Genomic DNA, 144,179 nt, shown 5'->3' with positions numbered 1-144,179 from the left:
TCTTTGGTTAAATATATTTCAAGGTACCTTATTTTTTGTTGTAATAAAAAATGGAATTGTTAACTTCTTTGTCTGATAGTCCACTTACTGGTGTAGAGAAGTGCCACCAATTTCTGAGTATTAATATTGCATCCTACTTTTTGCCAAATTTATTTATTAGCTCTAGTAGCTTTTTTGATGAAGAATTTAGGATTTTCTATGTACAATATTATGTCATCTGTGAATAACAATAGTTTTACTATATTTCAATTTGGATGCCTTTTATTTCTTTTTGTTGTCTATTTGCTGTGGATAAGACTTCCAGTATTATGTTGAATAAGAGTGATAAGAGCAGACATCTCTATCTTGTTCCTGATAATTTTAAAAAGACACTTTCAATTTTTGCCTGTTAAGTATGATGCTGGCTGTGGACTTGTCATATATGGCATTTATTACATTGAGATATATTCCCTCTATTACCACTTTTCTGAGAGTTTTTTATCATAAATGGGTGATGGATTTTATCAAGTGCTTTTTCTGCATTTATTGCTATGATCATGTGATTTTTATCCTTAATTTTATTTATGGGTTGTCTCATGTTTATTGATTTGTGGGTATTGTGCCAAGTTGGCATCCATGGAATAAGTCCCATAGGTATGTGGGTAATAAGGTAATAAGTCCCACCTAATCATAGGTATGATCCTTTTTATGTATTGCTGTATTCAGTTTGCTAATATTTTATTAAGGATTTTAGCACTTACATTAACCAGGGATACTAGCCTATACTTTTCTTTCTTCATAGTGTCTTTATATGGTTTTGGAATTGGGATAATGCTGTCCTCATAAAATGAGATACTACCCTTTGCAACAACATGGATGGAACTGGAAAGCATTATGCTGAGTAAAATAGGCCAGGAGTTGAAAGACAAATACCATATGATCTCACCTTTAACAGGAAGCTAAACAACAAAACAAACAAGCAAGCAGAATAAAGACACTGCAATAGAGAACAAGGGGACAGTGACCAGAGGGGAGAGGGGAGGGAATTTAAGGGGAAAAAAAGGGGAGGGATTTGAAGGAACAAGTATGAAGGACACAAGGACAAGAACTAAGGGGGGTGGAAATGGGAGGGAGGTGGGGAGCATGGGGTGGGGTGGGCTGGGATGGGAGAAATAGAAAAATGTATTTGAAAAATAGCTAAATAATTTTTTTTAAATGAGCTTGGGAATTTCCCCTCCTTTTGAATTTTTTGGAATAGCTTAAGAAGGATAAGTGTTAGTTTTTCAATGTTTGATAAAATTCACCTGTGAAGCTATCTGGTCCAGGACTTTTATTTATTTTTTATTATTGCTTTAATTTCACTAGCTGTAATCTATCTATTCAGATTCTCTGATTCTTCCTGATTTAGTTTTGGGAGCTTGTATGTTTTTAAATATTTATCTGTTTCTTACAGATTGTTGATTTTTGGCACATTATATTTGTTTGTTCATAATATTTTCTAACAATCACTTCTATTTTTTTGGTGTCAGTTTTTACTTCTCTTTCATTCTTAATTTTATTTGAGTTCTCTTGCTCTCTCTTTCTCTCAATGAGTTTGGTTAAAGGTTTGTCAATCTTGTTTATCTTTCAAAGAACCAGCTCCTGATTTCACTGATCTTTTGTATTGCTTTTTTAGACTCTATTTTGTTTATTTCTGCTCTGATCTTTATTTTTTCCTACCTCCTACTCACTTGGGGCTTTGTTTTAACTTTTTTCATTTTTTTTCAAGTGAAAAGTTAGATTGTTTATTTGAGTTTTTTCTTGTTTCTTGAGGTAGGCCTGTAATGTTACGAATTTCTTTCTTAGTACTGCTTTTGCTGTGTCCCACAGATTTTGGATTATGCAAATTCTCATATTCATTTGTTTTAAGGTAACATTTCATTTCTTTTTCCTTGATCTCACTGTAACCCATTCATAGTTTAGTAACATGTTATTTAGCTTCCATGACTGTGTGTTTTTCAGGGTTTTTTCCCTGTGGTTGATTTCTAATTTCATACAATTTTAGAGAAGATGCTTGATATTATTTCAATCTTAAATTTATTAAGACTTGTCTCATGTTCTAATATGTGGTCTGTCCTAGAAAATGTTTTATGTGTGCTTAAAAAGAATGTATATTCTGTTGCTTTGGGATAAATGCTCTGAGAACGTTAATTAAATCCATCAGATCTAGTGTATCATTTAAGGCCACTATTTCCTTGTGGATTTTCTGTCTTGAAGATCTATCCACTGATGTCAATAAGGTGTTGAAATCCCCTACTATGACTATTACTGTCAATCTCTCCCTTTATCTGTATCAAGATTTGCCATACATATTTAGGTGTCTCCGTGCTGGGTGCATAACTGTTTACCAGAGTTATTTCCTCTTGTTGGCTTGATCCTTTCACTATTATGTAGTCTCCTTATTTGTTTTTTATTATAGCCTTTCTTTTAAAGTCTATTTTGTTAGATATAAGTATTGCAACCCTAGTTTTTCTTTTTCATTTCTGTTTTCATGAAATATCTTTCTTTACCCCTTTACTTTTAGTTTGTGTGTATCTTTCATTCTGAGATGGGTCTCTGGTAGAAGACACGCACATACATAGTGCCTTGCTTTCTTATCCATTTAGTTACCCTCTGTTTTTTTTCGTTGGAGAATTTAAGCCATTTCCAGTTTTAGTGATTTTTGATAGGTATTTATTGCTGCTTTATTTTTAACTCTTTTTTTGGTTTGTTTATTTTTCTTATTATTCTAGTTATAACCAGTTATTTAACATTTCTTGTAACACTTGTTCGGTGGTAACAAACTTTAGCTTTTCCTAGCCTGGGAAGCTCTTTGTTTCTCCTTTATTTTAAATGATAGTGCTGGGTAGAGTAGTTTTGGTTAGGTCCTTGCTTTTCATCACTTTGAATATTTCATGTAAATCCCTACTTGCCTGAAATGTTTCTGTTGAGAAATCAGCTTACAGTCTTATTGAAACTTCTCTGTTGGTAATTATATGCTTTTCTCTTGCTGCTTTTGTTTTCTTTTGTTTATTCTGTTACAGTTGTCCCGATTTTTTCCCCTTCTGTCCTCATCTGCCCAGCCCACCCCTCACTCCCACAGTCCATCCCCACCCTGTTGTCCATGTCCATGGGTCATTCATAAGATTGGTCTTCTTGCCTCTAAGTTTTGCCATTTTAATTATGATGTCTTGAAGTGGGTCTCTTTGGGCTCATCTTGTTTGGGTCTCTGTGTGCTTCCTGGCCTTGTGTGTCTTTTTCTTTTCACCAAGGTGGGGAAGTTTTCAGTCATTATTTTTTCAAATTGGTTTTTGATCCCTTGCCTTTTCTCTTTTTTGGTGAAGGAGAAGAGAAATCATATTTTTCAAACCATGATAAATATGTTGATTCATGTGGTCCCAAAGTTTCTTTAAATTATTCTCAAAGTTATTTTATTATTTTTCCTTATTCCTGCTTTGATTAGGTGTTTTTAACTATCTTGTTTTCCAAAAGTTGACTTGATCCTCTGCTTCATCCAACCTACTTTTTTCCTTCCAGTATATTCTCGACATCATATATGATATTATTCAATTTTGATCAGTTATTTTTCATGGTTTTATGTTCTTTTTCATGCTTCTGTAGTTCTCAGTAAGTTCCTTGAGCATCCTTATAAGCATTATTTTGAACTCTATATATAATGGATTGCTTACCTCCGTTTTATTTAACTTATCTTCTGGAGAAACTTTTGTTCTTTTACTTGGGGCTTGTTCCTTTGTCTCTCCATTTTTTCTGTGGCTTTGTATTGGTTTCTATGTATTAGATAGTTCTGCTATGACTCAGTTGCAGTGGGGTGGCCTTATATAGTAGGTTTCCAGGGGTTTCCAGGGGTACCCAGTGGTACCCAGTGGTACTGTCTCTTTGGTCTCCTAAGCTGGGTATTCTAGGAATGTCCCTTGTGTGGTTTATGTGGGCCCTCTTGTTTTAATTGAGTCTTGATTACTGTTGACTCATTTGTATGTGAGTCATACAAATGAGTCAACCCTCAGGCTGGTCGATGGTGAGGCTCACCTCTGACAATGGCATACACACTGCTATTTAGGTGTTCGTGCAGTCTCCCGTTGGATATGCTGCTTGTGAAGTTTGTTGCATCCTGCTCCAATGTTGGTTCTGGGCCTCTTGGGAGGATTTCAGAGCACACCAATGTCAGACATTATCTGTGCCTGGCCTTCTGCAACCAGCTTGAAGCTACAAGTGACCCACAGTTTGTGGCTGCCTCTGTTGGACATGGCTGTGCACAATGCCAAGCTGTGCTCCACGGCCAGCATTTATCAGCACTGGGCCCAGGGGTAGGTCAGCAAACATTCCAAGGCACCCCAATATCCACCTGTACCTGCCTTCACCCACCAGCTGCTGGCCAAGCACAATCACTGAGAGAGCCCCTGGCAGAATGTGAAGGATGGGACTAAAGAATCTCCTGTGAGGGGGACCTGCTGTTCAGACTTCAGGGAAGGTGGTGGATGTGACCCTCTGCCTCAGAACCACATGACTGAGCCTGTCCTGGATTTTGCAGTGACCTCAGCATAGTAGAGCCCCTAGTAGTCAGGTGGGTGGGGCACCAACAGCCCAGAGGTTGGTGTGCTGTGAGTTGGGAGGTTGTTTCTATCAGATCTTCTATGAGGGGGAAGTGCCAGTCATGTTTGTGAAAGTGGGGACAATGACCCTACCCCAGAGTCAGTCACTGATACCCTCTGAGTCTGCCCAGACCTTTACACACTGGTCTGTGCTGCTGACTCCTAGCCAGGCTTAAGATCTGACAGATGAGGCAAGGGGTATTCCAGAGGGTAAGGTAATTGCTTTCCTCCAGGCTGATGTTGCTCAGAAGGGATTCCTCAGGAAAAATGGCCAGCGTGGTATCCAAGAATGTCTCAGTACTGAGATCCTGGTGGCTGTCCTTCCAGTTATCTCCCCTGAGCCACAAACCCTAGACTCTCCTCAGGTGATTTCAATCCACACTGCCATTCCTCTGTTGGAGCCCAGGATAAGTGGCTGTGAACAAAATGTTGCATGGTGTCTCTTTAAGAGGTGACCTCTGTCTCCACTGGACTCTACCTGTCCATGGTGGACAGAAAAATGGCTGCTTTTCAAAGCCAGATGCTCTGTGGGCACCTCATCCCATGTCTGGTACTTTGGGCTGGTGAGCCCCGCCTAAGGTTAGGCCCCATGCCTCTCAGAGAGAACTTCCCGTTCCTGAGATATCTCTCTGGAACCCCAGACACTGTCTGTGGGGGTAAGGCTAGCCCCTTTCGCATCTTTGCCTTTCTAACCAGTTTTGATGTGGCTTCTTCTGCAAATCCTTGGCTATAAAACATCTTCAGCTAATCTTTCATTGGTTATTCACAATGATTGTTCCCCAATTTACTTGTGTTTCCAGTTTGGTCCTGGGAGGAGGAGAGTGCAAGTTGCTTTTCTTTTTTCATTCTTTTACTTACTTATTTTTTCAGAGAAGTAAAGTAACTGGACTAGGTACTGATGACATTAAAGTGGAGTAATAAGTAAATAAATAATTGTAGAACAAGGCCAAATCCCTAGCCTAGTACTATGGTGTGTAATTAACACAAAAAAAGCAAATAATTTCAATATGTTTAATTTTGAAAATTTTAAAAAGATTTTATTTTTATTTTTAGAGTGGGGAAGGGAGGGAGAAAGAGAGGGAGAGGAGCATCAATGTGTGGTTACCTCTCGAATACACACTTTTGGGGACCTTGCCTGCAACCCAGGCATATGCCCTGACCGGGAACTGAACCTGTGACCTTTTGCTTTGCGGGCCTGCACTCAATCCACTGAGCTACACCAGCCAGGGTAATTCTGACAATTTTGATAGTCCAGATATTTAGGGCTCTGGAATACCTATGAACAGCTGAGACTGGGGAACATACTAGAAAATGCTTCTTAGGTAGATATGATTTTTTAAGGGGAGAAATCAACATTTTAAAGTGTCTACTTTGTATCATAAGACAAACCACATTTTAAAGAATTTGTATCTACTGTGGTAATTCTCATTAACTCAAAATCTAAATTTTTCTGTCCATAATCCCCTCTAGATAAAGATCTATCTTCACTTTGTGTGAATTAGTTATGGAAGATAGTTAATTATGTATTTTTAATACATAATTTTTATCATTGTAAAATATAACTGTCCACCATAATTTGAAAAAAACATGGTTCTATGTGTTCCTTATAGATTTGCACAATGCCAAGTTCTGAAAAATTTATCCTGTTTATTTGCTCTAACTTGGTATTTTTCATTAGCTTTTATCAGTTAAAGCTGGTCAGTTCTAACCATTGAAACAAAAATCAAATTAGAAACACATATTTAGAACATTTATAGTCAGATGTGTCTTTACCCAATGAGTATTGAAAAAATAGGGTTATTACCTGATATTAATTTTCTGAGGTAAAAGAGTCATATATAGAATAAACATATAACTGATGATCCAACAATAAACATTTATTATAATCAAAGGGTCTGCTATTCATAATTATAAAATAATAATGAAATTAAATCAGAATTATTTTTTAGGTACATCAAGGTATGGCCTCTCTAGTGATATCACAGTTTTAAAATCCAACAGAGTTCCTAAACAAATGAAAGTGAAAATAGGTGAGATAAAAGACAACTAAGAAAAGTTTCTTGTTTTGCAGCACTTCTGTATTTAGAAAAAATTGGATTTTTACTTGTTAGGTAATTAATTAGCACAAAAATGAAAGAAAATATCATTAACAATAGATTTTGAAAAATTACTGAGTTAAGAAATAAACTGTTCAAGGTTATATTCATTAGTGAGTTGCATTTCACTAATCACAACCAAGGTTGGCAATTTTCCAAGTGCATATAAACTATATCTACTTTATTGAATGATTTGATATTCTTTTTTTTCTTGAAAAATGATTTGATATTTTTGTAGCTTTCACTTAATTGAAAATATATTTATCTTTTGTACTTTATTAACTTTGTGGACATATTTTCACAAATGCCATTTGCCTTCTGATATTGAGGAAGTTTCAATGTGTGGATACTCAAACATCACAAATTTTTTTTGTATGGTGTTTCTTTCTTTCAGTATTTCTTGTCTCGAAATTTTAAAAAGTTCTTTATTGTAATTGTTTTTATTCACTGAGTTCACATAATAAACTAATATAGTAGACTATTATAATGGGTTTTAAAAATTCATATTTTTACAGTAAATTTATTTCTTTACAAAATCCAAAGGAAAAAAATCATATGCACCCAAACTTCAAAGAAAGTAATTTTTGGCTTCATACCCAGTTTTCACACCTAGCTTTTCTATTTTTAAAATTTCAGCTTGTAATATCTATATATTTTCCCTTGTTTCATTCTTTATGTTTAATTCTGAGTTCCTAAATTTTAAGACATGATAGGAAGTCAAAACAGCATTATCTCTGTTTAGGTCAGTGTTGAAGACAGGGATCAAGAGCATTTAATTTGTTCTAAAGCTGTTGTAACCTCTTGAATAGTGTTAAGTTATGTCACTGGAGAGGAGAGAAGCAATCATCATCTGGAAAACAATAGCCTTTTTGTGATATATTCACTATGGGTCTAAAAAAATGCCCTTGTCTCAATCTGAAACATTGCTTATATAGTTTACCAAAGTTCTTTGAAATAATGAATATTTAAAGACTGAACAGTTTCTACTTCATAATATAAGTTAGAATGTTGTCTCCATTTCCATTAGGTCAGAATATTTTTAAAAATTCTATGTTTCAGTATTTAATTTGATAAAAACCAAGTAATTTTAGGTAATCTTTATCTAAATTGTCAATCACATACAACTTATGATACATATGAAAGTTTGTATTGAAATGATGACTGTGCATATTATTTAAACTTACTAAACAGTAATTTCTTTTAAACACAATAGTTGCTTACACAAGCTTGTTTTAATGTTATGTTCACAGTTTAGGGAGAAGGTTATGTAAAATATAATCTTTATCTATAATACAAATACAAGAACAATGATTTTTCCATGTTTCCATTTCTCTTCTCTTAAAAAATAAGAATAAAATAAAAAATGTCACTTTCCTTTATATTGCCTTTTTTTAAAATCCTTATAGAAGGGTTGAGAACTGGTGCTATATGTCTATAAAACAACTATCTCTAAATATCATTATTAGCCACTATTAAAATCCAGATTTCATTTTGACAGAGGAATATAAAGTTAAAAATTAGGACTGATTAAAATTGAGGAATAATGAGAAATGTTCGCTTTAGAAATGTTTTCAGAAGCACTTGAACACCCACTCTGGGTCTTAACCAGTTGTTGAGAGACAGTCACCCCTTGGGTCTCTTGCTTTTCTGGAAATCTTGCAAGTAGAGGAACTGGTTGCCCTGGTTCTGAACTACCTTTTCAAAGATGTTCTTTATAGTGAATGTTCTGAGAAGAAAGGTAGTCTCCTTTCTGAATAAAGGCAAACATGTTTACCATACAGTTGTAATAAAGATTTTGGCTCTCTCCAGGGTAAAGATTAAATAAGCTTACTGATCAGTATAAAAAAATTGAATTCCCTATCTTTGGAGCTCCTCCATTGTAAAGCTACCTCCTGCATGTGCAGGTGTCCCCTGGCCCTCTTTACATAGCCCTGTAAAGACTGGGACTGGGCAACCAATGCAAATACCAATACTTTGCTACGACTGATGCGGGAAATGAAAGTCCTTTGTCTTGTGATCAGGAGTCTCCTGTCTTCTCTCTTATCCCTGAAGCTATCTATGGAAGGCTATCTCATTATCTTACAAGTAGGATAAAATCACAGACTCTTTACAGTTTCTGAAAGTAAGGTCCTGAAGCATTTTAGAGGGCTTTTGAGAATCTTTTTAGGTGAACTAAGACTGTAGATCTTGTTTAGGGCTCTTGATTTTGGGAAACAAGGAAATAAGGAAGGAGATGACTACCAGGGAACCCATCAGAAATGGTGACAAGCTTTTCTCTGATGAATGACTCTGGAAAAAAGTTAAAATAAACATAAGTAAAGTTGTAAGAGAAATAGTAAAACAAGTAAAGACACTATCTGAATAGAATACTAAAGCTCTTTTCCATTGACTAAAGTAAATTTCTCTTGGAGAATAGTAATTATCACAGAAATAAATCCCTTAAGTGTTCTTGAAAGTTATTGACATTTCAACACCGATCATAAATTTGCATAAAGGCATTTTCAAAATAAATATGACAAGAAATTGCCAATCTCTTGACACCTAAGAACTAATATGGTAAATATAATAATTTAAAGAGACTTTAAAATATGAAGCACTTTATACTACTCAAAAAAGTAATCAAAACTTTCAAAAAGTAGTGATTTCAGACTTCCAGTTTATTCATAATTATACCATATTTTAATCAGAAGTTAAGCTTTTAGGGGCCATATGCCCTTTGGGTTTGATCACTTTGTATACCAATATTAACAGAAATTAGAAAGAATAAATCCTAAAATGAAGGCCAGAAAAAGCAATGAGAGAAAAAAGGGAAAGAAATATACAGAGGAGAATAAGAGAATGAATTAAATGGGCTATGAACTTACATTTGTGAAAAAGTTTTCCTTTGTGTTTTTATCTTCCTTAATTGTGCATTTGTCTCTCATTTCACCATCATATTTGGTTAATTTCTGGTCCTTGTTTTTTTCATCACTTTCAATTACTTTGCTTAATTTTGTGAGTTTACTCTCTTTTGTCAACAATTCTGAATGAAAGGGCCTATAAATATACAAAAATTTGAACTACTACTAAAATATATATAAAACACCCAAATTTATTATACAAGAAAAGAGATGTATAAGTAACCAAACCTTAGGTAGCTATCCTCCTGAGGTATGATAATGGGCTTCACCAAAAAGCCCGTTATCTTGCAATTTACCTGTTTTATATCCTGAATTTTGCTAGAGAATTTTAATCCCTTACCAAATTTTAAACTGATATTATATACTCAACAAACTTTGTTTTGTTCTTGTTTTTCAGATTAGGTTACCTAGAAGAGATTAGGATGTTGCTAGAGAGAGTTTGGTGAAAAGGAGATTTTGAAAGGTTAGTAGTAGAGAAAAATGGCTGGATTGTGTAGATTTGTGAATTGTGTGGATTTATGGGAGATCCTGGGTAACATAAGATTATTTAGTACTTGGTGATACTGGTGAATTAATACCACCAGTGTAGTCAGAGAAAAACTAGATAAATACCTACCTTGCAAATTCATAATTTTATTTCATTACAGATCCAAGGTCATCATTTCTCTTTTTGCATATAAACTTCCCTATATGTGTTACAGATGTTGGGAGTCAGGGATTTTTCAAATACCAAAGTACTTTCAAATTAAGTACTTTGGTTCTTGGTTCTATTTTCCTGAAATTAGCTCTGGCTACCCTGAGCAAAACTTAGTAGAGATGACAATTCAGAATTAAAGAAATATTTAATATTATGTAATCAAGGTAGCTTTGAAGGGTCAAAGATAGAACATCAAGGGCATGTAGCTGAAATACTCTGAACCCCCTGCTGCAGCTAGGCCAAAATATCTAAATTTGTCTTCACTTTGGTGTTAGTCAAGATTTACAATTCCATGAGTGATCATCTGTTTGTCAGACTTGGGTCATGTGGACTACAACAAAGCTCAGGGGATTCAGGTCTGGTTCTTTGAGCTTCCAAAGCGGAAAATCAGGTATGTGCGTAGGCCATCACACTAAGACTACACACAATGTAGGAAAGGAATATTTTCAACAGGAATTCAGAGAGCTTTTTAAAAGTGGATGTTTGAGGATTCATACAGTATAAACCCTACTCAAGCACAGATGTAAATTGTCTCATTGAACTGTGCTGATAAATCAATCAGTAGCTGGATCATCTGGAAGTTCATTTATATGTGATGCACTGTAGCAACCAAGGGTGCATACATTACGACTAAAATTGCATTTTTAGTAATGGGGGTAATTAGCCCCAAGATAATTTTAACATAGATAACACATATTACATGTTATTTATTACCTGGTAGTTGTAGTGTATATTAATTTACGTGTTCATTTTCTGATTTCTTCATTAGACTGAGCTGGAATAATTTTTGTCTTAATCTTAATGCCCAGCACCATGCTTGGAAGTGCATGTGCCAGATACAGAGGTCTATGTACCTCCTTACACATGTAGGAATCGAATAATAAGTGCTCTGAATTTTATTTTTTGAGTTCTCATATTATACAATAATAATATTACTATATTAGCTTATTTAACATGAAAGTTGGAGTGTGCTGGTGTCACACTTGTTTTTCTGATTAGCTTTTCATCTCATAAAAAAACATTGCTCAGGACATGCTTTGATTAGAAAAATGTGGCTTTATAAATACATAAAAAGAAATCACTAAAACAATATTTATATACCGCATTCAGCATGAAAGGTATTCTTATTCTTATAACTGAGAATAATTAATTTAAGATGGGGTTTTCTTCAAATTCTAAGAAAGTTGAATGAAATCCTTACAAGGCTTCACACAAGAAGGGTCGTCTTTCTTGGCAGTCAGTGTTGTTCCACTTTAAGAATCCTGCATAAAATAGGTTAAAAATATGTGATAATCAATGATTTTCCAGCCATTTTGAGGAAGTTATTTTTATACTCATTTGGTAAAACTGACTCTGCATTTTGCAAACCAAATATCATTTTGCAAAATGTTACTAGATGAGGGGAAAAATATCTATTATCAAATATATTTGGTGTTGTTCCAATGTTTTTTTTTTAATTTTATTTTAATGCAATAGTTTTCAGAGCCTAGCCCTGGCTGTTGTGGCTTAGTTGGTTAAGCGTCTTGCAGAAGGGTCACAGTTTGATTCCCAGCCTAGTTTGCAGGTTCCATCCCTAGTCCAGGATGTGTACAAAAGGCAGCCAATTGACTTTTTACTCTCACACTGATGTTTCTCTCCCCATCTTTCTCCCTACCTTCCCATTCTCCAAACCCTCTCTCCCTCTCAAAAAAAAAAAAAAAGTTTCAGACCCTTTAATCCACTAATCTCTTTTAAAAATTTCCAAGAAGTTCACAGAATATAGTATTTCCAATACAGATTTGATAAAGGAACCCTTGTTTTTTGACCTACTCATTGTATCTTCTTGAAAAGTTTGAGAAAAAAACCAGTGAAAATAATTAGGAAGAGATTTTATTGGTGCATCTCAGAATTTTTAAAAATATATTTACATTGATTATCACATATTCTCACCTTCTGCTGCTATAAGTTCCACACATACTTTTTGTTTTATAATGACTTCCTGGCCATCTTGTCCATTTTTCAGTTGATCAGTAATTTTCCATTGGCTATTCTGAAATAAAACGATGAATCCCCAGTAGAAAAATAGTTTTAATTAACAAGTTAAGAGTTAGGAAAACATAGAGTATTCCTTGGCTATGTTATAATACAAATGCAGTATAGACCACAGAGCAAGAGCTTTTAGAGTTTGTTTAAGTCATGATATAGACCTTTACCTTCCCAGGGTACAGTGTGGTCCATAGATTATGTTAACTCACAGTTTAGAGAAAATTTAATTCTGATAATAAAAAAAATTAGTAACTGGCCCTAACTGGTGTAGCTCAATGGATTGAGTGTGAGTTGTGAACCAAAGGTTGCCAGTTCAATTCCTAGTTGGGGCACATGCCTGGGCTGAGGGCCAGGTCCCCAGTATGGGGCACATGAGAGGCAACCACACATTGATACTTCTCTCCCTCTTTTTCTTCTTCTCTTCCCCTCTCTCTAAAAATGAATAAATAAAATCTTTTTTTAAAGTCTATTTAAAAAAATTAGTAACTGGCCAATAGATGTGGGTTACTACTATATGGATATATTCAATTAAAATGTTATTTTTGAATGAACATGTGACTAGAAGACCAGGTAAAATACTGAAATCATACTCCCTTAGAAGAGAAAGTAAAAACATGTGTTTATGGTAACACTGGCTGCTTATAGAGATTTAATGTCCCAATACTCATATTGGATCCCTTAAATTCAATATTCAGAAGAATATTCTGGCCACAATATTATAACAAGAATTTTATATGATATAATAGCAATAGAATGGTTCTATATGATATTTATATAATATAGCAATAAAATTATGTTTCAGAGGCAAAAGGAGTAGATTAGAAGTTATTAATGCACTTCATAGAATATTCTTTTTTATTGTTCAATTACAGTTGAACTTTTAACTACATTCTTTAACTTTTCAAAAGAAGTTTTCTGGCAAATATTGGAGAAAAGGTACTGATTCTCCTTACAGAGGTAGTATTCACAAACTCACACAATACCAAACATTGTACATTGATCATACCTTTCTTAGAAAAAACTCTGTGACCTACCAGATGCACCTGAGATGGCAAGTTTCACACCATCAGGAAACTCAGACTCTACAGACTGTAAGTTTATTAATTTTTTTAATTTAACTTTTACTGTATTTTTCCATTACCATCTAGTCCCCTTATACCCCCCACCAGCAATTAACATACCGCTGTCCCTGCCCATGAGAGCTTTTCCCATTTTGCTCCACTCCCTAACCTCCCCCCACCAGTTGTCAGCCTTCTCTTCATCTATAAGCTTGTCCCCATTTTCCTTGTTAGTTCGGTTTGTTCATTAGATTCCATGTATGAGTGAAATTGTATAGTATCTGTCCTTCACTGACTGGCTTATTTCACTTAGCATAATGTTCTCCAGATCCATCCATACCATCAAAAAGGGTAAAATTTTTTACTGCAATAATATTTCTTAAGCTCTCCTCATTTTTTTAAAATTCTTTTTTTCTTTTTCCTGCTCTGCCTGGGTGTTTTTTTCTATGTTGTCTTCCCAATCACTGATTTGAACCTGTATTTCATGTAACCTGCTGTTCATTCCTTCCACAGCCCAGCCAGACCTCTTAGACCACCTCCACACTCCCTACCAGTCTCACTGTGATGAAGTGATGACTTCTGTCAGTCGGTGGTTCTCTCTAGTTATTCAGAATATTTTCTTTACAATTTAGTTGTAATTCCAGATTGGTCCTGGGAGGAGATTAGTGTAGCTTCCACTTAGTCTCCCATCTTGGATCTCCTCTCACCGGTTTTTTCAAATGTGAAATTTAGTTAATAATTTTTCAATCTCTTGCAATTGAGAAATCTTGTGAAAACCAAGAGACCAAGAGAATATGTATCTACATTGACTAGCAGGCCCCTAATACCAGCCTACTAATATATATCCTCTATTTTAGAAAAAATAATTTTAGTTATACCTGAACAGGATTTCCTAATTTAATCCAGATGTTTTCACTTTGTTGGTAGTTTTTTACCAAAGTGGCAATGGCGGAGGCCTTGTTCAACTCTTGGATGGTGATAAGATGGAGTCCATGTTGTTGGCATGTATCCTGGGAAAGGAAATGAAAGAAAAGTAATCCTGACTTTTATATTATTGTGCACATTATGCAGAATTTTTTTTAAAATTTGTTTCCAAAATTTAGTGTTACAAGTTAAGTGGTTTGAAAGAACCTGAGCAATGAAAGGGGAGACTTAAAATTCTAAGTGAAAACATGGGTATATACCTGTGCCTGAGACCAGGTCATTCTGTGGTTAAAGTAGCTTAAACAACTGGATAGCTTATATAATGAGTCAGTAGGGCACACGGAACCATTCCGAGAGAAACTAGAAGCCGTGCTGAGAAACAATAACAGAAAAACCAAAAACACTCTCATCTTTGATGCCTTCCTGAAAATCTGTGAGGGGGGAGAAAAGAGCACGTGGTGAGAGATAACAAATTAAGTATACCTACAAGCACACTAATTTCAAATAATTTTTCTGAAGTTAAAGCATACTGTTTCATTCATTATTCCATTTTCTATCCAAGGCAATTAGGGTAGCTGGCAATCTTGGAAAGCAAGTGACAGTCTGAATCCTCCAAACTACTAGGACTAAGATAAAAAGATACTAAATACAAAGAGAGAATAATGCACTAGTTTTTTGACAGTATACAGAATATTTAATTAAAAATTGGAACTGAGGGAATAGAATGAGTGCACTTTTTATATGGAATGTTGTAGATGAACAGATCATTATTCTAGATTAATGGTTTGGACAGGTTTGCTACAACTTCAACTGTTCCACTAGGCACTGGAACTTTTACATTTTGCTTCTTTTATCTTCCTAAATTTCTACTTTGTTGGCTATATGGCACCTGGTTAATTGTGTCAAAACATCTTAGTATTAATTAGTCATATATAAAGTAAAATTAAAATGATCTTTCCAACTTATTTTCACAATATCATCCTTTTTACAAAACTTTTACTTCATTCAATTTGCCTATTGCTATTTCTCAAACTTACCTTTGTTTTCTCTCTCTTCTGCCTTTGAAATTCTCTTTTCTAAACTATTGAATATACTTACCTTTATGTGAGAGAAATAACATAATTAAAAAATAATAAGATCTGGGACAAAATAGACCTCAGTTTACATTATGTTCAATATTTAGGCAAGACAGGAAAGTTGTCCTTAATATGAAATAAAATGGGAACATTTCTTCTTTCTTTTATCACTGCTAAAAATGTGTTTAGTTTTATAAAATCTTGACTGGTAAAGTTTAGGTTAAAGAGGTGTTGAACCATCTTGCAAAATGATGTAAAAGAGTATCTGATGAGGATGAAGAAAATACTAATGTTACAGGAAAATGAAGCAACCAGATACTGAGGGATTCTGGAGCATGAGGTTTATTCACCTGGGCACGGGCCCAGAGGAGTCAGTCTCCAAATTCTGAGCCCCGAACAAAGGATTCTTGGGGTTTATATAGCCTACGGGGTCTTCTTGTCTACGTAGCAAAGCAGGATACAGAAGCGGAATGTGGAACTTAGTTCTAGCTGCCGGCAGAAGCAGAGTACAAAGGCTAAATGTGAAAATTAGTTCTAACCACCGGGGTGCTAGTCCTAGCCCTTGTGAATATCCTGCTGTTTGCTTTCCCAAATGGCCCTATCGCTCTTCCTAGGGTGCTTAGGGTTTGGGTAAACAAAGGTTCTTCAAAGCTTCCCATATCACTAACACACTGGTTGATTTTTGGCTTCCATTAGGAACGCTGAGATGAGGATACCAGGGTCTTGCATTGAGCTAGATATGACTAGACATGAGTATTCTGATTTTAAAAGAGGAACACTGCAGCATATGACAAAAAGTTGTGACTCCTAAAAGATTCTTTGTTGGATTTTAGCTGATAAACATTAGAGACTCATAATAATTTGGATTCAGTGTTTTTTATTTTTATTCTTTGGTCCCCCTTCTGACATTATTCGGGACAAGGAAAGATGAAAAATATAACAGGCTGGTGTAAATGATATTGTGGAGAGCAGAGAAAGCATCTTGGAAGAAAATAGTACAGTAAAAAGGAATTTAACACGAAGTTTTGATGCCGTCTAAAGATTTATGCCAGGAGCAACCATTCAGGGGCAGGATTAACAATCTTTAGAAAAACTGTGAGCAATATTTTGGAGGGGTCTCAATTTTCTGTGGTCACATGGGCTGTAATTTTGTGGTTTCTCATTAAGGTAGTCTCAGAAAATAATAGGCTTTCTAGAAAAAAACTCCTGTATGACTTAGGGGAGTTAGATTTTATGAATTTTATTTTACCTGAAATATGCAAATAAGAATAATGATGACACCTACAGTTATTATAAATATAAAAGAAAAAACTCTGAGAAAGACTTAGAAATATATCTGGAATGTAAAGGTGTATAATAATTTCAAATTCATTATTCCTCACTCTTCCTCTCCCCTTGGAGAAGGCTGTGTCCTCTTCCACAAAACCCTCCATGCTTGCTTCAGCTGGACTTCTGTGAGGGTGTTTTAGGTGATATTTATTGAATTGCAATGTCTAAATGATGGATTTTGAGTAGGCTAGCTCTCTTTATCCTTTCTTCCTCCCTCCCTTTTTTCTTCATTCCTACCTTCCTTTTCCCCCTATTTTTCTCTTGATAGGCTAAACATTATTATTTATTATTATAATCCTCAAGTCGTGTTGCACCTAGTAAGGATACAATATTTTTCAACAGATACAGAAAAATATATTTAAAACATGGAAGTATTACATTTCTTAGGTTCAGATATACCATGCTTTTGTGCATCAGAGATGAAATCTCCTACACTTAAAAATGGAACTTATAAATTGGAAGAAATGTGATAGTTCTCTACAAATAGTAGCTATTCATATATTTTTGTTCTTCTAGTGCATGTCATTTCTATAACCAGAATCATTCAATGATTCAATCATTCAAAGATGAGCAAACTGAAACTGTGTGTGTGTGCTGGCCAATGAAGAAAAAGCAGAAAAACAAGGTGAGAAGAGTTACAAGGAATACCAGAAAAAAAGGAGAAATAATATATAGTAAACTTTTAAAGTTCCAGACAGCTATATATGAAAACCATTTGACTTGTTTGTTATAAAAAGTTGAACTGTAGATGGACCCAGCTGATGCTGTAATAATGACAATTGGAATTGAACTCTTCACCCAAAAATTTACCACTCATGATCAAATTTTAAACTCTTTTAGTGTGGCATGTAAACGGAAATAGCCCTTTCCCATTTATCTAAAACCAAACAAGTAGTAGTTCATGTGCATGTACTTTGTTCCAGAACCTGGAAATAAATAAATGTGATAATCCTTTTAGTGACCAAATATTTTCTTTTAGAGAACATGGTTTACATTAGGGTGAGTAGACTTAATTTTATAGAACTAATTTGTTAACTAAAATCATAAATAAATTGATGACAAATAGAATTAATTACATGTGCCATTTAATTAATGGCTACTCTGTGGCATGCACTTGACCTTCACAGTGAGGCTTTCCATAACTCTCTTCTTCCCTGGCCATCTTAGCCTGCCGTGGAGTGCAAGGACCACAGCACCGGTGTCTTCACCAGTGTTGTTCAGTGATGTAACCTGAGCACTTTTAAAAAGTGCCTGACTGATGGTATTTAACCAACAAATAGATTCTGAATATTCAAATAAAACATAGTTACCAAATAGTAATTTGGAAATTCTTAAATAATATAAAAATTTTGCATTACACTGACATGCTGTACTTTATGGAGCTATCTTATTTTAATAAGTCTTCCTGACTTTTGCTACCTCCATTAATGTAAAGTTAGTTTTTGGATGTGCACAATTCAGGAGTACATTAATTACTTAAAGATCTCTAAACATGTTAAGTTTATGAATATTTCTTTATAAAATTATGTAGGTTTCAAAATATTAAAACATAAATAATGTTTCAATAGTTTGTGTTCTTGGCATGGCCATTCATAAATTTGAAATAATAAGTTTCAATTGAAATTTCAAAGAAAACAATTTAAATGATACATTGGGAAATAAAGATGAACAGATAAAGTACTCAGAAAATAAATACAACACACTTCCTAGAAATGTTCTGAATTCATTGGCAGTTATTTAAAGGTAGACTTGGAACCAGGAAATTCTTTGCTAGGCATTTTTCAGTGACACAGGTTTCCAGTGCCAGTATCTTTCCTTAGCCAAAATGAACTGTTTATGTGAAAAAGAACACAGTATTCTTTTAACCTATATTTTATATTTGAACCCTATTTTAATCTAAAGGCAAATTGTAATTATTAGTTCACATGTGCTTTTTAAATTTGGAATCTCAAAATATTGGAAAAAAACTCGAAAATTATCTAATCCAATTATATATCTTAATAGAATTCAATTCTACCACTAATCTAATATTGGCAAACCAATTCTTACAATTAAAAGACTATAATTGGCAAATGCTATCAATGCTTATTTTTTCAGGACTTGAGGCCAAACTAAGATAAGAAAGAAATTATATTTAATTCCTTAATATATGGCAAAGATACAGAGGCACAGAAAGATAATTATTATAAAGAAAAATAATATGTCTCATTGTATGGGCATGAATTAATTGTTTAAGAAGAGAAAAACAAACACTTTCATTTTATAAATGTAATTCTAAAAGCGATATATAAATGTGATATTGATAAAACAAATATAGTTAAAACAAATATAAATATGGTAGAAATGTTTAATTGGCAACCATAGATCATATCTAACTAATAACCACTAAATGGCTGGCACAGATACTCAGCCGCTATTAAGGATTCTGGCAATCTCAATCAGAAGTTAGTTTCACTGCTCTGGCTGGTGTGGCTCATTGGACCGAGTGCTGGCCTGTGAACCAAAAGGTCAGTGGTTCAATTCCCAGTCAGAACACTTGACTGGGCTGTGAACCACAACACCAGTTGGGTCACGTGAGAGGACATTTCAACATTTCCCTTGCATATTGATGCTTTTTTCCCTAACTTTCTCCTTCGCTTCTCCTCTATCTAAAAATAAACAAATGTTAAATTATAAAAAAATAATTAGTTTCACCAACTTTTTGTTTTTAGACTTATCACCTTAAAATGTATTTTTGTTGCAATCTCATCATGTGGTCCATGGACTTGAAACCTACTCTATCCCTTTACTAACCAGATGAAATTTGTACTATACTTTGTCTCCCACTTCCACCAGTGACCCAGAATCTCCCTTGATCCCTTGAGCCTTCATCCTCAAGTTCTCCTCTGTGACCACCAGTTAGCAGACCAGGTATTAGGAATAGTCATGACATTCCTAAGTAGGTTTTCTATGCTTTGGGATCAAACCCCAAAATATGATAGATGGGAGGAGGAAGGAATTAAATAAGTGAGAGAATGTAGGAACTTTGAAAAAAATCATTAGGAGTAGGAGTCTTATTAAAGAAGAGAAGGAGGGGAAATAAGGATGATAAACTTCAGAGTATCTCTCTTACTTGGCACACTTTAGAGTATCTGAGATGGCCAAATGGTGTCCCAAAAGCTGATTATTTTACTTGGTTTGAAATATTCCAATGTTTTCAACATTAACATTTCTTAACCTATGTCAGGTATTCTCGCTTCTCTTGATAAATCTGATAACAAAACTGGGCCTGTATTCCTCTAGGGCTGTATTGGCAGGACCGAGATACATGTGCTTTAGAGAAGGCCTGCACCTTCCATTAACACTTAACCACTAGATTCTTTTAGTCTACACCTAGTCTACTTCATTCATCTTCTTTGCTGTTAAATGCCTAGCCCCATAGGAATTTGAGGCTGCACTAAACCCAGTGCATTTACTCATATATTTAAGAATATTTGTTAATAATCTAGAGTGTGTAAAATATTATACTGAACAATACAGATGATAAAAAGACACTTAAAAATACAGGCATTGATTTGAGGGAGAACATAGTATAGAAAGAGAGATGAATGAGCACAACATCAGCTGTAATAACAATAGAAAAAGACTAGCATTCCAAGAGATGCTATCACTACATAGAAAATAGGGAACATATCTCCAGTTAGAATATTAAGAAAGCTTGAAAGATAGAGTATAATTAAGAACAGAAACTTGGTAGACAGTTACCTGGGTAGGTAGAGAAATATTTATGGAGTTATGTTCAGGAGGTAAATCTTATCTCACTATAAGACTATCAGTATTAGGCATTGGATTCATGTAATTCAGGGTTTTTATATCTAAATGTATATAATATCAATGTATATGCAGATGTATATATTGTACAATGTATGTATTACATTTATATGATATCTTTATGGTTTATACAAACATAGAGATTATATTGATATTCATCACTGTCCTTGTACATATATATATATAAATTCCATCAGAAATTTTATTTAAAAAATCTCCAATTTTTTATATTATTTTGTACCCTCTTCCATGCACTCCCACAAACAGCATTAATTTTTATAATAATAATAATAATGACTTTAAAAAATAATTGTCAAGTTCTAAATACTTTATATAAATTATGCCTTTAATCTTTACAAACACCTTGTAAAATCATTTCTAGTTTACAGATTTGGAGTTTGAGCCTAAAATAGGTTAAACAATTTGTCCATGGTAAGATAGAAACTTGTAGAACCAGGATTTGAATCCATATATACAGTTCAGAGTTAGCATTAGTATGATAAACAATGACCACATTTGCTATAGCAACTTTTTGTTCTTTTAAATCAGAGTCACCATAACTACACTAGGCAAAGGCAAACTTTAGTCATTTGGTTTGTCTATTTCTCTAGAGCCTTCTTTTGAGAAATGAATAGCAGCTCTTCCCTCTCTGAATTCTCAGTAACTGTGCAGAAAAACATACAACAAAGCTTGAGGTGTTCTGGAAACTATTCTATCAAATATTAAACTACTTAATTTTTTAAAGATTTTATTTATTTATTTTTCCAGAGAGCAAAAGGGAAGGAGAAAGAGAGGGAGAGAAACATCAATGTGTGGTTCTCTCTCATGCACCCTCTACTGGGGACCTGGCTCACAAGTAAGCATGTGCCCTGGCTTGGAATCAAATTGGCAACACTTTGGTTCACATGCCCCTGCTAAATCCATTGAGCTACACCAACCAGGGCTAAACTACTTACTTATTTTTAAATAAGAGGAATTGCATCTTAATACAACACAATATGGCCTGTTAAATAAAAGGAAATTTAAGAAAGAAAATAAGTTATTTTTAATCAGTTGGGTTAACGAGACTGTATCCTTTATAACTATTCTTAAGAATTAATGTCACCAGCAACCAGGGGTCTAAGCCAGTGTGTCATCTTTGATTTGTCACTTTTCAGTAATCACTTCCTACCTTAAATTAAATACAAGTTCTTTCAAATCTACCCTTTTAGCCATTTGGAAATCAACCACCCTCCATTCCCTTTTCCATCTCTCCCCATTTGCTGGAGTAACCTCCTCATTGGATTTTACTTTTACATACTGAAGTTTCAGTAATATTTCTAAAGCTTAAATATGAAAATGTCACCTCCCTCCTAAACAGATAAACCTTACATCATCCCTAGGGCTTGTTAGGTGCCTTACCTCTAGATTCTCAACCCATCGTCTCAGATCTTATCTCAACACTTATCTTACTATGTTGGTCATTTATTTTTTCATGAACCTAAAGTTCCTGATAGGGAGGAACTGTACCTGACTACCATAACTAGCAGTAAATATTGTTGAATAAATATATAATATAAGATAAAAGTTAAAAACTGACATTTAAAACATTATATTAAATATTTTTTAAGAGATGAGAAAATACATATATTCTCTCACTCAATCAGTTTTTAAAATTCCATTTATCACATACTCTAAATATTACTCCAAGGAATAAAATTTGTTTCCTTTGTAATATATTATAAGTCTCATTGTATCACAGTTGGAAAAAAGTAAACAAGTTCTAAAGAAAAGTATGAAGTAATACATAAAAGAGCATCTTTAATATAATTAGATCTAGTTCTAACTTGAGATTCATTTTTTTATTTGACTTCAAAATCCTCAAACTGTTTTTTATCCTTTGATTTCTTTACCCAGAGCAGGTGCTCAATTTAAACAAAATAGAACATATATAAGTCAATACCCTATAATTATGCAATGTATTTTAAGTATATAAAAGTATACATATTATTTTATTTCATTTTGATTCAATTAAATAAAATTTTAATGTTTATAAATTATTTTTGACACTTGTGTTTTGAAATACTTTATGTTTAGGTAAGATCCCTCCCAATGATGTGTTCCAACCTGGATTAGTCATCTCTCGGAGTAGATGTTGAAGAAGCATCGAGGCATACACAAGATTGGTCTAGAAGCCCTCTACATGTTTTCCAAAGCACGACACTTTGTGACGCATCTTGTGTATTTTCATCTTCAATAACATTATATGGCAATTTCTTTCCAAATCATCTGTATTGCAGGAATTTCCTACATACTGTACAGGAAGTCAGAATAATTTCCTTTCAAATAAACACTCAAATGTAGATGCATAAAATTTCCACATTACAAAATTGCTTCCTTCCTGGTATCTACTTGATTATATGCCTATAAAAAGAAAAATTTAAGAACTTTGGAGTTATGACCCAACAATATTATCACTATCGTACTTTTTCCTATTTTGCCATTAACCTTACAGTTAAGGTTACTTACCTCAGTGTGGGATATAATCTTATGGCTCCTGGTCTCAATTTGCCTTATATCAGGCTATTGTATTATGAAATGGAAGAAAAAATATAGGTTTAAATGATATGTAAAGTGTTATAATCAAATTATTCACTATTTTGTATACTTCTGTAAAAGATTCACTTATTCAAAACCTGTACTGTTTAATATGTGATATGTCCTGTATACTAAGAAAGAACAAATAATTACTCTAAGAAAATTACCTGTTGACAAGGATGTCTATAAACAGAAGGAAAATAAACCTTGGGAAGCCACAGATCTGATGGAGGAGGAATCCTGCATTTCTGAGCAGAACACATTCTGTTGAAATCTCAGAGGATTCAAATTCTGAGACAGACAGAATAATTTATTGCTTTAAGTATGTATTTAGGAAAGATTGATTCCAGAAGACCAAATTAGTCATAAAGAAAAGTGACAAAGGCAGAAAAATATATACATTTAATTAATAAGGATTGAATTATCTATAAGGAAGAATTTCCAAAGAATAATATTGAAATTCTAAATATTAAAATTATAAAATTACATTTTAATCAGTCCATGGAATCTCATTTTGGGAGAGTTTCTAAATTATTTGATTCGACTCTAAGGGCTTAATATCCAAAATTTATAAGGAACTTATAAAACTCAACACAGAAGGAATAAACAATCCAATTCAGAAATGGGCAAAGGACTTGAATACAAACTTCTCCTAAGAGGACATGCAGACGGCCAATAGACATATGAAAAGATGCTCAATGTTGCTAATCATCAGAGAAATGCAAAATAAAACCACAATGAGATATCACCTCACACTTGTCAGAATGGCTAGTATCAATAAACCAACAAACAAGTGCTGGTGAGGACATGGAGGAAAACGAACACTTGTGCAGTGTTGGTAGAAATGCAGATTGGTACAGCCACAGTGGAAAACAGTATGGAGTTTCCTTAAAAAAATTAAAAATGGAACTGCCTTATACCTCAACAACTTCACTTCTGGGACTATATCCAAAGAAACCTGAAACACTAATTTGAAAGAATATGTTCATACCTCTTTTTACTGCAGCATTACTTATAAGAGCCAAGATTTGGAAACAATCCAAGGTCCCATCGATAGATGAATGGATAAAAATGCCACGGTACATTAACATAATGCAATACTACTCTGCTGTTAAAAAGAAAATCTTACTTTTTGGGCAAGGATGCATGGACCTCGAGAGTATTATGCTAAGTGAAGAAAGCCATTCAGAGAAAAACAAGTACTATATGATTTCAATTACATGTGGAATGTAATGAACAAAATAAACTAATAAACGAAGTGGAGATAGACTAATGGATACAGAAAACAAACTATACTTATTAGAGGGGAGAGGATTGGGGCCAGGTGAGAAGTGTGAGGGGATTAAACAATAATAAAAAAACAACAACAAAGACTCATAAACACAGACAACAGTATGGTGATTGCCAGAGTGAAGAGGGTGAGGAGGGTAGGAGAAGGTAAGGGGGGGAATGATGATGGAAGAAGGAGTATTAGCTTGGGCTGGTAAACATATGACATAACATACAGTTGATATATTATAATATCGTATGCCTGAAACCTATATAATTTTATTAACCAAAATTACCCCAAAAGCCAATAAAAATAAAATAAATAAATAATGCATTATTTAATTAATTTCTTTTTGTATAAATATCAGAATTTACCTAAAAACAGGGTATTATCTTTCATGACTTTTAAGTTTCTTTTTCTCTGTCTAGTGTCTATGGAATTCTCTGAGTAAAGGTTAATTAATTCAGAAAAATTCTCTTCTGTTTTGGGCTGGATTTTCAGGTCTATCTTTTTCTTGATGACATACAATTATCTGTGTAAGAGGACAGCTGTTTATTCCATACCTTTTCTAGAGTACAACAGGAGCATATTTATACCTTGAATTTAGTGTTTTTAAAGAATTTTCCATGACCATAAATGCTTTTCAAAGCATTAAAATACAATTATAATTGGAGTTATTTTTATATAATTGATAAAATAATTATAAGGATGGTAAGTTTTATGGTGCCTTGGTTAAAGAAGGTTTTGCTAATACCTATAGCTTGAGTTAATCCTTTGTTTGGCACTCCAAAGTTTTGGGGCTTTTTTTTTCCATTTTAGGGACATATACCATGGTTAGATTTGGATTGAGTGGGGTATGCCTTTATTTTCCTTTAAGCAATGAAATGGTTAATGTGGAAGAGTTGGTTGATGAGAAAAGAACCCACCTAAGGGAGTATAGCTATTTTTTTGTATGTAGTCCAGAAATGCATTGTCCCTAACATTCTACATTTTTTACAAGCTTTGAATTCTCCATTCAGTGTAAAATGTCTGACCCTCTGAAACATAACCCATTTTAAATGGCAAAGTATACCCCTTACTGTCGTCATCAGTAAACTTCTAGTATCTTGAACTTGGTTACTTACGACTGTTACCTCTTCCTCAGAATCTTCCTCTTGCCTCCAGGTTCTATTGTCATAAGAGTTCATTCAGCACTTTTACGTGATTCATTCAAAACCCTAGGCATTGCTTCTCTATAGGGCTTTGTTGTCATTTTGGAAGACATATTCTTTTTTGCTTGTATTGTTTAATTTATTCAGGATATTAGAAATGCTTGACTTACCCTTAAATGATACTAACAACCTCTCCTCAGTCTTGTAAATAATCAAAACCAATTCTACAGGTTTCTATGCATTCCCCATTAAGGAGCATTAAGAGATTTAGCTAATCTAGTCCAGAACCACTACTTCAATCATTTCCACCTCTACTTTACTTCTGTAATTAAAGCAAACCTCAACTGAGACTCAGTAAAAGTTAATTAATTACTTAGGATTTCTCCACTTCTGAAGGCTAAATTTGATTGTCTTCACTTCCTAAGCTTCTAGTTCTCTTATTTGGTTATTTCTACAACTACAGTATACCTTAAGGGGCATTTGTTTTTGCAACACCAATAGTTCTCCTTCTCTCTATTAATTACTTTCTAAGTCACCTAGAATCTATGGTCCATCCAGTCATCCTATTGCCACCAACATTTTAAACTTGCTAGCTCCAGTGGCCCTTCAAGCTGAATTGCAAAATCCAAATTTCCAGTCTTCACCATGTATGAAGTAGCTCCTAGCCACATGTAGTTAAAGTTAAATTTAAGTAGTTAAAATGAATCAATAGGGAAATTTTGGTTCCTCTGTTACACTAGCTACATTTCAAGTGCTAAAGGTCATTGTGTAGCTGATGGCTACTGAATTGAATGGCACAGAATAGACAATTTTCATCATTGCTAAACATTTCGTTAGACATTCCTTGCCTGAGTTAATCTATTCTGATACTGTGCTAATGAACCCTACAGAAGAAAACCACAAAATCATGCACAGTGATGCCATGGTATATCTCTGTGCTGCAAATAAAACTGGAAAAGTTGGTGTTCATGCTCCTTGTCACCGCCGGATCCAATAAGCAGATAGAGGTTGAATATGTGTGCTTTTTTCAGATGACCTGTAATCTGAGAAGACAATGGGTTATGTACCCTAAGACTCTTTTACATCTCCTTTCATGCCAGCCTTTTTATAAGGAGGGCAAAAGTGTAGACAAGGGATTTGGAACTCAAGAAAAAGGTTAATCAGATAAAAGCTGCACATTGTGCTGCTTTGAATAGCCAAGTGCTAGAAGCAACCTAAATGCCCATCAGTAAATGAATGGATCAGAAAACTGTGGTGCATTTACACAATGGAATTTATGCAGCAGAAAGAAAGAGGGAGCTCTTATCTTTTGCAACAGGAGTGGAACTCGAAAGCATTATGCTGAGTGAAATAAGCCAGGTGGTGATAGACAAATGCCATATGATCTCACCTTTAAAAGGAACCTAATAGACAAAATAAACAAGCAAGCAAAATATAACCAAAGACACTGAAATTGAGAACAGGCTGACAGTAACAAGAGGGGAGAGGGGAGGGGATTATAGGGGCAAAAGGTGAAGGGTTTACAGAAACAATTATAAAAGACACATGGACAATAACAAGAGGAGGGGGTGGAAACAGAGGAGGGAGGTGGGGAGTGTTGGGGTGGTGGAGAGGGCTGGTGCGAAAAGGCAGAAAACTGTTCTTGAAAAACAATAAAAAATGTTTTAAAAAAATGCTCTACAGCCTGCCAGTTTCGCTAGCATCCTTTTATCCACTGACCAGTGGTTTTTTACCTCTCTCCTGTGTCCTGTATCTTGGTCAGTAAGATGTCTCTCCCTGGAACAAATGGTTCACATACCCTCTCAATTGCTAGCCTTTCTCCTGGGCACAAAGGGGGAATTGCTTGTGGTTCATTGCGGTCAGGGTGTATATATCCTCAGTTTCTGAAACATTAGCTTTCTACATTCATTAACTACTAAGCTATTAGCTATTATTTAAAATGAAAACATTCTGCCATGGCCGGTGTAGCTCAGTGTAGCAAGCCTGCAAACCAAAGGGTCGCTGGTTTGATTCTGAGTCAGGGGATGGACGTGCCTGGGTTGTGGGCCAAGTCCCCGGTGGGGGGTGCATGGGAGGCAACCACACATTGATGTTTCTCTCCCTCTCTTTTTCTCTCCCTTACCCTCTCTCTAAAAATAAGTAAATAAAATCTTTTAAAAAATAAAAATAATAAAACTATAACTTTCCTATCCTTGAGTTCCCTCATCATAAACTTATCTAGACTGTGAATGTTTCTCACAGAAATGAATATATTTTTTATTTTCTACTCTGCTATTTCAAATGCACTCTAATCAACATAAACCTAACTACATCAAATCTGCTCTCATTGTTCCTGCCAAAAATCCTGCTGAGGAGAGCAAGATTAATAAAATGGCATTCCTCCAGTCAAGATAGCACAAGTATATAAAACAAAATGGAGTCACTCATGTCAATCAAGATTGTTGTCAGTCAGCCATGACACTTTGATTCAAGAGGAAAACTACCTAAATCAGAGCAGGCACATCTGGTGAGGAAACACACCAAAGATCAGAACAGCTGTGTCTGCAGAGTGGGACCATCCACAGATAGGCTCCTGGGGAGATTCTACACTTGCCATCAGGGCTATCAAGCAGACCAGATATGTACCACCCATAGGCTCCCAGGAAAATGCCACACTTGGCATCAGGGATGCCAAGACATTTATAGAAAAAACCTAGAAGAGTGGTGTACACCAGTTTCAAGGTATGACTGTGGTAGGCCCCAGACCACTGCGGAGACAGCCAAGCTCCACACCCCAGAGTGCTGCTGCATGCCACACTGACCTCCCTTGGCATCAGCCACCAAAGGCTCTGCCCTGCTGGACGGAGGACTTTGTCTTCCCCGCTGCCCACCTGGCTCTGGAGATCCTTCCTAGCAAGGCTCTAACAAGTCCCTTGCCCACAGTGCTGTCTCCCAGACCAGCAGACTGGGACTCTGGGACTTGGTTTGTTATCGTCCATTGATTGTTCTGTGTGCGTATGTGTTTATAATTCTCTTAGACTGTTAGAGTGTGAGTAAAATATTAATGTATGTTGACATTCTATGTTGAGTGAACCTGCATTTAATAAAAGCTGAGTGAATAGCATAGTTACTGTGTGTGACTCTTGTCAATTCTTTGGTGCCAGGCTGTTGAGCAGACAGTTAGGTGAGCAGTTGCCAGGCTGACTTACAGGAAAGATTATATCACTCACATATACTTGTGACACCTGCAAATTCATTCCTCTACAATTTCTATTGCTCTATTTCTTCTTTTTCAGTAGAACGAATGTCCCTCTTCCTATACGTACACAAGCATGACAAAGTTTAGTTTAAAAAATTAGGCATACTATGAGAGGAAGAGGATACCAACAACAACTAAAAATAAAATAGAACAGTTATAACGACATACTGTAATAAAAGTTAAGTGAGGGTGGTCTCCCTCTTTCTCTCTCTCCCACTCTTTTCTCAAAATATCTTATTGTACTATATACCCTTTTTCATTTAATGGAAGCATTGTATGGCTTCTTTTTGGCACATCCGAAATACCAGCACCACCACTCTTGCACTTGGGTGCCATTACGTAAAATGAAAGTTACCGGGACACAAGCACTATAATAATGAACATTGTATTTTATTAGCACTGTATTTCAATTGTCTGTGTACTTTTATGTCATCCCTCTCTCAATTGTGAATTCTTTGAGGACAAGATAGACATCACTCTATCATCAACTACCTGCAGTACTTGAAATAAACTTGGCCATAATTTGATAGTTTTTATTGAATTTTCTATTTATCCGTAACCCCATAGGCTTGTCACAGAACAAATAAGGACATGAGCTAGACAACAAATTTATTTGTGCATTTGGATGCCTAGCACCTAAATGTATTAATGAATTTAATGTCCAAGACCTGACAAATTGGTGATAAAAATCTAGACAAATGAAATTGGTAATGCTTGTTTTTTAGCAAAGATAAAATAATTCATATCATAAATCTATACATTTAATCGTAGAACTCATAACAAGTATTTTTTAAGATTTTAAATAATTAACAGGTCATCTTTCAAAAAATGTAAAACTCTGTTAAATGTTATTTTGATACACACACATAGTGTCCACCTGCCTAATTAAACAAAGATGATTTATTGCAGAACTTATTTAGTTTTCTCTACTTTTGCATTTTTTTTTCATCTGAGCATATTATATTGCTCTTTGATGCCACCTAATGACCAACAGTGATACTTGATTTCTGGGGGAAAAAAAGGAGCAAAATTAAAATAGATCCAGTATTCCTTTTCAAATCAGGATAATTCTCCCTGGGTTGTGACGGTGTATATATATATATGTGTGAGAGAGACAGAGGAGTGGGGGCAAGAAGTCGTACTTTGTATTTTCTCTTAGTCCATTTGTTTAATACTGCATGGCCTCCACAACTCTTTCCTGGACAGAAAATTTAAACATTTTCATTTGAACATGTCAGAAAACACCTAACCCAGAAAATAAAACTTTTAACTTCTTCAAAACTTTGAGTATGTCTCTCAAGGGTGTTTAGAGTTAAAATCCATCTTAAACTTTGGGTTTCTGCCTAGCTTTCCTTGTTTCTTCTCTGTTGCTTTTAAAAAAATTCCTTAGGTTTTACCTCCTCCTACTAGAGTAAAAAAAAATATATCACTTTTAACACCAACAAATAAGCCAGACGATGAAAGGCAAATACCATATGATCTTGCCTTTAACAGAAACCTAAACAATAAAACAAACAAGCAAGCAAAATATAACCAATGACACTGAAATAGAGAACAGGCTGACAGTGACCAGAGGGGAGACGGGAGAGAATTTCAGGGGAAAAGGGGAAGGATTCACAGGAACAGGTATAAAGGACACATGGACAAAAACTAAGGGGGGTGGAAATGGGAGGGAGGTGGGGAGCATGGGGGGTGGGCTGGGATGGGAGTAAAAGACAGAAAACTGTACTTGAACAATAATTAAATAAAAAATGCTTTAAAAATGAAAAAAATAAAAACATCATTTAAAAATATTTAATGGACTTTTCCTGTAAAATATCTACTTTCATATTTGTTTTCTGTATAATATTCCATTGCTTATTACATTTCTTTAAAGGCTATACTACTATTTAAATGTTTATTAAATTATTAAATTTATTAATGATCGTAGTAGTATAGTTGTCAATAACCATTAAAGAAATTCAATCATAATTATGTTTTAATTTTCTCTTTGTATTTATTATTGATTAAAGTCATATGTTATCAAGACTGTCCCCATTTTTGTCTTTAATTTATTGGCAAATAAGGGTAAATGTGTTCATAGATGTCTTATCACTTCATTTTATAGATCATTTGTTCTTATTTCCACTATTTTTATATGTGTGGTATTTTAACTTACTTTATTTTGTCTGCATTGTTTCTATCTTATTATTTTGTAAAATTATAAAAATTGCTTGACTTTTTCTCCTCTAAGCATTCTTTCATTTTTCTAATCTTTTTTGTGTTACTGACAGCCTCTCTAGACCCCTGGGAGAGGCTGGAAGGCAGGAATAAGAGGGGCTGCCAGGGGAGATAGAGGTGGGCTATGGGGATAGGAGCAGGAGCTGCTTGTGCCCCCACCGAGCCATACTCTCAGAGATGGAGGTCAGAAGTTTGAAAAACATGGAATGCAGCCAGAGAATACCTTTGCAACTGCCTCTTCTCAGGGCCATGGCACGATCATTGAATTTTATAGTGCGGTACCAGGCTGTACTACCAAGGGACTGACTATTAGGCCACGTTGCTGGGTAGTTGAGTACATACATGCCTTCTAGTCTTCTTCTCCTGGCATGGAGCTGACTGAACACCATAGTAGTCTCCCCCATTGGCCACAATGGTAGCAGGGTTAGGTTCATTCATTTAGTGTGCAAAAGGCTAGCAAGATAACTGGACAAGGAGAAATATCCTTTCCCCCTGCTCTTCTTGTACCAGATTGGAGGGTGGGGCCAGGGGAAGGCAAGCACATGTGCCATAGATATCAAGATGGTAGCAGGGGGAGGTGCTGGACCAGAGAGGGCTGTCAGTCTGGCCTGGGGAAAAGAGGGATTGGGTCCAACCTGAAGCACATGAAAGTTTGAGAAGTTAACTGGCCATCTTGGGAAAACACCTGTCTTGTTTCACACCCCAAACCAATAGAGTCCTAGGGGAAAAAGAAGCTCTTGCTCATCACTCACAGCTTGGGACCTGCACTCAGATGCTGCACTGGCCTGTCCTCTTCAGAGCCATTGTGGCTTTAGTAGCAGCATAGCCCATGGCTCTAGGAGGGTCTCTCTCTGTCTCTCCTCCCCCTCCCCCGACCTGGTGAAGCATTTGTCAGTGCATTCACATGTTCTCTCATCTGGGAGCATGTAAACTTGTGGCCTTATCAGCCCCATGGCCATGGCCATGCCAGGTCCACATGCAGCCTCCAGGGGGAGCATGAACATGAAGCCAGACAGCAGCTGGAAACAAGCTAGGCTAACCAAATGACCACTCAGCAGTCACCGGCAGGCCCCAAAGATGGTACTTTAAAACAGAGCAGGAACACTGGGCCTTGCCTCTTGTTCTGGTCTTGCTGAGGACAGCTGGACTTTGTCTGGGTTTTGCAGAGGAAATGAGGGAGTGGGGGACTCCCTCATTCTCCCAGATTATGCAGTATGCAAATAAAACCTATTTTCCTTTTCTCAGCACCTGCTTCACAAGTGTGGCTTTTGTGGTGGCAGGCAGACCAACTTCCCTTTTTTGTTTGGTAACATTTGTAATACTGAATTCTGTGTACTTTGAGTTTAATCTGATATGTATTTTAGTGTAAATTGAATTATTATCTCATTACTTATTTTAATTTTAATTCTTTTTAAAAATATTTATTTATTTTTGGGAGAGAGAAAGAGAAAAAGAGAAACATCAATGTGTGATTGCCTCTCACATGGCCCCCACGGGGGACCTGGCCCACAACCCAGGCTTGTGCCCTGACTGGGAATTGAACCAGTGACCCTTTGGTTTGCAAGCTGGCACTCAATCCACTGAGCTACACCAGCCAGGGCTAATTTTAATTCTTATAATTTTGTTGTATTTCTGTTTTTACAGAAAAATTGGAAATAAGCCAGATGGTGAAAGACAAATACCATATAATCTTCCTTTAACAGGAAGCTAAACAATAAAACAAACAAGCAAGCAAACTATAACCAAAGAACTAGAATAGAAAACAGGCAGACAGTGACCAGAGGGGAGAGGGAAGGGAATTTCAGGGGAAAAGGGGAAGGATTCACAGGAACAAGTATAAACGACTAAGGAAAAAGGGAAGGATTCACAGGACAACGACTAAGGGGGGTGGAAATGGGAGGGAGGTGGGGAGCACTGAGGGGTGAGCTGGGATGGGAGTAAAAGACAGAAAACTGTACTTGAACAACAATTAAATTTTTTTAAAAAGATAGTAGAGTTTCCATATATCCCACACCCAGTTTTCTCTAGTATTAACATCGTACATTAGCTCCATGCATTTGTCACAGTGAATGAATATTGATTAATTACTAACTAAAGTCCATACTTGATTAATGTAAATATAAGAAATGTTCGAATCTATAGAGAATTTTTATGAGGCAAAGTTATGACAATTTCCAGGCAACAAAATTTTAATGAGTTGAAGAAAACACTTTGGAGAATGGTAGTTTTATATCTTATTTTATACATTACAATAAAAAAAGGGTGTAAGTGGGTTACATAAAATTCACTGGTAGCAGATTGGGGAGTGGGAGAAAAGAAAGGAGGGAAACCTCTGGGATTGAATAAAAAGTAAAATGATAGACACATACTTGTTTTGCAAGGTGGGTGCAGGACAGTTAACTATTAACAAACGACATGTTAACAATACCAATGAGGGATTTGTGGTTCCTTCTGGGGTGTGGTTGTTGTGCCCAGAGGGGTCTGTAAAAAGGGAAGTTACCTTGAACTTGGAAAGGAATGCTATTGTAGATACAAAAAGACAATATACAGGCCCAATTAAGATAAGATTGACTTCCAGGGAAGATTCTAGCCTAAGACGTGAGTGCTCACCATGAAGTGCTTTTAGTTAAAAAGTTCTAATTTCAGACCATCCTATATAGGCCTCCCCTGAGCTTGTTGGGTTTGGTATGCAGCCCCTTTTTGTCCACATTAGATTTCCTTAATTTTATTTAATGTCCTCTTTCTGTTCCAGAATTCTGTCTAGGCTACTCCATTTTGTCCTTGTTGTGTCCTAGGCTACTCTTAGCGAGGACCGTGTGTGTATGTGTGTGTGTGTGTGTGTGTGTATAGTTTTGTTTTTCATGATCTTGATCATTTTGAGCAGTAATTCTTAAGTATTCTGTGGAAAGTCTCTTAGCTGGGATCTATCTGATATTCTTATCATTATACTGAAATCATGGTTTTGGAGAGGAAGACCACAGATGTAAAGTGACACTTCATTTCAGCATAGGAAGTGTATTCTCTGTCAACATGATTTATCATTGTTGATGTTAACCTTGATCTTGACCACTGGCTGAAGTAATGCTTTTCAGTTTTTTCTGCTCTACTGGTCTCCTTACCCCCCTTTTCTACTGTACTCTTTGGCAGTGAAGGGAACCAAAATTCTGTCACCCTAAAGCTGCTTTTTGGGATTGATTTTAAATTGTTTATTAAGAAACAACAACTGATAAGGATATTTTGACCCTCCCCCCTTTCTTGCCCAAGAGATTCAGACAGATAAAATTTCTTCAGGAAGGAGAGTTTATGGTGTCCTCAGTCTAATTTGAATTAAGTATGATAAACATAAAGGCACTGGGTCAGGAGGACTCCAAGCCTCTTAGCCAGAGAGACCCTGGGTTTCAGTGTTGCTGAGTTGCCTAGCAAGAATTTGTCTGTTCCCTTCATCCTCAACTACCTTTAAATTGTGCATTGTCACTTCTGAAACCTGATTCCCCATTTTCACCTGTTTGGGATGAGAAAATCAGTCTCCTTACCTTTTTGGTTCTTCTAGATGGCTGAATAACTCAAACAATAAACAGCAGATTAACAGGAGAAAATCAAAGGCTTAATAGATATGCACAGGGAATTCACATAAGTATAAAAATTTTAAAGACAGTGAGATGACACTGGGCATATAAGACAATTTGGACAAAGGAGATAAAAGGGGCAGATGGTATCAAATTTTAGAAGTGAAAATGAATGACTCACAGGTATTTGAGAAAGAGAGGAATATACACGGCAGGAAAACTCTTCCAGGCAACTGGGGAACTCACTATTGGAGCAGGTGAGTGGGATCAGGGAGCTGGATTATTCTAGTCCAACAGACTTGGAGTCTTCCTAGTGGTGGAATATAAAATGCTTAAGGTGACTAAATTATAACTCTTGCCCTAAAGCAGGATTTTCTATATGAGTATTTTTTAAGCAAAGGGGAAGTACAAAACTATTACTGAGTTTGTTGGACTTTAATTCATTTTAGTTGGAAATAATCTGCATGCCAGATTTTTAAGGACAATAATTGTTCCCGATAACTATAGCCTCTTTTCCCTTTGTCCAAAATGTTTTATATACCCAATGTTGCCTCATGGCCTTTAGAAATTTTATGCCTATGTGAATTCCCCATGTGCATGTATTAAAACTTACATTTTCTGCCCTGGCTGGTGTGGCTCAGTGGATTGAGTGCTGTCCTGTGAACCTAAGGGTTGCTGGTTCCATTCCCTGTCAGGGCTCATGCCTGAGTTGAGGGCCAGGTCCCCAGTAGGGGGTAAGTGAGAGGCAACCTCACATTGATGTTGTTCTCTTTCTCTTTCTCCTTCCCTTCCCCTCTGTCTAAAAAAAATCAAATCTTTATTTAAAAACCTTAGATCTTCTTTTAATTTGTGTTTGTTAATTTATTAGCTCAGCCAGAAAAAAACTTAGAAAGGAAAGGAAAGGGAAGGAAAATATTAAGTTTTTTTTAGCTCCCACAAAAGTATTGCCAGTGGAAGTGGAATCTTTCATGAGATTGAAAGAAAAGCACCCCAGGGACCTGTGTGAGAGGTGTGGTCTTATGGTAAGATTTGTTCAGGTGGAAAGTGGCCTCTGTGTCCCATCTCTGTCTGTCCTGCTATGCAGAAAATTCAATCATGTTTTCGGCAAGGCAAAAACCAAAGGCAGTGTCCAGAGTTTCTGTGCCATATTAAAGCTCAGTCCTTGGCAGCAGTGTCAGTCCCCATTCCCATAGCCTAGCTTGTGTTCTAGGGTATACCATTATATCCAGGCTCCTAAATGGGGGCTATGCTTGGAGTCTGCTAGGGCCACATGGTTATGGAGAATGAACACACAGATGCATGGGGCAAGTGTGAGTTCCAGGGAGGTGGCGGGGGGGCGGGAGGCGCCTTTGTTCCCCTGTGATTACATCATCTGTCTTGGGCAAGATTGGGAGCTTTTTCAAAGTAACCATTCAACTTCCCAAGCTTTCCCAGTCTTGCACTGGGTCTGTCTCCCTAAGAATTATATTATTTCCCCAAGCTAGACTGATAGTCTCTATGGTCAAGTACCTCTACTCTGTGCCATTTTCACTTGTATTGCACATATGTGTACCGTGTCCTGCTCCCTGCAACAATCCAGTACTGCAGAGGAGAAGGGGGGCGCTGTAGGGAGATGTCCTGGTCCTCTGCAGTGTGTGAAGTTGTAGCTTCCTACTGAAGCAAGCAAGTTGATCCTCTCCAGCCCATTAGGCTCAACAATATCTGATTCCCTTTGTTCCCTTTCTTATTAATAACTAGTTACTACCTCTGGTTACAGAAGGAAGTTATTATGTAGTTATTATGTAAGGAAGTCATTATTGTGCATCCACACTTAAGGTGAGGGGAGTTATGCTCTGTCTTCTTAAAGACAAAACACTACACAATTATTTGAAATTCATTTGCATGGGAGATTTATCTCTTCTCTGTTCATTCATTCATCATTTATTTAATAATTTATATTAGTGAGGACTTTAATGAAAAGCTTGGAATAACATCATCAAGCTAAAGGCAACACCTTGAAATTAGTTTTATTTCCAAATAGCACTTTGAAATTCTTTTTAAAAAATTCACAAATTATCCAGAATCAGCTTAAAATTTTTTCAGTATTCTAAACTGTAACTTCTGTAATCAAAAAAAAAAAAAAAAGGAAAAATGGAAAGGTGAAAAAGGGAGAAAGAAAAAGAAAGAAAGAACTAGAATGTTAGTGGTTTTTGTGACTTGGTAAATATCCAACAAAATGCTCCATTAAATATTATAGTAACATCTTACTTCTTTCTCTGACAGCTTATTAAAGGGAGTGGATGGCAGGGTAGGATTTTGTTTCTAGTCATGGTGACAAACTGCTTTGTAAGTTTATATGTTGTAAAAGATAGGCTTATGAAGGAATGCTGTGTATGTAACTAAGAGATAAACCAGGATTAATTTTTTTGGAATTCTAAGGTGTCCTAGACATAATGCATTTGTTACCATCATAGTAAGCCATTTCACATTGTGCGAAAACAGGTTCTAACTGTATTTTCCCATGGTTTTAGCAACACCCCAGTGAACGATTTCTGTATGGAGGCCTTCCCCTCTTCCTTGGACTACTAGGTAACTTAATTGTTGCGAGAAGTTAAATGAAGAAAACTGCTGTAATATCTACAGTGGAACCAGTTATTAATCTGTACACATGACCATTTTATAATGCTCAAACTCCATAAGATAGATTGAAAATATAGGGAAAGATTTTGAATTATAATTGCATCATTTTCTTTACACAGTCCTATGACCTAACTTTTCAGGAACGATGCAAAACATGCCATCGAGGAGTATAGCCTACAGATGCCTGTGGCGTCACAGAAGGGGGTTCAGCAGCTGTTTGGGCTGCTGCCAACAGGGAGTTGCAATTGCCAAGGTACAGTCCAAAGCCAAAGTTACAGAGCACCTACCACCTAGCACCTTCAGACCTGCTGCAGCCCTTGCTGATGGTGCTTCTTACTATTCCGTGTCTTTAACTTGCTGAAGAAACCAGGTCTGTCGGAATCTAGAAGAACTCCTGCATCGTAATTTTTTTCAGGTGGCTGTCTTATGATGTTAACTCGTTCTTTTTCTTCTCACATATTTCTTACAACTGGAATTCAGATTTAAACATTAAGTTAAATTAAAGTTTTTTATTTTTCAAGAATATTTCATAAATAGTTATAAAGGTGCATCACATCAGAATACCAATATTGCCTGGTTCTATCACACTTAGGAATACTGCTGATCATCAGTGCATTCAGGGTATGATAGACTTCCATTTACATAATGGTGTTGCTATCCTATGAAAAAACCTTAGCCTTGTAGGCTGATTCAATGAATAATAGTGGTTTTTCGTGTACTGGGTCTTTAGAGACTCTGAAATCCTGTTTATATTCGAAAGACAATATACATGCAAGGGACCAAAGCATTTCTTTCTGAAGGGCTCAGAATAATTTGGTAGAAATTAAGATCAAAAGCTGGGGGGAAATAGAGAAAATTATTTGACTTAAAAGTTAAAAAGCACCAATTGTAAATCAAAACAAAATTAATCCTATTATACTGTTTATGATCAATGTTATTGTTGGGGTTAAAGAAAATGTTAATACTTTTCCCCCCACCTTCAAGCTCTTCTAGGCTGAGTTAATAAGCAATTAAGAGATACAGATTAACAGGAGAACAATAAAGTTTAATACAAGCACATAGGTTATTTACATAGGCATGATATCTCATAAAATTCCAAATATAGTGCGGGGGCATTGGGTATATAAGACATTTTTGAACAAAGGAGATAAGGTTAGAGGATGAGGTATTAGATTTTGGAGGTGAGATTGAACAGTTTACAAGTAGTTGAGAAAGATCTGAACTTTCTCAAGTTGGCAGGAAAACTCTTGCTGAGTAACTCAAGAACAATGAAGGTATAAGCCCCTGGTGGGCCTCACATCTCCTGGCCCCATGAGCATTCCTGTACATGTGGAAAGCAAGGCCAGAGGCCCAGAGTGTCCAAATGCCAAAAGCCCATAGAGAGAGCTTCCACACTCTAAGTGACCCTGTCCAAAGGAGAGATTTCTCCATACTAGGTACGTGTGACAGAGAGGGCGTGAGACTTTCTGCTATTAAGTCTTGCTCTCTTTAAAAACACCCCAAAATGAATAGCCTTACATTCCTCTGCTAAGCTAGACCATTTTCAGGATATGCCACTCAAAAGTACTGTCCTTCAGAAACATAGAAGTCTGTAGCTCATTCCTGGTCCCAGTTTAGCTCCAAGAATCTCTCACAAGTCTGGGTGCAACAGCCTGAGTCCTTCTCCCAACATCTATTTCCCTCCTCTGGAGCTGCCTTTACCCCAGCCATCAGCTCATTATTGTGTCTGGGTGCTTAGCCAGGCAAGTCCCCTGCAACTCTGCCAGTTCTGTCGCAGTCTTCTCCAGGCAGACCTCTAGGCTGACCTCCTGACCTCATGGTACACCTCCTGACAGACCCCCAGGCAGAGCCAAACCTCCTCTCTTTTCTCTTGGCCTGCTCCAATGTTAAATGCTTTAGCTCTGAACATCCAGCTCTTCCTATGGTGTGTTAGTGTCCACCATTTTTTATCAGCTTCCCAGTCTTTGACATTCTTTTGGCTGCCATCTTTAATCAGGGCAAGAGTTCCATGACATGGACAGATATACAGGGTAGAAATCATCCTCTGCGGCTCACACAGGTGCTGTATGAGCTTCCCTAACTCTGGCTATGTCATGAGTCACTCTGCCAGTGCAACAGTCATGTGCCTCAAGCAGTCATGTGCCTCATGCAGCGGCAGCCTCCTTCTGCAGCTCCTCCCTTCAGGAAGGAACAGGGTGTTAATCTGATTTTGCTATGCAATGTACCTCAGAAGCTGTACTCTTCACTCTGTGGGCACTGCCCACTATGTGTTTTTGCAGGATTTAGGGGGGATGGTGGAGTTTCCTTACTTTCAAGGGACCCATGCTCTATACACAGTTACACCAGGATGGCAACTTTTGTTCATTGCCTGAAAAGGCTGTTGTGAACCATATAATCAAGGTACCAGGCTGTCTTCCCAGGGGGCTTGTATCTGCCTTTAAATTAATGTTAATTCCTTAAATCTTTCTGGTGACATCGAAAGTCTATGCATGCCTCCCTAAACCTGCCATTCCAGTCAAAGTCTTGGTCAATAAAACCAATAGTATGCTATTATAAAGAGAACTAATTCTTATTAAATTTATGTGAGCAATTACAATGCCATAAAATGATAGTGTTCATTTATTAAGTTTCTAAAATCTGAATGAATAAAGTAGAAAGAAAAATATCATCAGTGTTTCATTATTGATAACGAAGATATAATTTATCAAACTGCTCTAAGAAAAAAAAATGAACAACAAGCAAAAAGATTTCTTATATCTGGAAAGCAAAAAAATTGAAAATCAGCAATATTTTGAATAAAAATATGTTAGAAATGATAAATACCCTCAGTTCACTTAGTCTTATCTAATGAATGTGTGTTTATACTGATCACTTGCCAATATTTTAATGAACCCAGTTATTTCTTAGAGTGCTATAAATTACTGTGGAGTTCAAATGTATAATATGAACATCTATTCTCAGGAAATTCTTTCTGAGAATGAGTCAGAGCCCTTTTCACAAATCTTGTGAAGAGGAAGACATGTCTGTAAAGGCATCAGTCAGACAGCAGCTGCCAAAACTTAAAGTGACAGGCCTATATAGCTGTAACTGACAGAGAACTTAGCTTTTCTGAAACATAACATGCTAAGATAAAAAGTAAAATTATACATGAAATTATATCAGAACTACGTAGACTATTGGAGATTTTTATATCTCCAATTTATATTTAGAGTGCTACTATATTTTTATTTGATAAAACTACTCATTTAATTCAAGTATATTTAATAGGCCTAATTAGCTAATTTTTCTTTTGTGAGGAGAAAAAAGAGCAAAATTTTGAAGTATTCCAAGTGCACTGTGGAATAACCCAATGCCATCTCCAGGTTAAGAAAAAAAGTTTCCTTTAAAATGTGAAGCTTAAGAAGTCCATCAAATTATTTGACCAAAGAGCATATCCCATTGTAAAACAATATTAAATTATTTATTTACATAAAGTGACAATAAAAGGTATCAAACAAATACAGGCTAGCAAGACTTTTGTTCTTAAGATTGAGAAGATTTTTAAAAAATTGTCAAGGATCTGATTAAGATAATATGACATAGAATTATTTTAACAAAATATAGATTCTTTGCTTTATGGGTAGAAGATTTTTCATAATACCTTATTTGAAGAAAATACAGAAAAAACCTTCTCCTTTTAACAAACTGAAAAAGAACTAAATTTTGGTTTTCCTAGAGCTTACTTTTGATATTTAAATTAATTTACTTAATTATATTTAATAGTTAGTTTAACCATATATAAAATTTTCTTTCTTAATATTTCTTAAGGTGAAAAATACACAGAAGTGGCCAAAATGGGAAGACAAATTTACACAATGGAATACTACGCAGCAGAAAAAAGAAGGCATGGCTAACCTTTGCAACAGCATGGATGGATCTGAAGAGAATTATGCTAAGTGAAATAAGCCAGATGGTGACAGATAAATACCATGTGATATCAACCTATAAGTGGAACCTAATCAACAAAACAAATCATCAAGGAAAATATAACCACAGACAGACACTGAAATTAAGAACAAGCTAACAGTACCACAGGGGAGGAGGGAGGGGATAAAGGGAGGGAAGAGGAAAGGGTTTTCAGGACCATGTATGAAGGAATGGACAAAACCAAAGGGGGTTAGAATCAAGGGTGGTAAGTGGAGATGGCTGGGGTGGGAAGAGTAGTGGGGGGGGAGAATAGAGACAACTGTACTTGAACAACAATAAAAGAATGTAAAAAAAAGAAACAGACCCCAAATGAAAGAACAAAAGAATTTTCTAGAAAACTAAATGAAATGGAGGCAACCAATTTGTTACATAGAGAGTTTAAGTAAGGATTACAAGGATACTCAACAGCATGAAAAAAGACATAGAAATGATAAAATGGGGTCAGTCAGGAATAAAGAACATAATATGCAAAATAAATAATATACTGGAAGGAATAAACAATAGGTTAGATGAAGCAGAGGATAAAATGAGTATTTTGGAAGACAAGGTAGAAAAAACACACAGGCAGAAGAGCAAAAAGAAAAAAAGAATTTAAAAAGTGGGGAAATCTTCAGAAATGTTTTGGGCAACAAGAAGCATAACAAGATCCACATCATGGGAATACCAAAAAAAGAAAGAGACCAAGCAAGGGATCAAAAACCTATTTGAAGAAATAATGACTAAAAACTTCCCTAATCTGGTGAAGGAATAAAGTCATACAAGTCCAGGAAGTTCAGAGAATCCCAAACAAGTTGGATCCAAAGAGGGTAGGTACCAAGGCACATCATAATTAAAATGACAAGACTTAAAGGAAAGAAGAGAATTCTAAAAGCCACAGTTAGCCAAAGAAGAGATTGATAGAAATACAGTCACACTAGGGGATTTTAACTCCCCATTGACTTCAATGGGTAGATCTTCCAGGCAGAAAATCAATCAGGAGACAGTGAGTGGACTTAAATGACACATTAGATCAAATGGATTTCATTGATATCTTCAGAGTATTTCACCTCTAAGCAGCAGACTATACATACTTTTCAACTGCACATGGAACATTTTCTAGGATAGATCACATGTTAGAATACAAAACTAGCCTCAATAAATTTAAGTAGGGGGTCTGAGTCACCTGGCTGATTTGATGTTTTAACCCAAACCTCTGCATGAGATGTGATGCATGAAGGGGTGCGTTGCTGTGGTGAAGCTGCCAGTCACCACTTGTCCATACCTGTGCCCTTCTGAATCATTCAAACGATTTCTGCAGAGGAATGTTCAAGCTTAACACAAATTTGATGCAGATTCATTGCTCCACTTGCTCAGTCATTTTGAATGCGACAGCCACACAGTACATGTGCTCACTCAAGGGCAGCGTCTACCACCCCCACTGACTTGTGCAGTGAAGACATCATTGTTCACACATGCACATTCCAGTCCACTCTCTTTGGCTGCTGAGTTATATGCATGCCACACAAGCCATTTTTGTTATGTTAACAATGACTGGACTTTTTCCAGACAGTACCTTTATTTCTTAATTTATACAAGTGCTTCATTCCTTCAAGCCAATAAAATATTACAACCTAATAATACCATGTGGAAGCAGAAAAAAATATATATATACACACACACACAAATATATCACAAACAGATCATATTCATAAACAAAATTACTAAAAATTATAGAAAAGACACAAGATTTTTTCTTTGCCCTTTACAATTTTTAAAGAGGCTGGAGAGTGGGGGTATCAAGCATGGATGACTTGTGTTTTCAAAAGTGTCAGGTTTTTTCCTTTCTTCAGTTACTGCAGCCTCAGACTTCAGTGGGCTGTGTTTACATTTCTGATTACCCAGCAGCAAGACTTGTTGAGACTTTCGAAATATTCCTATTAGTCTTTGAAAAATCAGCTTCCAATTTTTGACAAATTCCTGGTCAGTTAATTAAATTCCTGAAAACTGTTCAAATATACCAATTCTCATAAATCTTATATCCCAATAAACTTTTAAATAGTTTTTACCTTGTAAGGAAATCTGTAACTTTCCTTCCTGTTTTTAAAAATATTTTGTTAATGGACCTAATTAGTGTCTGTAAGAAATAAAAAGCAAAATAGCAAATTTAAAAAGTTTTAAGACAAATTATATTTCTGTGTATTTATTTTTTCTCCTTAAGTAACAAACAATTCTACTTCCAGTATCTTAATTTTTTAACAATATCTGCAAATATCTGAAGGTATAGAAGAAGGGTTCTGTGTGGACTTTGATTTTTGTTCCAATCTCTGTCCTTCAATTTTGTTAAGTGTGTCTTAATGACTAGTTACTAGACAAATATGAGAGCTCTCTAAAATTTTCAACTGAGAAATTTTTCCAATTCAAACCTCCACCATCTGTCCAGTGAAAGTAGGATTTTGTAGTGACTCAACCAATAAGCCTTTTATAGCTTAATTAATAAGCAAAAAGGCTTCCACAAAGAGAGTGCAAATTATACAGCCCTCATAGATGAAAGTCCATCCAAAGAAAGTCAGAGAAACACAGACCTTCATTGTGCAAGTGTGGTGGGATGTATGTGGTACCTCTGGCCTCCCACAAAATGTGAAATATTTTTAGCCAGAAATTCACAAATTGTGACATCAGGCAGGCAGTACTAGAATAGGATTTTTTGGCATTGCCAAGTAACAAAGGATTAGATGACAAAAGCCTCTTATGGGTTGGGGTTCCTTATGACAAAGTCCCCTGAGAACTGGCCCAGCTGGAAGAAAAGACTCTTGGAAACTTAATCTATTGGGCTTTCCACCAGGTTCGTCCCAGTAAGTGCACCTTCCAGATGGTGAAGATCAGAGAAAATATTTTCATTGGCCATGAGCCAAGCTCTTAAGATACAGAACAAGATGAAAGGAAAAACCTCATCTGATTTTTGTGTAAAGACTCGTAGCAACATTTGTCTGGACAGATACTGGTCTGGAGAGAATTGCCTAACTCCCCAGCTTGTGAGGCTTCAAACATCAGGCTTCCAGAAGGTTAATGCCGGTGTTCTATCTGTTCCTTCTTATCAAAAAATGGCATAAAATATATAGACAGGGAATAACGCAATAATCACCCCTCTGGGAGAAAAGGATTAATAAAAATACAATATAATGAAAAGAAATTCAAGAGTCACTAGGTCCAAAAAGCTAGCTTCACAAATATTTCCTAAATTTAGAAGAGGGAAAAGCACTCATCACTTTGAATTTCCACTAAACACCACAGATAGGCTGACAGGGTAAAACATTTCCCACCTCTGTTGACTGTGCTCAAACGTTCATGATCTCTCAGCTGCAGCAGGCCAGGGAATTAGCAGTGTACCAGGTACCACACAGTAATGCTTCTGTTTGGTTTGGCAAGATGTATGAGCTAAAAATATATTAATACTTTTCCTCCCAACTTCTAAGATATTCCAGGCTGGGGTAATAACCAAATTACCAGATAAACAGGACAAAACAAAAGTTCAATATGTGTGCATGGGGAATTCACTTAGACATGATAATTTCATGAAAATTCCAAAGTGAGACAGCTTTGGGTATATAAACCACTTTTGAACAAAGGAAAAAGGGAGGGGCAGAGTATTAGGTTTTAGAAATGAGAATGGGCAATTCACAGGTGGTTGAGAAAGAGCTGTACACACGTGGCAGAAAAATCCTTGCTAGGTGTAGTGAACAAGGAAGCATCCTTGAATTAAGTCACTCACACAGATTTGTGTCTTTCCACGTCAGATGTGTTAGGGGAGCCTTTGCCAAAAAGCTAATAGAGTCATAAGCAGTTTGTACACAGAAAAGGGGAGTTTACGTGATGGAAGCAAGCAGAGAGCGTGTCCAGTGCACAGTCCTGGTCACTGGCAGTGTCTGTAAATGGAGAGTTGGGAGTTTGTACTGAACCAGCAGCTATCATGATGGCTCACATCTGGTGGAGTAGAAACTCAGCAGAGCTCTGAGCGTGACTCATGGGACAGCCAAGCTGGAGCAGAGAGTGCTCAAATCTTTGAATTCCTATAGCCCACCATGGGCAGAGGTCCCACTCATATCAGTGTCCAGATGGAGTCCTTATGTTAAGTGTCTATACATGTGATTTTGAGCTTTCCAGGCTCCTCCCAAGGGTGATTTCATCACACCCCGATACCTCAAGCTTGACACAGCACTTGAAATAACTGTCGTGGCTGACAATGATTCCATATTGAATTGTCAAAAGTGTCCAAAAGTGTTGCTCTGCTTTTGCTCTCCACAGTAGGAAACTCAGAAACGATTGGATACAGGGGATATCAAGCTAACAGGCCTCTGCATGAAGCCCTTGTGTTTACCATACTTAATTTAAATTAGGCTAAGTCAAATGTTCTAAGATTTCCTTTCTGAAGCAGGCTTTTCTGTCTGAATCTCTTGGGCACAAAAGGGGAAAGGGTCAAAGGTTCTGGCTGAATCTTTTGTTTCTTACTAAAGAGCTTACAGTCGGTAATTCCAGAAATCAACTTCAGGGTGGCAGAATTTTGGTCCCCTCATTATGGTATTTAAGATAATGTGATCTTGGATTGAGTACTAATTGAGCAAAAAAAAAAAAATGGAGTATATATGTATATGAGGTATTGAAATAGATTTGAGCAATTAGAATCTTGGTATTTTCTTGGGAGGGAGGTGGGGAGATGGGGCGAGGGGGCTGGGATGGGAAAAATACACAAAAAACTGTATTTGAAAAATAACTAAATAAAATTTTAAAAAAAAGAATCTTGGTATTTTCTGAATTAGCTTGAGGTAAAACTGAGACATCTTCTCATCTCATTGTTGGTAACATTTTTCTGTTTGTTTGAAGCATTGTCATCCCCTACTTCTTCATATCTATTTAAATATATTTCATGCCCTGAGGTTGTCCTAATCTCTAGGACATACCCAAATGACCTAATCTTTCTGTTTGTTTTCCCTTCTTTTGATGGGCCCTAAGCACAGAGCATGCGGTTTCCCTACTTTTCCAGCCTCACTCTTATCCAGTAAATACTCATAGATATGTGTCAGTGAAATTAAGTAAAATCTCCTTATTCAGGCAAACAAGGCCATTCTCAGTAAGTCTCCACTTACTTTCAAACTATACCTCCTGTTTAGTATTTTGTATTCAATCATATTATATTAATTTCTGTTCTACAAAAATGCACCTGATTCTTTTTTTTAATTTCTGCACTTGTGCACACTGTTATCTTCGGCTGTACTTGCCTTTCTAGTATTGTTGACTGGTCTAAGTTCTACTCATCTTTCAAGGCCATTTCAAAGGTTATTTTGTTTTTCTACAAAAGCTTTTCCAATGACTTAGTTCCATAATTCTCTGAGTTATTTTTTATTTTCTTTTTTATTTTATATTATTTCACATAGCAAAATATTTATATAGTAAGTCATTAATTCACCTTTTGATTATAGAGTAAATTATAGTGCTGGGGAAAGGAAATTAAATGAATGTATTATAGATTATTTGTTAAGTATAAAATAGTTCATAAAATATTTCTTAAGTATTCTTATCAAAGCTCTGACTAAAATAGATACCAAAGCAATAAGACTAGAAACCATTATTTAAGTTATTTATAATCCTTTCAGTGTTAATAGTGTGCCTAACTTGACCATGTAAAAGATTTCTGGGAGAATAATTATAGTGTACTTTTTCTGCACTATAAGCTAGTATTTAAGAGGTGAGGACAATCCTTAAAATGAGAAAGAAGCAAACAGTAACATGTAGACTATTTTCCAAAAGTAACATTAGGAACTGAATTTAATTTATACTACTTTGTGAAACAGTAGAATCTAAAGCTAGAAGCTAATAGAAAAATTATCCAAGGAAGCAGTAGCTCTTCCATGTATACAACCAATTGTTTGAAGATAATTAAACACACAGGAAGAGGCTTAAGGAAGTAAACATACAATATACATTGAAGTTTATCAGATGTTTGAGGAATGCCAAGTTCTACAAACACAAGCCAACGAGCCAAGTCCTCTTAAGGAAATTGAAACCAGCTGCGTTGTGCTCCTTTATTGTATATTCAGAAGATTCTGTAACCAGCGGGCCTCCTTCCAAGGCACTGACTCCAGGGTTGATGTTGTTTTTCCTTTGATTCCTTTGACAAAAGAAAATATACTTTCATATTTCTGTGTGGGGGTGGGTGGGTGGATTTTTTACATGTAGAATTTATACTGGGGACATTTCGTTGGTGGATGATGAGAAGTGAAGCACTAGGGGTGAAAATATCCAGTGATCTAGTATTCTGAAAGCTGAGCCATTTAATAATTATTCTTGTAAAGTGATTTACTACAGAGTACAATGTAGTTCTTAGTTTACTGACTACCTGACAAATCAGGATTTTATCTCTTTTCTTATAAGATCCAAAGCTTGAATTCTAAAAATTTATGCAATTTCTAGAAAATTACTTTTCAAGTGCAATTGTAAATAAAATTGTCCACGACACTATTTTGATTGGTGAAGGATAATCCACAAACATTATATAGCACTAAACTCCTTTGCACTGGTCCATAAAATTTTTCCATTTTTGAGAAAAAGTGATTTTCTGTTAACTGTCAACTATTCTACATCCATCTCTAAAAGAAGCAAGTGTCTATTTGTTTTACTTTTTATTTAATCCCAGCAATTTCCCTGCTTTACTCTCTCACTTCCCTAATCTATCACCAGTGGACATTACGCAACTCCCCTAAATCCTCCCCTTTGATTCTGATAAAATAAGTGGTATAACTGCCATTATCTAGAATATTTTCTCAATCTGTTGAGATTCTGCTTCCCAGCAGTTGTCATTGGTTTGGTTCAAATAAACTCATGAAAATTCTCTACAGGTTTGGATGTTTTTTTTATGTTGACATTTACTTGGTGTAGTGCAACAGGTTTCCAAAAAAAAAAAACCCACCCAGGACTACCTTGCAGATCGGGCTAGTAGTGGGTACCAGCAGGGCCCATCATGCCCCACTGGTTCCTTGTTTTGCATCAGGTGAATTTGGATGAGTATCTCTTAAAATTTTGGACTTCCCTGTTTTAAGGTAAGAGATCCTGGCATTATTTGAGCTATTAAAAAAATCCTTGAGTTGGTGCAAAAATTTAAGGGCTAAAATAATCCAGCTTAAGGCAGGGCAGGAAGAAAAAAAAAACGGATGGCTGGTTTTTAATTTTGGTTTTCAATTGGAATTGCTTTCTGAGGGTGTGAGCAAAACCTTTTGCTAGATAAATGAGAGCTTGAGTGTATTTAGCTCCAAAGATAAGGGGCATTTCCTTACTCTAGCTTGAACCTCAAGTTTTCTTAACTGACTAAGAATCTTTGGGGAAGTGTCAGAGAGTGTTCCTTATGATGTGCAGGAGCCCAGTGGGAGATGGGAGAGGCTAATAAGCCAGGACTAGTAAAGCAAGGAAGCTGAGACAGATCGTTAAACAAGCAGTTTGCAGCCATCCAGAAAATCTAATCTTTCCTAAACCAAGGACACTTAATAAATGATTTGCACTTCTCTTCCCCAGCTAGAAGGTAATAGCTTAAATCATCCTTCTCAGGGAGATAGCAAAAGTTCCAATCAATGTCATTTGTGCCAACCATACCCAAGGACAGATGAAGTTAAGATATAAGTCTTATTTTGACTCATCAGCATAAAGCTGATAAGTATTCTACTGAGATCCTCCCAAAGATCTTCCCTAAACTTCCAGGCTTTAATTTTTTTTCGAATGGAGGACCCAGCACCCTCTCCCTCCTGGGAGCACGCCACTGCCTTTCCTCTTCCACCCCCCTTTTCCTTCACAGGCATGCATCTCCTAAACTCCAAGGGCCCCACAAGTCTTGAAACCAGGATGGATTAGCAGTGGCAATCACTCCTACGCTAACACCCTGAACCTGTCCCCAAAGGCCCCGTTTATCTGACACCTAAGTGAGCCAAAGCAGCCCAGCCTAGGCCCATTTCCCCACCTAGTCCCTTTCCTGTTTCTTCTTTATTCTAGGTCAGTCCTTGTTTCACTGTCTCCAACTTTAATAATCACCCCCTAAAAATCACCTAGACTCATGTTGTAAAAACTTTCCTGCATAAAGTCAGGAGCCCACATACTACCAGCCTAGGTAGAACTGCTTAGGGCCATGTTTTGTTTACAGTAATAGGAAAGAAATATTCAGAAAATAATTCTATGTATAAATGCTAGAACCCAATTATGAGCATATACTTACCCCTAACCCAACAAGGACTGCTAACTATATTAATTCAGATGGAAGCTGAAGTGACTGAAAAATTATCACCTTCTGTAACTGCTGCTGAGGCACAGAAAATTTATTTATAAAATTCTTTATGTCCTTTTGGCCTTTGGAATTTTTAAATAGCAATTGTAATTTATACCACTGTGTTCTTAAAGCTTGTCTCTGGCTAAACTTTATAGTTATAGCTTTCTGCACAACTAGGGAGTATCAGATTAATAATGAATGGCACTTGAGCGCTTCCAAGGAGAAGAAGATGGGCCATAATAAATAGAAATTCATCTCATAGTCAGATTAGAAAAAATAAAGCGGTGTATGGTTTGACCTAAAACTATAAGTAAATATTATACTAGATGCAAAAGACGGGGAAGTAAGACAGGTGACAAAACATAGATTATGATAGCTGATAGGTTAGGGATGATCCAGATTGTTTTTCTTAATAAATGGCCACAAAATCTGACTTCTTCCTATTTACATGTTTTGCACTTTTGAGAAAAATTTGACCTTGACTTCCATCCAAGTTTATGGTCTTGCCCCATCTCCCCATCCCCAATGGTCTATCTTCAGCAAGACAAATGCTGACACTAAGACTTCTTAGAAATATTTCTATCATCATGGGACCATGTTATATGCAACCCAAGGTTGGTCATCAATGCATCCTTTGGGTTAATTTGTGACCAGATAAAGAAAGTGTAGACAACACAGGAGCCACACACTAAACCTAACAAGCTCAGGGGAGGCTAGCATGACAACCTTACAAAACAGAGACCAAAAACAATCACATAAGATGATCTGAAATTAAAACTTTCTAGCTAAAAGCAAATCATGGCAGGTAGTCAAGTTGGTATTTTTCTTGACAAAGGTCAGTCTTTACAATAATTGAGTCTGTCTATTGTCTTTTTAATCTATAAAAGTATACCTTTGAAATATCAGGGTAATTTGCTTTTTTTGGATCCCTCCAGGCACGAACTTCCATAAGATCAGGAGACCACAGAGACCCTCTTTGTTATTGTTATTGTGTTAATTATTAACTGTTAACTATTTTATGCTTATCTTTGTAAAAGAAGTATGGATCTATTGCCATTTAATGTTCATAGCTTTAATTTTCATTTTCTTATATAATTCCCTTTAACATTTTGTCAATAATGGCTTGATGATGATGAATTCTAACTATCAACAACTGAATCTAAAAAGCAAACTAAGCAAACAAGCAGTAAAGACTCACAGCTATCAAGCATCATTAGGGTTATCAGTTGGGTGGGGGAAGGGAGAGAACAGGGGAAAGTGTGCAGGGATTAAGAGGTACAAATTGGTAGATACAAAATAGACAAGGGCATGTTAAGAACAGTATAGGGAATAGAGAAGCCAAGGAACTTATATGCATGACCCATGGTCATGATTGCTGGAGGGAATGAGATATTGGGTAAAGGGGATGAAAGAGGGGAAAAATGGGACAACTATAATAGAATATAAATAAAATATATTTAAAAAAGAAGTATGGGTTCTTCTGGCGAAGATGGAGGTGTAGTTATATATGCTTTGTTTCCTTACACAACCGAAAGAAGGGCAACAATCAATTTAAAAATAAAAAACAACCAGAACTGCCAGAAAATTGAACTGTATGGAAGGCCAACAACCAAGGAGTTAAAAAAGAAACATTCATCCAGACTGGTAGCAGGAATGGAGATGTGGCAAAGCAGTGGCTGTGGACTGGTAGGTTCCACATTCATGTATGGATAAATTAGGAGGAACAACTGGAGAAGAGGAAGACCAAGAAATTAAAAACTTATTTGAAAAAAAATAGTGAATAAAAACTTCCCTGATCTAGTGAAAGAAATAGATGGCAAGTCCAGGAAGCTAAGAATGTACTAAAGAATTTGGACCCAAGGAGGAACATAATAAGACACATCATAATTAAGTTACCCAAGATTAAAGATAAGAAGAAAATCTTAAAAGCAGAAGGAAAAAAGGAGACAGTTACCTACAAAGAAGTGCCCATAAGACTATCAGCTAATTTCTCAAAAGAACCTTACAGGCAAGAAGAGGCTAGAATGAATTATTCAAAGTCGTGAAAGGCAAGGGCCTACATGCAACTTTACTCTCTCCAGCAAAGTTATCATTTGGAATGGAAGAGCTGATCAAGGTAAAGCTAAAGGAGTTCATCATCACCAATGATGATGAAAGCACTTATTATATGAAATGTTAAAGGGACTTGTTGAAGAAAAAGGAGATCAATACTATGAAAAGTAAAATGACAGCAAACTAACATCAATTGAATCTAAAAAGGAAAACAAACTAAGCAAACAACTAGAACAGGAACAGAATCACAAACAAGGAGATCACACGGAAGGTTTTCAGAGAGGGTAGTCGGGGTAAAGGTACAGGCAAGTGCAATTGGTAGATACAAAATAGACAGCGGGGGTTTATGAAGAATATAGAAAATGAAGAAGCCAAAGAACTTTTATGTATGACCCATGGACATAAACTAAGGGGAAGGAGGAATTCTATAGGGAAGGGGGTGCAGGGCAGAGGAGAATAGAGGGGAGAAAAATGGGACAACTGTAATAGCATAATCAATAAGATATACTTTAAAAAGAAGTATGTATCTATTTGTTTTACTTTTTATTCAATCCCAGAGATTTTCCTACTTTTCTTTCTTCCACCTCCAAAATCTGTCACCAATAAATTAAATGTAACCCCTTTACCTCTTTTCCTTTGATTCAGATGTCTAAAATAGGTGGTAAAACTGTCACTTTCCAAAGCATTTTCTCAATCTGTTGAGATTTTTTTCTCAGCAACTGTGATCAGTTTGTAATGCGGACACTGTGGGCCAGTGTCTGTGGCGTTATGGATGAGATGAGACTTCCGCATGGACTACCAAGTCCTGTGGAGGAAAAGAGATGGCACGGCTACTGTCTTAAGGGCTGAGCACCTCGGAGTGGCCCAGCCACTCTCTCAAGAGGACAGTGCGCCAACCCTTTCCTTGGCAAGATTTAATTGGGTTCAGTCTGCACAGGAATATAGGTAAAGCTCATTAATCATTATCAGGCAGTAAGGATAAAACAAAAGATAACATACAAAGAACTATGAGGGCCTATTCTGAGTTAGCTAAAGAGCTAAAAAACTTTGGAAAACAAACTCATTTCCTGCTTAGACCCTTATCATTTAATTGAGAACATTTTTAGCGAAGCAGGTTTCACAGGATTTTATGTATTCTTTCTTAGTCTCGATCACTTAGGGAACCTGCCCTTTCCAGCACAGAACTGCACTGCACTCTATTATTGTTTCAGGCTTAAGTCAGGCAGGGGAAGTAAGGCAGCCAAGAGATTAGGAGACTTCTTGCAGACAGAATGAGGACTCAGGCTATGTCAAAGCTGAGAGATGAGGGCCCATCATCTCTTTTGCTATAGCACCCAAGTTCTTCCTTGGGCCCCCCCCCTGTGACCATCCTGTCTTAGGTCATTCCTCCTTTGAGGAATCTTACCCATTTTTGGCTAACTGATCAAGCACTAGGAGCCAGGCGGGGTGAAGTAAAAGGAGCACCCCTGCCTGAGAGATAAGCTTTGTTTCCTTAACGGCTTATGATCTGAAGGTTGCTCACTCAGCCTTAGCCATGGGGGGATCACAGCTTCTGAAACCAGACAGGGAAGTTCCCAACAAGTTTGGCTCAAATAAACTCCCAAAAATTATTACAGGTTTTTACATTCCTTACACAGATGCCACTAAAGTTTCAGTTTCAATGAAATTGAATGCTGGTGCTGTCGTAAGGTTTATTACTAGTATTAATACTAGTACTAGTATTACAATACTTACTTATTGTAGTAAGTATTATTACCTAATGTGATAACCTTCCCAATTCCCCTTTGTTCTTTGTGGGGTCATGCTGGACAGGGTTCCTCCAACCCACATAGAGGAAGGCTGGCGGAAGGGTCCCTGGCTAGAAGGAATGTGTGTTGCTTTGGAAATGGATTGTAATTCCCTCGTTATCTCCTTTTGGGGGCAGTCTCTTATCTTGTGTGACCACTCCTTGACCTGTTGTCCCTGAACATACACAATGAAGTAATGTAGTTTATATTCATGTGCAACACACACGCATGCCTCCTTTGTCTGGGACTCCTTAAAACAAGTCTCAGACTCAGGGAGGTGTGGTCCTGCTTGCTGATCCCCGTAATGTGCTCCCTGTAGTGTAATAAAAGTTATGTTTGCTCCCTCTAGTCCTTGTGGATTTTTCTGCTTATCCAAATGAGCTGTTGAGAACCTCTGGCTCAACTTCCTGCTCTACATCCTTTAACCTTGTCTTGCTACTTCTGAAGCAATGTGGTAAGGCCCAAATAGGGAAACCTGCAAGTGGAAAGACTGGTTTTGCACTATGGGAAAGGAATCACAAAATATAAATTTGGAAGTTTATTTACCTGTTTCTTTCCTCTGGTCCTGAGAGAAAGAGAAATTTAATCTGTCTAAACAAATTATTATACAATGAGAGGATTTTAAGATAATTTTTCTTTGGAATGTAAAGAGTTTCAAGAGGAGGGGGTGAGGGGAGAGGCCAAATGCTTCCAATTTTGCAGACCCAGGAAAATTTCTCACATTCCGCATTTTATTCCTCTTAAAATATAAACATATACTTCCTGGGAAAAATAAATCTCAATCCAGTCATCTTTTAACTTCCAATCCTGTTTTGTTAACCTAAATTCCATATTTATTTTTTCAGAAAGTCTTAACCATACAAAAATACTTTCTCGCCTTGGCTGCCGTAGCTCAGTGGATTGAGCACAGGCCTGTGCAGCAAACATCCGTGGTTCAATTCCCAGTCAGGGCCCGTGCCTGGGTTGCAGGCCAGTTCCCAGCAGGGGATGCACAAGAGGCAATCATACTTTGATATTTCTCTCACTCTCTCCTTCCCTTCCTCTCTAAAGATAAATAAATAAATAATCTTTTTAAAAAAGATTTAAAAAATACTTTCTCTACAGTCATACCATTCATTCATTTTTTTAAATTTATGCATTTTTCCTACTATTTATATTTTTCATTTTCACAAGTTGCTTTTAATTTCCCAGATAATAAACACACACCACACACAATTCTACACTAACACATTGTATATATTCAAACCATTAGATAAAGCAAAGTACTATCTGGTGCCACCCAGTTTCATATCCTTTTTATGGGCTCTTTTCAAATCAATTTGCAAGCGTTTGTTTTGTATATACTAATATACACATACATGTATTAAGAAATATACAATTTTTGGTCATTTTTTGCCTTTAGTTGGCCACACTATTTTCAGTTTTTGTCACTTAAGAATGTCTTACAGAACTTTATTTAAATATGTACACATCATCTTTTTAGTACTAAGTATTTAGGTGTCATGTATTTGCTCTGTTCTCTAATTAGAATATTATTTCTCACCTCTATCATTTGAGAAATCCTAGTTGTTTTTTAAAACATAACTCAAATATCATCCTGCAAAAAGCTTTTAGCATTGAGGCCATGGTCATTTCTGTTCCAATGGCCTGTGAGACTTTGGAGGAAAAGAGGAAAAAAAAAAAAAACCCTGCAGGATTTAAGGAACTGAACTGTGTGGGGTTTGTCCACTGGAGGAGAATTCATAAATTAAATCACAAAGTCCAGTGGGCAATGCACGCAACTGTGGTCACTAGTCATCTCTATGGGAACGAAGTTTTCTAGGTGGGAATCTCTGATAGTGGTGACATCTGTAAATCATTGGGTAGGAGGGGAGAAGTGGCTTGTTGAGTTTCTGGTGCTTTTCCTTGTTTTGAATAGCATTTTCCTACTAACTATAGGGAGCAGGGAAAACCTCTGATCATAAACAAGACAGAATAATGGCACATATAGGATATTATCCAATTAATCTAAACTTCAGCACAGAATTCAAGACCCTGTATAGGGACTATAGAATTTTCTTTTTTTTTACTTAACACACTTTTCAAGTTAATGAAAAATCTGAAGTAACAAAGGAATAAGGGAAATTATTTCTGAGGGATGATCTTACAATGTGTAAAATAATTAAAAACACTCTTCTCCTCTACCAAGCTTTATTACATTTGGTTCAAGAACTAGTAGGAATGACACAGAAAACATTTTTTTTTTCCTCTGGAATTGATCTGGGATGGGAAGAGTGAAGATATTTAGTCTTTTCTCTGTAGTTTCTTTGTGTTCTACCATCATGTTGAATGACACTTTCTGGTAGTGTTACTATAGTGTGAGCTTTTTGTAGGTAAGATTTATCTATCATTGAACTCTGTGTATGCAGTAACTAACTTAACGTCTGCTACTTAGTTGATGCTAAGAAATTGTCAATGTAAGAGACATTCAGACTTGTAAGAATTTTTGTGAGTTTGTTGCATATGGGCACAGGCTTTTGGTGATCACAAACAGTGAATTGAAGCAAACACAGAGTTTATAGCAGAGAAAGGAAGAGTATATTTATTAAGTGATAATACACTCCACAGAATATGGGAACAGGTGAACTCTGAACAGAGATTATTCAGTACCCAGAAGGATTTTATTCCTTTTTTAAAAGATTTTATTTATTTATTTTTTAGGGAGAGGAAAGAAAGGGAAAGAGACAGAGAGAAACATCAATGTGTAGGTGCCTTGCACGCACCCCTACCGGAGACCTGGCCTGCAACCCAGGCATGTGCCCTGACTGGAAATTGAACCAGCAACCCTTCAGTTTGCAAGCCAGTGCTCAGTCCACTGAGCTGCACCAGCTGGGGCAGATTTTATTCTTATAGGGTGGATATTTTCTGGCTGGTTTTGGTGGGCTTTTACCATGCCTGTGCAATTAGTTATATTACATTTAAGCTACTGCACATGAAATCTCCCATGATTTTCCTTGATTGCCCACCGTAGGGAGGGGAAATGCTCACTTATTTTAATGCTATAATAATGAAGCAGGGGTCATGTAGCATCTTCTGTACAGATGCTGTCATGATTTGCCACAATTCATCACTTTTCCAGAATAGAAGGACAACCAGTCTTAGAACAGGATCTCTGTCTTTCACTGATGTCCTTTTTCCTAGTCCTGGGGTGCCTCCAGAATTTCCTAATTTCTGACTATCTCCTGCCTCAAGTTTATTTCAGCCAAACTGATGACAATTGCCAGGAAGCAAAATTTCAATAAATTGATAAAGTGCTTGGCAAATGGCAGTTTGCCACTTATTTTAGACATCTAAATCAAAGGAAAAGACTTAAGGGGATTACATGAAATTCATTGGTAATAGATTAAGGATGCAAAAGAAAGTACGAAGGGGTGGAGGGACATTTGGGATTAGATAACAAATACAATGACTAGACACACATTTCTTCAACAAAAGTGGGCACAAGATCATTAACAGTCAACAGTTAACACAATGACGGGATTAGTGGTTACGGCTCTGGTGGTTGTACTTTGAAAGGTCCCTGGGACAAAAGAAATTACTTTGTTATTTCAAAGGTGTGTTATCAGGTATGTCTCCTAAGTACACAAAGACAACAGGCAGGTCGAGTTAAAGTAAAGACTGGCTTGTGTTAGGAAAAAATAGCAGCCCAGGACATGACTACCAGTCATGAACCACTTTCAGTTAGAAAGCTTTAATTTCAGACCATCCTATGTGGTTACTTTCTCTCTGAGTTTGTAAGGCTGACTGGTAAACAGGCCTCCCTGAATGTGTCAGGTTTAGTGTGTAGCCCTTTTTTTTGTCCACAAAATTATTTCTTGAATTAATTTTTAAATAACAATTTGAATAGAATTAAAAAGTAAGACTCAGATTTATTCCATCTCACAGAATTTATGAAAACAACATGAAAGGAATAGAATTGACTACCTTTAAACTTTCAGATGACCTTTGGTATTTATTACACTGCAAGCCAGAAACCCCCAAAAGAAATAATCTAGCAGAAGATATTGATCTGTGGCACTAGAGCACGGCATGGTCCTCTACTGCTGGCAACAACAAAGATGTTCTTCCTGACCAAACTTCTGTCAGGCTTGTTTGAGCCATGGACTTGCTTAGACGGCCTTTTTTTCTCAGTGCCTATAGAGTCTAGTTTTGGCAAGAATCCTGTTAAATGATTTTAGCCAGAATCCTTCTGCTCAATATCTGATCGCTTTCAATATATGACCAAGTTTTTCATGCCTTATCATTTCCCAGGTGGTATCTAATTAACCTAGTCTACCTTCAGCAAGAATCTTGTCAGATCAGTTTAGCAAAGAATTGCACTCTATTTTCTCAGTAATGATCTATCCATGGACTTCTCCCCCTATGTTTAATCTGTTCCTTAGCTGTAAATCCCCAACTTTCCTTGCCGTTTTAGAAGCTAAATTCAATCCGTCTCCCCTACAGCCAAACCTCATTGTGATAATTTCTATTTTTTTATAATAATCCTGAGCAAAGGCAGCCTTACCATCTTTAACAAGTCTCAGGAATAATTTTATTCTTTAACCTAGCATAGTTTCGCACCTCAGAAAACTCTGGGATTGATCAGATGGCGCGAAAATCTTCAATGGTAAATTATACTAGTTACTTATAAGGAAATGTACTATATGCATTAAAATCAAATAATAAAATATGTAGCTTTATTCTCAAAGATCTGATATTTACATAATTAAGTGATCCTTTCTTTTACTATTGCCATTGCATCAATTTTGTTCAAACCTTTCCAAAATTCCTACATAGTGAGACTCAGATAAGAGCCTAAATACCAGAGTTTGAAATTGTATTTATTTACTTATTGATATACCTTTTTTTCTATAATTTGTTTGAAGATATACAAGAGGAGACACAAAACCCCAGAAATTATTTATTAAAAATTTTGTATTTATTCTTACACGTTTAAATTTTAGTTGTATTCAAAGTACTCTCTATTTGATGAAATACAGCTACTGAGATGTTTTTTCCACTGTTCAAAACAGTTTTTGAACTCGCTGATTTTGAAGCCTTTTAGTGGTTCTGCTGTTTTTGTTTGTTTGTTGTACTTTTTCCACATGGTCAAATGTTTCCCTTTGAGAACTTTTTTCATCCAAGGAAACAAAAAAAGTCTCTGAAGGTGAGATCAGGTGAATAGGAAGGGTGGGGCATGGGGATAATACTGTTTTTGGTTAAAAATCTGCTCAAGACTCAGTGTGATGTCAGCAGGTGTGCTCCTAAATCACCCACCATGAGATGGGAAAACACACTGAATCTTCAAAAACCAAATTCACTGAAGCTGAATGCAGCCTCTCACAACAAGGCCAGCTGGTACCCTGATACACATGGGTTCCTAGAACACTCACCTAGCAGGGGAAACCTGTACTACAAGAGGCCCACCCTTCAGAAGATATTTCCAGTGTTTTTGCATCCCTCTCACCCACATGTATCACAGCAGAATAAAAGTCAATTAATGAGTGATGATTTCTAGGAAGTGTAAGAGACTTCTACTTTTTGTTTAATCTGCAATATTTTGGCTTGTATTTTTTTTCATACAATGACCCTGTATGCCTTTTTAAACTAAAATGTAAATGTGGGGGAAATATTTGAGATGTTTTGTTTCAACTTGTTTGAGTCGATAATGGCCAAATCTGATAATAAAGAAGTGAAGGCAAGAAGGGCAAGGAGAGAACTCACTGGTGACCACTTGGTAACCACCACCACTTCTGAGTATGAAAGTCCCACTCTGACATGCAACTACAGGGTAAAAAGTTGCAATTAATCAGGGAACCACTGGTAAAAGAGATAATAAGGAAAGCCAGCTCTTCACAAAGCAACAGTAATAGCAAGAGCAATAATGACAGCAACAAAAATGAGCTACCCTTGACCATATGGCTGAAATTATTTAAGACATATTAAAAACAATAAACAAAAAAACATGAAACCTGTAGAATGGTACAGACTAAGACATGAGTAATTGAAAGATTCTATAATTTTACATAGTATGACACAAACTCATACATTTAATAATTACCCCTTACTTAGTAAAACAAAAGTCATATCAATATCAAGTTTGTTTCGTATTTTACTAGAGCTGCTGAATCTAAGGAAGACCATGAAGCTCCTGTGAGGTGGCACCTTCTCCAGCTCACTCTGTCTTCTTGCTTCTTCAGGCCAAGAGTGGTGACAGCTTTTTACTAAAGCAGATATCTGGGTGTCTGATTATTTCTCATTACCTCTCAATCTTGTCTACATTTTTAAAAAATCATCTTCTTATTAAACTGTCTTTGGTCAAAGCCTTTTGAAGGGAATTCTTGCTTAGTGACAATCCAGTTTTTAATTATGAATTGTTTTCATTTGGGGGTTGTTTATATTGAAGATTTTAAGCTGGAAGAGAACAGATCAAGCTATTGAGAGACTGTTTGAATACAGTAGTAGTTAAGTATATTATGATTTCCATTTAAAGTAATTATTAAGGTAGCACATGATGTAGTCAATGCTGGTTTTATCTATAAAACACATCCCTTGCATAAATGCATGGATCATACATATAGTCTCTCCTTTACATTCAATCTATTCGTACTCGACATTCAGTTTTACATTATAAAAACAAAAAGAGAATATATATCAAAAAAGGTTATGTTACATAAATATACAGCTTCTGAAACTACACACAATTATCCAGTGAGGTACTTTTGGATTCTAAGGCCAGAGTATAACCTTCAGAAAAGCACTGAAAATGAAAGAGAAAAGCTCCTAGGAATGTATCTTTCTCACACATCTGTTCTTTCCATTCCCAGTGTGGCTTTCTCTATTTCTCGAATCACAGTGCACATGAAATTGGGGTACTCTTTTGCCCTAATTGACTTGCGCATTCAAGAGACCAGCCCCAAATGCTCCAGAATGTATAGATTTATATTTTCACTGATAATTTGATTAGTTTTACCTATGAAAATGTCTACTTCCTCCTTGACCATTTCTGGCTAAAGGGAAAGGATGGCCTACATATAATTGACTGTAGAATTCACATCATCACTCTGGAAACATTCCCTAGTAGAGTTTATTACCTCCAGATGTTGTGATAATTTTTTCAATAAGTAATATTCTAGAAACCCTGTGTAAATAAGTAACTGTATGAACCCCAGTTATAGATAAATGTCCAAAAGCTGTGGAAATAATATAAGCAGAACTACTTCAAAATAAAGTCAGAGCTGCAGTCACAGAAAAACTGGTCTTCATGTCTTACTTACACACCTTCAGAAAGACAGAGCTGGGCAAAATAAACTTTGGACTGGAACACTGTGTTCCAAAACACTGTTCGTTTAGCTAGCAATGATTAAGTGACCCAATTTAGATTTAAATTCGAGTCTGCCCTAAGTCTAAAGTCAAAACTCTAAACCTCTCCATTATGGAGGCTTGGCTCAGTGGAAGTGTTTCTATGAGGAGACAAAATAATTCACTCTAAGTACATAACTCTTTGATGGTCCGGCTTAATGTAAGGACAATATTTTAAATATCAAGCGGAACAGATAGAATTCAGTCCCTCCAGGAAGTGAATAAATATTTCTCATTATAACCTGGCTTTTTGTGTAAGTACTGGAGAGCAGAGTAGTTACATAAATATACTCTAATATTTGTGTAATAAATGTTACATAATGTGTATTATGTAACAATAAATATTACATAATATTATCTATGTAACAATATAATAATCATTACACTATTATATCAATAGTGTGATTATATTAATGTAATATTTATTATGTCAATAATGTAATAATAATGTAATTATTGTTATTAATATCATATTAACAATGTAATAGTGTAATTACATTATTGTATTGAAGATGTAATTAATGTAATGTCTTAATGTAATATAATAGTACTATATTATTATAATAATAATGTAATATTTACATTATTCCATTATTAGTTTGGGGAAAAGCCAGAAGTCACAGGGTGCCGAGTCTTGGCTGTAGGGTGGCTGAGTCACCCGGGTGTTTTGATGTCTTCAAACTATTCAGCAGGAGATGTGATGCATGAGTGGGTGCATTGTTGTGATGAACTTGCCAATCACCAGTTGCCCATAGCTTCAGACTTCTGAATCATCTGAATAGTTTCCATGGAGAAATGTTCAAGATTAATGCAAAATTTGAGGAAGATTCATTGTTGTACTTGTTCAGTCATTTTGAAAGTGATGGCCACACAATACACATATTTAACGGTGGCTACCACCCTCACTGTGGTACAGAGAAGTCATCATTGTTCAGGCATGTGCATTCCAGCCCATTCTCCTTGGCAGCCAGGTTACCCTGATGTCATGTAAACTATTCTTGTTTTATTAAAAATGGCTGGACTTTTTTTTTGGACAGTTCTTATATTTAAGGTGTGCAATGTGATAATTTGATTTTACTATTTATTGTGAAATGATAACCACAATCAAGCCAGTCAAAATGGCCATCACCTCACAGTTACCTTTTTTGAGGGTACTAAAGATCTACTCCATTAACAAATTTTAAATCTATAATATAGTATTATTAACTATAGTCACCTTGCTATACATTAGATCCTCGTAAATTATTTATCTTCTAAGTGAAAGTTTGTTCCCTTTGACCAAGATCTCCCCCTATTTCTCTAGCCTATTCTCTGCTTCAATATGTTCAATTTAAAAACATTTTTAAATATTTATTTTTAACTTAAAATAATAGTGGTATATAACATTGTATTAGTTTAAGTGTACAACATAATGATTGATACATATAGTTTCAATCATATATATATGATTGAAATTATTGCCATAATATTAATTTTGTAAAAATAAAAATTTTAAAGATTTTTTATTGTTGTTCAGTTACAGTTGTCCCACCTTTTTTCCTGTTGTTCTCCTCTGCCCTGTCCCCTACCCTGAACCAATCAATCTCTTCCCCACTTTGTCTATGGCATGAGTACTCTATTTGTGCTCCTTAACTTGACCTTTCCCCATCTTTCCCCCATTATCCCCCTACCCTCACCCCTGAGGTTCCTGTCCGTTTGTTCTTTATTTCCATGTCTCTGCTTCTGTTTTGCTCATTTGTTTGTGGTCTTGATTAGGTTCCATCTATAGGTGACTTATATAGTATTTGTCTTTCACTGGCTTATCTCACTTAGCATTATACTCCCCAGTTCCATCCATGCTGTTACGAAGGGTAGGAGTTCCTTTTTTTTCTCTTTTTAACTTTAAAAAATTTTATTTTTAGAGATAGGGGAAGGGGAGGAGGAGAGGGAGAAAAACATCAATATGTGGTTGCCTCTCACACAGACCTACTGGGGACCTGGCCCAACAACTCAGGCATGTGCCCTGAATGGGAATCCCACTGATGACACCCTATGGTTCTCAGGCCAGAACTCAGTCCACTGAACCACACCAGCCAGGGAATCCTAGATTACTTTAGTGTCCTGTGTAACATTTTTCTAAAATGAGGTGTTCGTCCCTTGTACTAGACTATATTACATGTGACATATGTTAATGTAACTATTATTTATTTAATAAGATAGATTCATTTGGATTAAGAGCTCATCATACTAAAGAAAGTTTTTATCTTGACTAATTATATCTGTAATGACCCTGAAAGGGTAGGTAAATCTTTTCTTCTAAGTTCTTTGGTTGGTCCAATAATTAAATTTATTTATTTATTCACTTATTTATTTTAAGTTTTAATTTATTTTTTAGACAGGGGAAGGGAGGGAGAAAGAGAGGGAGAGAAGCATCAATGTGTGGTTGGCTCTCATGTGGCCCACACTGGGGACCTGGCCGGCAACCCAGGTATGTGCTCTGATGGGGATTTGAACTGTTGACCCTTAGGTTTGCAAGTCAGCACTCAAGCCAGAGCCACACCAGCCAGGGCTAAAAATTAAATTTATATAAAACAGATTAACAAAGAAAGACAAAAGTTTAATAACATGTATGCCTCGTGTATACATGGGAAAGACATAGGAAAAAATAATAACTTCTTGAAATGGCTGAAGCAGTCACCTTAAATACTATATTCAGCTAAAAACAAAAGATGTTGGTGGTGGGGAATCAGTCTGGGAGGTTACTAGGAAAAATACAGTAAACAAATATATGGCTGCTACATAGATTTAAGTCTCTGCCTTCTCCATTGATAAGAGTTTGTAGAGACAAAGCCATCCTTTTCTTCCTGGAACAAAGAGTGAGACAGAAGTGGAGATTTCCCTGATACATGTAAATATTTCTTGCAAAAAGGTAGTCTGTCAGTTCTCATAGTTTCTCGCATGTCTGATGCCTTTGGGAAATAACCAGCTTAAAATAACCAATGTGCTTAAGAGACATATTTTAGGGTGGCAAAATCTGCCCTTTTTATGAAGTCACATTCCGAGGTGCTAGGAATTAGGATTTTAACATCTTTTCTTCTTCTTCTTTTTCTTTTTCTGTTTTTTGTTTCTTTTTCTTTTTTATTGATTAATTTTTATTTTTTAATATTTGTTGTATGGGGGAACATAATTGGACCCAGAACAGTCATAGAGGGAATATATTATATCAATATAAGAACATCTAATCCTGTGGAGAAGTTTTCTAACAGTTGATTTGAGTCCAAGTTAATAGCATATGTGTGCTGAGAAGCAAGATCTTAAATGCTTCTGAGAATAACAGTTGGCAGCTTCTTTCATGCCTTTGAAATTTAAAGAGGGAACATGCGGAAGATTACATGAGGGTGGAGGAAAACAAGACTGCGATTGAATTAAAAAGTAGTTAAGATTATATGCTCTCTTGAGGATAGTTGTGCTTTAGAAAACGGAGTCTGAAAGGGTGGTCAGTTTTAGAAAAAGGGGTCTGAAAGGAAGAAATTCAAAAGAGTGTAAACCTAGATGTACAGTGCTGACTGAAAAATAATACTGACTAGCTGTTATGTCACCAAAAAAGACTTATTTGTGAAAAAAAAAAAGCATTGTAACCCAGGGCATGCATACATGTGCACACTCTGCCCTGGGTATCTAGATGGAGGAGTATTTACATGAGGGAAAAGAAAGTTACGGGAAGGGAAGGTCAGAGCCATAGAGCTTTATTATACACAGTTCTTCCTGTAGGGTTCTCGCTTGCAGGATTCTCACCCTTATAGAGTGTGAGAATGCCCATAAGCCCCAGCTCCTTCCATTAACTCTCCAAATGATTGTTTCCTTTAAGTTCCCATTAGTCTTTATCATTCCCTCTCACCCCTTTTTTTGGTTAAGATCTTCCTGTAAAAGCATCGCTGATCGATGGTCAGGCCTCCCAACTTCAGCAGTCTTGTTGTCCCTTGATGTCAGAAAGAACCTTTTCTGGGTATCATCTTTCATATCAGAGGGAAAGTGCATTAATAAGAAACAATTTGCATCCAGAGTTAACAAGCAACAGACGCAGAACTTAATAACAAGAAGAATTCAAAACAGAATGAGAACAAATTACAACCTAGCCTACATAGTGCATTTAAACTGGGAGTTCAAACCTGAAGACAATAAAATAAAGGCCATCATTACCTTGGCTAGATCAAGGTTCTTGATGATACACATAATAATCAGAAAGTTTTTCCCCTTTCACAATAGCTTAGAAAATGTAAACACAACCATGTTCCTTTCAAGGGAAAGAGAAAAATAAAATAAGAATTAATATTAGGGAAATACTTGCACAGGCCTGCTTCAGTTATTTTGCCTATTTGTTTACTTCAGAGGTTGCTGGCTTTCATTTTTCACAGCTTCAGTTTCAGGTCATCAGGCTGAATACAGTCAGTTCCCGTCAGGGTCTGGTGCCTTCTTTAGGGGTGACACACATACCCAAAAATCCACTCCCTGGAGTTTCTCCCTGGAGTTTAGCATAATCTCCTTGCATAATTTTGCTAAGATTTTTTAAATGTATGATTAGCCTTTTCTACCTTTCCTGAAGACTGAGGTTTCCATAAACTATGTAAATAATAGTTAATGTGCAGGGTTTGGGCTATTTTTTTAAAGTAATTTTGGCCATAAAGGAAAGGCCATTGTCACTTAGGAGGCTTTGAGGCAGTCCAAACCTCAGAATGATCTCCTTAGAGAGGGCTTTGGTTATTCAACTGCCTTTTCAGTTCGAAGGTCTCTACCCATCCAATAAATGAGTTTTGAATACCAGGAGACAGCAGAAATCCTGGGAGTTGAGCATTTGTGTAAAATCTGCTTGCCAATCTCCTCCTGGGAAGGCACTCTTCATCCAGATGGGCTTGAGAAGAGGGGAGGCTTTATTTTTTATCTCTGGCTCATTTACTGGACAGAGGTCACAGGCCTGAGTGACTTCATTCGTGACTCAAGATAAGTCTTTCTAATAAAGATTTTTAATGGTGAAAAATAACTAGTACCTCCACTTATATGGGGAGAGTCATGAAATAATTTTTTAATTTTTTATTAATCCTTAATTTAAAGTAATAGTCTCTGATCTCTCATCCACTATCCTTAGTTGTTTAGAAGCAAACATTGCCTTTTTGCCCAGGTGTTTTCACTAGGAGCATAACTTAGTTTGATGGGCAGAGGAAGTATATGTGGAATTAGGGCCATAATAGAGGCCTCACTTGCAGCCCTGTTGGCAAAAGTTTTTTTTTTTGTTTTTTTGCATTGGTGGGTCCCTTTGATGTCCCTCACAGTAGAACACAACCACTTTTGGTGGTAGGTTTATTGGCTCTAGTGCATTAGAATCTCTGGGGCATGTTTAATAGAGGAGTTTACCCAGTTTCCACCAAATTATGTCCTTTCAGGGAAGTTGCAGACAAAGGTGTGGGGCCCATTAGGGTTCATTTATGTCTCTTTTAGCATGAAAACCCAGTAGAAAAAAAAAACAACCTCACACTCTCAGAAGACCCAGGTCAGTTTATAGAAAAATTATAAGCTATAACACTGTCTTTTGACCTGATTTGGAGAGTCATTCATATTGTCTTGTCCACCTGCCAAGAAAAAACCATAAGATCTGGTGAACAGGTCAGTGACATGCTTCTGAAATGGTGGTAGGTCAATTAGATAGACATCCACTGAGGGCAACTGCAGTCCCAGCCCAAGATCCAGCTTGGAACTATAAGGTAGGACAGGCAGACCTCACTGGGAAGAATCATAACACATTTCTTTATAAGTGGCATGAAAAATATGTCATTGAGCCTGTAAATTATGAAAAAGAAAAGAGGTAACTAAAAGAAAAAAATTGCTGTTTCAAGGCAGACTGATTGAGGACTTAAAAATTATACTGATATAGACTACTCTGCTTTTGAAGGACGAGCCTTACTCAGTCAAGATTTTATCAGTCAGATAGCAGGCAGAAGTTACAAAAACTTCATTTTGATCATCAAACTCTGATGGCTCAGTTACTAAAAACAGCCTTCAGAGTCTTCAATAACCAATATCAAACTGAAAGGGATGAAAAGGCCAGATACGAAACCAGACAGGCCAGCAGCAGGCTCAGCCCCAAAGCCACCCAAAAGGCACATTGGGATGCCTGAGTAGAGGACCTCTGGGGCCCACAAGGGAGCTTGCTTTAGGTGCAATGAGCCTGGTAATTAGAGCACACAATGTGTCCAAAAGCCAGGACCCAGTGTTCCCTCTCCAGGAAAAAACCCCCTTCACATTTCCGTCTTTGCCACCAACAAGGTGGCAAAGTGGCATTGGAAAAGTGAATGTCTCCAGTTTTGGCGGGAAAGGGGGACTCCCAGACATATAATGGCCTTTTCTAAATAAGAATGAAGGAGCTTGGCTCAAGTTCCTGGTGGCTTCTCACAAAAGACATCTCATGACTACAGAAAAACCCTGAGTGACTCTTGATGTATCATATTAAAAATTAATTTTTAAATTGATTCAAGAGCGACTTGTTCAATCTTAATGGAACACACAGGACCTTTGACATCTGATGCTTGTACCACTATGGGGTAGACAGGCAGCCTATAAGAAAACCTTTTACCATACCTCTACGCTGCTGCCTTCTAGATTGTTTAGTTTCTCAACAATTCCTGGTAATGCCAGAATGTCCTCTGTTAATGAGGAGCATCTAATGATGGTCCTGTGTACTAATATTCAACTTCTTAGTTTAATACAGAGGAATAGCCTCTCCATATTTCTCAGTGAGACTGTAACCCAGACCATCTACAGTCCGTTTTCAACCCAATAGTGAGACACAAGGGACTGCCTGGAAACATCACCCAGGTACCCCTGTATAATTCTCCATAAATGGCAGTACCATCTGGGATCAGAGCCCCTTAAGGAAATAAAACCTCTCATTGACACGTTTCTTCAGCATGGACTCATAGTTCCTTGTCAAACCCCTGATAATACTCCTATACTGCTTGTAAAAAAAATCAAGAAGAGAGTATTGTATGGTTAAGGACTTACAAGCCATTAATGAAGCTGTGATTCCCATTCATCCCATTATACAAGATCCATGTCCTCTCATCCCATTTCCCACGAAGCCAAATGGTTTATGGTGCTTGATTCTAAGGATGCATTATTTTTTGTGTCCTACTTCACTCAGATAGTCAGTCAGCTGCTGTTTGCCTTTGAATGAATGGATCTTGACACCCACATAAAAGCTCAATATACAGTTGTCCTGTCCTTCTTCAAGAGTTCCAAGACAGTATTCATATCTTTGCACAAGTGCTTGAAAAAAGTCTCTGGGACTAGAGCTACCACATGGGATCATAATTTAGTATGTTGATGACATTCTAATTTGTAGCTCCACCAAACAAGATTCTGACCACAACACTATATTTGGCCTCAATTTCCTGGGGGGGAAGATATCAAATGTCTCCTAATGAGACCCAGATTTCCTCCTCAACAGTCAAATATTTAAGCTACCACCTAACCCAGGGATCTCACTCTATCTCTTTAGGACAAGAATAAAAAAAGAAGCTATTCTAAGTACTTCAGTCCCTCAGACAAAAAACAAACAAACAAACATAAACGATTAAAAATCTTTTTAAAAATGGAGGATTCTGCCAAATCTGTACCCCTGAATTTGTGCTGATAGCTAAGCCCCTTTATCAGGCAATAAATATACCCGATTTTGAGCCATTAGATTGGTACTAGGCTTACACTGAGCTTTCAAGGCTCTCAAATTGACGTTAAAGGGAGCCCTAGCCTTGGTCCTCCTTGACCTAGAGAAGTTATTTGCTCTATATGTAGCAAAACCCCCCAAAAGATCACTTTAACAGTCTTAACCTAAAAGCTAGGGAGCATTCCTAGGCTACTGGCTTACTTCTCAAAAACAATTAGACTCTGTGGCAATTGAGTAGAGGAAGAAGCAACTAAGCTGACCCTAGGCCAACCTTTAGAAGATCAAACTCCACATCAGGTTTAAACTGTCCTTAAGCCAAAAAATATCACTGGCCAACAAAAGGAACACTTACTAAATACCATGCACTTATGTTAGATTCCCCTGAGCTCACTCTAAAATTATGCCAAACCCTAAGCTTGTCTACCCTAATTCTTGAAGTGGGCCCTAAGAACCAAGCATTCCTGTGTTAAAACTATTGAACAGGAATTCTTCAGCAGACCTGACTTAAAGGGCATAGCCCTTGACAATCCTGATCTAGAATAGTTCATCAATGAAAACATTTCTGTTAACCAAGGAAGAAGGAAGGCAAGCTATGCAATCATGAGTCTCCAGGAAACTACAAAAGCCAACCCTCTATCCTATGAAACGTAGGCCCAAAGTCTAAACTTCACTTGACTTAAACATGTGAAGTGAAAAAAAAGTTGACATTTATACAAATCCAAAATATGGCTTTTTTCTTTACATACTTATGTTGCCATCTGGCATGAGAAGGGCTATAGCAGCAAAGTGCTTATAGATCTGTGGTTTTTCAGAAGTATACCACAAGAGGACAGAACAATATGGATGTCTCTTCAAGTCAGGTCAAATGACATTGTCAAAGCTTTAAATTTATAAATTGACCTGGGTTTGTTGAGAACCAGTCCCTACTTTTTGTTTGCATTGGGTAAGGTTTGTCATGCTAAAAGGGACACGAACCCTAATGGTTTCTACATCTCCATTAACAACTTCTCTGAGAGGACATAGTTTGGTGGGACCTGGGTGGTAAGAAGCTTTAATTTGTTCCTGTTTTGTGGAACTGGACTCTATAGTTTCCATTGGTAGTGAAAACTACAGTGGTGCATAATGTGAAGGTGTAGTAGGAGGCTTATAGGTAGGGTAAGAGATGCCAGAGAAGGTGTCCCAGGGGAATATTGAAATGGGAAGGGGCCTGGCATCTGGTTTTCATGTTTTTCTTTATTATCTACTGGATATAATGGAGGCTTCAATAAGAGAGGATCATTAAGAATGTCTGTATTCCCCTGGAGAGGGTTACATAAAGTGAAATAAGTGTAATGGATCTTACATGAACCATTTTTCCTTGTGTCTTGGTACAGGGTCATAAAGACTTGTATGTAAGACATTTCTGTCCATTTTCTTTCTGGCATTGAAGAAGAGAACTAATGGAAGGATAGTGTTGTAATTTAAGGTCCCATTTTCAGGCCATGTCTTTTTATTTCCTAATTCATATTGGTCCATGCTGTAGAGCACAAGAAAATAGGATTTTGTTTGTTTTAAGCCATCTAATTTGAAGTCCTTATAGTTGGCCAAAATGGAGCCTAGTAGACCTTCCCATAATGCCTGGTTAAAGAAAAGGGGTGCAATGATGAGTGTTAGGCATCCACACCAGTCCTCCCACTTGGGGGTGAACTGAGAACCCAACTTCACCCCTTTCACCACTTGTTGAAAGCAGCCTAACAGGGTCTAAACTTAGGTAGCTGAGGTCCTCCACAACCATTAGTCTTGCAGAACTGTGTCTGGTAGACCAGTGTGGTCCCTTGTACCATGAATGTATGGCTCCCCACCTGGAGGGGATTTGTTTACTTGTTCAAGTATAGGGAGGCTGAAAGGGGAAGGAAGGCCCTCACAGGGAGAAGATCTGTGAAGTCCCTGGTCCTACCCTCTTTATTTAGGCCAATAAGACTGTGGCCAACTATTGTTTTGGGATGCCTGGAATAAGCCATGATAGTCATGAGATAATAAAATAGTCTGTAAGAGTGTTAATTTGCACTTGGACCAGGTAAAACTGAGTCTCATGGATATACTGAAGAAAGTGTGGATGTCTGGTCCCCAGTAAAAAAGGAGAGAAATCTGATAAAATGTGCATTTATGAAGGGCAGAGGGGAAACAAGAAAAATCCGTGTGGGCAAACTTACCAGCAACTACAGCCAGAAAACTTATTTTCTTAGGGTGCAGGTCTGAGGTACTTTGTCATGTAGGAGGTAGACTTGAAGAGAGTCCAAGAGAAGAGAGAAAAGTGGAGGGGGGAAGAGAGAAAGAGAGACCCATATGCAGTAGGGAGTGGAGTAGAGACACAAGATGCAGGTTTGTGGAGACGAGATCAGGAAGGGATCCTCAAATTGCAGCTGCTCACTGCTCCCTGGGTGCAAGTCTTGAAGAGTACTGCTGTGAAAGGAAAAGACCCCCTGACTGGCTCATAAAAAGGTGATGCTGGGTGGCACTCAAGGAGGCCAAGGGAGGCACTAACATGATCCATATTCTTGTTGTGGAGCAAGAAAAAACTCAAGGGCACGACAGAAGGATTTAGCAAAGCACAGTAAACTTATTAGAGTTTGAATACCCAGTTAAACTGATACATTGGAAGTGACCTTGGAGATTGAGATGCACTGATAGGGTCTGGGTTGAAGGATTTTATTAAATGTGGGCAAGGGGTGGATAGGTTGGTCCTCAGCCTTTGGTGCTGGTGGGGATTCTGCTGATATGACTCATCCTTCTCTCTCCTTTCCGGATTTCTTCTTGACCCTGATGCTTACAGAAAACTGGGAAGGACAAAGCTGGTAAATATGTGGTTAGTGCAGGTTGCACCTGTGATGCTCCAGGCAAGACAAGAAGGGGATGGGTAGAGCTCGAGGCCTCTGTTTCTTATTTGTTTCTTATTGTAACTTTTCTGCCTCAGATTCAAGGAAAAACAGCACTGGGAGGCAAGAACAAAGGTAAGGAAGGTGGTAGTGGAAGGTAAGATGGCATCAGAGGTGGAGCTTGAGGCAGAGAAGTTGAGGAGAAAGTGCTTGTGCAAGCTGGAGAAGAGTCTCGAGGCCAAGTCTCTATAGAAGAGTAGGGCAGTTCTGAAGATGGATCCCAAGACAATGGAGTAGAGGAGGAAGAGGAAGACAGTGCTGCAGAGAAAAAAACATGGTTTCAGATGCCGTTTTCTTTCTTTTTAAATTTTCAGTAGGCTCTGTTAATTGTAAGACAGGAAACTTCAGATTCTTCATCTCATTTGGGAGCCTCAAAGTGCCATACAAAATAGGCACCACATTCAGTTTTACCAATTTTAGTGCTATCATTGTCTAATTTAGTTTTAAGAAAATTGTTTGGAAATCTCAAAAGTTCCTACAGTGGCCACTGATTTTCTGAATAACTTTTATTTAGAACTGTCCATTTAGTTAAATATGCACATAAAAATTGCTCCTGGCATTTAATTGGGTACTCTGCTGAAATCTCTGGTGGAAGAGGGATGGCCTTAAAATATTTAGATAGCTGAGATTTCATTTTTAGATGCTCTCCTCTAAAGCAAAAACCCAAGAAAATTTACAACAGTTTGAGTAACCTGCAGGTCAGATACCAGTCAGCCTCACTCTAGAACAGTCTGATCACAGAGGACTCAGCCAAAGGCAAAACACCACTTCTAGGAAAGAAAAAAAAAAAAAAAAAACCTTGGAAAGTGCAACTATAGGCTGAGCTGAGTGCAAAGTAGAACTCCTCTCAATGAAACATCACACTCCAATACTGGGCCAAACTGACTAATTTCGGTAGAAATAACCTCTGTCCCCAAAGGAATATATTTATAGGCAAAAGCCATCTTTGTTTTGAAGAACAACTTGTTTCCAGCTGACTTGCCAAATGAAGTACTCACAGACAAGACAGACAAAGAAGCAAGGCTTTTAACACCAGCAACAACAAAACTCTACCCAACTCTTTAATAAAGCCTGGAGAATTTCAAAATGCAAAAAGCAGAAGCTCAATTCCAGAAGGAGACTCACTCCAAGCTTCTGAACCAAAGACCAAGCAGTTGTTAGGTTAGGCCAGAATTAGATAAAATTAGCAGGGAGGACGAGGCAGGCACCAGACTGTCTCAGCAAGCAAGATAGAAAGTACAGAAAGTACAAAGAGTGCTGAACAAGATAAACCACCTTGTGCATGACCTTGTCCTTGCAGAAAAGTATCCATTGTTGCAAGCAGAGAACATAGCCATGTGTGTCCTCTCGAGATAGCCAATTGCTAACAGCTACGTCTGCTTCTGTATTTGCTTGCTTGCTCACCCCAATAAAAACCCAAGGCTGTAAGCGCCAGGCGCAACTCTCATCTGCAGCCATTTTGGCACCGTGTCTCCGGAGACACTCCGAGAGTTCGCCCCTGCGCAGGTAAAACTTTGAAACTTTGGCCAATAAAGTTCCATCTTAAACTCCTGAAAGCTTCCGACATTTTGCTCGCATTGGGGTATGTTACACAGTGAGCCAAAGCAGCTGTGTGTGGTCTGCTAACACCTGCATGCCTACTTGCCCTGAAGCTGTTGGGGACGTTCTCTAGAATCCTGAATGAGCCCCAAAATGTCGATGGAAAAATAGCATGGACCAGGTATCTCATCACCAAAAAAGGATTTATTCAGGGGAAAAGTCAATTTTGCAACCCGGGGCATACTGATACAGCAACCCTCGTGCACACGCTGGTGTGGATGCCTAGATGGAGTGTTTAGGAAAGAGAAAGATAGTTAAGGGAAGGGGAAGTTGGAACCCCAGTGACTTATTATAAACATAGAGTTCTTTCTATAGACTCATACAGAGGGTTCTCTCACTTAATTCCAGAATGTCCATAAGACCTAGCTTCATGGGTAGACCCTCTTGATTATGTTTCCTCAAAGTTCTTGTTAGTCTTTTTCAACAGACACAATGAACAGGGCTTGCTTCTGGCAAAGATGAACTTTTTAATAAAAAGTTATATACCTGGGGCCTAACTACTCACCATGACCTAAAGAATTAGAAATTTATGATCAGATCACCTTGTGAGGTTGCTTTTCATAGAACTCTCTTTTTCACCCACAATTCTTGTTAAAAAATCATAAACTTACCATGCTTTCTTTCTTTATCTTTGTCCCTGACTTTTGAAAATTATAAACCACAAAACTTACTTCCAATTTGAGGATGCAGAAAAATGAATTAAGATTCAAGACTGACTCCTTTCCTAAGGTATGGCTGTAAAGAGGTTCAGAACATGTCCCCCCAAATGCTACACTTTCGCATGTGGATTATTTTGAGCTGAGAACTGTCAAGTTCTTCAGACTCACCAGAAACTTTCACCTCTTTCTTACAGAATTTAAATTAAGGGCTTTGCCCATAACTACTTTTTCTATGACATATCTACAAGGCAGGACACACATCTAATTTTTAAACATCTGCTCTTAGCAACCTGCTACAACCCTTTAAGCCTCCATGAAAGCTTACCTCATATTTAGCTCAAATGCCATATGTACCTCACTTTAGTTTTCTGTCCCTTAAGCTCTCATATGTGGGGAGTTTCTGACTTTCTCAAGTATGTGAGTTTCCAATGCATGTGCAATTATTAAACCTGGATGATTTTTTTCTCATACACCTGTATCATGTCTATTTGATTATTAGACTAGCCAAAAGAAAGAAGTTTCTTTCCCTTTCACAGTTGGTGAGCAGAGTACTGCACTGGCTGGGCACTGTGGCAGAAAGGCATTGGGATCTCTAGCATGCTCATAAGAGTTCTGGGTAAGTCAGGCTCTCAGACCTCTACTTACTGAGTTCAATGAAAACAGTGGTAAGAGGTTTTTAAAAATATATATATATATATATATTTATTTATTTTTTAGAGAGAAGGGAAGGGAGGAAGAGAGGGAGAGAAACATTAATGTATGGTTGCCTCTTGTGTGCCCTGACAGGGAATTGAACCTGCTATCCTTTGGTTCACAGAAAAAAACTTTTCTTCTTCTAATTTTAGATTAGTAGGAGAAAATATTTGTGAAACTAGCTTTTTAGACTTGGTGACCCTTGGTTATTTAGTATGTGTACTCATGGTTTTGCTGATTCTGTTTTTCTCTATTTTTGTCTGGCATCTCTCCTTTCACCTTGTTATATGTCCAGAGAGTTTGGTCATTTTGACCAGTGAGAATATTTTCTCTGGTCTCCATCACATGAAAGCTGTTCTTACAAAAGGTCTTTGTGGTTTCAATTTTTGTTGCTTGTTAGTACTAGAAAAATCCCATTTCAATGGCACCCTCCCTGTGCCACAAATTAGTGGACTGATGCCAGAAGGTCATCAGTAGTTTTGTGGGAGAGTAGAACTGCACCATCCTTACCACCCATGCAACAAAAAGTCTTTGCTTTCTCAGACTATTTTCTTGCTTCCTTGGTTAAGCTATACCAGGCTTATTGCTTGAGTAGCTATTCATATCCTAATAAACAAGGGCAGATGATGGATCCCCTGAGCTGAAAAAACTTCTAGATTGATTTTTTTTCTTAGAAAGCTCTTATATTGTTACAATGGCTTCATTATACCCTTAATAAAATAAAGGAACAGAAATAAAAACAAAAATCAAAGTCTACTCTGAACCCTTCCTATTTGCCTTTAAACATTTGCAGATATTGAAAAAAATCAGGATATTGCAAGTACACTTTTCCAGCACTTAAAAAGGAAAAGAAAATAAGAATGGCAAAATCTTACTAAAAGACAACTTAAACATTTTGTCTTAAGAACTTGACTTGAAAAATAAAGAGCTTCTCTTGTGAATGGCAAACATAGGGTAGTTTGATTACTCTCTGTGCAGTCAGATATTTAAGAGAGCATAATTTTTAATTATCTGGGCAGCTGGTGATGGTTGGTCCTGGCACCTGAAGGAGAAAAAAAAAAAGAACCTGACTTGGTAACTCTTAGGTTGGAAACTCTAAAATATGACCAGACAGGAATGTGGGCTAAACCCCATTTATGGCCAGGGTCCTACCAAATTTTTGCCTGCCCTCAAGGAAATTATAACCTAAAATTAAAATGTCTGTGATAAGAAATCTTCCAATTAGATTAGATAATTTTAAAGTGCACTGATAAAGCAAGGGTTTCCAAATCAAATAAACAGAATGAGATAACTATTTTCAAATATTAATAAGGGTGAAACAAAGAGAAGACAGGAGAGTCACAAGAGTCATACCAACAGAATGGAAACCTGTAAATGGTTATTAATAATTTGGCTAAATAAAATGGACGTCAATGGGGTTAACATAAAGGCTTTCATATAATGTTAGCAAAGGCTAAATAAACCAAACCCACCCCCTGTTGGCTCCCCACACACATATTAAAGGTCCCCAAACAAGTCTGCTTCATTGATCTCAGTTTGTAAAAACCTAAACAAACTGAAAGGCAGAGATTAAAATTCAAAACCTTACCATCAATTGCTGGAGGGAAGCAGTCAGGCTGGTTACCATGAAATCGAGTTAAAAATAGATAGTGGGGCCTGGTAACAGGGCTCAGTTCTTCTGACTTGACCTCTCACTGGGACCAACTGGTGATTTTTACACAAAAGTGGGTAAAATCACCAAGGGATAGAAAAGAAAAAAATTCCAGGACTCCTTGATATGAATATTCCATGAACTGAAATACAAAATCCATTAGTGAAATCCTGACTCAGTCTGCAATTGAACTTTTTTTTTAAAAAGAGAAATGTAAGTGTTTTAAAAAATATTTTATTGTATTTATTTTTACACAGACGGGTAGGGAGGGAGATAAAGAGGGAGAGAAACATCAATGTGTGGTTGCCTCTCTTGCTCCCCCTACTGGGCACCTGGCAAGCAACTCAGGCTTGTGCCCTGACTGGCCATTGACCCGCGATCCTTTGGTTCGCAGGTAGGCCAGCGAACCAAAAGTTCACTGAGCCGCACCAGCAGCCAGGGCAAAAAATGTGTCTTGATAAAAATTATAAAAATTGGAATGTTTAAACAAGCTTTATGTAAAGGAGTTATGCTAACTTTACTTGAAAGTTTTATGGGAATAGATATTATGACTGGCTGGGAACACTTCCCTATTAGTTTTTTCCTTTTGGCTATCAGAGGGAATACCTCTTAAAGATCATGACCTTTGCATTCTTGAAAGAGACTTTGAGTCCCTTGAAATTGTTTAGCACAGTCAACTGTTTACTATTTGTCCTAGCTGAAACTTGGCCAGATTGAAAGAATTTAATACTGCTAGCATTTGAAATCTGGCGAAATTGGAAGCTGAGATTCAGAGACTGTTGGGAATTTTTTTTTATGTTGACTCAACTCCCCAAGCTAAAATAAAACTGTGTACCCAGAGAAGAAGATGCAGATTAGGAAGATGTAGTTAAGCAGGTAGATCTACCTTTGATGGCACTTAAGTTACAACCCAGTTCTGAGAGTAATTGTTTCTTTGTTGGAATCTTTCTGAAACAAGAAATTCTGCTGTAGAAGCCTACGTATGTATTTTTATTATCCTCAATTCCTAAGACTAATTAAAAAAAGGGGGGATCCAAGGCGTGTTTTTCTGAAACTACAACCCATTTCCAAAAAATTTTAAGGCTTTCTTACCAAGGACTAATATTAATCTTAATTATTTATTTAAAAAATACTAACAAGAAGAGCTCTACATAAGCAGCCAAACTTAATCTATTTTATCTGCCAGAAACTTGGATAGCTTGGATTCAAATGTTTTTTTAAAATTTTTATTTGAACCTATCTTATGGCAATAATTTTAAGATGAAGGTTTCTGATAAAGATACAGGTTTCTCTTTCTATATGTTTATATGTATGGTGTGGCATTTTCTAACTATGGATTTTATTGTTAATTTATATTTGAAAAGCTATTTAATTGGCTTAAACAAATGAGAGCATATATAATAATTGTCAAAAATATAGCAGAAAGTAACTTAATTTTTTTTCAGAGTTATGGTATTTGGGAAATATTTGATGTCAAACCTTGAGTTCAATTTGGTTAAATACACATGTTTCTAGAGTTATCAGAATTAAGTATAATCTTGTACTCTACTTGGGCTTTTAGTCAAATAAATTCATATTATGCAAATGTAAAATTTGTCAGCAAGAAAAACAACTTGATGTGGTAAATTTTTAATAAGTAATCTAAACATAGGTATTAAAAACAAATAAATATAGGTAAGATAAAAAGTTAATTTTTTTAAGTTAACTTTTTAACAATAATTATGTTGTATGTGTTTATAATATAGGAAAAAGAAACTTGTTTTCCCCACTTGGGTCCTATTTTCCCCAATCTCTAGTGATTCAGGCATCTGTTTTACTAAACAAATTTTACAAGGACAGCCTTGAAAACTTCTTGGAATTTTTCCTGGGGGGCATTACCAAGGCTCCCTCCTGGAGGCCTTGGGCCATGTGGATGCTAAGGTCACATGGCCCACGAAGAGAATAGCTTGCATTGTAGTAATACAGGTCCTGAGCACTGAGCCTCGAGCAAAAGAGACTTCTTTTGTTCCCCTGGGTTTATTTTAGCTTGGGTGGAAAGGACCAGGTACTTCCTCAAAATGACCAATTAACTTCCTAAATTTTCACATGCTCTGGTTGGGTCCACTTCCCATCCAATGCCTTCTTTCCCCAGGCTAGATGGACAGACCTCTCTGGTCCAGCACCTCTCCCTACACCATTTTGACTTCTATGCTGCGTGAGTCTGCCTTATCCTGGTCTCACTCCCAGCCTGGAGCTTGAGGGGCAAGGGAAGAGCTTTTTGTATGATCGGTGTAAGAACCTCCCCCTGCTATCATCCAGGCCAATGGAGGAGACACCCTGGCACCCCTACAAACCACCCCATGGTAACACTTTGACTGGAATGTCATATTTGAGAGAGACATACATAGACTCAAATATGGCCAGACAACTTCATGATATTGAGATTGATTTATGAAAGCCAATAAAAACTCTTGGAAATATTACAGGATTCCCAGCAGAATATATAGTAAAGAATGTCACTTTTTGCAGGTGCAGAAACCTCAGCATATCAGGGAGACATTAAAAACAGAGGAACTCATCTGATAAGTATTACAAAAAATGTCTAATGACAAATCCTTGCCTTAGCTTTTTTGGCCTTGAGAGTTCTGTGTATGTGCAATCTCAAAATTCATTATGAAAAATTCTAGCAAAGCAGGTTTAAAAGAGCCTGTATGGTTAATCACTGTTCTTACTGGACTTGCACAGGTAATTAGGCCAAATTTATTGAAATTAGAGTTATTTTGTAAATAAGTCAGTCTTGGTTATCTCCTAAAATGAAGGTGATTTTACAGAGAAAAATTGTTTCAATAATATACTTTTTATTGATATTAGATCTAGTGCTCCTCATCATCTTTGAAGGTGTTTGCTTTATACCTGCAAACTGGACTGGATATTAAATTCCTCTATTTTCCTCCAGTGTTAGAGTATGTCTTCCCAAACTAACATTCGCAATTTTTCAAATAATTCCATTTGTCATGGAATCATTGAGAAATAAGCTGCCCTTTTCCCAAGGCCATGCAAACCAAAGTTGGGCAACGAGATGTGGACTTCAGAGAAATCACCACAACAGCTAATGTATGGACAACCTTTGTGCCTGTTGGAGAAATACCACCAGAGACATACATGCAAACTGAAGACTAGAAGAATCTGTCGGATTGCCTCTCCATGCTTTCTCTCCATCTACAGATACTTTGAGAAAGACATTTTGAAATCACCTTGACTGACTCCCTTCAGAACTCAAAAATTTGGATTTCTGCTCCATTCATAGACCACTGATTCTCTTGTGTTTCCATAGAGGTACCTCTCATTAAATACTTGATTGCTTGAACCATGGGCTTACTTTTGGGAGCCCACATACACCACTACCTCCTGTAATGAGAGCGGTTTAATGAGTTACAAAAATATTTATCAACCCAGCTTCTGGAATGGAAAACCTCTTAGGAATTTTCAGGGGAGAAAGGTGTAGGGGTTCAGAACTGGTCTCTCCAAAATGTATCACCTTGGCATGTAAACCATTTTGACCTGAAGGCAATCAAGTCCCTGTAAGCTCACAAGAGACTTTTAACCTCTTACTTAAAGAATTTAAACTAGGAGCTTTACTCATAGTAAGAATAATTATTGGATAAATTTTTATAGGGCAGGAATTTTTTTATAGGGCAGGAAAACTTCTAATTTCTAAACATCTGCTCTTCTTATCATCCTGCTATGACCATTTAAAAGCCACAAGGAAACTTCCTTCATCTTTAGCTCAAAATGTTACATACCTCTAATTTCACTTTCTGTCTGAACCTCTCCTATTTGTGGGGTCTCTGACTCTCTCCTGTATATGAGTTTCCCATACACACATATGTATAAATTTTAGTTACTTGGTCTTGTTAATCAGTGTCATCTCTATTTGATTATTAAACCAGCCAAAATAAACTTGAGGTTAAGGGAAAGTTTCTTCTTTCCCCAAACCTGAAATAGCAGAAATTGGGCTGACTGCATAGTGGTGATCAGAGCAGAACTTATGATGACAGTGGACCAGCACAGGTTTAAGCTATTTTTGTGGTTTTAGGTATTTAGAACCTCCCCCTAGAGTACCAGTCCCTGGTCTAGTTGGCACTAGAAAGATTCCTGGGAGCAGTTTGAATGTGGGAATTTCATCTGAGTCTCTACAAATGCAGGTAGAAGTCATTTAAGTAGGTTGGAATTATTCTGATGATATGTTTTATTCTTTTCAGAATTGACTCAAGTTTAACTAGGTGATCTTATCAGAGACACAGTGATAGGAAGCTAGGGAAGAAAAAGATAAGAAACAGGATGCAGGAATTCAGTGGGTCTTTCTTAATACTTTTTATTTCACTGCTAGAAATGGTAGGTTTTATTATTATCCAGGTGTAGTGAGACTGGCAGGTCAGGAGACAATGCCAATAGAAAGACAGTTGGTGATACTCCCAGATCCCAGGAGGAAGGGAGATGCCAAGCCATGGGGGCCATGTGGAACTTCTCTGGCTGGGTCAGAAATCAGGGGTAGAAAAACAAGCAAGTAGCAGATGGGGGTGGCTGGGGTGGGAGGAAAATGGATACAACTGTACTTGAACAACAATAAGAAAATGAAAGAAAGAAAGAAAGAAAGAAAGAAAGAAAGAAAGAAAGAAAGAAAGAAAGAAAGAAAGAAAGAAAGAAAGAAAGAAAGAAAGAAAGAAAGAAAGAAAGAAAGAAAGAAAGAAAGAAAGAAAGAAAGAAAGAAAGAAAGAAAGAAAGAAAGAAAGAAAGAAAGAAAGAAAGAAAGAAAGAAAGAAAGAAAGAAAGAAAGAAAGAAAGAAAGAAAGAAAGAAAGAAAGAAAGAAAGAAAGAAAGACAGAGAAAGAAAACAAACACAAGAGCCTGTGCTATGGTTTTCCCTGGAAGGCACAGCAGGGCCAGCAAGCCTCAGACTGGCTGGTAGAGATAACTCCATTGGCTCTGGGCAGAGAGGCTGCCCTGGTTGTCTGGTGCTGCCCTGGTGTGCTCACTTATCTGCTACTCTCTCTGGGTACTGACTATCTGCCCACCCATGGTCTCCATGGCCTCAGATATAGACTCTGTGGAGGAGATGTCAGGGAACTAGCTGAGGCTATAGGATGACAACAGTATCTGCAAATGGCACAGTGGGCTCTGGGTGGGAATACTAGAGTCGTTTGCAAAGGAAGATACAGAAGGTCCAGGCAAAGCACAAGCTGCAAAAGCCCAGGAGAACAAAAAAAAGGTTCTGGGTCTGGCTCTGAGACTCTGAGTGCCCACATGGGGTAGTAATCAGGAACTCAGATCCTGCCAGATCAGAGAGATGGGCTGGTTATTCATGCTGAAGGTTACACAGCCAGGAACACTTCTGGAAATAAACACAGGAACATCCCAAGAAGACTGAAAAAAGATTGGGAGACAAATCGCACACACCAGGAGTTGGAAGACCACTTGGGGCACTCACAGGCCCATGGCTTGTCAGATGGCAGACAGACCAACTCCCACTGCCCTCACCACCATGGGTGGACCAGTCCATCTGCGGCCACACTGAGCAGCCTGGTTTGTGTCCAAGGGGTGGGCACATGATATGAGAAAAATCTTTAGGGCTTCCTCCTTGTGTCTGGCCAGAGAGATGGGACTCCCAGGATGTGCTGATCTGCCCCCAGAAAGAACAGTGGCTAACTGGCCATTCCTTCTAGCCTTTCCCCATAGACAACAAAATCAAGAACTGACCCGTGAGGCATAATTGAGCTATTCTGCCTGTCTTGAGTCTGATTCCTGACTGCATACTTGCCAATGTAAGTATCTTCATGTCCAGAAAGCAGTGGCTCAGAGGGCAAAGTGACCTGCCCACGGCCACATAGTGAGTCAGGAAGGGCTCAGACTCCCCAGCCAGTCCCTTCCTACTCGAACACGGCCTGCAGCAGGCAGTTCCTTTGAGCAGAGCCATAGGGGTGGGCCAGGGGCTCTGCAGCTGCCCCTGAAAGTGTCCCTGTGAGTCACTCTGACTCAAGAACCAGGGACAACAGGAGAACCCAGGCTCCACCAACTGCAGGTGATGTCTGTTTATTTACAGAAACAGGCCCAGGGCCAAAACATCATTCTGGAGGGTAGGAGGCAGGGTCATCTGGGCTCCATGTTGCCAAGTGGGAGGGATCCTGGTTCTCACCCTCTTCTGGAGCCACAATGAACTTTGGGGCTTCGCGGCCTCCATAACCAGCTCCAGGGCCCGTCAACAGTCATTCAGTAGACCTCTTTCTGACCACCTGGATTTTTTCAATATTCCTCTTGCTATCCAAGTCAGAGAACCAGCCCAGGATGTCCATGATAATATGCTGGTTTTGGCAGCCAGGGCATGGCACAATGGCCACGACCTGGTGAGAAACCGGGTAGGAGATTTGCTTGGAGGACAGGGTTCCACACACCTTGTAGGTGTAAAGGAGCTGGTAGTGCACCACCTTGGGCTGGGGCTAAGAGCTCAAGTGTCACCAGCTGAAGTCCCGGGTATGTCTCTGCCCACCCTCCAGAGCAGCTCCACATCCCCAGACCCACTCAAGCAGGGCCTCTGGGACTGCACACAGCTCACCAGTGGCCACAGGCTGCACAGCACCGCTAGCGACATCCCTCCCTCGGCCCAAGCAGCCCAACCTTCTCTTGCCCAGTGCAGCTAAGGTGGTACCACCACAAATGTCACCAGGTGCCATCAGGTTTGAGAATTAACTGACTAGGAAACAGTTGAGAAAATTCTAAAAAGCAGTTTCTTTTCAGCATCACCCCCTGGCCTCGCAAAGGTTTTCTATGTATCATTACAGAAATACAGCAATAGGAATTTGATAGAAGTAATACAACAATACTAAATCCAAACCCAAAACTTTCTACTTTGCACAGCTGTGACATCACCCAATACTCTGAAGCCAATTATGCCAGGAATTTGGAGGAAGTAGGAAGAGTGGAGACCAAATTAGGGTTGGTACAGAGAGATTAAGATTATTTAGCTGCTATAGTCCTTTGCCATAGGATTCTATGAATGGATTCTTGGGTTAGCTTGGGCTCAAATTCCAAGTCAAGCCTAATGGCTATAAATTTGTGCAACATACCAAGCCTACTGGGCTTTTTAAAAAAATGTTTATTTATTTTTAGAGAGGGGAAAGTGAGGAAGAGAGCGAGAGAAACATGGATTAGTTGCCTCTTGCACATGCCTTGACCAGGGACCAGACATGCAACCCAAGCATATGCCCTGACCTGAATGGAACCTTTCGCCTTGCTGGACTCCCACCTAACTGAGAAACACCAGTCAGGGCACCTACTGGGCTTTTATTCTTTCATTTTATGAGGGAGTATCCCCCACTTCAAATGGAATTATCTTCTGGAGAGCGGAATCCTTGTAGTACTGGCTTCCCCCACTAGGTGAGTGTTCAAGGGACCCACCTGTATCAGTGTACCAGCTGGTGTTGGTGCAAGAGGCTGTATTTAGCTTCAGTGAATTTTTTTTAAGACTTTCAGCACATTTACCCATTTCAAGATGGGTGATTTATGGGTGTACCTGCCCACACTGCACTGAATGTTCAGCAGTTTTTGACCAAAAGGCATGACCCCCGTATACTGTCCCCCCTCTTCACCCAGTGTAGCCTCAAGTGACTTTTTTTTGTTTCCCTGGATTAAAAATTTTCCTCAAAGGGAACTGTTTTGCTGATGTGAAAGAGGTGAAATAAAAAAAACAGCATAAGCACTAAAAGGCATAAAAATCAACAAGTTCAAAAACTTGTTTTCAGTAGTGGAAAAAAGGTCTATATAGGTGTATTGCATCAAATAGAGAGTACTTTGCAGGTGACTGAAATTTGAGCATGTAAGAATAGACACACGATTTTTCATAAATACATTTCAGGTTTTTTGTGGGGGTCCCCCCCATTGTAAAGTGAGGATAATAGTGCTAATTCATTGGGGCTATTGTGAAAATTTAAAAAAGATAATCTATGTAAAGTTCCTAAATAATTTCTGATATATAATAAGCCCTTATGAAACATTATATAATGTTGTCAATATTAAACTATGATTTAGCCATTTTACAAACTGTTTCTTATGACTAGGGCTGTTTCTTATCACCAAAACCCTTCTATCACAGGTTTTTCACTTTTTCCCCTATATCTGAATCTTCATCAGGTTTCCTTATTTCTTCTCCTATAGGAATCAGACTTGGTTTTTCTGTCTGTCTGAAAATTAGTACTGCTTTTGAGCAACAGGCTTGGAGCAACACCTCTACTACTTGTTTGCCTCTTTCTCACCCTGTCTGCCAGCTGTCAGTATATAGCCTGACTCTTAGAATAGCATCAATTCCCCTGTGCTCTGGTTCCTGACACCTGTCAGGAACCACCTGTAAATCGTCTCATTACTATGTTTCTGATAGCCACCTGTCAATCATCTCATTACTATGTTTCTGCCTATTTGCTATGTGATTATTATTTTTGATCAAAAAAGTCAATTCAAGAGTAAGCCATTTTAAAGATTAATTATATACCTTCTGGAAAGGGTTTATAATTGACCCAAGTTCTCTCACTCTCTTTTTCTCACTCTCTCACTCTCTAAGCTTCTTCCTCTTGCTGGATTCCAATATCATGGGCGAGTCTTTCTGCCTGCAGACCAAGCCTTACAACATAGTTCTAGGACGTATGTCCCTGTAATAAATGTGAAGATAATAGATAACTATATGTAAACTGGGTGGCACATAGTAGGTATTCTGTTAATTTTATTACCTCCTCTTATTATCCTTGTGGCTGCTTCAGACTTGAGTAAAGAAAGAGCTTAGTACTAGGTACAGGTTAACATGGTACCAGAAAAAAAAAGTTACCTTCTATAAAATAAGCATGCTATTAATGTTTTTAAAATGTTTTAAATTAGTCTAGAATTTAAAATAAGGAATTCAGGAAGGGGTAAGTAAAAAAAACCTTAAACCTACACATTGATATCATCTTGGAGAAATATGCCTGCTGAGGAGGAAAAGAATCTAAACAATAAGAGGAAAATGTGGTTCCCCAGTCTTCCTGCCAGCTCATACTTGCTTGAATTCAAGGAGAAAACTACCTACAAAATAAATAAATCCCAAAAGTGTCTGATCTCTGCCTTACTTTCTCCCACCTCCGTGTAACCTTCCTTAGTTGTCTCCTTGATTTCAAAAGCATAAAAGGAGCTGCAAAATTGTTCTCCAAAGCATTTGCGATCTTGCTCCCAAGCATATGGCGTCAGTTGGTTCAAATAAACTCATAAAAATTCTCTACATGTTTGGATGTTTTTACATCAACAAGAGGCAGGATGAATAGGTGGAGCACGAGGTTTATTAGACGGGAGGAACTATTCTGTGATACCATAATGGTGGACACGTAATATTATGCATTTGTCCATAATGATAGAGCTGTGCAAAACAAAAAGTGAGTCCCAATGTAAACTATGGACTTTGTTTAATACTAATGTATCAATATTGGCTCTTCAATTCTAGCAAATGTATCACATTAACCCAAGATGTTAATGAATGGGGGGAAATGTACAGGGGAGACATTTTTTTATACTAGCTTCTCAAATATTTGTACATTTAAAATGTTCTAAAAATAAACTTTTTAATAATAATAATTTTAAAAGTGCTCAGTCAGCCTGTCACTTATTTTTTCACTATGATATGAAAATCTTGTCATTTATAAAACAAAAGCTAGGCTCCTTAAACTTGGCTCAAGAGAACTGTGTGTGATACAGAAGGAAAAGAAAAAGCTTGATGGTCAGTAGTAAGGAACAACCATTGTCTTGGAAACACTTTTAGACATGCTAATTTCACACTTATTTCGAATGTTTTAACATATGACAGCAGTGGTATGACAGGGGTGATAGCAAATCCAGGTCACTTCTAAGGAACCGAGATAAACATTTCTACAAGTAGGTGTTTATCTAGAATTTTTTTCCTGGAGTGAGGGTACAAAGGAGGAAAGGTCAGACCGATAACACAAACATTTTGTAATTTTTTTGTACTTATTGCTCATGGAGAAGAACGAAGGTTAAGCTGGCTATTTTGCCTATGGTTTTATTTTTATTAGCAAGTCATCCTCATTATTTAGAAGATTCTCTAAGGATAAAGGTGTTTTGGCCATTGGTGGTGGGCAGCATCACAAGATTTAAAGTGTTGGTAATATCCCATCAGCCAGGTGCTTATAGTTGAAAGAGAAGATAAAAATGGTCAGAAGGTTGAACTATTCAAATTAGCTTGTGGTCACACCCTGACATTTTGGGTGAAAAAATATTTTTGGTAAGCAAAAAGGAAACCTCACCAATGCTCACAATTAAAGAAAGACTGATCATTAAAAAAAATAAGCTATGCAACATGGTCAAAAATTATAGTCCATAATATTATATTTGCATATTTGAAGATTAAATGTTCTTAATACATTTCATTATACACAAATAAAAATAAATTAAAATGACCAACTACTAAAACCAAATTATTTAAAATGTAAACTTGAGTTCCTGGGTTCTCATGCTTCACCTTCACTTTTATTATGAGATGCCCTGTCTCTCAGAAACCACTTCACTATTCTTTTTCACTTTGGGTAGGGTTGGATAGTAATGCCTTCTATAACCAACAACTATAGTTCTCTTAATTTCTTTTCTTTTTTCAACACTTCAACAACTTGTATTTCATTAGTATACAGGGTCTGGCAGCAATAATGCCATTGCGTGTAGTTGGTAGGGTACGTGAATGTCTCACAGGGGGTGGACAGCCATTTGAACATTTCACCTAAAATGTCAGATGGTGTTATGTTACAGAATTACATGTTTATGATTTTGTAATAAAAGATTTTTATGTAATAAAAAGAGGAGGTTATTTGTGCCAGATCCTGTATTTTCAGTCCCTAGATCCCAGATGCCATGAAATGTATTAATTACAGAGCAAGACCCTATTATTAAGCTATCTACAGTCTAATAAGGTGTTTTTTTTTCAACCCCTTCATAAAGAAGGCGGAGAAGTAAACTTTAACTTTACCACAGTGGAATACGGCTCATTTATAGCAAGTACAGGGTTTGAAGATCATTCAATGGAATATTCAGTCTTACAAGAGTCACCAAAGGCCTTCCAAAGGAAGTGAAATCTAATGAAAGATTGAGAAACAAATGAGAACTAATCAGGTTTGGAACTGAGTTGGAGGTTTTGATGGGGATGGAGGTGTGGTAGTGAGGGAAAATTTTGTCACCTAATGACAGAGTAGGTACAGAGATGTGAAAAGAAATGTGTAGAATGCAGATTCCAAAAACACTTGGCATTTTACTTTTCTCATCTTTTTATTTAAATTCCGATGATGTCAAATGGATAACTTGACGTGGAAACTGCACGATAAATCTTGTATTAAGCCTGTGATCAAGAGCAGAGAAAAGTGAGATTTTAAAAATAATAAGCTAAAGGTGTATGATGTTTACATGCTTTCTTTAGCTGTCATCTGGTTTTGATTTTCAGGGCTGCTTAGGACTATAGGCAAACATTTTAAATAGAAGATATTTTCCAATTGACTTATTAGGACACAACCAAGTACTATAAAGCTTTCTTTGACAGGTTTTGGTAAAACGAGTTGGTCTCCTGATCCAGGGTCCTCACAGCCTTCCTGTTTCTTCCCTGTCATTTTTTCCTCTCCTTTCACTCCTCCAGCAAATTTATACTTTGAAGGTAAACCTTAACAATTTTATTATTCATCAGTGAGTGAGTAAGGTTTTCTTCTCAAGCTCTGGTGTATTTTGCTCGAGCTTTCTCCCTTATTTTCCCCTTCATTTGCTGTTCCTCCCTCTCCCCAACCCACTGATGGACTTTGGCAAATCTAAGAATTTGATTATGAGCCAAGATGGAAAAATAACGGCAGAAGCAGTCGACATCTCTGCATGAATGAACATGACTGTGTGTGGCTGACTGCATTTGCAGGTATGGATCTGTATTTGTGTTACTCCATTGCATCACAGACTCTGGAAAGCCAAGCCCACAAGTTAATCTCCACCTCCTTCTCTGGCATTAGGAATAAAAGCTCCTCAGAAACATTCCAGATGCACACACAACTCATTTTTTTTTTGCAGCCTAAAACCTGAATGGGGATTTGAGGAAAACTACACTGAATCACCCAGCTTCCTTCACAGGATCATCTGGACAGGTTGTATTTTTAATATTATTATAAAGCTGTTAAAAAAAGAAATATAGAAAGAATAAAGTCTTTATCAATACTTTAGTCACTTTGTAATGTAAAGCATTTAGAGTCTTTTTAAATCCTGTGTGTCAATAAAAATAGCATCTTGCATTTATGTAGTGCTTTTCTATTTTAAGAACTTTAACATAAATGACAGTATCATAGTTACTTTGTAAGACCTGCTCACTAGATATATTCTCCATTTTACTTATGAAGAAATAAACATAAGTGAGGTAGAAACACAGTGGAGACTGACTTCTAGTCTGATGTTTACTTGTGTGAAATATACCAGAAACAGTCTGTTACTACCATGGATGTTGCAAATAGTAGTGTTACTGTTAAGAAAGAGACATCAGATAAATACAACAAAATACAGGTCCTTGGGCAAGTATTAACAGGAAGTTCATTAGCAGGCTAGCACCTATTTTATCTAGGAGTCTTTAATGAAAACTAGAGAAACCAGAGAGACTTGAACTAACAAGTAAGTTTAATAAGTATTTTTGAGCATCTACTTTGTGACACAGTGCTGGGGCCTGCGATAGAATTGTGTACAAAGGATGTTCTCTGCTTTTAGACATTTTACCTAAAAGTAGGTAAGTCTGAGATGGTGAGGACTGAGTGAGTCCTATGCATATACTCCCAGCGGTTCACACTGTTCTGGGGGGTGCACTCACCCCCCAGTAAGCACTCACACAGAGAGTATCTGCCGAATGAAAGGCAGATTGGGGGATGGAGAAGGATAGGCCAAACAAAGGAATTAAAAAAGAGGCAGGAAACAAGAAATAGAGAAAGAAGAAAAAATCTTTCTGAATTCAATTTAATTTATGAATTAGAGTTTTAATTTTTTGTGTGTTTTTTTTGCTGGTGTTTCTAGACAACAGTAATCTACATACTTACTTATAAAATAAAACTGACCATTTCTAATTAAAACTGATCTTTTGAGAAAGAACAGATTAGCTAGAAGGTGTGTCCATACATTGTGAGACACACCTTCTCATATCACCTTCATATACATTGTGATATGAGATAATTTACCAAAAGTAGTGAAACAAAGAGATTTTATTATACACCATTTAGTTTAATCCTGAGTCCAGAATTGATCATGAAGGGTCCACCAGAAGTTAAACAACTCTTCAATAATAAATCAGCTACTCCCAGCTGACTATAGGCCAATTCTTTCACATTTGACAGAACACCAAGAAAGTTGTTCACATGAATAAACAAATTAGTAGGCAGGGCAAGCGTGGCCTTTTATACACACTTCTTCCAGTGAAAGGTCTATTTTCTGAGAGCAAGGGAAGGTTTGGAGAACAAGCTGATTTATTAACAAGACTGGTTCTAATAAAAATATCATAATTTTGGTGAGATTACATCTGATATATCTGAGAGGGACGTTTTGAGAGAGTTGAGTTTACCTTTATGGACTGTTTTTTTTTTTCCCTCTTTTTGGTAAGCACAACCATGAGTAGTATTGTTTTGTGGTTTACCAAACCCGTGTTAAGCCACTCTCTGATTAAAACGAACAAAAGAAAAACTCTTACATTGTGTCTCTCTTTTGTTGTGCAATCTGGGGACCAAATGGAATGAATGTCATACTAGGTTGTACCAGAGAACTTCAGACAAGTAAACAGGGACAAAATTCAAAATTTATATTACACATTTATAGTATTTACCCTCATCAGTAGAAAACATATCCCTGACTCTGATTTTCTTCAGCTAACTTTCTGTTTACATTCTTAGGAATTTTTTGACAATAAATATTTTTCTTGCTTTGAACAGATATTAGTATGTAATATGTACTATTACTGGGAATGTCCAAGTGTCTAGTTCTTCTACTTTATCATATAGACGTGCCATAATAACAATAAAAGCTCATACTTATTAAACATTTGTAATTGGCCAGGACTATACTTTAATTGAATTCCCAATAATTGTTTTGCACAAGTATAATTATTAACATCCTCAATTTGTAGATGAGAAAATGGAGCACAGTCAAGTTAATTTGCCAAGATTATACAATTTCAATGAACAAATCTAAGATTTAAACCAAGGTGTTTTAAAGCTCATATTCTTACCTATTTTCTCTACTATGCACACATTAATCATCTAAATTAATATGTCTATAAACTTTTAACATGTATGTGTTTTTCATTATATGTGCACCTTTAAATACTTAGGTAACCATACCAATCATAAGGCAAACATTGAACACACTTTATTATATGGACAATAAAATTCGATACAACAATATTACAAAAGTAGAAAAAACATATTTTTGATATATAAATCAATGATAAATTACTAACTATAAATCAGGAAAAAGCAATAATCCTGGTGGGCAAAATGGATCAAAATAATTAAAATAACCAATAAACTTACAAAATGTGAAAATACAAAAAAATTACAAAATATCTATAAAGTACAGATTTAGAAATATATATTCAATTATGAAAGATTACCACAAATAATTTCCAGTGCTGGTGAGGATATGAGAAAATAAGGAATTTCATATACTGTGCAAATTTGCACACTATTTCAGTGATTTGTTAAAAATATTTATCATTAGAAAACTCTACTTGAACCACAATTTAAAAATAAACTTAGAAAAGGAAGCAAGAAAGAATATTTATCAATACTTTACACATGTATAACTTTTATTTTGGCATTCCCAATATCACTGCAAAGATAAGTGTAAAAATACAGATTCTCAAAGACATTCATTAAAGTACTACTTCAAAAAATTGGGAAAAACAAATTTCCATCAATAAAGAATTGTATCATCTATGTTACATCCATACTATGGACTACTATGTGTCATTTATAAGAATAAAAACAGAATTTATGTATCTACACCAAAATATGTTCACATTATATAGTTCAATGTAAGAATAGATTACAAGCCCTGGATGGTGTGGTTCAGTGGATTGAGTGCTGGCCTGCTAACCAAACTGTTGCTGGCTTGATCCCCAGTCCAGGCACATGCCTGGGTTGCAGGCCAGGTCCCCGGTAGGGGTGCGTGCAAGGCAGCCACACATTGATGTTTCTCTTCCTCTCTTTCTCCCTCCCTTCCTCTCTCTAAAAATAAATAAATAAAATATTTAAAAATAATTTAAAAATAGATTACAAATAAAAGTAAAATATAATAGAAAATATATGCATAAGTATATTTCAATATATATTTGGAAGCACAACTGCAATACTACTAAGAGTGATTTTTTTCTTAAGAGTAATATAGAGAAGATACTTTCTTTTTTCTCTCTTGTTCCATTTTTCAACAATCATTTAAAAATAGTATATTTATATGCACATTTACATGTATGCATAAATATATGCATATTTATCCTTCCTTGTGTAAGACAAATATGGTTCCATCTTCAAGGAGTGTCATGCAAGATGAAAGAAACCTAATAATGATGTCTGTTTTTACATAGAAACTTGTGGCTTGTAAATACAATTTTAAAATAAAATATTTTAAGTCTGACACAACATAAGTAAATAACATTCATTTTCCTTCCTCTGGTGGTTACAGAGAAAGGATATATGAACTTCTTACAGGAAGGCCAATGGGAAGGCTATTTATATATGTTAAATCAATAGTTGGAGAAGATCCTAACTAGGGTAGTGACCAAACAATAGGAAAAGAGGAAAATAACAAAGATAGAATCAATGGAATTTAGTGTCAGATGCTGGTGACCAAAGATTAGGAGGCAACATCTGAAAGTTTTCATCTGTAACGTGCAGCCTAGAAATGTACCAGAAAAAGCATACAGCGTAAGTCTACGGTCTAGTTATTTGGTTTGATTTGTAGAACACTTATTTTTCTAAAATTTCTCCACCATATGTTTCGTATCTACAATTTCATTTCTTCTTTACGATACATTTCTCATGGATTGGGACTCTCTGTTAAGAGGAACATATTGGGTGGCTAAAAGAACTACTGCCTCCTGTTGTAATACAAACTCTCTGACAAACACAGTAAAAGCTACAGTGTTCACAAATCTATGAGTGTATAACAACCTACTAGGCAGCTTTTGGAGCAAAAGTGAATTAAATAGAGATCTAGAAACACTAACGTCAAAGAAGGATAAAATTATTTGAGATGCTAAGTAAAAAACTCAAAATGGAGAAATTTGTGGGAAAAATGGTAGTGAAAGAAGTTGAAAACCAATGAAAGAAAATTTACGTGAAAACTCTGTGACTGACCCTGAACATGACATGAGCTGTTGTGGGATCAGGAGATGAATTATTAAATGATTACCATTAGGTTTAACCTTAAAACTTTCAGACAAATCACTCAGTGGGAGTGTCCACTACTATAGTAATAATTAAATGAGACAGAAAAGTAAAGGTAAGGTCAAAGGTCACAGAAGAACCTTCTATACCCTCAAGAATTATGTCTTAGGTATCCACTACAATGTTATTAATTTAATCTTTTTTATTTTTTCCAAAAAGATATAAATTATATAATTCTGCTTACAGTTTTTAACAGTTATTTAGTTGTAACTCACATAGTGTTTTAGTGACTCTTTAGAACATGGCTCATTTCTTTCTTGCACAAAATGGAAAACAGACCTGATTTTGATGTACAAGACTATACTAGACAAGAAATGATGTACAAGGAACTGGACACTAAACCTACTCACTCATGAAGGAACAAATAGCAATGTCTTTCCTTTTTTTGCAAGTATAATTCTTTCAATTTTATTTATTTTATTGTTGTTCAACTACAGTTGTCCCCATTTTGCCCCACCACTTTCCTCCACCCCACCTACCCCCACCTTTCACACTCATTAATTTCATCTGTTTTAAAAATACACTCACCAAGCATTTGAATTTCTTCACTAAATAAAAAATTTTCAGGAACTAAGGGAACTCTGACTTTGAGAAATTGTAATAGCTATCAAATATGTCCATCAGCTTTATTGTTATTTAATGTAGACATCATTAATCAAAGTGATTATTTGCCAAAATATTGTTGTATTTCTGAACCTCTTAGTCTTTTTATATACCCAGCAATTTTGAAAGAGAAATTGAAGGCTCCATTGTTTTCATTCATCATGGAATGTATTATATGTAAATATTACATATAAACATGATAATACCAATGTATCACCTATTTTATATAGTTTTAAACATTTTACTTTATAATGTCATGTATTTTATTATTTTTCATATGTTAGACTTATCTTTTGAAAAGGATTAGAAACTCTTAAAGTGCCAAGACTATGTTATATACTCCTTAAATATACATTTAATCAATATGCTCAACAGCTGAAACCCACTGGATGGACAAGAGAACCTCAATATACAGAGCTATTATTACTGTTAAAACATTATAAAGTACTTACAAAGTGGAAAACATGCCTTATTTTTCTTTCAGTGAACAACTTTATAATGGATTCTTCCAAATGTGATGATTCTGAATTCTTCGATAGAATCCATGGAATTTTAATGTATAAAGATTTTGCCAAATATTGGGATGATGTAGAAGCATTCCAGGCAAGGCCAGATGACATTGTCATTGCCACTTATCCCAAATCTGGTAAGTCTGCTTGTTATGCCTAAGCTGTTCCTTTTCTCCTAGTAATGGCAGATCCCCCTTGAATGGTAAATATTAAGCTGTTCACTCCTTTCACACTCACTCTCTATATTAAATAAAGACAGACATAGTAGTTTTTGTAGAGACTGAAAAAGTGGCATTGATAGCTCTAAGATCATAATAATCTGTATCTATAAATTGAGCAAAACCATTAAAAATGGGTATTGTTGGCTTCTGGCAAGATGATGGTGTATAAAAGTGGTACTTGGAACCTCCCACGATCACATCAAAATTATAACTGAACTACAGAACAACCGCCATTCAGAACCACCTGAAATCTAGCTGAATAGAAGTCGTGTAAGGAAGGATATAAAGAAAAAGACACATGGAGATTGGTAGGAGGAGTAGAAACCAGCTGCTCCTACACCCACAATGTGGCAGTTAAAAAATAAGATATCTTGGTTGCAGAGGTCCCTTGTGAAAAGCATGGGTCCCAGCCTCATACCAGGCCCTCCAGACCAGGGTTCCAATGTCAGGAGTTGAAATCCCCATAACTTCTGTCTGTAAAAACCAGCAGAGGCTGTGGATAAGTGAGACAGAGCACTTTTAGAGTCCCAGTGTTCATCTAAGGGCTCGTGCACAGACTCACTTCTTCTGAACGCCAGTACTTGGGCAGCTCACCAAAAGATGCCTTGGACATACTGAGAATAACAAGCAACAGGGCAAAAGCTAGAGGAGTAGCTTTCTCCTAGTCAGAAGTGCTGGCAGAGGCCATTGTCCTTTGCTGAGCCCTCTCCACACAGAGCTGGCTCTTGGGTGCCATATCTGAGTTTCCATCAGCCTGGCTCACATCGTTGCCCCACCTTGGTGATTCTCTGAGACTGCATTGTACACAACCTTTGGGCCCACCCAAGCACTTCTAGTAGCTTTTCTATACCAATAGCTTCCCTCGGCTCATGCTTTGGACTTTCATAAAATCTCTCAAACAAGTCTCTGCATATCTATACTATTGCTAAATGGTTCCAGGCCTAACATCAACAACTACCTTTACTTGGCAACTTGCCTTCTCCAGGGAAGCTTGGAGCCCAGCAGCCATCTGCAGATTGCTCTGTAGTCTATGCCAGGTGGCCACAGGCAGGACACAGGCAGTGGCTGACCTTGGTCTGCACCTACTGGGAAGGCCCAGAGTCAGCACTCGTGGTGGACAAGATGCACAGCTTCAGACCAAGGTGAAGCACCACCTACCACTTCCATGAGCAACACCCCCAGGGGATGGACTCAGCAGGTACCTGAGCTCTGCTGAAGTGAGTTCTTTTCTGTGGGGTTGGTCCTTGCACAGTAGATCCTTTATGGCCATTGTGGCTAGTCCTCACAGCCAAAAGAAAGTAAAGTGATGTAAAAAGATATTTCATGAAAATGGAAACAAATAAACAAAAAACTGGGGTAGTAATACTTACATCAGACAAAATTAGATTTTAAAACAGAGGCTATAACAAAAGACAAAGAAATACCCATCAAATTCCACTTTTGGGTATTTATCTGAAGAAATCCAAAACAGTAAATGGAAAGGACATATATATCCACATATTCATTGCAACATTATTTATAATAACCAAGATAGAGAAGCAACCTAAGTGTCCATCAGTAGATTAATGGATAGAGAAAAAGTGGTGCATATATACAATGGAATATGTCTCACCCACAAAAAAGAATAAAATCTTGCCATTTGCAACAACATGGATCAATCTAGATGATATTGTGTTGAATGAGATAAGTCAGAGAAAGAGAAATGCCATACAATTTTACTTATATGTGCAATATATATATATATTTCACTTATATGTGAATTATATATATATATATTTCACTTATATATTTTGCTTATATATTTTGCTTTAAAAAGCAAAATAAATGAACAAACAGAACAAAAACAGAATCAGATATGGAGAATATTATGACAGTTGCCAGATGGGTGGGAACTTGGGAAATGAGTGAAAAATTAAATACAAACTGGGAGTTATAGAATAGTCATCGGAATATAAAGTAAAATATTGGGAATATAGTCAATAATATTTTAGTAACTATATATGGTGTCAGATGGGAACTAGATTTATTGGGGTGATCACTTTGTGAGTTATGTAAATGTCTGATAATGTGATTATACACCTGAAACTAATATAATATTGCATGTCAACTGTGATTTAAAAATAAAAAAATTTTAAACATGAGGAAAAGGAGACAACTCATAACTTTTCTTTTAAACTGTAATAAGATTATATTGTTTATATTACATAATTGCCCCAGAAAATTCAAAAATTATTCAAGGTAAAATTCAAAAGGAGTTAGGAAGAATCATAAATATTCAACATAATTTGTCAAACATTATGAAATTTAGCCATGATCATGATTGGAAAGATAGAAGTTGAGGAAGAATGAATAGGTAAAGATGAATTCTCAGTGATCACACATAAGAGAAAGGTTACATTAGTGAATAAAAGCTGTAGTCGGTATTAGCAAAGTTTACTGAATAAACTATAAGAAATAGTTCTTGGTGCCCAATGCCTAGGTTTATGGGGCCTCATAGAAAATAAAGTTAAAAAAACCTGTTTGTAAAAAAAACAACGATGTGATTTGGAGAGGATATTCCTTAAACTAGATATTTGAAAATACATAAAATGTAAAATAGTACATCTGTAAAAATTATGCAAAAGAAAAAATACCCATGCAAACTAACACAAACCTCTTGCTTCCCTCTAATAGTCATCAATGACTTTTTCAATAGTCATCAAACCTCTTGCTTCCCTGTAATAGTCATCAACAGACGGAAACAAGTCCAGCTGTCTCTTGACCTCATCTGTTCTCTCCTCCAATTGCCTTTTCCAATAATTTATTTCATATGTTTATTATCCATCTCATGACACTCTCTACCCAGCATGGAAGCAGAAAAAGACAGCCCTTCATGCTGACATCTGGCTGTCTCTCACAAAGCTGAGGCCTTTCCAGTGCTTCTCATATGTTTCCCCATTCATACACCCTGAACTGATTAAAATGTTCTTCCCTGTTTCCTGAGAAAATTTACACCCAAGAGTTCAGTGAACTTCATTCTATACATAAATTACCCATTATCAAGGCTACCATCTTCATAACAATCTTAAATGTAATGCATTGCATTTGTATTTTTGTGATATTGTGTTCCCCTTGGGAATTACATTTCTTATGAGGAACACTTCCCATTCTACTGACCTGCAGTGTAACTATCCTGTTTGTCCCATACAAATAAATTACATTGAACTATTCTAATTCCATTTGTTTAAAATAAACTCAAACATATGTGAAACTTTCCATTTTAAATGCATGTGCATGTGTATTTATTTATAAAACATGATATATAAAACTATCAAGTAGGTAATCATGTATTTAATTACTTTGTGATTTTTCCTTCAACCTTTGTATGATTTAGCAGTTTATTGTTGAATTTTCAAGTTCTTTTAATTGATTTTTTAATTTATTTTTTATTGATTATGCCATTACAGTTGTTCTATTCCCCCCTTCATTCCCCTCCACCCTACCCCCATCCCCATAACCCCCCTTTAGTTTATGACCATGTGTCTCAAGTTCTTTAGATTCTATATTTCCCATACTATTTTTGCCCCCCCATCAATTTTCTATCTACTGTCTATGCTACTTATTTTCTGTACCTTCTCCCCCCTTCTCCTCCTCCCACTCCCCTATTGCTAACCCTCCTTGAGATCTTCATTTCTATGTTTCCACTCCTGATCTAGCTGTCCTTTTAGTTTGCTTTTGTTTTAGGTGTGGTTGTTAATAACTGTGAGTTTGCTGTCCTTTCACTGTTCATGTTTTTTTAACTTCTTATTCTTAGATAAGTCCCTTTAACATTTTATATAATAAGGGCTTGGTGATGATGAACTCCTTGAATTTGATCTTATCTGAGAAGCACTTTATCTGCCTTTCCATTCTAAATGAAAACTTTGCTGGATAAAGCAATCTTGGTTGTAGGTCTTTGGATTTCATGACTTGGAATACTTCTTTCCAGCCCCTTCTTGCCTGTATGTCTCTTTTGAGAAATCAGCTGACAGTCTGATAGGAACTCCTGTGTAGGTGACTGTCCCCTTATCTCTTGCTGCTTCTTGATTTTTAATTTAATTTCATTATGGTCAAAGAATATATTCTGTATAGTTTCAAGCCTCTTAAATTTACTGAACTTTGTTTAACAGTTCAGTATATAGTCTAGCTGGTGAATGTACACTTGATAATGTTCTGCTGTTGAGTGGAATGTTCTAGAAATATCAAGTCAGTTGATAGTTAAAAAAAAGGGAAAATGGGTATTTTTGGCCACATTAGAAAAGTATGTATTGTAGATGGATAAGTATAGAGCCACAACTGAAATTTAAAACTACTAACTATGTTTACCTGATGTCAATATTGTCATTGTTGTATAGACAAAGTATAACCAGTTTTCACAGATTAAAAAAAACCCTCTTTTTCAGCTAACCAGCTTTTCTATAAGTTCATCCCCAAAACTTCATATTTAGACAATATGTATATTTTTAGCTTAGCTCAACTGTTGTAGTTCCAAACTCATAATCATAGACCTTCAGAAATTAGAAGGGTCTAATTCAGACTTCTCTATCTTGTTTTTCCATTTAGCATTTAAATATGTCAAACACTAAATATGTCTTTGGCTCCTCTGACTCTATGCCCTTCAGCCTCTCTAACGTTGCTCTTCCTCCACTTGTGAGGATCTGTGTCAGCATAGTAGCAGTCACCTGAAGAGGAAACCTGAGAGCTATTCCACATTCATTCCTTGCTTTTTCATTGCCTACATTCAGTCATACCATTCTGTCATGTCTTGTAGATGTGTCTCACAGTCAGTCTCTTCAGGTCTCTTGCCTCTCCTTGTTGACCCCTCATTCCATCCTTCTATTTAGTCTGCCACTAGAGGATTTCTTCCAAAACACACCATTGATAATCTCACTTTCTTGCTTGATGTATGTCAGTCAATGCCTTTTCAAACTTTCAGAAAACAGCTCTACAAGGCATTTTTTGCTTGCTGCCCGTTTGCCTCTATAGTCTCATTCCCCCCAGATCTTCAGGTAGCCTCTCTCATTTAGGCTTTATAATTTATTTCCAGTTCTTTTTCTCATGACTATATTATTCTAAAGTACTTGACCTTTGATTGTTTTTTAAAAAGACAGTTCTTCTACTTGGTAAAACCCTTCCCTACCTCACAAAAGTGGTGAACTTATGCCAGTAATTTGTTGAGGCTAAGCTCGTTTATTATGTTCTCTTAAAGGTATTTCTTGTTGAAACATCACAGCAGCAACGTCACACTGAACTAAATGTTCCTGTTTTGCAGTCCTTTAAACCCCCATGTTAAGATCATAACATCTGAAGGAAAAAAGTATTGTAATTATTGTTTCTCACTCTTCAAAGGGCCTTTGATCACCACAGGGAAAGGGCCAGATTTAGTCTTTTCTATATCCTCTGAACTAAGTACTCAACTTGAGGCATAAAAGGCTATCAGTAAAGTTTGTGTTTGAAAGCATGCTTGAGTGTATCATCTATTATTCAAGGCTCCTGACTTTTTAAATGTAAATATTCAGATCCAAACTGTTATCAGCTTGCACAATGTCACAATTTATCATGGACAAACTGGGACTCCTGCCATAGGTATGTTTTACTGTAATATTTGCCCATATTTATCAAGGTTATTTTGGGGCCTTGGCCTATTTTGATGCCTTTCAAATATTATATTGGAACATTCAGCTTTAACCAGCTATAAATGCATCACTTTCATCACCAGCCCAGCATGGTCAGTGGGAGTCTCAGGTTTGTTTAATTTTCACAGGCACAACCTGGGTGAGTGAAATTGTAGACATGATATTTAAAGAGGGTGATGTGGAAAAGTGCAAAAAAGATGTCATTTTTAATCGAATACCTTTCCTGGAATGCAGAACAAACGAGATGATGAATGGTATGTTTACATTGATTTTCATAGCTATTGTATATATATATATATATTAAAGTGTGGATGTAGATGATGTAAGGAAAGAGACTGTAGTCGAGAGTGGCAATTAGTATTATGTCTTCTACATATTAAAGCATATACATTTAATTTAAAATCTTGACAAAGTTTATGGTATAGCATGTGCCTAGAAAAGAGTGAATAAGGATAGCTCTTATATGTGTTTAGTAGAACCTAGTGGTGAGAATTTATCTCTCTATGGGCTAACATGATAATACTTTGAACACTAGAAAAATATCTATAAATTTTTAAGGATTTGTGCAAAAGGACATTTATTACTTTATTTTAATATTATAAAAATAAAAATACCATAAATGCTAGTTAAGAAAAGAATATTTAGAGATGATATAATGACACTAAAAATAATTAAAAATTTAAGGATATCATATGTTTCCTGACATTGCAATATCAATAGAGTATATTGAGGAGGAGGATAATTAGAAAATATTAAAAGTTTTAGGTATGTATGTCGTATTTGATAGCTGTGAGTCTGGACATATAAAATACATTTATATAGAAAGCTGTTTATCCAAATGTCAATAATGATTTTCCAAAGTGATAAAATTTTATTTGATTTTTTAAATAATTTCTCCTATCTAAAATTTTGTCATAGTTCATATGCATAGATTAATAACACTATCATTAGTAAAAGAATCTTAAAGTTACTTCTATTTTTTAAGACAGCTATAAAATCCATGTAAATATTTATAATTTTTGAAGTTGTCTAACCTTTATTTTTTATAAATCAGGAATAAAACAATTAAAAGAGATGGCATCTCCTAGAATTGTGAAGACTCATTTGTCAGTGAAGCTTCTTCCAGCCTCATTTTGGGAAAAAAACTGTAAGGTAACCAGAAGCCAAGTATTCTTAAAACGTTATCCAAGTCAAAGACATTTTAGAATGTTCAAGTCATAACTGTGTTGTATGTACACTCATTTGTTAACATTTCACTGAATCTATAAACATTTGAAAAATGTAGATTATAGTCAGCATAGTCAGAGAGTCTAGGTTTCAATTTCAACTTTAGAAGTGATTCTGAAAACAAAGAAAAAAACCCAAGTAAATTCTCTAAACCAATTTCCTTGTCTGTAAAAGAAGGATAATAATAAAATCTTCCTCATATAAGGATTAAATGAAATAATGTCGATAAACTGCGTAACATAGTGCCTAGCATATAGTAAACAATCAATGGTAGCTACTTTTGTATTTGTTGTTATTACTAATTGTATTGAATGTACTCTTACAAAAATTTGTGCTTGATATTGTGAGGCAAGCACATGAACTAGATAAAGATAAACCAGGCAACTATCATGGTAATTACTGTCTATCATGTCCCAGCAATACAACAATTAAGTCATATGCAGTCATAAGCAGTCATATACCTTATCTTCATGGACACATCGTTCATTTAGGGGCAAATAAATAGAGAATGCATTGTCATAGGTCAAGTAAGAAAAGAATTCTAGCCTAGACATTGAGGATAGGAAAGACACCCAAGAGCAAGTAACATCTCAGCTGATATTTTCAGAATGCATAGCAGTTAGTCTGTACAGTGCCAGAGGGAATGATGGGAGATTTAAAATTAGTTTGGCTGGAAAGTTGAGTGTACATATTGACTGGATGAGTGAAGGAAGATAAGCTAGGGCTTCATTAAAACAAATGTTAAAAGTCAAGAAGTCTGGAGTCTATTTAATAACAATGAGGAGTTGTAGAGATCAAGTTGCTGACTAACACAATCAAGTTTTTCTTTTTTTAGAAAGAATCACATGAGTGACCCCCAAATATGGGCATAACATTAATTCTTAGACCACTGAGGCTGTTCTTCAAGATCTTTCTAGCTTTCTTAAAGACATATTATAACCCTTACTATACATATGAGATATTAAAATACTATATGCTGTCATTACTAACAGAAAGGGATTTATCACAGTCACAAAACATTTCTACTTGGTACTCTGATCTTACATGGTATATTTGAACTTCTGGAGATTCATGGTCCAAACTTCTATAGATCCCAATGTTGCTTGCTTGTTTGTATGCTTGCTTTTTTTTTAAAGAAGCAATTAAAAAATACACCAAATGCATTACACTAAAGTCATTCATTCTCTCTCAGTATATTATATAGGACAGATGTCATTACCATTTTTTCAAGATTTGACCAAGTCACTTTTTTTCCTTTGAAGAATGGATTGTAACCTTGATGTTACCACATTTACTTTTCAAATGGAAATAGATATCATACTTTTACCGTGGTTTCCTAAAACTTCACTAAACTGCTTATCATCTCAGAGATCATTAAAGAGTAAGAAGTAGCTGAATGGATTTATGTTCTGAATATTCCCACTTCTTGTCCAGTGGGAGACAAGAAGACAGATGAATTAAGATGATTAGTAAAATTGTGTGTAGAGGTGTAGATGAGAAATTATAAGTGATAAAAAAGAAAAAAAGAAACCTGCCTAATGAATAATAGGCAATTAAGAGCAATAGATTTGAGGCCTCAGAGTGGTTTCAGGAAAGGTATATTGGAAATGACTGGTAAGGAAAAGGGAGAAGCAGTACTTTCTTGAAGAAAACATGAGATTGCAGGATAAGGCTCCATAAGTGAAACTTTTAAGGTTCTGACAAGAATCACAGCCTGATTATAACATTGGCTGGCTAAGGTAAAATATAAGTAATGATCAATGAGTGCAAGAACCTAGAGGATCAGGCAGACAGATATTAACATTACACAGAATGATAATCAGATTTGAAATTGAGAGTAATACTAAAAAGCAGGTATTAAAATCTTTCATGAAATCAAGAAAATGACCACAAGCTTAGAATGGCATCAGCTGGTGGCAGGTGCCATTGTTCCTTCTTGAGCCCTTCCTGGATCCAGGCTGCAGGGTTCAGTATCTGAATTCTGTTAATCATTCAAATACTGATTTAGCCCAAGCCTGGTGATTTTCTGAGACCCTGCTTCACAAAATTTAGACTGAACCTCTTTTCAGAGGCTAATCCACACAGGTGGTCAGCCTGGGATTATGTTGCAGACTATCCTAAAATCTATCAAAGGTCCACAAACACCAAGCATACATTGGCTTGCCTCTGGAGACCCTGTACTTCTTTGCTAAGGGGCACCAAGTCTGGCATTAGTGGCAGCCAGTGTTGGATCACAGCATAACTCCTCCCAGACCCTTCCAAGCCCAGCACAGGCAGCTACCAACTACAGATCACTTCGTAGCTCCATACCTGGTGACTCCAGGCCAGACATAGACAACAGTTGATCTTGGACTGCACTTAAGCCCCTCCTAAAAAACTTCCAAACCAACAGCCCTGGTGGCCAGCTTCAGACCACACCAGAGCACCACCTGATTAAACCCATAAACAACACACTCAAACGGGTGGTCTGGAACAACTTCAGAGCCCAGATAAAGTTAACTCTCTGCTCTGTAAGGTCAGCCCACACACAACAGCTTGTCAGCTATAGTCCTCAGAGTCAGTCTGCCTGATGAGTTGCCATGTAGGAATGGGTGCATAGGTAAAAAAAGAGAAGGGATTAAGAAGTACAAATTGGCAGTTGCAAGAATCATGGAGATGTTAAGTATAGCAAAGGAATATAGTCAATAATATTATAACAACTGTATATGTTGTCAGGTGGATGCAAGATTTGTTGGGGGATCACTTTGTAGGTTACAGGTTAAAAGTTGTGGGTTATACAAATGTTTAAATGCCATACTGTACACCTGATAGTAATATAATATTTTATCAACTATAAATTTAAAATATTTAAAAATAAAGCCAACCCAATTTAAAAGGGAACCAAATATGCATAGTAAATGATATTAGCATAAAAATGGCATCAGCTAGGAGAATTATGAATTGAGTGTCATGGAGCAGGGATCTTTCAAGTGTAGTATTTTTAAGATGAATTATGATCCCAAGTGAATTATGATAAACTAACTTTGACTCTAGAGAAAGCTTCAGTGAAAGTCATAGATTCAGAAAAGAGCTAGAGTTTCCTAGAAGGTTGGAAGAGCATATATAATAAAAAGTTTGGGGTATAGAACAGTATCTGCGAAAATGAAAATTTAGGGAAAGAATGAGTAACTTTGGGCTCACCACCACCGCCTGGGAAAGCAAAAAAACTTCATGGAAGACCTGGAGCTAAGCTTTAAATATGGATAGTATGAGATGCAGAAAATATTCAGGACAGGGGTAACAGAATGAAGAAAGCAAAGGAGTGAAAAATCTGAAGCAAATCCATGGATAGAGTGGCAAGGAGTTCCATTCAACTAATAGGCAGAAAGAACTAGGGAGAGTTATAAATAAAATTGGAAATTTTCAGTAAGGCTAATAATAACTTTGATAAGTAAAATTATTTTTGTAGTAATTAAGGTTTCATGGTGGGATCTTAAAATTGAGAACCATACTTCTTAGAGTAAAATAGATTTTCTTGAAATTGTCTGAAAATATGGAGGCTTGAGTAAGACAAGTTAGTGAGCCTAATTATATCCCTTCAATAGTGGACGAGTCAAGAGCAGCCTTTTTCCCTTGATGGTATCACTCAAGTGACTGAGGGTGCAAGTGGAAGGCCATGGGGATATGGAATTTACTTTTGCAGATGTTTTCCTGCAGCATGGAATATCAGACCTACAGGAGGCCATAGGGATCTGAACCAACTCACTTGTTTAGTGGATAACAATTTAGGTCCAAAATGATTGGTGCTTTAGGTCCAAAATAAAGGGATGATAGAATTTCTCAGTGCCAGAACTAGCTATTAAAACCAAGGCTCCTGATTATTCATTGGCTGGTATTTCCTCTATATGTAAAATAGAGATTGACAAGATGTTGGTGGGGATTATATTGTCATTGAGGTTAATGTGACCCTCATAAATATAGCTGTTTTTTAAAGATCATGAGTAAGAAAACAGCAGGACTTTTTTTTTTTTTTGGTATACAGAACAAATGGTACAGTAGAAAAATCAGAGGACTTTATTACTGAGTAATTCACCAAATCATTTGCTCTTATTGATTTATTTTTAGTGCTGCATTGTGACTAGCTTCAGTTTAGTTTTTTCTCTTATATTGAGGATAATAATCTATCTGGCCCAATTTATAGCAATGGAATTGTGACACGCAAATGAAGTATTATATGAAAAATAGCATAAAAGTGAAAAATTAAAACAAATATTGAACAACACTGCAAAAGACGCTGTCATTTCAGGCTATTGAAGGGCTTTGCTTTTTTATAATTTTCTATGCTTTCTAAAATGTATATATATCATATTTATAGTTGAAAACACAAGTGTTCTCTTTAAAAATCTTAATGAAACTGTATTTGAAAATAACTAAGTGATTTCGTATTTGATTTTACCTTCTTAGATGATCTATCTTTGCCGGAATGCCAAGGATGTGGCTGTTTCTTTTTATTATTTCTTTCGAATGGTAGCTGGTCATCCAGATCCTGGAACTTTTACAGAGTTTGTGGAGAAATTCATGGAGGGACAAGGTAGGAACAGCTTCCTTTCTTTGAATTCTTTCAATGTTAATGATGCAAGACAAATGACATCTCTGAAAAAAAAATGTCTGCTGTCTTTCCTGGTCTATTATCTTTCTTGATCCTTAATTTAAAAAAAAAACACAAAACAAAACAGAAGTTCTAGTTGCACTTGAACTTTAGAGCAAGCATAGGATTTCCAGATGTGGATGGCAAATTATAGAATATACACAGCTCAGTTCAATGCCTAAAAAGAAATATATATATGGCTTGGAGGTAATATTTTTTCTCTTTAAGATTGAGACTCAGTGTCCAATTTTTTCTCCTTTTTTATTAGAAAACTATTTTGTAGCATGTTATCACAACTCCGTTGAACAAGAGAGGGAAGGGCATAGAAGAGAGAGATTGCCCATTTGTTTCTAAGGAAAATTTTAGGTGCTATATGGGGGGGTAGACTTTACAAAGAACTCTGAAGTTTTTACTCATTATACCCAGTGTACAGTATGAATAATTCAATTACATTTCTCAGAACAGTGCTAGAGTTATCTGAGCAGAAATTCTGAAAAATTTTGCCTCTTTGTTTAACTCCAGACTAAAGTAACTGAGAATGTAGATTTGAGGAAGAAAAGGTTTGGGAGATTCTAGCATTAATTGAAGGCCATTCTGATCCTGTAATAATAATTGTAAGGAATATGATAACAATTTCGCTTTTGCTTCCATAGAAGCTAATATCGACTCAATAAAAGTAGAATATATGCATTTTATGTTTTTTGGTATATTTTGAGAAACTTTATGCTAATGTATAATAAATAAAATATATGCCTCAAGATCACGAAAACACACACTGTAAGAAAGAGAAAGGTAAAGTAGTACCTCCATAAACAGATAAATAAAATCATTATAAACACCATCATGTAATTTCTTCTGTAAAGAAAATATTGCCGCCCTGGCTGGTGTGGCTCAGTGGACTGAGCGCGGGCCTGCGAACCAGACAATCGCAGTTCGATTCCCAGTCAGGGCACATGCCTGGGTTGCAAACCAGTTCCCTGCAGGCCAGTTCCCAGCAGGGGACACACGAAAGGCAACCATACATTGATGTTTCTCTCCCTCTCTCCTTCCCTTCCCCTCTAAAGATAAATGAATAAAATATTTAAAAAAAAAAAAAAGAAAATATTGCCAACAGAGTAAAAGTACAAGAAATATGCAATGATTTAATGCAAAACAGGATACTTTGACTCACACATTCTGATCTCATTCTGTCAGCTTTTGTTGGGTGAACACTTGGATATGTGTAGAGAAGATAAGGGAAGAGAAAGGAAGAGACAGAATTTGGTCCTCACATCATTTTCAAAGTCTTCTAATTCTCTTAGAGTGAGAATGACACTACAGGTTCTTAAAAGAACAGCTCTTATCATCTAAACTGCAAGTAGTAGAATAAATAATTATGTAGTTACTAGCTTCAATTGCCAAACCAGTTCGTAAATGGCAAATTTGATGAATTCTTATTACAAGAACATTGGTAGTTCCAGTAACTCACCTCCCTTCACCAATAACCTGATTTTACATGCATACACAAATACTTTTTCTCTGTGCCATAAACCATGTTATAATGATGAAAATTGAGAATATGTTTCCATATCTGAATCATTCAATGTATTTTTCCTCCTTCCTGCAAAAAATTTTGCTTAAGATGTGTGGCTGCTCTCTAGTTTTCATTCTGTGATGATTTATATTAATTTGTTGCTACTGTTGTTTGAACACTTATTCTAAAGCTGTATAAAGGTGATACTATGTTCTTATGTTTTTTCTCTAATTTTAGTTCCTTATGGTCCCTGGTATGAACATGCAAAATCTTGGTGGGAAATGAGAAAGAATCCACACGTGCTATTTCTTTTCTATGAAGACATGAAGGAGGTAAAAAGCTGAAAACATATGAGCAACTAATATTTTTATAATATTTATAATTTCATATTTTAGTAATTTGTAAAATGTTATCATTTAGCAATACCCTAGATACAAAAACCTGCCTTTAAATAAATGGTTAAACTACCTCCAAAAGTTAGTGAATAAAAATCTGTGAATGAATATGTTTAAAGCAAAGTATCAAAATATTACCAAAAACAAAATTTGAAAGAACTTGAGTTTATAATACAAAACAACAATGACATACATAGATATATACACACAAGAAATCACAACAGATGAGAAAAGTCAACTGGTCTCCAAATCTATAGATGCTGGAATTATCAGATAGGGGTTTTAAAATAACTATGCATATTTTTATGCAATAAAAGAAAAAATTGTAAATTTTACAAAGAAGCAAGAAGTTACTAAAATTAACAAGTCAGATTGTAAAAATAGCAAAATAGATTTTTTCTTTGTTTTAAAAATATTTTAAATTTATTTTAGAGAGAGAATGTGGGTGGGGGGAGAGAGAGGGAGAAACATTGATTTGTTGTTCTACTTATGTATGCATTTATTAGTTGACTCTTGTTTGTGCCATTAATAAGACTGAACCCACAATCTTCTTATATTGGGATGACACTTCAACCAACTGAACTACCCATCCAGGACCGAAATAGAATTTCTAAAGTATTCAATTAAAATTAGTCATTAAGAGATAGTTTAAATAATAAGCTGGACATGCCTAAATCATGGATTAGTAATGTGGAAGATGGAGCTGAGTTAATTCTATAAAATTTACTATATTGAAATAGAATACTTTAAAAAATAATAATGGATATGTAAAGCTAGCATGATAAGGTTCCACTTATATACCAATTTCAACTTTCAGGAGAAAGTAAAGAGAATGCTCAGAATAGCAATATGTAAAAGTCTGATGGCCTCAAAATTTCCCTATAATCTAGTTTTTTTCTAGCTTCATTAGTAATCAGGTTAATACCATATAAAAACTACTATGTGTTGTTATTTCATACCCACCATACTGACCACAATTTAAAAGTTTGACAACAATAAATGTTAGGACCTAGATCAGTAAGAAGTAACATGCTCCTGATAGTAGTGTGAAAAGATACAAACACTGTGGAAACAACTTATCACTATCTACAAAGGGCAAAATATGAACATAGACAAAGTCCCAGAAATTCTACTAGTAGATATATATATTCTTGAAAAATTATGGCTGATGTATAGTATATACATGAGGTCCATTATATAAGAGGTCTGTTCAGAAAAAGTCCGGCCATTGTTAATATAATGAGAATGGTTTGTGCAATGTTGATGTAACCTGGCAGCCAAGGAGAGTGGACTGGAATGTGCATATGTGAACAATGGTGACTTCACTGTACTAGTCAGTTGGGGTGGTAAACATCACTGGGTGAGCGTGTGTACTCTCTGGCTGTCACATTCAAAATGACTGAGCAACCGAGCAAGACCATTTTAGAGCAACAACTCTGCATCAAGTATTTTGTTAAGCTTGATATGCCTCCGTGGAAACATTTGAACGAACCAGAAGGCTGCGGCAGTGGGCAACTGGTGATTGGCAACTTCATTACTACAACAGCTCATGCATCATGTCTCATGCAGAATTTTTTTAGTGAAACATCAAATCACCCAGATGACTCAGTCTTCTTGCAGCCCAGGTTTGGCACCTGCCATTTCTGGCTTTGCCCCAAACTGAAATCACCTTGGAAAGGAAAGGGATTTCAGATGCTGATGAGATTCAGGAAAATAGGATGGGGCAGCTGACAGTGATTAGAACTGTGTGGGGTCCCAAGGTGCCTACTTGAAGGAGGCATTGTCCTGTGTACAATGTTTCTTGAATCTTGCATCTTCTTTAATAAATGTCTCCATTTTTCATACTACATACTATTTTTCATGGTTGGATACCTTCTGGACAGGCCATATATATGTATACATATATCACATCTTCATATATACATATATCAAATATCACATTATCTTCATATTTGTGTGTGTGTGGGGTATATGTTACATCCTCTTTATCCTTTCATTTATTAGTGAACTCTCAGGTTGCATCCATAGCTTGGCTATTGTAAATAGTGCTACAATGAACATATCTTTGTGAATTAGTGTTCTTATTTTCTTTAGATAAATACTCAGAAGTAGAATTGATAGGTTGTATGGTAGTTAGTTCATTTTTTCAGCAACATCTAGACAGTTTTTCTTATTGGCTCTGCTAATTTACATTCCCACCAACAATACAAGAGAGTTCTTTTTGCCACATCTGTGCCAACCCTTGTTATTTGTTGACTTCTTTATAATAACCATTCTCACAGTTGTGGGGTGATATCTCATTGTGGTTTTTTAAAATTTAATTATTGTTCGAGCACAGTTTTCTGTCTTTTACCCCCATCCCAACCCACCCTCCCCAATCCCCCCACCTCCCTCCCATTTCCACCCCCTTCAGTTGTTGTCCGTGTGTCCTTTATACTAGTTCCTGTAAATTCTTCCCCTTTTCCCCCTGAAGTTACCTCCCCTCTCCCCTCTGGTCACTGTCCCTCTGTTCTCTATTTCAGTGTCTTTGTTTTTATTTTGCTTACTTGTTAGCCAGGTGTTGAAAGACAAATACCATATGATCTCACCTCATTGTGGTTTTGATTTGTATTTTTCTAATACTTGATGATGTTCAGCATCTTTTTATTTGGGCCATCTTTATATCTTCTTTGGGGAAATGTCTATTCATATTTTCTGCTTATTTTTTAATCAGATCACTTTTTGATGTTGAGTTGTATTAGTTTCTTATATATTATGGATATTAACTCTTATTGGATATATCATTGATAAATATCTTCTGCCATTCAGCAGGTTGTTCTTTCTTTTTTACTTGATTATTTCCTTCACTGTGCAGAAGCTTTTTAGTTGGATGTGGTCCCATTTGTTTAATGTTTGCTTTTGTTGCCTTTGCCTGTCATTATATATATATACATATATACATATATAAAAGAACACACACACACACACACATATATATATATACACACAAAAAAAATATATCGCTAAGACCAACGTCAAAGAGTTTACTGACTATGTTTTCTCCTTGAAGTTTTATGGTTTCAGGTCCTACAGTTAAGTAATTCATCCATTTGAGTTTATTTTTGTATATGATATAATAAAGTGGTATTTTGTACATTATATATAAGAAATTATATGGTATGAAATGTGTTTTATGTCCATTTTATGGCTGATAAAAATCATATTTAGATAAATTTAAAGTATAGCACTTCTTTGAGAAGTATTTTTTCTCATTAAAGGCTTAATTCCAATATCAGTGTGTAGGGATGAGAGGGGGACAAAGAGGTTTATTTTCCCTCTCTTTCTTCTTTTAATCCAAATAGAAATGTATTCAATTTTAGTATTTGAGTCTTCAAGCTATTTTTTTTCTTTCTAGGACATCAGAAGAGAGGTGATAAAACTTATACAATTTCTAGGAAGGAAGCCTTCTGGGGAGCTTGTGGACAAGATTGTACAACATACTTCGTTCCAAGAGATGAGAAACAACCCATCCACCAATTACACAACACTACCAGATTACATCATGAACCAAAAAATATCCCCCTTCATGAGAAAGGGTGAGTCAGTCACGTGATTTGCCTCTGCTGCTTTAGGAAATCACAAGTTGAAATAGTTATAAGCAAACACCCAGCGAGGCCTATGCATGCCTGTGGACTCAGCTTGTTTTCTTCAGAGTGGTCTACCTGACTGTGGAGCATCATGCAGTGAGAAATCTCCAGCATGAAACTTTGCAGACCACTTTTGACATGCTCAGTAAGTCACAAGGACCTTCTGCATGCACTTCACAAATCAGTTTTTATATTTCAATTGCATTTTCACCTTTCTTGAAATAAGCATAATATGCCAAAAAATGTTGCATATTCTATTCTATGTTCAATATTAAAATGACTACATAAAAATTCACCAATTTTTTAAAGTTTTTTTAATGCACTCTGATATAACAGCTGTCACAATACAAACAAAATTGTTTCAAATGAAGTTAAAAATAACTAAGCGCTACTAAAGACATCTTACAGAAAAAAGAAATGAAATTTTTGGCCAACCCAATATTTTCTATTATTTACTTTTGAGATTATTTCACTGGGAAAGTTTAGAGCTTGTTGATCTAAGGTGGAAAGTGTACTACTGACTGAATTAAAATGTAGGGTGACCTCCTTCTGTCAGGAGAGAAATGAATGTGACAGAAAGCAAAAGGAAAAGGCCTGCTAGACTATTGTCATAAAAGCCCAGGTGAGAACTGCTGAGGAATTTCTCTGTCAGTAGAAGCAGAATGAGAGGAAAGCAATGAGTATAAAAAAAGTCTGAGTATGAATAAAAAGTTAGATGTAGGATCGAAGGGACAACTTTTAAATTTATACCTTGGATTCCTGGCATTGCCATTAACCTGGTTATGGAAAAGAAAACACAATTTGGTAGGGACAAAATGAATTAATGTTTCAACTAGTTGAATTTAGGGTACTTGCATGGGATTCAGGTGGCAATATTATATAGGCAGATGGATATGGAAATATAAATCTATATGTGAGTGTCATCATCATGAAGAAGGACATGGTAAAATGTGGATCTCATCTTAGGAGGAAGCCCAACATTTGAGAGGAAATTGGAGAAAAAAGTTCAATGAAGTGGCATTAGAGGGAAGAGTCAGAGAAAGAAATTTGCTGTATATTATTGTTTTAACAGTCATAACAAATCTTTCTTTCCAAGCTCAAACATGTGTATTATTTGTGTAGTATAATTGAGAGTTATGGCTGTAAAATGTGTGTAGGTATTAATGAAAGTGATGAATATTAGAAAACTTTGATTTTGGCTTGAAGACACAATATTTACTGTTTTTGTCCTTTTGTTACAGGAATTGCAGGAGACTGGAAGAATCACTTTACGGTAGCCCTGAATGAGAAATTTGATATGCACTATGAGCAGCAAATGAAGGGGTCTACACTGAAACTACGGACTGAGATCTAAGACCCAGCACAAATAAAGCCCCTGTTTTATTACAAAGTCATTAGCATGTAATTTTGTAATATAACAATATCGCATTCAAGCACACCATATGATATTTTTGGTAAAATGCTCAAATTAAAACTGCAGATCATTACACACCTTACCAAACATACTCAACCAGAGGTTACTTCTGCTGCACCCTGTATTGGAGATTAAACGTTTTCTTCTCATTGTTTCTCAATTTTTCTTGTTTTAGATTGGTAGAGAAGAAGTCATGTGAAAGATTATGGTCAGGTCCATATTATTATTGAGATCTCAATACAAAAAGATGAAGGATTTTTTCCTGATATTATCTTTTTTATTTTATTTTGTTCTTTTTCTTCTCCTTTCTTTTTCTTCTTTTTACAAATATTACACAAAGCTGTAATCTATGGGAATCTATGGGAATGCACAGATAGTTTAAGTTAGAAGCTTATTAAAAATTAGCAAACATTCCAACTTTTTAATGCTAGTTTTTTCCATTTCATAGTACATTTAGTATATGTATAAACTTTGAAAATCATGGAAGAGAGAATTAAAAAAATAAATAAATTCAGGAGCATAATTATACCTATTATTTTTGTCCTGATTTTTTTCACTTTCTACAAAATGATTTACTTTGGAATTTACCTTAATCTAATGTAAATTTTGCCTGAATTGATCATATGTCTAAAAATACTCCCAATGAGTTTTATTTACACTTAATGTCATATATATAATATAATGAATTTATATTCTGTAAACTGAAGGTTTGAAAATTCTGATATAAGCCAATAAAACAAAGCAAAACCAAAAAGAATAGGAGAACAATTATTGTTTTTATATAAACTGTTGTTTTCATGTCTCCTGTGTCTTTGCATTCTAATGGTAATTTTTCCTATATTACATTTATTTTAGTAGCCAATGCTTCCTTTCTGTAAATCAGAAGACATACAAGATTATATAAGTTTCACTATGAGTCTTTAGTAGATTATTTCATCTGTAATTCTTAACCTACAAGGTCAAATCTAAAAAGAAATAAATATGGTTTGTTTTCTTACTCTTTAGAGGAAAATCCAGCAATTTCTGAACTTCCTATTTAATAGTATAATTTTTCAAAATCAAAGCTTCTGGAGTAAGTAAAAACACTTATTTTTTTAAAAATAAGAAACATAACATAGTTATGCAGTATACAAAACTTGGAGAGCCTTAAAAAGGTTAAGTCTTTATCTATGAGGTTTTTGAGATTTTTCTACCTTTTTCATCAAGCATAGCCTTTGTTTTAAACTCTATGTTTGTCTTTTATAAACATTTCTATCCCAGATTTTTGTTTTGTTTTGTTTTCCTTCCATTTTTATGAAATGTCTTTTTTCATCTCGTTACTTTCAGTCTCTGTGTCTTTGAATCTGAGTATCTTGAAGGAACCATGTGTAACGGTTTTGTTTTGTTATCCCTTCAGTTACCATATGTCTTTTAATTAGAGCATTTAATCTTTTTGCATTTAAAGTAATTGCTGATTATATGTACTTATTCTCAGTTTATTATTCATATTTTTATCTTTTTCCCTCTTCTTAAAGAAGACTCTTAAACAATTCTTCTAACACTGTTTTGTGTTGATAAACTTTTTTGGCTTTTTTTATATACTTTGGACCTCACAATGTGGAGTCCGCAATTTATTTCACTTCTTTTTCCAGAACTTTTCATCTTTGCTTTTTCCTAGAGCCTTTGACCCACCTCCATGATCTAAATTGCAGTCCTCCATCTATGTATTTCATTTATTTATTTATTATTTTAATATATTTTTCATTATGCTATTACAGTTGTCCCATTTTTGCTCTTTATTACCCTCCATCCTGCAAACCCCCTCCCACCCACATTATCCCCTTTTCATTCATGTCAGTAGGTCGTACATATAAGTTTTGGGGCTTCTGTATTTTCTATACTATTATTAATCTCCCTCTGTCTATTTTCTACCTACCAAATATGTTACTTATTCTCTGTACCTTTTCCCCTTGTCTCCCCCTCCCACTACCCTGCTGATAACCCTGCATGTGATCTTCATTTCTGTGATACTGTTCTTGTTCTAGCTGTTCCCTTAGTTTGTTTTTGCTTCTAGGTTCAGTTGTTAATAGCTGTGAGTTTGTTGTCATTTTACTGTTCATATTTTTTAATCTTCTTTTTCTAAGTCCCTTTAATATTTCATATAATAAGGGCTTGGTGATAATGAACTCCTTTAACTTGACCTTATCTGGGAAGCACTTTTTCTGCCCTTCCATTCTGAATGATAACTTTGCTGGATAGAGTAATCTTGGGTGTAGGTCCTTTCCGTTCATGACTTTGAATACTTCTTCAAGTCCCTTCTTGTCTGTAAAGTTTCTTTTGAGAAATCAGCTGACAGTCTAATGGGAACTTCTTTTTAGGTAACTGTCTCCTTTTCTCTTGCTTCTTTAAAGATTCTCTCCTTATCTTTCATCTTGCTTAATGGAATTATGATGTGCCTTGGTGTGTTCCTTCTTGGGTCCACCTTCTTTGGGACTCTGAGCTTCCTGGACTTCCTGGAAGTCTATTTCCTTTACCAGATTGGGGAAGTTTTTTTTTCATTAACTTTTCAAATATGGTTTCCAATTCTTGCTCTTCTTCTCCTTCTGGCACCCCTATGATTCAGATGTTGGAATGGTTAAAGATGTCCTGGAGGTTCCTAAGCCTCTCCTCATTTTTTTGAATTCTTGTTTCTTCATTCTGTTCTGGTTGAGTGTTTATTTCTTCTTTATGGTCCAAACTGTTGATTTGAGTCCTAGTTTCCTTCCTGTCACTGTGAGTTTCCTGTACATATTTCTATATTTCACTTTTCATAGTCTTCATTTTTTCCCTCTAATTTGCAACTATACTCAACCAAATCTGTGAGCATCCTGATTACCAGTGGTTGGAACTGTGTATCTGATAGGTTGGCTATCTCTTCATCACTTAGTTGTGTTTTTTCTGGAGCTTTGATCTATTCTTTCACTGGGCCATTTTTTTTTGTCTAGGTGCACCTGTCAAGTAGTAAGGGGTAGAGCCTTAAGTGTTCACAAGGGTGGGGCAACCAAGGTCGCTACATTATGACGCTGTATGTGGGGGAGGGGTCTGAGAGGAAACAATGCCACTTGCTCTGCTCTCTGCTGGTTTTTAATCACTTCCCCTGCTACCCACAAGCAAAATGAGCCCTTTTGGTGCTGATTCCTGGGTGGGTGGGTGGGTTTAGGTACATTCTAGGAGCCTCTGGGTCTCTCCAATGAACTCTCCCGTGAAGGTGAAAGTTTCTCTCACCACTACAATCCCCACAGGTGTTTTCAGTCAGAGGATTTGAAGCTTTATTTCTTTACATTGGGACCCTGGGTTGTTGCTGTACTCTGCCAGCCATCATCTTGCCCACCCTAGTCCACCATCTACTTACTGCCTTGCCATGAGTCATCTCTGCTGGGCTGCCTGACTCCACCCCTCCTACCAGTCTGGAAGAATATTTCTTCTTTAACTTCTTGGTAGTCAGACTTCCATACAATTCAATTTTCTGTAAGTTCTGGTTGTTTTTGGTTTTAAACTTGTTGTTCTATTCCTTTTGGTTTTGCGAGGAGACACAGTATATCTGTCTATGCCTTCATCTTGGCTTCTCCCCATCTATGTTTCTTAAACATCAACTTTCCTCTAATCTGTAGCTTTTCTCTTGCTAGTATCATATTTTTATTTTTTCAGTTCTTGCCAATTTCTATATTTTAGTCTTTCCTTCACCTTCCAACTGGTTCTTAATCTCTTATTTTTTTAGTAAACATCTTGAATTTATTATTTTTGTTTAATATTATGTATAATTAAAAAAAACTTTTATCCTTTGGGGGCCTGGGGACCTTCTGCAGTAATTGGCAAAGTCCTTCTAAACAACTAGCAGGCTTTAAATGTGCAGTGGATGCCAGGTCTCTTCCCTGGAATAGAAACAGATGCTGTTCTCTTGCCTAGAAAACTCTTTGTCCTCCTATTCTAAATAATAGCTTTGCTGAGTAGAGTTTTCTTGATCATACGTCTTTGCTTTTCACTGCTTGGAATATTTCTTTCCAGTCCCTTATGGCCCGCAAAATTTCTGTTGAGAAACCAACTGACAGTCTTATGTGAACTCTTTTGTATGTAACTAAAGGCTCTTCTCTTGATTCTTTTAATATTCTCTCTTTGCTCTAATCTTTGTATTTTCATTATGTTGTGTCTCAATGTGAGCCTCTTTGGTTTCATCTTGTTTGGGGCTTTCTATGCTTCCTAGATTTGTATGCATATTTTCTTCACCAGGTTAAGAAAGTTTTCAACCATTGTTTTTTCAAATAGGTTTTAAATGTCTTCCTCTCTTCTCCTGGCACCCCAATATGCAAATGTTAGCACATTTAACATGGTCACAGAGACTCCATATACTATCTTCATTTTTGGATTCTCTTTCTTTTGCTGTTCTGATTGGTTGTTTTCTACTTTCTTATATTCCAAATTGTTGATTTGATTCTCTGCTTCACCTATTCTACTGTTTATTACCTATAATTTATTATTCAGTTCAGTTAGTGTACCCTTAATTTCTGGCTGCCTTTTTTGTGGTTTCCATGTCATTTTTTATGCTTTCAAAGTTCTCACTAAATTTCTTGAATATTCTTATGACCATTGTTTTGAATTCTGTATCTGGTAGTTTGCTTGCCTCCATTTCATTTAGTTCCTTTTTGGAAATTTCTCATTTAGGGCCTGTTTCTTTCTCTCCTCAAAGAAGAGAGATTTATCTCTCTTCCTTTTGATGGTCTCCCTATATTTTTTCTATGTATTAGGCAGCGTGGATATAGCTCATAAATGCGGTAGAGTAGCTTTATGTAGTCTGTGTTTTGTAGGGCCCAGTCACTGGGTACTATAAGTGCACCCCTGATCATGTAGCTATATACATTCTCCTCTTTTAGTTGAGCCTTGATTGTTCATGGGGGTAGAGGATTAAACCTAATGCTGATCAGTTGTGAGGATCAATTGCAACTACAGGAAAGGAGCTGCTGTGCAGGAGTCAACACCATGGAATAGAACTCACTTCTAAAATACTTTGGTGCTCTCTGAAATTGTCCCTTTTGTGTGTCCTTTGTAGAGGTGGTTAGATTGTAATATTGTGTGGTCTTGAAGCTGTCCACTGGGTTTCCTGGTTCTGGAGAAGAAAAGTCAGACATGACTTGTGCCTTGCCCAGGGCCTTGTGGAATGAGCTAGAGAGAGATCTATAGACAACTACTACTTACATTGGGCTTGGAGGTAACCAGGAAAGACCAAGTTGCCAACTAAGTGTGGCTGTTACTTGTGCCAGTTGTGGGGCCACTTAGCAAGAGTAAAGGGTATGTGGAGGCCAACTAAGTGTGGCTGCTTGTTTGAGAGATTTTTAGGAAAGTCTGAAGCATGAGCTAATGGAGACACTTGGGTGAGCCAACAGGTTGGGTAAGGTGGAGTCTAGGGAAACACCAGGGTGGGGCAAACTATGAGACAGGTTAATGGAGACTCAGATATGGCACCCACCTACCAGCTCTGTGTTGGGATAGTTCAGCAAAGGAACCTCTGCCCATACTTCTAGCTTGGAGACAGCCGTCCCTCCTGTTTTCACCCTAATGTTAAACAATTCAGTTCTTCCCTGTGTTCCTGATCCTTTTCAAGCTTCTGCTCCCATGATGGAGCTCAGAGTAACTAAGTAGAGTAAGTTGGTGCTTGGGCCTATTAAGAGGAATGCCTGAGTCCCTGGAAGCCTTCATCTCACTCAGCCACAATCTCTGCTGGGTTTTACAGCCATAACTCATGGGGAAGTCTCTCCTTAGTACTGTAATGCTGGGCTGGGATGTCTGGTCTGGGACTGGAACCTCTCATTCTTCAGCAGCTTTTATGTGCCATGCATGGTTATGAGACCAACCTGTTCTGCATCTCTATTCCTCCCACCAGTTTCCATGTAGTTTTCCCTTTATATCCTTAGTTATAAGACTTCTTTTTAGCTAGATTTTCTGAATGATGTTTGTTCTATAATTTAGCTGTAATTGTGATTTCCTAAATACCCACTTAGTCACAATTTTGAAAAATTTAACAATAAAGTCTATAATAGTAGTATTAATTTCATAATTTGTAATGCCCATAGTTGGTGTTCTCCATATATACCCAAACAATAATAAATCTGTGAATGTTTCTGACTTTAGTTCTTAGTAAATCAACATATTCCAAACTGGCCTGATTGAAATTTGGACCAAACACATTTCCCCAGAGCTCATCAGATATTTCTATAACTTAATTGGAGAAGAAAGAAGATTGAGATCTAATAGAAACTCTAGCCTCCCTGAGATTCTTTGGCACATTTCCTGAGCTGGCCTTAAAGTGAGCATGGGCCGGAGACAATGAAGAACATGGAGAGTACCGTGTGGTGAGGTACACACACAGGGATAGCCACTATTCCATCCTCACAAGAAAGCTTGAGATTTCTGGTTACCTCATATTGAAGGTTTTCTAACAATTAGATATCCTGAATAATGCTTTCAGGCTAAGTGTTAGATACTTAGAAGTACTTAAAAAATTCTTGTTGACTAACTGATTAATTGATAGTGTGTTAAGACTAGGAAATTCTCACTAAACATTTCTTTATGAGGGTTGTAATTACACATGATTTGAATCATGCAATAAAGCTTTTTTATATGAATAAAATACCTGAGAATTCAAATTGGGCAACAAAATAAATAAAGTAGTGCTGAATTATAACCCATAGTGTAAAATTAATGTTCATATCCATGTTGATGTAAATAAATCATCAAATAAATAATTAAATTCAGGACAATAGATAATAGATAATAATTTCTATTATCTATTATCTATGTCTAGACAATAGATATCTTACACAGAAAAACCTATCTACTTACATGTAACTCCCATTCGATCTTTTAAGTGCAGGATTCAGACAGTGACTTTATTCTGAAGAGTGTGAAAGGGTTTAGGGGAGGATGGGGAGGGAAAAGGAACTTTGCAGTAGAGTAACCTGGCAAACATTACATTATGTAGTTAACATCATCACTGATATGACATGTTTGTAGTAGAGATACTTGATATGTTATGAAAATGGCTTTTTACTTCTATGGCCTTTCTCCCCCAAACTATAACCATTGTAAAAACATGTAGAAAACATCAGATAAACCAAAATTAGAAAAAATAAATATGCAAAATATCTGTCTAGTATGCATGTTTTTTCACAATCACTAAAAACAGATTCTAAGATGACTGAAGAATAGTTGGAAGCTCTGTCCACTTGCTTCCAGCCCTGGACAAGTCTTGCAGCTAAACTATAGAGCAATCAGCTTGAAAAGCTAGCCGAGTATGTGTGAGGCCATGTGTGATTGAGTGCTTGCATGGGCGAGTGCACATGCATATATATGTATGTTAATCTGTATGGGTGCTCAGGGGCAGGCAGTCTGGGTTCTCCTGGAAGAGCACACCTAAAGGAAGTTTGTAGAGCATCCATATCAAGAGATCAAGGAGTCTGTACAACTGGGTTGCACAGGACTCCACACACATAAGGCCACTCCACAAGATAGAGATCAAAGCAGGTCAATCTAATACATAGAAACAAACAAAGAGACAACTAAAATGGGGAGACACAGAAAGAAGCCCCAAACAAAAGCAAAAGAGGAATCTCTAGAAAAAGAGCTAAAGAAAATCAAGGCATGCAATTTATCAGATGTAGAGTTCAAAGTAATGATTATAAGAATGCTCAAAAAACTTAGCGAGAACTACAGGGAACATAGTGAGAAGTATGTCGTCAGCATGAAAAAGGACATAGAAAAGTTCAATAACCAGCTGAAAATAAAGAATTTAGTATCAGAAATGAATACACTAGAAGGAAATAAAAAGCCAGCTAGATGATGCAGAGGATCAAATCTGTGAGCTGGAAGACAAGGTAGAAAAAGAAACACCTAATCAAAGCAACAAAATGAAAAAAGACTCCAGAAGAATGAGGATGTTTAATAGAGTTTTGGGACAACATGAAAAGTAACAATATCAGCCTCATAGGGATACCAGAAAGAGAAGAAAGGGAGCAAGGGATAGAAAACCTATTTGAAGAAATAATGACATAAAACTTCCCTAATTTGGTTAGGGAGAGAGTCACTGCAAATTCAGGAAGCACAAAGAGTCCCAGTCAAGATGAAACCAAAGAGACTCACAGAAATATACATCACAATTAAAGTGGCAAATTTAAAGACAAAGAGAGAATCTTAAAGTTAGCAAGAGAGAAGCTTCTAATTTTTTACAAAGGAACTCTGATAAGGCTATCAGGTGATTTCTAAACAGAAATACTACAGGACAGTAGAGATTGGTATAAAATATTCCAAGTAAAGAAATTCAAAGACCTGCAACCAAGATGACTACTCTATCTGCAAGGTTCTCATTTAAAAAAGAAGACAAATGAAGAGTTTCCCAAATTAAAGAAAAAAGTCTAATGGAATGTTGTTCCACAAAACCAGCATTGCAAGAGATGCTAAAAGGACTGAGATAAGAAGAAGTAGCTTTGGCTGGCATAGCTCAGTGGATTGAGCAGGGGCCTGTAAACCCAAGACTTGCCAGTTTGATTCCCAGTCTAGGGCATATGCCTGGGTTACAAACTAGGTCACCAATAGGGGAGCATGTAAGAGGCAACCACACCTTGATGTTTCTCTCACTCCTTTCTTCTCCTTCCTTTCTCTCACTATAAAAATAAATAAACAAAACCCTTAAAAAACTAAGAACAAGTTAAAAAAAGAAGTAGGGAGTGAGGAAAACAAGGACAAAGGTGGAAATGGAAATGAATAAGTATCTATCAATGATAACTTTAACTATAAATAAATTAAGTGATCTAATCAGAGATATAGAGTAGTTGAATGGATAAAAATCACACCTTGTATATATGCTACCTACAAGAGAAACACCTCAGAAAAGTATATTTACACAGTCTAAAAGTGAGGGGGTGGATAAAGATTCCATCCCTTTATTTCATGCAAATGGATGTGAAAAAAATTGGGGAAATAATACTTATATGAGACAAAATATATTTCAAAACAAAGACCACAACACAGACAAAGAAAGTCACTACATAATACTTAAGACAGTAGTCCAACAAGAAAATATAAGTTTTATAAACATATATGCACCTAATATAGGAGCACCTAAATATGAGTAAATCAAGAAATTTTTGGAGTAGTTCAAGAAAGAGATCAACAGCAATACAGACATTGTAGAAAATTTTAACACCCACTGTCAACAATAGACAGATCTTCCAGACAAATATTCAACAAGAATATAGCAGCATTAAATGACACACTGGATCACATGGACTTAATTGATATTTCCAGAATATTTCATCCCAAAGAAGCAAAATATATATTCTTCTCAAGTGCACATGGATCATTTTCAATGATAGGCCACACTGTAGGACACAAAATAAGCCTTAACAAATTCAAGAAAATCTAATTCACGTCAAGCACATTCTTGGATTACAATGGCTTGAAACTAAAACTCAACTGCAAAAAAAAGCATTCAAATACATGGAGGCCAAATAACATGTTGTTAAATAATGAATGGGTTAATAGTAAGATCAAGGAAGAAATCAAAAAGTACTTGGAAGCAAAGGAAAATGATCACACATCATCCTGAAACTATGTGACACAGCAAAAACAGTCCCGAGAAAGAAGTTCATTGCATAACAGGTCTACCTAAAGAAGGCAGAAACATCTCCAATAAACAATCTATGTGTACACCTAAAATAAAAAACTAGAGAAAAATAACAAAGACCAGAAGAAATAGAAAGAAGGAAATAATCAAGATAATAGCAGTTTTAACTGACCCAAAGACAGAAAAAAATTTTCAAAGGATCAATGAATGTAGGAGCTAATTCGTTAAAAAGACAAACAAAATTAACAAACCTTAACCAGATTAATTATAAAAATAAAAATGAAAGAGAGAGGACCCAAATAAATAATATTAAAACTGAAAGAGGAGAAGTAACAAAGGATACAACAGAAATACAAAAGATTGTAAGAAATTACTGTGAACACTTAAATGCTAAGAAATTGGAAAACCTAGGTGAAATGGATATATTTCTAGCCACATTCAGCTTTCAAAGCTGACTCAAGAAGCAGCAGAAAATCTGAATAGACTGATGACAACTAGTGAAATTGAAGCAATAATCAAAAAACTGCTGGCACACACACACAAAAAACCCTGGGCCAGATATCTTCACAAGCAAATGTTACCATCTATTCAAAGAAGAACTAACACCTATCCCTCTCAAACCATTCCAAAAAAATTGAAGAAGAGGGAAGACTCTCAATCTCTTTTTAGGAGACCAGTATTAAGCTAATCCCAAAACCAGGTAGACACAACAAAGAAAACTACAGGCCAATAACTTTGATGACTATAGATGCTAAAATCCTCAACAAAATACTAGCAAACCAAATCCAGCAATACATTAAAAAGATCATACACCATGATCAAGTAAGATTTATTCCAGGAATAAAAGGATGGTTCAATGTTTATAAATCAAGTATGATACACCACATAAACAAAAATGAAGGACAAAAATCACATGATCATATCAATAGATGCAGAAAAAGCATTTGATAAGGCACAACATCCATTTATGATGAAATCACTCAGCAAATTGGGGAGAGAGATGGCATACCTCAACATAATAAAGGCTATATACTTAAAACCTAATGCCAACATTGTGCTTAAGAAAAAACTAAAAGATCTTTCCCTAAGATGGAAAGTAGACCCAGGTGTCTGCCTTTACCATTCTTATTCAGCATAGTACTGGAATCCCTATCCATAGCAATTAGACAAGAAGAAGAAATAAAAGTCATTAAAATTGGAAAGGGGAAGTAAAACTGTCATTATTTACAGATGACAGGATAATGCACATAGAAAAGCCTACACACCCTATGAAAAAGACTACTGAACCTAATAAGTGAATTTGGCAGAGTAGCGGGATACAAAGTCAATGTTCAGAAATTAATGGCATTTTGTACACCAACAATGAACTATCAGAATGAGAAACTAAGAATGGAAATCTCATTTACTACAGTCAAATCAACAACAAAATACCTAGGAAATAATTTACCCAAGGAAGTCAATGATCTGTACTTGGAAAAGTAGACAGCACTGAGGAAAGAAAATAAGGAAGATACAAATAAATGGAAGCATATACTGTATTCATGGAATGGAAGAATTAACATCATTAAAATGTCCATATTACCCAAAGCAAGCTATGGATTCAATGCAATTCCTACTAAAATACCCATGGCACATTTCACAGATCTAGAACAAATATTCCAAAAATGCATATTGAACCATAAATGACCCTGAACAGCCTCAACGATCTCGAGAAAGAAGGCAAAAGTTGAGGGGATCACAATACCTCATATGAAAATATTGATCAATACAGCTTGGTACTGGCATAAAAACAGACACACAGATCAGTGCAACAGAAGAGACAACCCAGGAAGGAACCCTGGGTCTCTGTCCTCTATCATCCTGACCAGGGTGATTTAAGCTATTCTCTGGTCAGGGAAGAGAGGTGTAAACCATTTATGCTCAAGTGCCCTTTGCTAAGGAAGATAAGATTTTGCGGTTTATAAGCTGGCTGTAAATTGGCCAAATCATTTGGCCTTGTTTAAGTGTATTGTTTCTGTCTCTCCATTTCACTTGCCCAGGAATTTTCCTAGCTTCTCAATATCCAACTCAGAATGGGCTTCAACTTTCCAGCTGCATTTTTGCCCTTTGCTCTCACATAGGGAGCCTACTCTTGCCTGTCTAAATTGCCCATAAAGTTTTGGAGATACAAAAAAACCACCTTTAAGTGAGGATTTCTAATAAGATCACTGGATGGAACTGGAGAGGATTATGCTAAGTGAAATAAGCCAGGTGGTGAGGAACAAACACCATATGATCTCCCCTTTAACCAGAACATAATCAACAAAAGAAAAAAGCAAACAAAATATAACCAGAGATATTAAAATGAGGATCAATCTAAGAATAGCCAGAAGGGAGGGCGGAGGAGACACTAGGGGGAAAAGTTTGGGAAAACTATTATAAAGGACACATGGACAAAACCAAGTCATGGTGGAAGAAAGGGAGAGAGGTGGGACTGGGTGGGGTTGCGGGAGGGGGAGCAATGGGGGATAATGCCGACAACTGTAAGTGAACAACAATAAAGTAATTTTAATGAAAGATCACTGGAACCAAAAAACTGCCATCTGTGTTTTGCCCGGCTTTTATAATGAAATCAGAAGCAAAAGGAAAAGTCAGTGTAAAAAGTCTTCATTTATTCTGCATAATTACTTTCTGTTAGTTAATTCTAGCTGTTTTTCATGGGCTTTTTGTTCCATTCTATTTCCTCCCATAAGCTACAGTAAAAAGCCTTTCTCTCCACCTTTAGTGTTCAAAACAACAAACTTTATATAGCTTAATCATTAACTTTATACTGCTCTGTAAACATCACCTTTCATTTTCTTAGTCCTTATAACCAGTTATTCTGGTTGACTATAAAAACATACAGGGTGAAACTTCCACTAACCAATTACTATAGAAACGAAATCCGGACCTCAAGCTCCTCAAGACAATTGCCTGGTAAGTGATTTATCAGAGGTCTCTAAAGTGCTGATATTTTGTCTAAAACTACATTTAATATTCAAAATTAGAGAATGAGAACTGGAAAATTCTACTGTGGGTATTTTGACTTAAAAAGAGAAGTATTTGGGAATTATTGGGTCCTGATTTCTTATCATAAATAGACAGAATTGTATTTCATATGTAAAATTGTGCTGAGGTAGTCTGCTCTACTGATTTTAAGTTGATAAAACTAAATATTCTTTTCAAAGTTTTTAGTCTTTTATCATCTCAGCATTTCTATGTAGTTTAAAAATATTCTTGTAAAAAACACTGCTAGAATTAGTTCTTAAAAATTTTATGTGTGGAAACACAAAAATCAGATCTTGCCCAAAATGACTTTCACAAGCCTGCTTTTGAGTGTATCTCAAGATTCTCAAAAAAAAAAAAAGTATACTGAGGCTAGAAAATATGTTCTCCATTAATCAATGCTTTATTTCCTATTTCAAAAATATTTTAACTGTATGAAATATTTTTCACTTCAATATATATTCAATTTGTTTGATCATTAAATCAGGGAACCACTATAGTCATATAGAAATTCTTCAAATTTCTCAAAATCGATTACTGTTTCAAAGGTTTTGAAACAAGATTTATTTTTTTTTACATGCACTCTCTCATCGTCACTTTTTAAAAAGATTTTATTTATTTATCTTTAGAGGAGAAGGGAAGGGGAGAGGGAGAGAGATATCAATGTATGATTGCCTCTCATATGTTCCCTGCTAGGAACTGGCTGACAACCCAGGCATGGGAATCAAACCATGATCCTTTGGTTTGCAGGCCTGTGTTCAATCCACTGAGCTACATCAGCCAGAGCTAAATTTAAGTATTTTTTAAATGGACATTCTCAATTAAGTGATTTTATTCCTATCCCTGATTGTAGACATTTCTAAAACATAACATCTGAGTTTACCTTAAAAAGTAACTTATATATGGCATCACAAACCAGTGACCTGGGTGGCCCTACCCTGGTGAACAACTAAGACTCTGCTCCTCATATGTAACAGGCACAAACAAATCAAAACATGGCTCAAGAACAATTCAGAGCCCCAGAATCGATAAATCTAAGCAATGAAGAAATAGCCAAACTTTCAAACACACAGTTCAAAACACTGGTGATCAGGATGCTCACAGAACTGGTTGATTTTAGTCACATATAGAGGAACATATGAAGGCTAAACTAATTGAAATGAATGGAATTGCACAGGAAACCAATAGTAATGGAAAGGAAATTGGGACTCAAATCAAAGAAGTAGACCAGAAGGAGGAAAAAAGTGACCAAACAGAAAAGTATGAAGAAACAAGAATTTAAAAAAATGAGGAGAGGCTTAGGAACCTTCAGGACATCTTTAAACGTTCCAACATCAGAATTATAGGGGTACCAGAAGGGGGAGAGGAACAGCCACCAGTGGAAAACTTATTTGAACAAATAATAAAGGAGAACTTCCCCAATCTGGCAAAGGAAATAGACTTCCAGGAAATCCAGGAAGCTCAGAGAGTCCCAAAGAAGTTGGACCCAAGAAGGAACACACCAAGGCACATCATAATTATATTAGCCAAAATTAAAATGAAGGAGAGAATCCTAGAAGCAGCAAGAGCTAAGGGGACAGTCACCTACAAAGGAGTCCCCATCAGACTGTCAGTGGATTTCTCAAAAGAGACCTTACAGGTAAGGAGGGGCTGGAAAGAAGTATTCCAAGTCATGAAATCCAAAGACCTACAACCAAGATTACTCTATCCAGCAAAGCTTTCATTTAGAATGGAAGGACAGATAAAGTGCTTTTCAGATAAGATCAAATTCAAGGAGTTCATCATCATCAAGCCCTTATTATATGAAATGTTAAAGGGACTTACCTAAGAAAAAGAAGATAAAAAAGATGAACAGCGAAAGGACAGCAAACTCACAGTTATTAACAATCACATCTAAAACAAAAGCAAACTAAGAGGACAGCTAGATCAGGAGCAGAACCATAGAAATGAAGACCACATGGAGGGTTAGCAACAGGGGAGTGGGAGGAGGAGAAGGGGGGAGAAGGTACAGAGAATAGGTAGCATAGATGGTAGGTAGAAAATAGGGGGGAGGGCAAGAATAGTAGGGGAAATATAGAATCTAAAGAACTTGAGACAGGTGATCATAAACTAAAAGGGGAATGGTGAGGGAGGGGGTGTGCAGGGTGGAGGGGAATGAAGGGGGAAATAGAACAACTATAATGGCATAATTAATAAAATATATTTTTAAAAAGTAACTTATATAAAACAGTGACATACACACCACAAAATAGTTGAGGGTGGCAGTGGAAACTTTTAATAATTAAAATGTGTACATAAAAAAGGATGGAATAAAAGTTTTTATTTATTTCTACTTAAGATGTCACGTGATAATATTTTACAATGTCCCGTGGGTATGCATGTGTATATGTCCATATAACATACACATATACAATACATTATCTTTCCCACACATATAAATACACAAATAGTATTTGCAATTCATTTTAGGGGAATTCTAATATGCCAGTGTATATAGTTTTTCTGAATCATATTTAGATTGTCTTTCTTCACAAAATAGGGCAGAGTGAAACCTGTATTTTATAGGTAATAATAATATTAATAATAGCTGCCCTTTACCAAATATATACCATGTTTTATCAACATACACATTATATTTATTATATTATTTCTCTACCACAATAGCTGCATAAAGTTAGTAAATCTTCACTTCCATTTTTAAGATTAGAAAATTGAATTCAGCATTTTGATTTGCCCAGAGTCACATTGGTAGTGAATAACAGGTCTAGCATACTAATTATAAATCTGGAGACCTTAGAGTCTTGACTGCTAAACAGGTTCATGAAAAAAAAGCTGCTTTTCACAGGGATACTTAAAAAAATCAGATTTGTGAGTCAGTTGGATCTGGAAAATTCAAGGAGAAGACAGACTCTAAGATGACTTCCAGATTTCAGACTTGAGTGGTGAGGTGAATGTGGTATCACTAAATGACAAGATACATAGTGACTCTAGGACAAGAACTGGTCACTGAAGAGCAAGGTTCATGAGTTAAATTTATGATTATTAAATTCGAGATGTCTAAGAAACATCAGGCAAAAGTGGACAATAGCATTTGAATATGTAGGTCCCAGAACAAACAAATGATAACTGCCTTGTGGAGGATCAGCTCACAGGCAGTGGTTAAAATCATGGAAATGTGTGTACAATAACAGAGCCAACTAGGAACTATGGGACTCCAAGGAAAACAACAATTCTGTCCTAAATATTCCTTTGAAAAATTGAGAAGAAAAGAGATAAAAGATCGACCAGAATGTGGTAACAGAAACATCAAGAAAGTGTCAGAAGGATATATGGTCAAAAATATCAAATACCATACTTAAGGATAGTTTGAAATCATGGAGCAACATGCCTGTCCAGCTTTGTTCTTCTTTCTTGAGAATTTTTTTTGTTACTTCGGTGGGGGGGCAACTTTCCTTGAGAGTCCCCCTGTGTGCCACAGATGAGAGTAAGCATGACAGAGACATGATGTGATCTGCTTAAGGAGGAGAGTTAGCCAGCTTCTCAGAGGAAAAAGGCCTTGAGCAGTGGCCAGTTTCTCAGGGGAAAAAGGCGTTGAGCCCCCTCCTCCAGGGACTTTATTGGGTTGTAATACACCAGAATACAGGGGGGCAAGGATCAAATGGTAGATAACATTTCAAAGAAATCTGAGAGCTCAGTCTGAGTCAGAGTCTGTCAGGAACAGAGTTTTAGGGTTTCATACTGGAACCATTAACATATGAATGAAAGCACTCTTAGCAGAGCAGATTTCACAAGTTTTTCAGGAATTCTTTGTGATGCCAGATTTTCCCCAGGACACCCTCTAGCAAGGCAAGGAGCTGCGCCCCTCCTCATCAGGTATTCAGGCTTAAGGGGATTAGAGCCAGGAAGCGCTTCTCCCAGAGTACATGGGGACTCAGGCTATCTCAAAGCCGGAGGGTGGGGGGCAAGAGTCCATTGCTCTTTGATGCAGCACCCCCCACCCCGAGTCCTTCCATGATGGCCTTTCAAGTGATTGTGTCTGGCCTAAGTTGCTCCTTCTCTGAGGGGTCTTACCCGCCATGAACTGCGGACCATGCTTTGGGGGCAGGGAGGAAACTGAGGCAGCATTTGCTACCAGACACCAGCTTTGTCTCCTGTGGATCACATTACAGAGGTCCTCACTTGCCCTTAGCCACAGGAGGTTGAGTTACAATTCCTAGAAGCAGGCAGAGTGGTCCATAACACTTTGGATCTTTTTTGGTTCCATAAAAATTTTAGGATTTTTCTATTTTTGTAAAAGATGTCATTGGAATTTTGATAAGGATTTCATTGAATCTGTAGATTACCTTGGGTGGTATAGCCATGTTCATTCTTCCAATCCATGAGCACAGAATATCTTTCCATGTATTTGTGGGGTTTTTCAGTTTCTTTCTTCTAGTTTCTTACAGTTTTCACTATATAGGTCTTTTACTTATTTGGTTAAATTTACTTCTAGGTATTTTATTTTTTAATGCTATTACAAATGGGGTTATTTTATTCATTTCTCTTTGTGATATTTTTTATTAGTGCATAGATTTAAAACACATTTTTATGTATGATTTTGTATCCTGCAATTTCAAAACCTTTTAAAATCAAAAGGGACTTGGATGAGGTAGGAGAAGGGTGGAAAATAAAGAAATAAAAAAGAAGATAAAATATTGGCACTTTGGAAAAGGTGCAAGCTAAGTTATATCCATGGACTTCAGAGACTTCTGAATTTAATTACTGCAGAAAGATTCAGCAGCTCTAAAGGGCCTCAGGAAGGCTTTTAAATTATTTTCTTAGAACTTTAGAGAAAGAAAAATAACCATTCAGCTCATGCTAAATTGGGAAGCAATGTGTTTTGGAGTAGGATTTAAGTTATATTTCAGGCTTTTTCACTTTTTTACACGTGACATCTGAAGAATATAAAATGGCTTATGATATCACTAATGATAAAAAGTTCGTCACATCAATGTACTTCCAGTGCTACACTTACCTCAGGTTCTATTCTTCTTGACCCTCTTTTATTCTTATAGTCTCTTATAGATAACTTGGAATGATTTACTTTTACCAGCCCAGGCAATTTTTTAAGAGAAAGAAGTAGCCTACCAGGTTAGGCTACTGCTGGTTTAATAGTTAAGGCTGCTCAATGCCATTATGGGGCCTATTTAGATTCCCACTGCAATGAAGTAGCAGTGTGGTGGTAAAGAAAGACACTTCAAAGTCCTGTAGCTTTATTACATGTCCCAGAAGTCTCTGCCTGAGGAAAAGCTGTACACAATAAAGTACACATAAAAGTACTGATGATATTACTGTATAAACAGTGAACATGAAAATAAATGGTGTAAGCCCTCAATGGATTTTAAAAGACATTTTTTCCTTCTGCTAATTAATAATGCACAGTAGTCCTGTGATCTGATGCTGCTGGAATCTAGAGGAATGGAATATTATTTCATTTAATAAAACTCATTTTTATTTGATCCATGCTATTAAAACAAAGACTTTTTAACTTGTGCCCTTTTATGTAAAATCCAGTCTCTCAGAAATGGATGACAAGCCAAGTCTCTACAGAAGGGAGTTAGTGGATGTTCAGGGTGTCCCTCTCTTCTGGGGCATTGCTGAGGAGTGGTCCCAGGTGGAGTCATTTGAATCCCGACCAGATGACCTTTTGATCTCCACCTACCCCAAATCTGGTAAGAGATATTTAAAGTTTATTTCTACAGTTGACCTTTGAACAGTATGGATTTGAACTGCAAGGTCCACTTATATATGGATTTTCTTTTTTTTAATTTATTTTTTAATTGATTATGCTGTTACAGTTGTTCTATTTCCTCCCTTCATTCCCCTCCACACTACCCCCCCATCCCCACCATTACCCCCCTTTAGTTTATGACCATGCATCTCAAGTTCTTTAGATTCTATATTTCCCATGCTATTCTTGCCCCCATCTATTTTCTATCTACTGTCTATGCTACTTATTTTCTGTACCTTCTCCCCCCTTCTCCTTCTCCCACTCCCCTGTTGCTAACCCTCCATGAATCTTCATTTCTATGTTTTCACTCCTGATTTAGCTGTCCTTTTACTTTGCTTTTGTTTTAGGTGTGGTTGTTAATAACTGTGAGTTTGCTGTCCTTTCACTGTTCATGTTTTTTTAACTTCTTTTTCTTAGATAAGTCCCTTTAACATTTCATATAATAAGGGCTTGGTGATGATGAACTCCTTGAATTTGGTCTTATCTGAGAAGCACTTTATCTGTCCTTCCATTCTAAATGAAAGTTTGGCTGGATAGAGCAATCTTGGTTGTAGGTCATTGGATTTCATCACTTGGAATACCTCTTTCCAGCCCCTTCTTGCCTGTAAGGTCTCTTTTGAGAAATCCACTGACAGTCTGATGGGCACTCCTTTGTAGGTGACTGTCCCCTTAGCTCTTGCTGCTTCTAGGATTTTCTCCTTCATTTTAATCTTGGCTAATGTAATTATGATGTGCCTTGGAGTGTTTCTTCTTGGGTCCAACTTCTTTGGGACTCTCTGAGCTTCCTGGATTTCCTGGAAGTCTATTTCCTTTGCCAGATTGGGGAAATTCTCCTTTATTATTTGTTCGAATAAGTTTTCCACTCGTGGCTGTTCCTTTCCCCCTTCTGGTTCCCCTATAATTCGGATGTTGGAGCATTTAAAGATGTCCTGGAGGTTCCTAAGATTCTCCTCATATTTTTGAATTCTTGCTTCTTCACTCTTGTCTGTTTGGCCATTATTTGCTTTCTTCTGGTCCACTCCATTGATTTGAGTCCCCATTTCCTTTTCATCACTATTGGTTTCCTGTGCAATTCCATTCATTTCAATTAGTTTCACCTTCATACGTTTGTCTAATTTGTGGCTATAATCAACCAGCTCTGTGAGGATCCTGATCACCAGTGTTTTAAACTGTGGGTCTGAGAGTTTTGCTATTTCTTCATCGCTTAGATTTATAGGCTCTAAGGCTTTGAGATCTTCTTGAGCCATTTTTGGTCTGTTTGCATCCGTTAAGCATGAGGAGCGGAGCCTTGGACTCCCAGGTTGCTGGGTTGTGACTCTGTATGTGGAGGTGGGGTCAGAGCGGGGAAATGGGTAGCCCCCTCTGCTGTCGCTTACTGCTGGGGCTGCTGGCTCTTGTCCCATCGCCCACTCCCTTGTCTATTCACACACGAATGCGAGACCACAGTCAACCCGCAGCCCTCCTCCCTTGCTGTTTCTCCGCGATTGCTTGCTGAGTTGCCCACCAGGCCCAAACCTGCACCTGGATTTCTCGCACCTGAGTCCGTCTGACTGAGTTTTCCTGTGCTATCCAGCTCTGCCAGCTGCTGGTATCGCCCCTCTTACTGGTCAGGCTGAAGCATTTGTTGTTATCAGACTTCCAAAAAGTTCAATTTTCTGTGTTCTGGCTGTGTTTTCTATTGCTATTATTTAATTGTCTCTAAACTTGGTTGTATGTAGAAGCACGGCATCTCCACCTATACCTCCATCCTGGCAGAAGTCTTCAGAGTGTTTTTCTGGATTTTCTTTAAAAAAATATACAATTGGCCACCCATATTCTTGGGTTGTACATCAGCTGATTCAACCAACCACCAGTGGAAAACAGTGTTTTCAATCCTCAGATGGGAATCTGTGGATGTGAGAGCTGACTGTGTGCATTGTCCTACATCATTTTCACAAGAGACCTCGGCATCTGGGGATTTTGGATCTGCAGCAGTCATGAAACAAACTTCCTGTGAATACTGGGGAGGGATGTCTGTAGTTAAGATTTGGGGGAGTCCAAAGTTAGGATCGGCACCCCTAATCCCCTCACCATTCAAAGGTACTTGTTGATCAGTTATTGATCCATAAGTGTAAGCCTGCTGTTATGCAAATCACTTGCCAAGCAAACACTGTAGCTGTTGCTGGGGTAATTTTGTTCCAAATGAGGCAAACTCATTTCTAATTCTGAAAGGCCCACAATTAAATGCAGGCTCTATATGAAGGAAAATTAATGCTTTGTTTTGTGTTCCCTTTTAAATTTGAATAAAAGTTATTGAAATTGCATATAAAAAGGATAGTGGTATATTGGAATATGAATATATGTATATATATATTTCTATACATTTTAATGTTTAAATATGTTGTTCATTTTAACATTTGAAAAATATTTTATAAAATATTAATATTTTATCGCTTTAAATATGTTCTATAAATATGTTTAGAAGTACTTGTTGTAAATTTAAAGAACTGCTTTCTTTAGTATAGAGTCTTAGAAAAGAGAATTTACAATGAGTCAGTAAGAACAATTTTTATTTCTTCAGATCTTTTTATGACAGAGGCTTCCAGTTTACCCAGGTATAGATGGAGAGAAATATCAGAGAGATGAGGCTGTTTTCAACTTGTGAACCAGCTCATTTACTTGAACCCATGATCAGTCAGCTTTTCTAATTACTAAATTCTAATGTCAACTTTCGTTTAGATTTGTCTCATTTCTTAATAGAAAGGAGGAAAAGGTGCTTTTAATTAGTATATTAACCACTGATTTTATTTTTAACTTACAAATATTAAAATTGCTTAAAAAATACATAACAAGCCTTGGAAAAAAGCCTTGAATTCGTGGGTTTCTAATGTGCCAACGTTATGAACATCGTGACAGCAGTGGGGGCCTACCAGAAAATACAACAAACCATACAGATTTGTGTGGAATGAAACACAAGCTTGTTTTGGCAAAAGCTTGTTTTCTTCTTTCTCTTCTTACTACTTGCTCTCTGAGTAGTTCCCCAAATTCATGTTATGTGGAACCAAAACTACTTTGCATTTTCCTGTTGAGATAGAAGGTATGAAAAGGGAGGGCAATCACTGAGAATGTACATGCTCATCTGTTTTATCTATTTTTGATATATTTACAGATAGAAAACTGTTAAGATAATCTTTAGAGGGTATAGTACACAAATAGTTCATCTACAATGGTGCTCTTTGAAGCTGACTTTTTTTCTGATGCACTAAATGTTAAATGGCTAAATGAGTACAAGTAAATAAATCATATACTCTCTTTGGTCATTTTTTCTCTTATTTTGTTCCAAGTTAAACTCCAAGTTAACTAATTCTTTATATGAGTTAAACCATGCATTTTTTAAAGTCACAGAAAATAAACACTTTCAATTGAAAGCATATCTATATTGGCCTTTTTTTCAATCAGATACATACACCGAAATTTGAACTACCTACTGACAGAAAATGTGTTGAATTTAGGTCTTTTTTGTTCTGTGAATCACTGCTTAAGCCTAAGCCAGATCAGGCAACAAAATATTCAGGTATAATACTGATATGCCTCAACTTTTACTTAGCACTGTAATTTTCTGAGTTAGAAGAATGGAGATGAGAGCCTTGTACTCATGATTTAGGGACAAGAAGGAGTTAGAATTGTCCACAGAAAGTACTAAACAAAAACAGGGCCTAAAGTACTCTAACATCTGGAACCAATTCAAAGATACTTCCAAATGCAGCTCATTTTTCTAAAAATTTACTGTTTGTATACATTGATTATTCAAAGTAATTTTTTAGCTTCCACACATGGTTATTCACTTAGGGACTACCAGTTACACATTTGGTAAAGAGGAAGGAATGGGAAGAGTTAAGAAGACCTTTTCCCCCTGTGTCTTATAATGGCTTTTGTAGCAGTACCTTAATAACTGGATCGTCAAGTCACATAGTTAAGTAGACCATATACTCAAGTATATTAGATCCATTTCTCAAAGGATGAAGACACAGTTAATAAAGATCAGAGTGACTTGATCGGCTGTGCTCAAACAGGATATGCAGTCTTTGATTGTGTTAGTGGCCCACAGATCCAATCTATGCTGTTAGTGGTCCGCACAGATACAACCACACAAAGTTCCCTTCGTTTCCTTTCAACCTCTTTTTTGTCTTCACCCCTCCACCAATGTTGAACACTTTCCCCAGAAGTAACCTTCAGTCTCAAAGGATAATAGTCTTTTTGAAATTAACAGGAAATGTACAAACTGGTATTCAGAATCATTAAAATTAGCTGCTTCCCTTATCTATCCCACACAGGAAGATGAGCTATTATTACTTACACAATGTCACTCTTTTTAAAAATTTTATGTATTGATTTTGAGAGAGTGGGAGAGAGAGACTGGTTTGTTGTTGCACTTCTTTATACACTAATTGGTTGCTTCCTATATGTGCCCTGACCAGAGCTCTAACCCACAAGCTTGGCTTATCAGCTCTAATGTAGCTGAGCTACCCAGCCAGCGTCCACAATGTCTCTTTCATACCCCGTTTTACTTTCTTTTGAAGTTCTACTTTTGTGACTATTTTCATCAAATTTTATACACAATACATATGTATATGTTCAAGAGAGACAAGGATGTCTACTAGGAGAAAAGAGAAGAAATAAAAGGAATAAATACAAAGAGCACATTTTTTTGATGTTGCAGAACTTCTTGTGACCCTCTCACACTCTATTTGACAGCCAAGTTTAGAGTTCTTTCTATTTGTTTTTCAGGCACAACCTGGGTCAGTGAAATACTGGATTTGATCTATAACAATGGGGATACAGAGAAATGTAAACGGGGTGCAATATACGACCGAGTGCCATTCATGGAACTTATAGTACCTGGATTTGAAAACGGTATTTTCTCTTAATGTTCCTTTCCACCATAGGAGTAAATTCCACTCCCTCCTTTTTTCTGTGGTGTCTAGAGGAGTCCTGATAGAAAAGATGATACAGACAGAGCTCAAACAGCTGAATCATACATTTCTATAATAACCAAATAAGAATTTGGTTATTCTAACAACCATACTATAGTCCTCTTTCACCCAAAGATAATATCTGTATAAGAGATTTTGATGGGTATATTTTTTATTATCAGGTCAGGAGGAAGTCTTTAACATTTGAATATTAGGTGATCATTATATAAGAAAAATTTAGTGTTTCGTCCAATATAGAGTCATATCTGCTGCTGGTTAGCAGATGTCCAGAGACTCAAGAAAAATAATTGTGTGCATATAAGGTCTTACATTATCAAAAATTTTAAAAGTAGCCATGAAGCTCACAACTTTCAAAAAGTTAATATAAGAAAGTTGGAAAGAGATTAAGAAGTGCAAGTTGCCAGTTATAAAAATAGTCATGGGAATGTAAATGGTACCAGACTTAAACTGGAATTATTTTGTAAAATATTATAATGTATAATCCCCGTTGTATATATGAAACTAATATATTACATTGTATGTCAACTGGAATTAAAAACAAATTAAAAGAGATATTTTAAAATCTCAAAAAGGAAGCTGGAAAGACATTTCTTGCAGTGTAGATGAGACAATAAGAAAAATAAAGGCAAGAAAATTTTGACATTTTAAAATTTGACCTAGTGTTGTTGCTGCCTCATCAGGTATATCTGAATATTTTATAGACACTTATAAAGATAATAAACTCTGCTATTCATAGGCAATAAAACAGCCTAACTAATCAGGATTTATTACTTAAAAAAATGTCATTGCAGATTTTAGAATTTTATGAGGCCATTTAGCCATATAGCCATTTCAAGCCATGTAGTGGGGTTAAAGTTTACAAAGTGTTCGGCTCTATTGTAATGGACCTTTTTTGTTCCACATGTATAATATAATTTAATTTTTATGCTTGTAGGCATTGAGGCTTTGAAAAACATGCAGTCTCCTCGACTAGTGAAAACACACTTGCCTGTTCAACTTCTTCCTTCTTCCTTTTGGAAGAATAACTGCAAGGTAGCAAATTATATTTTTAAAAAATCTTCTTTTCTTAACGATTTTATTATTTATCTTTAGAGGGAAAAGGGAGAGGGAAATGTCAATGGCTGGTTGCCTTTCATGCTCCCCCTGCTGGGAACTGGCCTGCAAACCAGGTATGTATTTGACTGGGAATCAAACCTCGTTCCTCTGATTCACAGGCCTGCACTCAATCCATTGAGCTACATCAGCCAGAGGAAAAAAATCTTATTCATGTTGTAATTTATTTTACTAATTATGCAGATATTAAGATGGGGGATTTCAACCTCTGAGTAAATCACTGGAAAATTAATCATGTGGTCCCTATAGCCTAAAGATCAAGATACCAATGGATGTCAGTGCTGTTGGTAAAGGATTACTTGGTGCCCAAGCCCTGAGATTTTCTCAGGTTTTTTATTCTCTAAAATGTTTTTCTGTCTAAATTTCTTCATCAGTTATGAATAATATATATTTAAATAACCCTAGACTTGCTTATTCATTAATTCAGTATAGTAGCAATTTATAAATATGTAATTAAAAGAAATTATACATTATATTATAAAACATAATTATATTTAAGTTAGATAAGTGATATATAACATATAATATAAATTATTTATTAAAATTTGTACTTATATATTTATAGATATATATCTTTACATGTAAAATACAAAATTTATGGATCAGGTTTAGACTTCTTTGTTAATAATTATCTTAATTCAAAAGTAATATATTACTTTTATTACAAAAGGGAGAAAGTTCATATATTATGATCTATACCTTGATAAATTTTCACAAAGTGAGCATAACCATGAACCCAGCACCCAGATCAAGAAATTAGACACTACACCCTTGCTGGTGTGGCTCAGTAGATTGAGCTCTGGCCTGTGGACCTAAAGGTCTCCAGTTAGATTCCCAGTTGGGGCACATGCCTGTGTTGTGGGCCAGGTCCTGGGTGGGGTGCATGCAAGAGGGGACCAATCTATGTTTCTCTCACACATCATTATTTCGCCCCTTTTCTTTCTTTCTCCTTTCTCCTCTCTCTAAAAATACATAAAATATTTTTAAAAGAAACTGAACATTACCAACACCCAAAAAGCTCTGTTCCAGTACAATTCTAGGCAAGAATCCCTATCTCCAAAGATAATCCTAACCAGAAAGTTTTCACCATGAATTAGTTTGCTTGTTTTGTCTGTAATCATCAAATACATAGTCTTAAATATTTAGCTTATTTCATTTAACATGTTTGTGAGATTAATCCTTATCATTCTTGTCATTTTTGTTTCTGTTTTATATAATGTAGCCTTCTGGGTCACAAAATATGGTACCCTGGATAAAAGTAGCTCATTAGAAGTACCAATTCTCAGGTCTGATTCAGACCTACTGAATCAGAAACAGTAGGGTAGGGACCAACGATCTGGGTTTTAATAAGACCTGGTGAATTTGATTCATGCTAATGTTTGAGAACCACTGATATAAGGCATTTCATTATGTATTTCTGACTTACTTACTTTTTCTATTTCTATTGATATGATCATGTGGTTTTTATCTTTCGTTTTGTAAATGTTGTGTACCTGCTTAATGAATTTGCAGATATTGTACCAACCTTGTATTCCCTTGATCCTTTAAATCTAAACAAACCCTACTTCATCATGGTGTATGATCCTTTGAGTATGCTGCTGGACCTAGTTTGCTACTATCTTGTTGAGGGTTTTAGCATCTATTTTAATCAAGGTTATTGTCATGTAATTTTCTTTCTTTGTAGTGGCTTTATCTGGCTTTGGAATTAGGATAATGTTGGCCTCATGAAAAGAGCTTGGATGTCTTCCCTCCTCTGGATTTTTAAAAATAGTTTGAGAAGAATATGTGCTCTTCTTTGAATGTTGGGTAAATTCACCTTTGAAGCCATTGGGTCCAAGACACTTACTTGTTCATTGGGAGTTGATTACTGCCTTAATTTCATGATTTTTCATCAATATATTCATATTTTCTAATTCTTCCTGATTCAGATTTGAAACATTGTATAGTTCTAGGAATTTATCCCTTTCATTCAGATTACCCACTTTGTTGTCTTATTATTCTTCATAATATTTTTGGACAACTGTTTGTATTTTTTTGGCATCAGTTGTTATTTCTTTCTTTAACTATTTTATTTATTTAGGTCTTCTCTCTTTTTTTTTCTTGATGAGTCTGGTTAAAGGGTTTCAATCTAGTTATTCTTTCAAAGATCTAGCTTTTGATTTTGTTAATTTTTTATATTGCTTTTTAGACTCTATTTCATTTATTTCTGCTTTGATCTTTAGTATTTCCTTTCTTCTACTCACTTTGGTCTTTGTTTGTTGTTTGTTTAATTATTTGAGATTTTTCTTGTTTCTAAGTTATGCCTGTAATGATTTGAAATTCCCTCTTAGGACTGCTTTTGCTGTGTCCCATAGGTTTTAGTTTGTTTTGTTCTCACTTTTATTTGTTTCAAAGTATGTTTTGATTTTTTTCTTAATCTCACTATTAACCCATCCATTGTCTAGTAACCTGTTATGTAGCCTCTTTGTCTTTGTGTGTTTTTCAGTTTGTTTCTTTTAATTGATTCCTAGTTTCATACCATTATGTTCAGAAAAATTGTTTGATATAATTTCAATCTTCTTAAATTTATTGAGATTTGTCTTGCCTGCCAACATTTGGTCTAACCTAGAAAATGTTCCATGTCCACTTAAAAATATTGTGTATTCTAAAGATGTAGGGTGAAATGCTGTGAAGATACCAGTTAAATTATTCTGGTCTAGTATGTCATTTAAGGCTGCTGTTGCCTGTTTAATTTTCTGCCTGAAAGATTTATCCATTGATGTAAATGGGGTGTTAAAATCCCTTACTATTACTGTATTACTCTTGGTCTCTCTCTTTATTTATGTCCATCAAGATATGCTCTATATATTTAGTTGAATCTATGTTGGGTGCATAAATGTGTATAGGGTTATATTCATTTGTTGTCTTGATCCGTTTATCATTATGCAGTGTTCTTTGTTTCTTTATAGTCTTTAAAGTTTATTTAGTCAAATATAAGTATTATTTTTTGCAAGAAATCTTTTTTCCATCCTCTTAGTTTAAGTCTGTGTGTTTTTTAACTCTGAGGTGCATCATTTATACATTACACATATCTTGTTTTCTTATTCAATCAACTACCCTGTCTTTTGATTGGAAGTTTTAAGCTATTTGCCTTTAAAGGATCATTGATAGGGATATATTTATTGCCATTTTATCCTTCACAACTATCTTTCTCCTTTTTCCTCTTCTTCTTGTCTTCCTTCCCCTACTCCCTCTTCTTCCTCCTCAAGAAGATCCTTTACCATTTTTCCTAATATTGGCTTGGTAGTAAAGAACTTCTTCACTTTTTTTGTTTATGAAGCTCTTTATTTCTCCTTCAGTTTAAATGATAGTTCTTCTGGGTAAAATAGTCTTGAATTTAGGCCAGCCTTTTCTGAATCTCCACTATTGCTACCAGTCTTGATATATCTTCTTCTGTAAATCCTTTGGTGTAAGACTTCAGTTGGTTATTCAAACTGATTTTTCTATATTTTAGTTGCATTTTTAGTTTGTTTCTGGAAGGAGGCAAATGTAGGTTCCACCTAGTTCACCACCATCTTGGATCTTTTATTTCATTATATCATAACTCACTCAGTATTTCCTTTTTCAAGTTTAGAATAATATCTTAATTTTGAGATTAGTCAGTATGTCAGTATATATTTTTTCCACCAACATTAGAGTATTCTGTATTTGTTTCTAAATATGCCATCCCCCAGATCGTGATGATATTCTCTTTCCTGTTTACTTCTATCAGCTTTGTTGTTTCAATACTCACATTTAAATCTAAACATAGTTCATATCTATAATATAATTATTCTTTAAATATTTTGATATATTAGTATTCTTTATTTTTTCTCATGCACATGCTACATACACACCCTTAAATTATTTCCTAAATATTTGTTGCTAGTATACACACATGAATCTTTTATCCTGAAACCTTGATTGTCAGTATAAATGCAAACATAAATAAGATATTTTCTGTTATCTAAGAGTATATTGTATTATTTAATTTCTACAGATACTGTGCTGCTGAGCTTTGTCTGCTTGCAAGTCACTTTTCTATGCTACATTATGCAATGGTTTAAATAGCATATGGTCCTGCAAAGTACATCAAATAGTGGGAGAAATACATATATATGAAAAATAATTACATATTACTAACATAAGTGCTACCATGGGACAACACCATTCTATAGATGGAGAAAAAAATTGATCAATATGCTAAAAAAAAGAATAGGAGCTTTTTTTTTTAGATGCATTAAGTCATTTTACAGAGAGAAAATTCTGTGTACATAGGCTAGCAGATGTGAAACAACAATGTGTGTGTCAAGATTTACAAAAGGTTCAGTGTGGTTAAAAATGAATCTGGGATGGTAGGCAGTCATTAATTCTGAGAAAGATGTTTAGAGTATGCTTTACCACAATATCTTTAATGGAATGACCAAAAACATCTGTTGTTTTTCTCTTGAAATTTTTATTATAATTTCTGTTATACAAATAGCTTTTGTTCATGTGTCTATGTTTTCTTTTTTCACTTAAAGTCTAATAAAAAACAAAAGTGATAAGATAGTAAAAATAAAGTTTATCATTTTATTGAAGAAATAAAAACCCATATGAAACCTCACAATCTATGGCCTTGCTCTTGAGAGAGCTGGGGGATATCTTCTAGATACCTTCTGCCCACCCTGAGGCAAGTGGAAACAGACCTTCCTAAAGATTTTAAAGTGATAATGATAGGAAAAGAAAACAATTTGTTCATCACCATAACCTTTTGGTATTGAAATAGGAAGTGATTGGTAATGTTTATAAGGTTTAGTATTTTCTCACAAAATTACATCAGCAGCAGAGTTTCAACTGTTAGAACTCCATAATCAATCTTTTGAAAAATCCTTTTCCAGACATTCCCTTCCTTCTCTCATTCTTGTCCCAAAATATGAGAACTACTACCAGTGATTGGGAAATATAAAAGAATTCTCATTTCCTTTTTCTCTCAGTAGAAAAAGAAGAAGAAAATCTGAATTTGCTAAGCTAAATGGAGATTTCTTCCTGAATGCATCTTTCCTTAGAAATATTTTTACTGCATGTGTGGCTGGAAACTCAGTATTATTAGGTGTATTTCAGGAGAGAATGAGACTTAATGGAAATCTGCAGACTTGATGGAAAACTTAAGTATCAATGAGGGATAATAATGTCATTTCTATTGGGAAATATACTGAAAATTTCTGCGCATAAGCACATGGAAGGCCTTCAACATAAAATAAATTTTAATCTTACACTAATCATTGTAAACATGGACAGAATGAAGATTTATTGATGAATTTCACACAAATAATAACTTATTTTAGTGAAACATAGGTATTTTCAACTCTAAAAATCATTTATTTTTCAGCTTTGATAAGTGATGATGCAGAAAAGTATTCTAAATTTTAGAAAATATTAAGATTTTTAAATTTAATATTTATTGTTATTCTTATTATGCTTGTCTTTCCATGTTTTAAGAGATGTTCTTTTCAGAGGAAAGAGAACACCAGTGTCTGAGAGTTGAGAAGTTTTGCATTAAGACAATCACGTAGTTGTGCTTTCCTGTATCAGGACAGATATACACACCCAGATAAGGAAAAATAGAAGGAGAAAATAGGCCTTCTGTCAAGGTAAGCAAAAGTTTACAAACTATGAATGATAGAGAGAAAGTTATGATTTCTCATATTCCCTGCAGATGGTCTATGTGGCACGAAATGCTAAAGATGTGGCTGTGTCTTACTATTATTTCTACCAAATGGCCAAATTACACCCAGAGCCTGTACCTGGGAGGAGTTTCTACATAAATTCATGACTGGGAATGGTGAGTCTGACTCTTATTTTAATCAATCATGGAGTTTCACGATAAAAAGGTGGTTTTTTTGTGTTATTGTTCTTTTGTGAGGAGATATAAAAATTCAGATGTAATTTTGTACTTATTATAAACCTAATATGTGCCCAGCACTGCACTAATGTTTTAGGAAGACAATAGAAGAATACATAGTCATCTCTTCCCTTTAAGGATTTTTGAGGAATATGTGACACACAGAATTTTCAGCCCTTGGTCTCATTGTTTCATTAGTACTTGGTGACTACTCCTAGGTACTTTCTTCTCTTATTGTCTCTGTCATTTTATTGTTTTGATTTTTATTGAACTCTCTTTCCTTGAACTCTCTTCTCTTTACCATTCCTTCAGTTTTGTTTTATAAACTGAGAATTCTTGAATGAAGATTTTATCTTCAAAGTTTCCTTTTTTCCTATCTGTGTATCCTCTCTTTCAGGAAAACTTACTCATGCCCATGGTAGTAACTCTACTTTTTAATTCTCATATAAACATTTTCTAATAAATATGTTTATTTGCTTCTTTTCAAGGCAAATGCACCCAATGACATCTTGGAAATTTTTACTCCTGCCGTTGTTTGGACTATTTTCTACCCATAGAATATCTACTCATTCCTTTTTATTTCCTAAATATTTTCAAGTGTGTTTCCTAAGAACAAGGATATTCTCTTACTTAAATACAGTACTATAATAAAACCCAGGTATTTATATTGATATAATACCATAATCTATGGACTTTGCTCTTACTTTGTCAATTGTCTCAATAATGTTTTTTATAGTAATATGTACATAATTCTGGTCCATGATCCAATTCACAATCACTCATCACACACTGCATTTAATTGTCAAGTCTCTTTATTCTATGGTCTATCTTTGTCTTTTATGACCTTTACAATTGTCAAGGTCATAAAATAGGACACACCAGTTGTTTTACAAAATGTCGCTCAAGTTGTTTTATAAAATGTCACTCAAATTGGTGTTTGTCTGGTTTTTCTCATGATTATATCAAAGTTATGAATTTTTGGTGGACACTATAGAGGTAATGTGGAATCCTTATGAATCATATCAAGAAATACATGGTGTCAATTTATCATTTTCTGCTAACATTAACTTTGATCACTTAGGCTGCCAGTTACATCTACTGTGAAGTTGCTACTCTTCTTAGAACCAGACATAGTTTGTTTCCTCCAGAGCCCTTTCTTCACCTCTGCATCCCAGTACTATTCTGTCTTTGTTTTTCCTCTGCTATGAACATTTGTACTACTTATTGTCTGTACTACTATCTTCCATTTGCTCTTCTAGTTTTATTTGTCAAAAGTCGTACTCATTTGCTAAGGCTGTCACAACAAAAGTAGTGATAGTGAATTGTTGAAAACAACAAAAATTTATTTTCTCACAGCTTTGGAGCTCAAGTCGAAGATCAAGGTGTCCCCATGATTAATTTCTTCTAAGGCCTTTTCTTTGACATGTAGGTGGATATCTTCTCTCTGTGTCTTTACATGTTCTTCTCTCTGTCTATGTCTGTGTTATAATTACCTCTTGTTACAAAGAGACCAGTCTTATGGGATTAGGATATGTTTGGGATGTGAAAACTTTCCCCTTTTTTTCTTAGTTCTTCTGGATGGTAGAATGATTCCAATGACCTAAGGAAGATTAACAAAAAAATAAATAAAATTTTAATACAT

The 144,179-nt window shown here is 36.2% G+C and overlaps 2 protein-coding genes across 5 annotated transcripts; both read left to right on the top strand.

Moving 5' to 3' along the window:
* Nucleotides 1-76,739: 76,739 nt before the first annotated feature.
* On the top strand, nucleotides 76,740-112,734 carry LOC119047536 (sulfotransferase 1E1-like). Of its 3 annotated transcripts, none has more exons than XM_037142995.2 (9): nucleotides 76,740-76,819; nucleotides 87,936-88,009; nucleotides 93,423-93,584; nucleotides 99,451-99,576; nucleotides 100,377-100,474; nucleotides 104,993-105,119; nucleotides 106,927-107,021; nucleotides 110,479-110,659; nucleotides 111,952-112,734. In XM_037142995.2, the coding sequence occupies exons 3-9, from the start codon at nucleotides 93,437-93,439 to the stop codon at nucleotides 112,062-112,064; spliced, it is 888 nt and encodes a 295-aa protein (XP_036998890.2). In that variant the 5' UTR covers nucleotides 76,740-76,819; nucleotides 87,936-88,009; nucleotides 93,423-93,436; the 3' UTR covers nucleotides 112,065-112,734. The 3 variants fall into 3 exon arrangements, with proteins under 3 accessions (XP_036998890.2, XP_036998885.2, XP_036998878.2); XM_037142990.2 differs by lacking the exon at nucleotides 76,740-76,819 and adding an exon at nucleotides 87,698-87,786; XM_037142983.2 differs by lacking the exon at nucleotides 76,740-76,819 and having other exon boundaries at nucleotides 87,898-88,009.
* An 11,879-nt stretch (nucleotides 112,735-124,613) lies between these two features.
* Nucleotides 124,614-142,483, top strand: LOC119047562 (sulfotransferase 1 family member D1-like). 2 transcript variants are annotated; one of them, XM_053655646.1, is made up of 5 exons: nucleotides 124,614-124,710; nucleotides 130,333-130,490; nucleotides 135,317-135,442; nucleotides 136,615-136,691; nucleotides 142,352-142,483. In XM_053655646.1, the coding sequence occupies exons 2-5, from the start codon at nucleotides 130,343-130,345 to the stop codon at nucleotides 142,466-142,468; spliced, it is 468 nt and encodes a 155-aa protein (XP_053511621.1). In that variant the 5' UTR covers nucleotides 124,614-124,710; nucleotides 130,333-130,342; the 3' UTR covers nucleotides 142,469-142,483. The 2 variants fall into 2 exon arrangements, with proteins under 2 accessions (XP_053511621.1, XP_053511620.1); XM_053655645.1 differs by lacking the exon at nucleotides 136,615-136,691 and adding an exon at nucleotides 136,457-136,554.
* Nucleotides 142,484-144,179: the final 1,696 nt, after the last annotated feature.

Source organism: Artibeus jamaicensis, unplaced genomic scaffold (genome assembly GCF_021234435.1).
Source record: "Artibeus jamaicensis isolate MK-2021 breed Jamaican fruit bat unplaced genomic scaffold, CSHL_Jam_final scaffold_1031, whole genome shotgun sequence".
NCBI lineage: Eukaryota > Metazoa > Chordata > Mammalia > Chiroptera > Phyllostomidae > Artibeus > Artibeus jamaicensis.
The sequence above is the reverse complement of the archived record's forward strand: the minus strand, read 5'-3'. Positions and strand labels throughout refer to the sequence as shown.

Bases quoted from the DNA above. Each gene is read 5' to 3' on its own strand.
- LOC119047536 (XM_037142995.2), top strand. From the start codon at position 93,437: ATGGATTCTTCCAAATGTGATGATTCTGAATTCTTCGATAGAATCCAT. The intron at 93,585-99,450 runs GTAAGTCTGCTT...TAATTTTCACAG, and splicing joins TGCCACTTATCCCAAATCTG to GCACAACCTGGGTGAGTGAA. The intron at 100,475-104,992 runs GTAACCAGAAGC...TTACCTTCTTAG, and splicing joins TTTGGGAAAAAAACTGTAAG to ATGATCTATCTTTGCCGGAA.
- LOC119047562 (XM_053655645.1), top strand. From the start codon at position 130,343: ATGGATGACAAGCCAAGTCTCTACAGAAGGGAGTTAGTGGATGTTCAG. The intron at 130,491-135,316 runs GTAAGAGATATT...TTTGTTTTTCAG, and splicing joins CTCCACCTACCCCAAATCTG to GCACAACCTGGGTCAGTGAA. The intron at 136,555-142,351 runs GTAGCAAATTAT...TATTCCCTGCAG, and splicing joins TTTGGAAGAATAACTGCAAG to ATGGTCTATGTGGCACGAAA.